Raw genomic sequence first — 144,179 nt, 5'->3', positions numbered from 1 at the left:
TTACTGAGCAATAAATCAAATACTGTATATCAAGAAGGGCTTGATTGATTGATTGGTCTCAGAGAAAAGTGTCACATCATCTAATCCCCCATGTATTTTTTTCAGGAAATAAGAAGCATTGCTTATAGATTCACTATAATATTTTTTGTAATTAATCTAAATGTTCAAGAGGTGACACCATTGAAGACCTCCTGTCCTATGCAAACCTCCTTAAAACATGAAAATCACCCAGAGTTTCAATGGATGGGTGATGACTGCGTTGTTTTAGCACCCTCTCCTGCTGCACAGTCTCCAGTGACTCTCCGGTGACTGAGTAACATTAACGGGTGCATCTGGCTGGCATTTCGTTTTGGGCCCGTGCCCAAGTGTAGGCCGACTGCGGGCCCTCTAGCTGGTATCAGACCTGTTAAACAGCCTTTTAATGCAAATTGCAGAGATGACAATCCACTCCCTCTACACAGGACACATACAGCCCCCACATGGTTCTAATTAGCTAAGGCACCATATAAAGGTGTTGTGTTCATGTGTAAGTAATGAATAGTGTGTAGGTGTGTGTGTGAGTATACGTATAGTGTGTGTCTGTTGAGGGAACAGGCGGGTGTTAATTGCAAACACCTGAAGCTTGTAAGCAGAGTTGGACTCTGCGACATAGTTTGCCTAAGCCTTTACGACTGCTGGTCGCGTCGTATCTGTGAGCATAAAAGAGACACAACTGTCCACTGAGAGGCTACGAGAGATAAAATGCCCCTCAAATACTATTTATAGGCAGTGTCTCCGCTGCTTCAGTGGTGACTGAACTAAAGGGCTTTGAACTCAAAATACTTTCATTTTCCCTCAGAAGGAAGTCGTTCAGTCAGAAGTGTCAACGAGACACTCAACATCATCATTCCCAGCGCTGCTGCGGTGGTGCTGCCCCCTGTTGGGCCCCTGTTTTCATGCACGCTGAAAGGTGAGCACCCTGATGTGGAGGGCATAGCTTTAATGGCAGAAATGCCGCTCATGCTGTCTCTCACACACACATACAGGCAGAAATACCTTGGCCTGTGATCCTGGTGGTGAGAGATTCAAGTTTCAGGTGGGAAGAGCTGGTGCTAAAGGCAGAGGAGGGTTTCTTCTTACAGTGTCGTGTTGAGAGAGGTGCCTCCGTCGGCCCCTCAAAGGCTCAGGGACAGAAACTCAGACTCACACAACACCACACGCAGCCATATGAGACCATGACCAGACTGTACACTCACAAGGACACAGATGGGATGCACACATTTAGGCACAGCTCAGCTCAGATACATGGACATAAAAACCTTTTACATGATGAGTCACATACAATGCTTAGAGCGAACACATGCACACTCTTGATAGTACCCAGCTCTCTTGAGCACAAAGCACCTGGAAAACTCTCAAAATCTAAGTTTAATCGACCGAGAACCCCTCTTTAGAAATAAACACATTTTATGGAGAAAAGTTAACGAGTCTGTATTGAGCAATCTGGGGTATTGTTGGGACGTGAAAAAAGTACATGCTCACGGGCATTTGGTTGAATCAAAGCCGCAATAAACAAAATAGCCTTTGTTCCACCAAAAAAAAAAGGACACCATATTTCAAGACCAGAAAACGGAAAGAGAGAACTTTAAATAGACTTCTGAATAGTTGTGGAGAGATTGCATTTCAGTGCCAAAACCACTTGATTGCACAGCAGTTCAGCAAAATTGACAGGAAAATTGGAAGCAACATCTGATACAATAATATGATCTAATGGAGAAATTACATTCAAATGCACGAGTAGCCAGCGAAGGCAGCACAGGCTCGACCTGCACGGGCAGCTTTTTACAAGGTACCTCTCATTACAACTTTACTGAGTCATGCTTAGTAGAAATGCAGCAAATGTATAAAAGTGGAACTACAGCAGCAAACTACCACTTGCATTGACAGTGCCAGTGGCTTTGGCTGTGCTGAATCCAATGCAAACAACAAACACTTCTTGCACCAACTTCGCTGACCAGCCAGACAGAGCCAGCGAAGCAGCAGCTATCTTGGCACAGCAGATTCCAACCTGGAACACAGAATGTGTTGAAAGCGGGCCAGAAATTCCACTTGTGAACGCTTTCACCTGTTCTTGTTGTTGCAGGGCTATTCACACCCGGAGACAAAGAGAAAGACAGAAAGAGAGAAAGAAAGAAAGAAAGAAAGAAAGAAGAGCCAGCGGGAGAAATTTCCCATATGTGCAGATATGCATCTTAAAAACTCAACCTCTGTCACAACTTCTGGGTACAAAACTTTAAAAAGAAGAAAATGTGCAAGCAGACACTCAGTGATAATGATAATAGTAAGATCCCACTTGTGTTGCACTTTTTTTTTAAACTGGAATGCCAGCCTCAATAAAACACACACACATCCTGTTGCTAAACCACAATTACCTCTTCACAGGTGAGGTAAAATAGTCCATATGTTAAATACACAGCTGATCAGTTGGTCACACACACTGATGTTCATCAAATATCACAGCAGCAGCTTTACCCAAATTAAAATAAAATGCAATCTTTCTCTAATTCACAGGCCTAACAGGGGGGACTCTATGTGTAACATGATGTCGATCACACACTGTTCTCCAACCGTGGAACTATCACAAGCCCTGTAACGAACACCGCGAGCCAAACGTGGCCGATCTTGGCACACGGCTGCTCCATCTATTAAAGTGAGCATCCCCCACTGCCACGAGGCTGCAGGGCTCAGGCTGGACGTCCCAGCCCCGCTGGTCTGCTGAGTGCAGATCCCTGCTGTCACAGTACGGGCCCTACACTGGCTCAGGGGCCGTGATCCTCCGCACGCACACATACACTCTTTAAAGTTCAGGAGAGCTGCTGAAAGCGTCATAGGCTGACAGATGATCAGGTTTCACAAGCGGTCAGTCATGCTGGGACTGAACTTACTTTTTGTTTGTTTTGTTTGTGTGTTTTGTGGTACAAATGCTATGAAGAGCAGAGCCATACCTGGAGGGCAGGAACACTCTTGGCCGACATCCCTTGCTGTCCGCAATTTTGGCAACAGCACCACCACTTTCTGCAGACACACAAAACAAATTCCAATGTAAGATAAAAAAAACAAACATGAATATATTCTCAATGTGGAAATCATTAAGAAAAAAATCAGAGAATGAAATAAGACTAAAAATAATCTCAATGATTACCAATAACAATTATGAGATCATAAACTTCCTCCCATTACATACAGCTCAAGGAGCTTCCTCCTTGTGATAAAATTATAGCTTGGAGTCTCATCAGTGGTTATGTCACCCTATAAAGAGCTTTAACTGCAAACTAATTGGCCAGCTGCATGCAAGGTTGATCCCTATGGTCATGCATTAAAGAGGGACTGATTTGTCCAGAAGAGATGGAGTCTAACAGAAGTAGAAACATAGTTACATGGGTTAACACGCATGCACATATACATGTGCTTGGAGGTGACCTGACGTTAAGGAGGATGCATGTGTGTGCCCATGTAAATGATATCACTAGATATTTGCGCTCCCCCCCTTTTTATTTTCTATTAACTTATTTGTTGATTTCATTTATTATTACTCTCGTATTTTTGTATTATTATTGTTTTTTTTATGTGTGTTTTTTGTTTTTGTTTTTTTTAACTCTACTTTTCTTTTTGTCATTATTATTATTGTTATTTCTTTTCTTGGTTTCGTTTCGGATTTGAATGTTGAGGTTGTTTTCTCTATAGTGTACTTGATGGGTTTGTCTGTAAGCTCATCTACCTAAAAGTTGGTTTATAGACTGTTGTAATTACAAACAGTGGATTGCATATATGAAAACAGCCTTGAAACAAAGGAAAGTATAAAAAAATAAAAAGGGGACTGATTTTAGGGGGAATGCAATTGCCAAAAAAGTGCCAAGTCTTTGCAGTTTGTCAACCCTCACTGCATTATGTTCCCTGCTATTAGAATGCTGCTGCTGGAGTCCCACTAAGACCAAGAAAGTGGATCATATCAGTCCAGTTCTGAGGTCTCTACACCGGCTCCCTGTCTCTCAGAGAACTGATTTCAAAATACTCCTGCTGGTTTACAAAGCACTAAATGGTTTAGGGCCAAAATACATTTCTGATCTTCTGCTATGTTCTGAACCATCCAGACCTCTCAGGTCTTCTGGATCAGGTCTCCTTAGTGTCCCCAGAGTCACAACTAAACATGCAGAAGCAGCGTTCAGTTTTTATGCACCAAATATCTGGAACAAGCTCCCAGAAACCTGCAGGACCTCCAACTCTGAGTTCTTTTAAATCAAAGCTTCAAACTTTCCTGTTTGCTGCTGCTGCCTTTAATTAAACCAGATTATGATCTTATACTGCTCTAGAGCTTTTACTCTTGTGTGTTATACTCTATTTAGCTTCTATCCTAGCTTTTATTTTCAGCTTTATCTTTAATGTTTTTATAACTGTTTTAATTATGTCTTAATGTTCTTGAATGTTTCTGTAAAGCACTTTGAATTGCCCTGTTGCTGAAATGTGCTCTACAAATAAAGCTGCCTTGCCTTTTACGCACATTTTACGCACAGGACGAGCAGCGTGTCTGAGGTGCACAAACACACAATATATATGCATTTATCAATGACATCATGTACCTCTTCAACGAGCCTCCCTATTGAGGTGCTCAGCTCCGGGATTAGGGTCCCATCCTCGTTAAGACAAGCCCCGTGCGGCGGCTGGAAGACGGACGCTTTGTCCATCTCCATCTGCAGCCGGCTCTCCAGCTGGAAGGTCCTGAGGCTCATCAGAAGACACACGGTGATGGAGCTCAGGGACATCAGCATGCACAGAGAGATGGTGATGGTGATGGTGATGGGGAGACCTGGAAGACACCGCTGGAACAAGGACTTGGGCTTACTTTCCCCCATAGAGTCGCTGCATGTATCCATGCTGAAATCCTGCAGAAGTCCTCTTGATGCACAGAAAAAATGTCTTGATGTAGCCCTGCCAAACTCTAATCAGACTAAGCAGCGCACTTTAACTCATGCACAACCCTCAACCTACACTGGGCTCACGGTTCAAAGTCTTAACGTAGTGTTGGAACAAGAGGCAGCTGCAGCAGCAGACACAGATGGGAGCGATCTGGATGCCAACCAGAGAAGAGAAGAGAAGAGAAAGAGGCGCCCTTCTGAAACTTGCAGGTCCTTGTTTTCCTGTTGGGGAGTTTCCGACATGCATGTGCAAGTGCAAACTACCAATGAGTCCGATTGTTTTTGCCTCCCTAAAAGTTTGCACGTTGAACTGGTTGAGATGCGCCCGCCCTGTTCAGCACCACGTGGGAGGCTGCAGACTGACAGCTGACTGTGAGTGACACTGTGAGGGTTTAACTCAGCAAGAACAGTGACTCAGTGATGATGATGTGCCTTGTTAATGCGATAAATGCTTAATAATTTATTGTTTAGGAGACCTCCAAGTTTCCCAGAACTGTGATTTGTGAAGAACAATATGACTCTTTGGGGTCTCCTTTTTTCCTCTGAGAGACAATATAACATGTTGGACATTGCCAATAGCAGACATAAATTTCTGTCTTACTTTTATGGTACTTTAAAGGTTCCATATCATAAAAAAGTGCGATTTTCATGTTGTTGTTTTTTTATTATAAAGCAGGTTTAAGTTCTATGTGAATACTGTGAAAGTATCGAGACGCTCAATCCACAGGGAAATACACACAACCCATATTCAGAAACACTACGTTTGAAATAAGCTGTCAGGATTTCTGTCCATTTGTGATGTCACAAATATACAATATTTAAACCCTTTACAAAGTTTTAAACTAAATGTGTCTAAATAGTTTATTTCCTGTTGCAGTGGATGTAAATGACACTTTGGGTTCTCCTTTTTTTCCTCTGAGGGACAATATCACAAAATGAAAATGACCAAGAGCCGCTCATAGCAATAGCAGACATAAATTTCTGTCTTACTTTTATGGTACTTTAAAGGTCCCATATCATAAAAAAAGTGAGATTTTCATGTTTTCTTTTTTATTATAAAACAGGTTTAAGTCCTATATAAATACTGTGAAAGTATTGAAACACTCAATATATGGAGAAATACGTACAACCCGTATTCAGAAACTGCATTCGAAACAAGCTGTCCAAACATTTCTGTCCATTTGTGATGTCACAAATATACAATATTTAGAGCCTTTACACAGTTTTAAACGTAAACATTCTAAATGTGTCCCAGTTTATTTCCTGGTTGCAGTCTATGTGAATGTCATCAGCTGACAGGAAGTACACATGGACCCAAGCTGTTGCCTAGCAACTTAATTCTGTCAAAATGCACTAAAACGGAGCGTTTCAGACAGAGGGTAAATACAGGTGTTTTCAGGCAAACAGTACGAGGAAAATAAAGTTTTTTTTTAGGTTTATTTATTTATATTAACCCCTGGCATGTTTTGTGTTTTATGTTACTTTTTATTTATTTAATTTTTATGTTTGTTTTTATTTATCCCTTTATGTGTATTGTTTACCTATGTGTTGATTTATTTGTTCTTTGTATTGTTTAAAAATTTAAAATAGTTTTTTGGAAAAAAAAGTTAGCTGTTAGTTAGGCTTCACTAGTGCTCCCTCGTTCAATCTTAAAACTTGAACAGCTTGAATAATAAGAATACAGTAATTTAGTATTTTGAAGTCTGATAACAGTTTGATATATTATTCTTTTAGTTCTCAAAGCCACTATTGCTTTGTGAACTTTACTGGTTTGAAACAGGTGCTGTCATCAATCCAGTCACTTTTAATGCATAGACATTCAACTTCAATAAGGCCCAAATCTTTCAACAGATATAAAGAAAATCAGAATGACATCTTTTCCAACATCACTGTGCTGTTATGTTAAAATGACTCTACCATGTCGGCCTGCAGGCAGCAGCCTTCTGCAGTCATCTTACAGCTTTTTACTGCCATCCTGTGGATGAATGCAGCTACTGCACCTTAACATCTCAATCACTGCACAGACACACTTCTGTCGTCTTTACACCTTTATTGAGAAAATGTAGGTTACATGATACTGCAAAAAAGTTACACAACCCGTCAGTGAAAAAAGAAATATCTTAACAAATTCTATGTACAAAGATTTTCCACCCGCAATACCCTTTTTTTCATTACAGCTACAGTGCTGAATAAATTATTACTGGTGAGACTCTCAATCCGTTTCATTACCAATCACTTGACAATGCACAGAAAGAACATGGACACAATTGGACTATTCATGAATAAAAGAAACAGCTCCACCAGTATAAGCTTAAGAGCTACGAATCAAATTACACTGGCAAATAAATAGAAATCAATTAAGGGGGATTCATTACATCAAAACATGCCACAGATGAAAACATAACACACTGGCTTAAGACATGACACAGCAAAGCAGGGCAGTGGACTGATACAGTCAGTTATGGTACACCTCTCCTGGAGAGTCAGGAAGTAGAGGCTGGCACTGAATACCATGATCGATGTCATAGTGACAGCCAGGCCCTGACCAGGGTTACAGGTCAGAGGTTTATACGTTCAGGAGTTCAGTCTTTTTTGCTGCTTCTTCTTCTGCTGGTGCTTCTCCTGCTGGTGGTTCTGGTGCTTTTGCTGCTGCTCTTGTGGTAGCAGGAGAAGAAGGAATGTCTGAGGGCCTGCTCCAGACTGAGGCGCTTAGCTGGGTCATACTCCATCATCTTCTCTATCAGGTCAAACAGCTGCTGGTGGTCTTCGCCTTTAGACAGCATATAATGCTGATGGAAAAGGAAGGACAATGTGTAAAATAAGTCATGATTAATTTAGTGCTCTTCATTTTAATTGTAGTTTCTATATTACATGTGTGAACTCTGTGACGCATGTACGGGGTGGACGACACAGAAAAAGAGAGCCCTGCAGTAAATACTAGTTTGGTGACGCTCAAATTTTGTTTTTGAATGACACTTTCAGGTGTTAATTCAACTTATTTTTGAGGTACTCATTTATAGTGTTGTTAAAAAGGAATACACTTTGTGTGACATCTTTCCAAGCACAAGATGCAAAGATCAATTTAATCTTTTTTCATGTAGTCAAGCAGCTGAGCCCAGTGGCATGCAGCAAATTAGGAACCCTGTCCGTATTGTGAAGCCAAAGAGTATTGACGTTGCAATGGAACGAACAATTGATTTTCACTTCTTAGCAAGATAGGTTCTTTGGTGACGCTCCAGGCTATGAACAATGTTGTAACTCTGAACAAACATCAGGTGGCTCTTGGATGTACTTATGGTTTGCGTGCTAGCTAACATGTAAACATTTGGAGTTGTTTGAAGGTGTATTTTTTTTTTTAAATCACATTTGATATTTACAGATGTATTTACAGATGTGATTCTTAGCGCTCAGGAAGACACAGACTGTATGTGGCGATCTCCAGTAATATTGCTCTTACCTTGAGGGGTTTGCAGTGTTTCTTGACATATCTCCCAGAGGAGTTTAGTCCGTCCCAGTCCAGCCTGCCCCGGTGAACATACCGCCGTTTCCTGTACACACAATGAAAATAAATTAAATTAACTCCACCTGCAGAGCATGTTCAGGTCGCCTTATCAATTTTGTTACAAATTTTTTGTTCAGACAATAAAACAGGCGAGTTAGTGATCCACGTACTTGGTTTTCTGCAGGAGGTTGGAGGGGATGGGACCCAGGACTCTCTCCATCATAGCAAGGTGCTCTTTACTGTCATGAGTCTGAAGGAGAAAACAATATATAACACATCTGGTCAAATGCCATGGTAAAGGTCACAGTATTACTAATTTCATTATGCTCTCTACTGCCACGTACCTGGAAGAGAGTAGATCCAAGGTAGTACTCAATGAGTATGCAGCCTACACTCCAGACATCACAGGAATGGCCCCAGCCCAGATCTGAAAGAGACAATGTTAACTAAATAACAAGTCACCACTAAAGGATCCATCTATAGTGCTTTAAAACAAACCACGTACCTAAAATGACTTCAGGAGCGCGGTAGTGACGTGTCGACACCACAGAGGTGTGGTGCTCGTGTTCATATGTGGCGTTACCGAAGTCCACGATTTTCACATCTGGGTTCTTCAAAGTCCGTTCATCCCGTTTCTGAGGACAAGAACACAATCATGCTACTCACACAGCTGCTGACACATAACAAGAAGTTTTGGTATTTGGCCAATACTCCAGCAGGTAGGATTTTTCTGGATAAATATTTAGGGACACTTACCAGTTCAGAGTTGTACTCCATATCATAGTCCGAATCAATGAAGAGAATATTCTCAGGCTTCAGATCTGTGTGCGTCAGCTTGTTGTTATGCAGAACTGAAAGACAAGACCACACACATTAAATCAAGCTATTTGTTTTTACACATATTGTAATTTCTGTCCACCTATGTGTCTATTACTCACATCGCACACCCCGGATGATCTGGTACGCCATGTGCCTGATGTGTTCTATGGGGAAAGGCTGGAAATTGTTTTCCTTTAGGAAATCATAGGTGCTGAGGCCGAGCAGTTCAAAGGCAATACAAACGTGGCCGTGGTAGTCAAACCAGTCCAGTATGTGCACACAAGCACTAGAGAGGAGGAGAGGTGTAGAAGATGCAAAGTAAGTTTCTTGTGTGCAAATTCAGAGAATGTTTTCATATGTGATGACCAGATTTTTGTGGTATGAAGTTACTATGGATTGACTTACCATCTCTTGTCGGTGTCAAGGGACTTCAACTGCTCAAGCACCTGTACCTCAGACATCGCTGCCTCACGGTAGCGATCTATGTTTTTAATGATCTTCAGAGCCACTCGAGCTCCATCACTGGAAACACACAATATAAATACTATTAGCATCAAATGTGTGAGAAAAAATATTACAAACATTGAGCTGTAAGGAATATTTTCTTACTTAGAGTGATCAATGCATTCGACGACCTTCCCAAAGGCACCCTCTCCTAGAGTAGACACAACCTCATCTACAGAAAATAGAGAGTTGAAGTTAGAAACACGGCACTGACGAACTGAAACACTGCCCTTTGGCTGGTGCACTGCCTGATGTTTGATAGCTCTGTTTGGCTCACACTTATATAAACAGGATTCTGAACACTGGAATATAACTCAATACTAAATATTTTACACTGACAAGCAGTATTTATCCAAAAAATTAAGTCTATTGGCCCAAATACTTAATTCTCTAAATTAATGTTTGGAAATAAAAACCAGACAAGAGAGTGATCGAGACAAAGTGTGAACAACAGTAGAAAAAAAAGGTATATATTCTATACATCTCGCTCTCAGCATGTCTCCACTGTGATAGATGAGGTGACCCTCGCCATCATCCTCAACACTCCTGGATCTTTTCCTGCTCCTGCGCTGTTGGCTCCTCCTCTGCACCGGAACCGCCGCAATCCGCCATCACATCAATAACCCATCAGTCAGCCAGCACCAGGCCACCACAATGCGACATCGTCATTCATTCAACCAGGCCAAGGGGGGGAGGTGTAGGGGTGGATAGATTCGGCCCGTTCAGTAACACCGCCAGGCGAATGGACGGAGCAGCAAATTCAAATTCAGCCCCGTCAGAGAAATTGGGCGCCAGCCACCACATAGTGTGTGTTACAGAAGAAAAACATGGCAACAAGATTTTCAGATGAGAGACTTTCTCAGAGTAGTACAGAAAAAAAACTGAACTTGATTGATTACAGTCTATCTACATGTAGTTCTTAGTAACTCATCCGAAACAACTTAATTCTTTACTATCATGTCCCATAACTATCAATAAGATTTCAGCACAAATACTGGGTCCACTTTTCTCTAGCAAATCTATCTATAAACACTCATAATCCCTTACTTCCTGAGACCCCAAGTCCCCTACTTGTTATCATTGGAAATCATGCTTAATAGTGAAGAGTGGGACACAGAGAGACAAAGAGATAGGTGTTACGCATTGGCTAAACACCAGTGATGACCCATTCGATTTGGTGGCAAAGACAGGAGAGGGGAGTAGAGGGGAGAAGGAGTTTCCCGTACCGTGGAGGACCGGTGGCGAGAGTGGCTGCACCTACGCCTTCGGTCTCGTTGCCTGCCGCTGCTTCGCCTGCTGCGACCACTCCGACCACTGCGCCCCGATGACTTGCTGTAGTGGTGCCAGTCACGATCTCTGTCCTTGCCGGTGCCTTCGCGGCTGTCCTCCTCACAGGCCATGCCCAAACTGTGGTCGTTGGTGGTTCCTTCCCTGGATTCCAGCCTCTGGTTCAAACTGCGGGTCTCCAAGTAGTGCCTGCAGTCAAACAAAAACAAAAACACAAATCAAAAACAAGGACAAGAAAGCGTAGGTCATCTCAGGAACAGCCCAGTTCCTTGTCTGTGATAACACTCTCAAATGAAAACTGTATATGATGATGCTAATGGTCCGCCCGTTGCCTGACACTCTATCCCCCTGAGCCTTTTATGTAACATTTGTAATTAGCAACATACTCGTTACAGCCACCAAACACCAGGCATCCCGTTCAAAGAGCAAGAGCATTTTATTAATGGTTTATCACTTTGTAAATAGTACTTCTAAGGGTATGCAAATGGCCACATGAAATGTCACATTTGGGCAATTTTAGCATTTATACAGCCGTCTCCTTGGCAACCCGAACCATGCCTTCCCTAAAACTCGTGCACCCTGACAGAGAGCCACATTGGCAGAGTTAAAGTATGAGGCACTCAAAGTTGCTGAAAGCTTTTCGGTACAACCTGATAGTGCGTAATACGATCTGTGATTCTGCACCTGCAGTTCTCAGTACGCCACTAGTGAACACCTAGTAACATTTCTGCCAATATGAAATGCAGAGAACTAAATAAAATCTCAGGGAGAATGTGTTTATTGCTTACATAAAAACTCCTTCCAACAGTTCCTTATATAGGCCTTGCTGTTTGACATCCTAATGTTTGCTCATTGAGCTTTGCTTAAAATGTTACCAAATGCGTCCAGTGCACCCATCCAGCAGGCCGTGTTAGCACTTAAGCATCTAAAAAGGTCCAAGAAATCCCTAGAGCCCTTGCACTCTGCTGGTGTCAGTTGTCTTCCAGGAGGAAGTCTGCCTCTCTACAGAATTAAAATTAGAGTAGACCTTGAAAACAGATAATGTAACCCCATGGGCCACCATACAAAAGCTAGAATTGCAAAACATATTAACTTTGTTTACAACTTCACTAGATGACAATGAAATTGCAAATTGACTATCATTTAAGGGCAAAAGGATTAATTTACAAAAGTGTATCTGACATGCCAGGCTTTATTAGCCTAACTGGAAGTTCATCTCAAAACATTGCAGCACAAGACAAAAAAAAACCCAGAAAGGATAGAATTTTAGTATCATGTTATTTATCAAAACTTTACCAACATTTTTCCCCATTTATATATGATGTGATGGTTGTATTGTATTTCATACAACACCGGTGGAATTTTGAGTATATAACACTGTAGCTCTCTGGCACATAATCTAGTTTTTGATATATTGTTCAACTTAAAATGTGTAACTAACGAAATAAAAAAAGACCCAAAGGGTCATACAATTTGAGTAGGCATTTACACAACAAATAGTGACATTATACCATTAATAAATATTATATTTACCCATCATAAAACTTGTGTTGAATGTGAGTTCTTCTGGACTTATTTTCTCTTTCGCTGCTGTGCGAATCTTGTTTTCTTCGCTTACGACACTCCATCCTCTCTTCCCAGCTGTACTCGTCAAGCCAGACACCTGGAGAGCGCATTCGTTTCGAGTGTCGCATCTGAAAGACAAGTCAAAATGGATATTCCACTCAATGTTAAAACACATTCAATTCTGATATTTATCAATCAATGCAATGGACTCAGCTGAAGCATTACAAGTGGGATTGTCTCTGGAGATACTTCTCCCCAATGCAAAAGACCCAATGTTATATTATATATGTAATACCGCTTGTTTTTAAAGCCTTGAATGGTCTGGCTCCTGCCTATATCGGTGATTTGCTGACTCCCTATGAGCCTGATCGATGCTTGAGATCCTCTGGCAGGAGATCCTACTAACAGGTCCAAAATCCAAACTTGTCAACAAAGATGACCAACCGGCCCCCTCAGCTGTGGAACGCCCTACCTGAAGATCTCAGGCTGGCAAACTCAGTATCTTCCTTTAAATCTCTTCTTAAGACTCACTTTTATATTATGGCTTTTTCTTAACTGATGCTGCACTGTTGTAACTATTTATATGATTTTATTTTATTTAGATTTTAATTATTTTATTGGAAAGCACTTTGTAACCTTGTTTTGAAAGGTGCTATATAATAAATAATAAATATTATAATGTATTATATGTGGCAGCAGCCAGATTGAGTTGTATAACATTAAAGATAAACAATAAAAAGTGAGCAGATCTGAATTTAAATGTAGTCTGCAACAATTTCAATAATCTCTTGTCATTTAAAAAGGAAAAAAAATAACAAACATTCTCGGGCTTCAGCTTTTCATTTGTAACGTTATATCATTAATTAAATATTTTGGAGTTTTAAACGATTATCCGAGAAAATATTCAGCAAAATAAATCGACAGTAGAAATGATCGTAGGTTTCAGCTCTCAAACCAAAAACCTTCCATCATTGTGCAACACTAGCTGACTGCAAACAAACAGATAATCCCCAATGCAATGCATGTACGTTAAACTTTAATAAAAAACATTTATGCACGTATATAACGATAGCTTACTAAACGTTACTTGATAAAATGTGAGGAAAGCACTTATAACTTAAAAATTAACGTTTCCACAACGACATGATTACATCGTCTATATCCAATCTGAATGTGTTTCCTTTAACTTTAAGTTACATATTATAATGTGCAACTCAAAATGTGGCATCTGCTGTAGTCCTGTCTGTGATTGTAAACAGTCAACAGCTTCACATTAGAGGTGAGGAAGCACAAAGCCTCGATCCAGAGGCCCACCACCACCACCACCACGCAGAGCGCGCTAACTAACGCCACTGTTTAACCACATTAACGTGATGTCACTCAGCCTAACTCACTGAATTAAGGTGTTATAGTGACTAACCACTTCAATATGTTGACTGCCACAGTTATAGAAAGTTGCGACCCAGTTAACAGTAGTAATTCATGTAACACAATAACGTATCGCAGCTAATTAGCCTGATTAGCATCCGATCTGCCATGTTGGCGAGAGAGCCGTCGAGTGGTGGAGAAGCTAACATGCTAACGGTAGCTAGCATCAGAGGAAAACACACTAAAGCTGAACTATAAGTAACACAGAATAACGTCTTATAGTGTTCTTACCTGTCTTTTACAACTATGAGATTCGAAAAAGTAGGTTTAGTGTAGTTGGGTAAAAGAATATGAACAAAGAAACTAATAAAAGCCTCCAACTGATCTTCAAAGATGGCGATCTGCCGAGAACCCTCCTATAGAGCGATGTTCATAGTGATGTGTTGGTCACGAACGAGCCGGTTCATTGAGCCGGCTCTTCTAAGTGAACGATAATGATACATGTCCACAGGCTCCGTGCTTTACACGCTCCCCATTCATTATCTATGTAAGCAGCCGCGCAATGCATTCTGGTAGCGTGGCGTCGCAATTCGAGAAACGGAGCGTCACAACGCCCGCTTCTCATTTGCATAAAGTTGAGGGCTAGTCTACTTTATGCAAATCACGGGCGTCCGACGCAACTCGCCGCCTCTCGAAACTCCCGAGAATCTTTTAAAATAAACGTCGTCGATCCAAATAAAGACAGATTCAGCAACTGCATGGCTTATTTCTCGCCTCAAATGTTTTCAGAAACACATTTCGGTGAACTATTTTCGTGAAATGAAGAAGAAAGTTTCCAAACGAGCCTCCATACTGGTTCCGGTTTGAAAGTTGGGAGCAGCAGCCCATGGAGGGAAAGCTTTCGTTCAATCAGGTGGGGACAGCCTGTGTGTAGTGACAGCCCACAGGTGTCCAATGTTGGGAAGCGTCGCGTCCCCTCGCGTTAAAAACGCCTCTGTGGACACGTACTATAAGGGCCGACTCCCGTCCGAGGGCTTTTTTTTTTTTTATTTCTTTACATAATTCAAGGCAGAATGATAGGACGATCTTCTCCGCGCTGACGGTCTACAGGTACAGAGCAGGAGGAAGAGGAGGAGAGAAAAAGAGAGAGGAGTGCGGTGCGCGAATAGCAGACAAGATGAGTGACGGGCGGAAACGAAGCAGCATGTAAAATTATGGTATTCTGGAAATTATAAGGTTTAGTATAATTACATTAAATAATTTAAGTGATATATGTGCACACATACTAATCATAGGTCAAAACAGCGCTAAATTTGGCTGAATTATAAAAGGCAGAAGTGATAAAACGAAGAGCCGTTTGGGAGCCAAACGAGCCGGCTCTTCTTGGTGAGCTGAGCCAAATGATCTAGCTCACTAAAAAGAGCCGGAATTCCCATCACTAGTTGTTAAACACATTCCATGACGCAACACTCTATGACCACGCCCACTAATTTTAACGATGGGGTTTTAATGTCCTGAGTTCAGCCTTCCAGGTTCAATCAGGCAGCACTTTTATTATTTAAGTACAAAATGTACAACAATGTGTTTTAATTACAACCTAATAAAAGACCAAAAGTAAAGTAATAAAATAAAATAAAAAATAAAGTAGCAGCTAAACCGTAGTGTAATGTAATAGTATAACAGTAGTGTAGCTGTATATTACAATACAAGAAGATGTAATAAATGATATGAGAAGATATAATAATAATAATAATAATAATAATGATAATAATGATAATATTATTATTATTATTATTATTAATAATAATAATAATAATAATAATGTATAGGTGTAGTATAGGTTAATACAACAATAATAATAATCGTAATACTAATGATGGTACTATAATATGAATGAAATATACAGTTTCCAGCAGTCAAGTACTCAGGTGAGTATGTAAACAATGTAAACTACACAAATAATAACATATATATATATATATATATAAATAAAGATAGATAGATAGTTACGTTACTGTGTTTCTTTGCAAAGTGTCCTTTTTTATGACACTTCCTACACTCGGCATCCTGAGCAGGGCAGTCTTTCCAGACATGTTTTTTCATTTGTCCACACCTGCTGCATCCTGATGACGGTGTGTCAGATTTTCCTTTCGCCGTCCTTGGTACCTTATTGTACTTTTTGTGTACAGCCTCCACATGTCCCGTGGTCTGCTCTGTCCCCCGCAGCACAGGCTGTGGCTCTTTCACCGCTGCACTCTGCCTCACTCTCGCCATGGCCTTTCCCAATGTCAGATCAGCGTCTAGCTGTAAGCTTTCCGACAGCTTAGCATCTCTTCTGACACCATGTTACGTTACTGTGTGTGATGTTACGTGCTGTGCCGAGGCTTCGCAGCGCGTGTCGAGTAATCCAGGAAGTTTCCTGCGATGCGCGTGTATCGAGGCTTGTTTCGTTTTAGACCAATGACGTCATTGATGACGTCCGAAGCCTCGCTGCCCGGCCGTGCCGCCCACTGGTTCATGAAGTGGTTCAGATCTTCACTGGTTCAACCAATGCCGCTTTCCAGAAGTGACACAGAACACTAATATTAACCCTCCTGCAATTATTATATCATATTACACTACAATACAATTATTAACTTAGGATTGGTTTGCACACATAAGATGAATTACTCACAAAACAATTACAGTTTATTATACATGTATCTTATATACTCATAATATACTTACTAAATAGACATTTTATTAAATATGATATATATATATATATAAATTGATTACATTCATTGTTTATAGTCATTCCCAACAGCCTTTACTGGCGCAAAATACAGTATATCACAGATCTGTGTTCCCAGTAGACCACAACCAGCACTGCTCCCAGTAGAGCACTTACACTTACACACCAAAAACTGACAAACTGACAATAACCTGATATTTTCAGGTGGATTTTCATTTAATTCTCACTGTGCAATATCATTTTACACTTGTGCAATTTTGTTAATAGTCTGTTTATTGTCAATACTGTATAGACTCCTATTTTTATACTTCCAATCTTTATACTTGGTTCATATTTTGTTACACTTTGTTTAGCTCTTTTTTACTGTGTTAGCTGATGCATCTTGTTTCTTGCACTATATCCCCTTTGCTGCTGTACACTGCACATGTCCCCACTGCGGGTCTAATAAAGGAATATCTGATCTTATCACATGGTTAAGATCATATTTGTCTGTTTTACACTCTTTGACCACCAGATGGTTTCGTGAGCACATGAAGCCTCGAGCAATGAACCCTTTTCAGAACCAATGTGCTGGAAAGCTTCAAAGCTTCATGAGGCTTCATCTCGCCATCTCTAGTTACTGTGTGTGAGAGTGCAGATTAAGTAGTCCGTTTATTATCATGATCCGGAAGTGTTCACCCATAGAAGGTCCGTGTAACATCCTCTAATGTAACCTCACTATAGTTCCACTTAACAGAACAGATAGATAGTCATTTTATTGATCTCGAGGGAAATTTAAGTTTCCAGCATCACAGTTCCATAGTGCAAAACATGTTAGTTAAAAGTTAGTAGTGCAAAGTACAAAAAAATATACCAGATATAAAAATACAAGGAGATGAAGAAAACTGTTAAAACTGAATATAGTGCAGGGTAACAACTGTGATACACGACTATTAAAAAAGTGTATATATATACTGATCATGTATATATAAAAAAAAAAAAAAATCAAATATATTTGTTTTTTGTTTTTTAGCCTCTCTGGCAAAGCGCCGAAGTTGTTTTACTCCACTACCAATCTTGGCTTTTTTTTAATTTTTTTTTTACATTTTTTAATACATGAGGAACATATGGAGAATTCTTAACCTCCATAGCAACATTGGTAGAGGAGTAAACAACTTCTGCGCTTTGCCTGAGAGGCTCTAAGCAGGGCAACACAACCCACGTGTTCTGCGCTTTGCCTGAGAGGCTCTAAGCAGGGCAACACAACCCACGTGTTCTGCGCTTTGCCTGAGAGGCTCTAAGCAGGGCAACACAACCCACGTGTTCTGCGCTTTGCCTGAGAGGCTCTAAGCAGGGCAACACAACCCACGTGTTCTGCGCTTTGAATTGTGGGTAAAACATGTCGGCTCCCTGTGGTCTCCATCCTGAGGAGCGTCTCACCTTTAATGTGAACTCAGAGTTGTAGCAGGTTATAAACCCGGGTAGTCTGGTTCCTAACATTACCTGAGAAGATGTCTGAGCTCCACCGGGGGGAGAGTGTCTCCGGTCCCGGTCCCGGTCCCGGTCCCGGTCCCGGTCCCGGTCCCGGTGCCGGTCCCGGTCCCGGTCCCGGTCCCGGGCTCTCCAGAGCGGTGATCTCTGAGATGCTCCAGAAGAACTTCGAGAAGCTTCCTGACATCGATCAGAAGGTCTTCCGGTACGGCCCGGTGTACCTGGGGGGTAACGGAGGGCTGGCTGGTCTGGTGGCGAACAGCTTGTACCGGAGAGCTCTGAACGTCAGACAGGCTGCGTTCTCCTCCAGCCTCCCCATGGCGGTGCTGCCCTTCATCACCACCTACGCGCTCTACACCGCCACGGTGTCTGCGCCTCTGCTGTCAGGTGACCTCACCTTCATCACCTTCCTCACCTTCATCACCTTCATCACCTTCATCACCTTCTTCACCTTCATCACCTTCCTCACCTTCACCACCTTCCTCACCTTCATCACCTTCACCACCTTCATCACCTTCATCATCTTTATCTCCTTCATCACCTTCATCACCTTCATCACCTTCATCACCTTCACCACCTTCACCACCTTCATCACCTTCACCACCTTCATCACCTTCATCATCTTTATCTCCTTCATCACCTTCATCACCTTCATCACCTTCATCACCTTCATCACCTTCTTCACCTTCACCACCTTCACCACCTTCATCACCTTCATCATCTTTATCTCCTTCATCACCTTCATCACCTTCATCACCTTCATCACCTTCATCACCTTCTTCACCTTCACCACCTTCACCACCTTCATCACCTTCATCACCTTCACCACCTTCACCACCTTCATCACCTTCACCACCTTCATCACCTTCACCACCTTCATCACCTTCATCATCTTTATCTCCTTCATCACCTTCATCACCTTCATCACCTTCATCACCTTCATCACCTTCTTCACCTTCACCACCTTCACCACCTTCATCACCTTCATCACCTTCATCACCTTCACCACCTTCATCACCTTCATCATCTTTATCTCCTTCATCACCTTCATCACCTTCATCACCTTCATCACCTTCTTCACCTTCACCACCTTCACCACCTTCATCACCTTCATCACCTTCATCACCTTCATCATCTTTATCTCCTTCATCACCTTCATCACCTTCATCACCTTCATCACCTTCATCACCTTCTTCACCTTCACCACCTTCACCACCTTCATCACCTTCATCACCTTCACCACCTTCACCACCTTCATCACCTTCACCACCTTCATCTCCTTCTTCTCCTTCTTCTCCTTCATCACCTTCTTCACCTTCATCACCTTCTTCACCTTCTTCTCCTTCATCACCTTCTTCTCCTTCTTCTCCTTCATCACCTTCATCACCTTCATCACCTTCATCACCTTCATCACCTTCTTCACCTTCATCACCTTCATCACCTTCATCACCTTCTTCACCTTCATCACCTTCTTCTCCTTCATCACCTTCTTCACCTTCATCACCTTCTTCTCCTTCATCACCTTCTTCACCTTCATCACCTTCTTCTCCTTCATCACCTTCTTCACCTTCATCACCTTCTTCTCCTTCATCACCTTCATCACCTTCACCACCTTCTTCTCCTTCATCTCCTTCATCACCTTCATCACCTTCATCACCTTCATCACCTTCATCACCTTCTTCACCTTCATCACCTTCTTCTCCTTCATCACCTTCTTCTCCTTCATCACCTTCTTCTCCTTCATCACCTTCTTCTCCTTCATCACCTTCATCACCTTCATCACCTTCTTCACCTTCATCACCTTCTTCACCTTCTTCTCCTTCACCACCTTCATCACCTTCTTCTCCTTCATCACCTTCTTCACCTTCATCACCTTCATCACCTTCATCACCTTCTTCACCTTCATCACCTTCTTCACCTTCATCACCTTCTTCACCTTCATCACCTTCATCACCTTCTTCACCTTCATCACCTTCATCACCTTCTTCTCCTTCTTCACCTTCATCACCTTCTTCACCTTCACCACCTTCCTCACCTTCTTCACCTTCATCACCTTCATCACCTTCATCACCTTCTTCACCTTCATCACCTTCATCACCTTCTTCACCTTCATCACCTTCCTCACCTTCACCACCTTCCTCACCTTCTTCTCCTTCTTCTCCTTCATCACCTTCCTCACCTTCACCACCTTCATCTCCTTCATCACCTTCTTCTCCTCCTTCTGCTTCTTCTTCTTCTCCTCATCCTCCTCCTCCTCCTCCTCCTCCTCCTCCTTCTCCATCTTCTCTTCCTCCTTCTCCTTCTCCTCCTTCTTTTCCTTCTTATTCTTCTTGTTTTTCTTCTTCTCCTCCTTCTTCTTCTTCTTCTTCTTCTTCTTCTTCTTCTTCTTCTTCTTCTTCTTCTTCTTCTTCTTCTTCTTCTTCTCCTCCTCCTCCTCCTTCTTTTCCTTCTTGTTCTTCTTGTTTTTCTTCTCCTCCTCCTCCTTCTCCTTGTTCTTCTTCTTCTCCTCCTCCTCCTTCTTTTCCTTCTTGTTCTTCTTGTTCTTCTTCTTTCTCCTCCTCCTCCTCCTTCTTCTTCTTCTCCTTCTCCTCCTTCTTCTTCTTCTTCTTCTTCTCCTTCTCCTTTTTCTTCTTCTTCTTCTTCTCCTCCTCCTCCTCCTCTTCCTCCTTCTCCTTCTCCTCCTTCTCCTCCTCCTCCTTCTTCTTCTTCTTTCTCCTCCTCCTCCTCCTCCTCCTTCTTCTTCTTCTCCTTCTCCTCCTCCTCCTCCTCCTCCTTCTTCTTCTTCTCCTTCTCCTCCTCCTTCTTCTTCTTCTCCTTCTCCTCCTCCTTCTTCTTCTTCTTCTTCTCCTTCTCCTTTTTTCTTCTTCTCCTCCTCCTCCTCCTCCTCCTCCTCCTCTTTATTCTTCTTCTGGATGTTTAAGACCTGTATGTCTGATTCTCAGTCGAGTGATGACATTGTCTTCCCTTCTTCTCCAGCCCTCCTTTCTCCTTCCTCCCTGCTCCTACATGTTTCTGTATTTTGTACAGATGTCTTTTAGTTTCCTGATCATCCCAGTTCTCCTGCCGTACTGTTTGTGCATAATGTCTTGATGAATGCTTTACTTAATGGAATTTGTAATTCAATATTCTTAATTCTGAGTGTTTGTTTGGCCAGAACAGGTGACCTCAACTGTCCCACCTGTGCCCTGATGAGAGGAGCGCTGGTCGGTGTGGTGGGTGGAGGTGTGTACCCCATCATCCTGGCTCTACCTGTGAATATCGGCCTGGCGACCAGGTACAACACAGCACCGATGCCGGAGAAGGGCAACCTGCTGCGGTTCTGGATGGACCTCTCCAGGCCGGTTCTGAGGCGGATGAGGGCGGTTCTGGTGCTGCAGGCGGTATTCGGTACCTACCTGGGCTCCAGGCACTTTGACACCTACAACAAACTGGCTCAGATCACATTCGGCTCAGGTGGAGAGGAACTCGGAGAATAAACATGTACTCAACTTTGAAATAAACACATTGTTTGCAGTGATTCTCAGTGACTCCTGGGTTATATGTTTATCAAATTCACCATCTCATGTGGAATATGCCTGATACTTTTTACCCCACAAATAAAATTAAGTGTGGTATCGATCATCAAACTTTTTCAGCACATGGTTTAAAAAAAAAGAAATCAACATTTAGCATCATCTTAAAGGTCCCATATCGTGCTCATTTGCAGGTTCATACTTGTATTTTGTGTTTCTACTAGAACATGTTTACATGCTGTAATGTTCAAACAACCCTTTATTTTCCTCATACAGTCTGCCTGAATATGCTTGCATTCACCCTCTGTCTGAAACGCTCCGTTTTAGTACATTTCAACGGAATTGCGTTGCTAGGCAACAGCTTGGGTCCATGTTTACTTCCTGTCAGCTGATGTTATTCACATACACTGCAACAGGAAATAAACTGGGACACATTTAGAATATTTATGTTTAAAACTGTGTAATGGTCTAAATATTGTATATTTGTGACATCACAAATGGACAGAAATCCTGATGGCTTGTTTCAAACACAGTTTCTGTATACGGCTGTGTGTATTTATCTGTGGATTGAGCGTTTTGATACTTTCACAGTATTTATAAAGCACTTAAACCTGCCTTATTATATAAAAGACATGAAAATCTCACATTTTACAATATGGGACCTTTAAAAGGTACAGCTGAAACAATTAATTGATTGGATCTCTTTTGAATTTTGATAATCTATTAATTGTAAGTCCTCTTTTACTACTACTATTTTTTCTCTGTTTTTATAAAATGTTATATGACATATCTTTTGATTTTGGACAGTTGGTTGAACAAAAACAAGCAATTTGAAGAGATCGACTCGGGCTCTGGGAAAAGGTGAATTAACTGATCAATTTAGAAAGTAATAGGATGATTAATCAGTAAGAAAAGTGGTAACATTTTTATGTAGATTAATATTAAAAAAAACAAAAAAAATCCACAGAGCTTTTAAAAAGGTGCCGAATAAAAGAGGCTTTTTCTAAAAAAAAAAAAAAGATTATGAATTAATCATTTAAAAAATGTTGGCGGGTCCAAAATGACTGTTTTGTGTATCTCTGTGGAAGATATCAGACGTTTGGTTACCATTTCTATCAAGGTGTGACATCTAGTGGCTGAATGTTATTAATATTATTAATAGCACATTTAAATGAATGAATGAATTCATCTTTGGTGACTCATTTTTAAATGATGCCTGGATTGCAGATGAAATCTTGGATTTTCACAGCATTTGGGGGCATTTTCGTTCCTCTAATCCAACATTTTGAAAATGTCTAAATACCAGTGGGCTGATTGTGTGAAGTCAAAGCAACGCTTTGTTTCATTGTTTTGTTCAAGGCAAAAAGCTTGAACGGGCAGATCGAACCAAGCATCGTCATTAAAACAAAACAAACTGAAGGCCGTCAACTAAGCATGGTTTAATTTTATTAAAGACTTTTTAGGAACCAGTCACAAAAATTTTGCAGCGATGTTGGAGCCAAAAGTTTGCCTGCTTGACCTCAATAACCATGAAAAACACTGAATGCACTCCACTCCTTGAACTGCACAAAGCAACGCACGTGTGAAAGCAAAAAATATTCAAAGATGGACTGATGTTAAAAGTCCCATATTGTAAAAAGTGTGATCTTCATGTCTTTTATATTATAAAGCAGGTTTAAGTGCTGTATAAATACTGTTAAACTATCAAAACACTCAATATACGGAGAAATACACACAGCCCGTATTCAGAAACTGTGCATTTGAAACAAGCTGTCAGGATTTCTGTCCATTTGTGATGTCACAAATCTACATTATATAGATCATTACACGGTTTTAAACATAAATATTCAAAATGTATCCCAGTTTATTTCCTGTTGCAGTGGATGTAAATAACATCAGCTGACAGGAAGTAAACATGGACCCAAGCTGTTGCCTAGCAACGCAATTCCGTTGAAATGCACTAAAACTGAGCGTGGCAGAGGGTAAATACAGGTATAATCAGGCAGACAGTTTGAGGAAAATAAAGTGTTTTTTTTAACATAACAGCAGGTAAACATGTTCTAATAGAAACACAAAATACAAGTATGAACCTGAACATGAGCACGATATGGGACCTTTAAGTAATGTGTTGCGATTGTCATTGAAAACACGTGTTCAACACAGGCAAATGTTTTATTAAAACACGTCTTCACCTTGAACGGCAGGTTTGACTTCACATCTCTGGCTCTCTAACTTATCTGGGGGGGAACGCGTTACAGGGAAAGTAAGTTTATCGATGACAAAATGAGGAGGGAGAACTAAAGTCAGTCTGTTATTGAGAGGGAAAGGTGCTTCTAAAGAGGAAACACTGACATCAATCAATTATAGCAAACTGAATAAGACTGTTATTTTTTAAAAGCTTATAATTACATAGTTCCCCGTTTCCCTCCTCGCCTCCCGCTACCCACCCTCAAACAAAAAATGGCTCTTGAATCACAACGAAACGGCCAAAAAAACGAAGCTCAGTGACGATCCCACAAAACAACACACTTCAAGTCAGAGGAACCTGAATTGTCATGACAACCAGTGATTCATATGGCACAAGTTTCCCTCTTTTAGACGGACAAAAGTCTCCAATTCATCGTCGTCCTTCCACAGAACATCACTACAAAGCGTGTAGTAATCTTTACAAGGTGGATACGCTTAATGCCCCTTTAAAAAACACCTGTCGTAGCATGCTATCATCGGACTTCATATTCAGTAAAGGAAAAGTTACAATAAAAACTATACATCTGTCAGCACAGAAAAATCTCCATAAATATATCAGAACAACTGAACGTCAGTCAGAGAAACACTTCCTGAAGAGCAGAAAGATGAGGGGTAAATAAATGTCACCTGTACACAAATCTACACCTGGCTCCTAACTCCCCTTGTGACTGTTAAGCTATACTGTAGTTGTCTCGCATTACTGGCACAATACACTTAAAAAGTAGTAAACAGTTCATATTCCCCACCCCAAAATAAGATACAATAAATTAAAATACAATAAGAGATGAGCGATCTCTCCAGTCATTCTCATGCAAAACGAGACTGAACGGACATGAATGCATCTGAACACACTCGCACACGTAAAAAAAGTACACGTGAGATGAACTGGTCCTCTTCTGTCTTCCCTGGTTACACACTATTCCTTCAGTAGACCTATAAAATTAGACAGCTGATACGGGCTAGCCAGCGCCCTTCACATCATTGTAAGTTTCATTACAGTACATTACAAGTAAAAGTCAAATTAAATACCGAGACAAGGCCTTGGACCAAAGGGGAAGAGGAGAAAGAGGAAAAAAGGGAGAGAGGAGCAAATACAAAAACAACAATCAGTAGGAATTTTATAAAGTGGTTTTCCCTGTAACTGTACTCTCTATAGTAGTAAACATGTCTTCACAGAGTAAACACAGATGAAGGGAAGGGGTGAAGGAGAGGTTGTATCCCTCTCCAACATACTGTACCTCATCACTGATAGTTAAGATGCTGCAAAGGCATTTTGCTCCAGTTTCATAGCTTCACTTTACCAATTTTGTTCTTTTTAATTTATTTTTTTTAACACTCTTCTTGATGAATCCTGTTCACCGTGTTTCTTTTTTTTTCTTCATAATTTCTTCATAGAAAAACACCTAAGTACCAGCTAGGTTCCTTCACAGTTCATTTTTAGTGCAACGAGAACACACGATCCCTCGCTGGTGGCAGAGGGTCAGCTGCTGTCACTGCCTCATGTCTTCCCCAGAACGTTAGACCTGACAGGAGGAAAGAGAGGAAAGGTCGATGAAGGACGGTGTGTCGATACAGAGCCCCCCAATGCAAACTGAACCTTGATCCAAATCCTAAATACTGTTTCTTGAGGCTGTAGGGTTGTGCGATAGCGTCATTGTATTCTTATCTTTATCTTCTTATTTATGCTGTTTTTAATGCAGATCTTGTGTAATATGGGTAAAGTGTAATATATGTTTGGTTGGAGCCAAAAATGATGTTGACACATACTGAGGTTGTGGCGTAATTCACTGTTAGAAACACTAGGTGGCACTGTGTTAATTGCCTGACCCAGCCACGGGTATATAGGTAGGAAGTCTGTTGTTGGCGTCAGGGTTTAGCCTGGAAGGGCAAAGGGTTTTTGACTAATTGTAGGAACTAAGTCTATTCATTTATATATGTATATATATATATATATATACACACACACACACACACACACACACACACACACACACACAGGCATATACACCATTTTACAGTTATTTATTTATTTCCTGTTGCAGTGTATGTGAATGAGAGGTTGCATGATATTTAATACGCTAAAATATTGAGATTTTTTTAGTATGTCCGAAACCATAGTATGAATCCAATAGTATGCAAATTGAATACTGGTTACCATGGTTACGCGTCTCCAATTGGCAAGGACGCTCTCAGGAAGTGACGACATGAATTGCTGCTCAGTGCGTCCGAAAATATGAATACTGCTGTTTATTCACTATGTTGAACAACAGTACACATATTGAGTATATGGTGCATAATATGCAATTTCGGACGCAGCCCCAAGCTGACAGGAAGTAAACATGGACCCAAGCTGTTGCCTAGCAACGCAATTCAATTGAAACATTGTATAAAATCTCTCGTTTGACGTGCGTCTTCATTCTTACCTGAGTGCTTTCCATCTGTCCTTCTCGACCTGGTTCTCTGGACTCTCACTCTCGTAGGACGCGAGGTAGAGTCCTGGAGGGAGAATAAGTGAAGAGGATCGGTTAGTGAGAGCAAACAACCACAAACTATAGAGGAAATACTTGGATCAACATGTGTGAAGAAGTTCCTAAGAAGTAAATATCCGGTTCTGACCGTCCTCGCTGAAGATGGGAGCAGTGTGGAGGTAGTGTAGGATGGCCCGGTCCTGCTCGAATGGACACTCCACCTGTTTCCACGTCATGAACTCACCGACCTGCCGAGCCAACTCCACAAATTTCTAAGGAACAAAATTGCACTGAGTACATGTGTGTTTTAAGGGGTTAAAATGAGGCGGGGGTCAGGGGGAAAAGGTGACGGGCTCACCTCAAAGTTGACATGGCCGTTGGGCAGCCGATTGGCGCATCCTTCATTCAGGAAGTAGATGTCTTTGATCAGCAGACTGAAGAAGGGAATCACAATCTGAAGAGAGAAAACAGGCAGGGAGATGTTGGGAATATTGACGTGGAGATGAGAATGACAGATTGAATGGATGCCAGCGTGCTGTCAGAGTGATGTCAGGCAGCGATGGCGGTGCTGAGCTTTACCCTCTCTCTGTTGCTGTTGGCAGTCCGAGAGCGATGTGCGGCCCCCCTCAGCGCCGTCCTGTAGTTGTAAAAGTTCCCCGTAGGATCCATCTGATGCTGTCAAAGCAAACAACAACAACAACAACACGCTGTCAAGTTCAAGTTATTACCCGTCTCGTACCTCTCAGGCGGTGAATAGCTGCATTGTGTTTACCTCCAGAATGAAGAACTTGGCAGTCTTGGCTTTGCCCCAAGTCTTCTTCAGCCGCGACACGGGACTCATGTTCATACCGGCTACGGGAGGAAGAATGGATTATCAATACCAGCTCGAGCAGGAGAATTCTCAGTAATTACACTCTTGCATAATTGGACTCACAGATGATGGCCATGAGGGAGTTGAAGTTCCCGATGTTGAAACACTCCCTGGCAACGTCAATGAAGAACTCTATCACCTGGGCCCTCTGCTTCTTCTTCGCTGGCTGCACAAAGAAAAGGATAAGAGGTTTTGTTGTTTCTAGGGCTGTCAAAGTTAACGCCATTATAACGCTAACCCTAAACTAGAGTGAACTGGTATCATATGAAACTAGAAAACCCTAAAGAATCCATTACTACTAACCATGTCACACTAGCTTGTCAAGAAGGAGGTTAAATAACGCTACAAACTTACGCTAAATTTTGACGAGGAAAAACTGTCATGGCCATTTTCAAAGGGTTCCCTTGACCTCTGACCTCCAGATATGTGAATGTAAATGGGTTCTATGGGTACCCACGAGTCTCCCCTTTACAGACATGCCCACTTTATGATAATCACATGCAGTTTGGGGCAAGTCATAGTCAAGTCAGCACACTGACACACTGACAGCTGTTGTTGCCTGTTGGGCTGCAGTTTGCCATGTTATGATTTAAGCATATTTTTTTATGCTAAATGCAGTACCTGTGAGGGTTTCTGGATGTTAATTGATTTCCAATAATAAATATATGAATACATTTGCATAAAGGAAGCATATTTGCCCACTCCCATGTTGATAACAGTATTAAATACTTGACAAATCTCGTTTTAAGGTTCATTTTGAACAGATACAAAATGTGCAATTAATCACGATTAAACATTTCAATTGATTGAACAGCCCTAGCTGTTTCATATTTACTTTATTTTTCACTGTGAATGTTATCCCTCTCTACAGGTACTAACAGTTAAAATATCTAGTGACAGTGTAGTAACACAAAGTAACCACTAGGAGACAGTGACGCTCTGTAACAACTAAACTGCCTTTGTCTGCTGCCTCTCTATGTGTTTGTAACTGTACTGCAATATTACGTTTTTTTCCAGGAATTATGATGTGCAATATGAAAGGACTGGAGCTATGATAAATAAAACTATAAAATATGACCATACGTATATTCTAAAATGCTCATCCAAGTATACTCTATGGTGACATTTTCAGCTGCATGTTTCATAAATCAGAACTGTGCATAACAACATGTCTCCTCCGTATTCGTGTTCATGTCTACTTCATGATTAAAGTGCTTTTCATCAGTGGTTGTCCTAGTTTGTGACCAGGAACCAGGTGTTCCTCTTCATTTTTGTCATAATGAGTACATTTGTGCTTCTAGAGTCTGATGTCAGAATAAATGGGCACCAGGTTTACCAAACATTTGCCACTCACCATGCAGATCTCAGTGGCCACCAGGTAACACAGTCTGTTGAACCACCTGACATAAGCCTCCAGGTTGGAGGTTTTCTTCTTCTGGTCGCCGAAGCACGGCTGCACAAACAACAACAACACAAACGTGCGCACAAAGTCAGTATAGGAAGCGTTACCGTGGGGGAATTCCTCTGATCCTAATTATCTTCCTATCTACAGGCTGACCCCCCCTATGTGAGTGTAATTGACAAAGACAGCGAGCTGGGAGCAGAAATAACACGATCAATGGAGAGAAAAGGAGAAAAAACACAACATAGGGGGACAGATGGAGAGGAGATGAGCGAGAGAGACGGTGACTGAATACGGAGAATAAAAAAGGAAGAGAGAGTGGAAGCATTCAACAGTTATACAGGGAGGGAAGATGAAGAAATTGAGTGTGTGCTCGCTGCAGTTTGTGGTATTACAATGCTGCGCTGTACGTGACCTTAGTGGCCTGCTGACATTTATATGGCCCATTAAAGAAGCTAATCCGGATCAGACCCCAACAACACAATATACAAAGCTTTCTACTGTGACAGCTATTCTCAATCCCCAACATAACAGAGCTGTTGTGGTTTGACCCGAGGACGGACTACAGGTTTCCACTGATATGACAAAACACAATTCGGTAACACTTCATTTTACAGGTTCATGGTAATTAGGTGATAATTAGCAAATAATCTAGTTGTCATATCTATTATATACGACGGAGTATTAGGGCCACATTGAGGAAAAAAAAAATCTGAGATTTCGAGAATAAAGTCGTAATATTACTTGAATAAGGTCATAACTTTACGAGAAAAAGTCGTAAAATACGAGAATAAAGTCATGACTTTACGAGAAATAGTCGTAAAATTACGAAAACAAAGTAATAAATTTACAAGAAAAAAAGCGTAAAATTACGAGAATAAAGTCATAGTCATAGTCATAGTCAAGTTATTTTAGAGGGAAAATAGAGCAGCGTGGGTGAAAATGAGGAACGTGGGGCCTCTTGTGAAGTTATACTTTAGTTTAGGTTTCACAAATAAGGAAATATTTCATCTTTTGGGTCATCAGCATCATCAGTATCAGGACCTTGAAAAGATGGTGCAAGAAACTGCGTTGTCCTCTCGCCCATTTTGTTGGTTGCTGGTAATATGTTTTCATAATATTACAACTTTTTTTCACGTAAAGTGATGACTTTATTCTCGTAATTTTAAGATTTTTTTTACGTAAAAATATAACTTTATTCTCGCAATATTAATACTTTTTTCTACTAAATTTATGACTTTATTGTCGTAATATTACAACTTTTTTTCTCGTAAAGTTATGACTTTATTCTCGTAATATTACGACCTTTTTCTCGAAATCTCAAATTTTTTTCCCTCAATGTAGCCCTAATACTCCGTCTTAATTATAAACATTGTTTGCTAATTCTATTCCACTATTTCTCAATAAGCAGTAATAAATAGCTGGTAATTTATTTAATATATTTCCGGGACAGGAATTCAAAGTTAATTGATATGCTTTATTTCCATGTCTGCTGATAAATAGATAATAATTAGCAAATAACTTAATTGAAATTTCTTAAAAAAAACTATCAGTGTCGATAATAAGTGAGATTTGTGTCTGATCAGAAGTGTCTTCTCAGCGGCTTCTCAAACTAAGGGCCCTATTTTAACCATTATATTCTATTTCAGCATATAATTATTAAATAATGTTTATATTAAAGTAATTTTTTAGGTAAATATTTTGGGGTAATTTGGCATTAATTCCCAAATTTTTTTCAAATAGGTTACTTTCTAATTATCACCTCATTACCATGAAATCTGCGGACCTGTAAAATGAAGCGTTACCCAGAATTCATACATGAAAATACTGCTGACTAGGGCGATTTATAGACGCTCAAAATAAAAAGTTTACCTGGGTTCCGTCTAGCGGGTCTTTCTGAACGAAGGCTTGGACAAACTCCTCTGGCTTGATGTGACTCAGATGTTCCTGGAAAACACACACAACGGGGGGGGGGGGAGGTCGGACATTAATAATTCTTTCATTTCAGTAATGGAAGGCAATCAATAAGAGGAAGTAATGACTCACTGGAATCACATTTCCTCAGAGCGACACTTCACGTCTATTAAAAGACAACCGTGCAGTCACATGCGTGTGCAATAATCATCACAATGATTCATTAGACTCCACTCGTGATATAATCCGGAAGCAAAACAGTGCTGCGCCCGTGCATCCCACACACGGCGGCGGTGACAGAGAGCACAATGGCATCTAATTCGTTTTAATCAGAATTCACATGTTACTACAATAGAGATAGTTCTGTATGTGTGTGTACATGCCTGTCTCTCTCTCTTTCTCTCTCTCTCTCTCTGTGTGTGTGTGTGTGTGTGAAGCTGTCAGGTCACATATATCCACAGCGGGTTTTATCCCCTTTGTTTGAAGCCTCAGGCACATCACTGACTTCTGGGGTGATGTCACCGCTCAGACAAGGGTACAAGCTTTACTCACACACACACGCACACACATACACACACACACACACCCCACCCCCCAGATCCACGTGTCCACATCAAGACACACATGAATAGACTGAAGGCACCATGCATGCAATGTGAGGGACACTGCAGAGATCCTCTTTGTTCATGTATGTAGCGTTGCATTATTCCCTTTGTTCTTCTGATTCTGCTGGGTGAAGACCAGTTAGCGCTGACGAGCCATAATCAAGGTTACGCTACAAGATCACAATGTGAAGTGATTCTGCCAATTTTTAGTTAGCTGTTACACCTCCCATCTTCTTTCTTTTGTTCTTTCAAAGTCATTTATTTAATCACCCCTCGTATCTCTTTCTATCCATCTCCTCGTTTGATGTCTTATATTCTTAACTTCCGTGTCCTTGACTTGGACTATGTCTCCACCCGTGCTTCCCCATCCGTCTCTCCACCCATCTAACATCCTCTCTGCTCCTCCTCGTCCATCCTTGTTATCATCCCTTACCCTGACCTTTGTGTAACCCACCCCTCCCTCTCCCTCTCCTCACCAGCTCCACGTGGGTGAGCTGCTGTGCCAGTGTGTACGGGTCGTTGCAGATGGAGAGCATGTCCTTCTGGATGGGCGGAGGCTTGGTTTTGAAGGCCACCAGCTTGTCAGAGATGGAGGAGGCGTTGAGGGAGACCTTGAGGATGCTCTCTTCCCCCTGGCTCATCAGGGCCAGCCGCTGGCTCAGCTTCTGCAACACCTGGTTCAGGGTTTTCCAGTAGGCCTGAGGAGAGGAGAGGAGAAGGGGAGAGGGGGAGGAGAGGACAGAAGAGGAGAGGAGAGGAGAGGAGAGGAGAGGAGAGGAGAGGAGAGGAGAGGAATGGAAGAGAGGAGAGGAGAGGAGAGTAGAGGAGAGTAGAGGAGAGGAGAGGATAGGAGAGGAGAGGAGAGGAGAGCAAGAGGAGAGAAGAGGAGAGGAGAGGAGAGGAGAGGAGAGGAGAAGAGAGGAGAGGAAGAGGAGAGAAGAGAAGAGGAGAGGATAGGAGAGGAGAGGAGAGGAGAGCAGAGGAGAGGAGAGGAGAGGAGAGTAGAGGAGAGGAGAGGAGAGGAGAGGAGAGGAGAGGAGAGGAGAGCAAGAGGAGAGAAGAGGAGAGGAGAGGAGAGGAGAGGAGAGGAGAGGAGAAGAGAGGAGAGGAAGAGGAGAGAAGAGAAGAGGAGAGGAGAGGAGAGGAGAGGAGAGGAGAGGAGAGCAGAGGAGAGGAGAGGAGAGGTAGAGGAGCTGTCAATAACGACTTTAATGAATAATTCATTAATGCTTCATAGATCAGTAACAGGCAGTAACAGTTCCTCTGGGTTGCCAGGTTGGGAGCCCACTCTCTACCAGCTCTGTATTTTAGAACAACATCTGTATTCTCAGCACCATTTTGACTTTATCTGACGGTGTTTGAACGGATCTAATGAGCCCAAGAATTAAGTTTTCAGTTTAATCAAAATGTGTTTTCGAGGTTTTGCGCTGTGTGTGTGTTCTGTGTGCAGGAATGTGTATTTCTGCGCCCCTCCCTCCAGATGACTGGTCACCGAGGTCGTTCGGTCAGTCTGTCTCACCAATGACCCAGAGCCAAAGCTCCCACATGTATGCACACACACACACGCACACGTGCACGTGCACGCGCACACGCACACACACACACACACACACACACACACACACACACACACACACACACACACACACATACTGTAGACAGCAAGCTGCAAATAGCAGCACATTCATCACCACCTGCCCTTCCTCCTCTTTCTGTCCTCTCTTCACCTCCCTCCGTTATTCCCGGTCTTCCACTCTGACTCCATCTGCCTCCTCCCTCCTCCCTTCTCCTCCTCCGCTCTCTGCTCCCCCTGTATCCCCCCCTCGCCCCTGTTCTCTCCATCCATCTCCCTCTCTCTATTTCCCCCCTCGAGGCTGCAGATAGAGCCACTCCTCCCTCTCTAACATCCTTCCTTCCTCTCCTGTAATGTAAGATTGTGTAACGGCTGAGCTGTGGCTGCTCACCCTAAACTGACACTCTGACTCCTTCCATCACCCCCGCTACAGCCGTGGCGAGGATAATTGAATTTCGTTCCCCATCAGAGCATTTTTCTCACTGCAGCTATACGGCTTATGAAAGCTATATAATGGCGACGACTGCACTAGTACGGATCTAAATCAGGAGTCTCACAAAGCCTGTCACAAATTATTATCCTGTAGGAACGGATAACTTCACGAGGAGCATATTGTTATTTCACGTCTTTATGAACACACATCCTTTCAAAGAATTCCTGTCTTTTGGTGACGATGACTGGACCGCTATCATCCCGTAATTGGGCTGCAAACCGGACACCTTGCATGTTGTGGTGGTGGAGAGGAGGACACTGAACAAACTGTTTTCCTGGATCATGGATCATCCTCTCCACCACCTGCTGGAGAGACAGCGGAGCTCTTTCTCTAACAGACTGATTTCAGCTTCGCCGTCACAAGAACAGATACAGGAAATCTTTCCTGCCAAAGCAATAACTCTGTTCAACACCTCACCTCCGTCTGACAGAGAACTCTCAGCTCTATAGCTTCATGTCTCGACCAGACTCCATTCTGTTTAGTCTCTAATAATCCTGCACATGTAGAATTTTGCACAGCTACATTATGCACATTTACTACCTCAATTATTTTTTTTATTAAAGAACAAAATATTAAAAAATGTTTGGATATAGAAGTGCCCTTTAAACCATCTTATTTTATATTGTTCGTAATAAGATATTACTTCTCAGAGTCCAACTTTTACTTGCTAAAAAGATGATTACAGTCTCCTGGTTGAGGCCTCAGTAACACAACGGAGGGAGAAAGTTAAAGAGGTTTACTTCATGGAAAACATCACTGCAAGGTTACAACTAGGGACAGATGTGTTCTTAACTAAATGGTCCGCAATAACTTAATTTTTCTTAATTGATGTGAACTAAATGAATATGTAACAACCTGGGGATTTTTATTTTTCTATTCATTTTTGTTGATATTTATTTATTTTCGTTGTGATTTATTATCACTATTTACTTTGTTTCTCTTTATTATTATTTGATTTATTCATTTATTATTATTATTAATATTATTATTATGTAAAAAATGTTCCCTATTTATTTTTGTTTATTATTATTCCTATTCTGAAAAGCGCTATATAAGTTGAATTTATTATTATTATCATTCTATTTTTTTATTCTTTTATCTCTATTTTCTAACTTTATCCCTCATTTTTATTTTATTTTCATTTATTTATCTATTTATTTATTCTTTTTCAATTCCTTTTCTATACTTATCTTATCTTCTCTCCTAATATAAGTATAAATAAACATGTTATTTTTCCTCCCTGTACATCTATGTACTCTCTGGGCCTATGGACGAAAAAATATTCCTCAGTCCTACTTAATGGAACAATGTGTGGACATTTTGGGGATGCCGAAGCTCACGGATTGCCTCCTAAGGAACACTTATGACTCTGTTGTGTCGTGTCAAAACATGTGTTCAAAGAAAAAAGAACAAAACATTGTAACTTGCACACTTGCTAATGTATATAGTATGTTATTCTATGTTTATAATTTAGATTTTTTATGCTAGTTGTAGTAGTCAGGTATATATTTATACTGTATTCCAATATTCTTTATATTATGTATTCTATGGATATATTTCTTTAGTGTTGACATGTGCATTTTATGTACTGTTCCTGTGCATTGCTTGGATAACCTGCTGCTGTGCTGTACATCTATCTATCTATCTATCTATCTATCTATCTATCTATCTATCTATCTATCTATCTATCTATAGTGTACCTCGTCACACGGAGCTATCCTGTGGATGATGTCTTTAAGGTGTCCGACCATCTTCTCGTCCCTGAAGTCAGTCGGGAACGTCTCCGTCCACTCCGTCAGCAGCTGCAGGATCTTGGGACCGAACTTGCGCACTTTAGCCTGTTGTTGAAGAAGTGAAAGAGGTTCAGTTGTGGTCAACGTTTGTGACTCCACTCAGCAAAACACAAAAACACAATGATAGAGTCAGCAATCAGCAATGTGCCTGCGTGTGTTTCCTGTTCACCGGCTCGTGCATGCTCATACAGGAGTTATGTATTTGTGTTCTGTGCGTGGTGCAGTGCTGACCGTATCGAGTGGGCTCTGGTCCAGCTGCTGCTGTTTGATGCACAGCTCACACACCCTGGACAGCAGCTCCGGAGGAGGGATGAACAGACGAGCGCTCAGCAGGAAGGTAAACACATAGGCTTTCTGTCAGAGGACAGAGGGAGACATTCAGCTAAGACACTGCCACTACATCAATAAACTGCAGCTTTCTGTAATTAAAAGACTTTCAACAGAGACGTGGGGCTAATAATCTAATTGGCATTCCTGTCAGTACCAAACTGAAACGGGCTTTCTGATAACGAACAGTGGAGTTCATTTCTGCTCACCTCGGGGTAGTAATCGGCAGTGGGCACCAGGTTATGGATCAGGGTGTCCAGGGAGGCGGATGTGATCGGGGGCCCGTCGGCCAGGCAGGCGCCGGGCCCCGGGCCCTCCTGCGGGGCCTCCTCCTCCTCCTCAGGCTCAGCACAGGCCAGATGGGGGCTGAAGCCACTGGGAGTGGTGAACATTGTGCCTGAGCACACAGTCTGGGGCATTCCTGTCTAAAACACAAACAGACAGACAGAAAATCAACCTGTCAGCAGGATGTCGACAGAATGAGGAAATGGAAACTCAAGTACATTATTGGCTTTAGTTCGATTTGGTAAGAGGAAATTCATTTAATGCATTTTTCACATTCTCGCTGCAACAGATCTGCGAGGCTGAATTCTCAAACACACGTTTCTCTCCTGATGTATCATCTCCTGTTCACTCTCATCCTGCAGCTACACACTCATTCCATCCGACTGACGACCCGCTGCCGTCGTCGGGGGATACGGAATACCAGCTGCCCCCCCGTCTCCCGTCTCCCACGACGACAAACACAGAGGACAGAATGAAAATGTGGGTCACTCGGTCGCCGTGGAGACTGTTGCTGCAGCCCTTGAAAGCGATCGCGTGGCCTCCATCTGTGCCCTGTACATCTATCCCTTTAAGAATAAGCCTTGGGTTACACGTTTTAAAAATTCAACATGTTCTTTCCCTCAAAGGACTGACGCTGCTGCAGCTGTAGCGGAGGAGAAGCACTTAACTGCACCGTACGCTAGAGTAGAGATACTACGGAAACAGAGAGCATCGTGGTCCTCAGGGTGCAATTATCATCATCACTCATCATCACCTTAAAGTCATCTACATGCAGCTGATGAATTATAGAGAACCCCTTCTTCATTAACACGTTTGAAAATGGCAAGAGGAAATAGAAGATATTGGTTAGGCTTTGCTGTGCTCCCGCTGACGGAACCTGGTGACTACGTCTACCTGAATCACTCATCATCGCCGAGGAAGACTGCGGTCTCTGGGTGCCTTCAGGCAAGTTCAGCAGCACAAAGCGGAGGAGTCACGGGTAGGGCAGCAGACCCACAGTGAGACCTTGAGCAACACGCAGGAAGTTATTTCAGACGTAAACACGCCTAATTCTTCCTGCTTTTTGTAGCTCAGACAACAGCTCAGGCTGGGGGCAGAATCAGGACATACAAATATACATCCTAATAGATCGCTCTAGGGAGGACGTATCTTTGTAGGCCAACCAGGAAGTTAGCATCTCCCTGGTTGCCTCGACAAAGAGCCAATGGGATTGTTCAAATTGGGTTTTGGATTATTGCAGAAAATAAGCTCTGTGGCAAACACACGTTTATGATATTTACAAGTTTTGTTCAGCAAGATGATCTCCACAAATGAACACCACTTTAATGATTTTTGAAGTGTGAATGCAATCGGCATGTAAAACGCTAACGTTAGGCTATAAACGAACTACACCACGGTCGCATTGGTGAGATTATACACACAACGAGGCTGTAAAGGTGGTCGAGTCGGCGAGATGACGTGTAATAGTCTCATTTAGCCACTTGTTCGCAACCATCTTTTTTAGCATCGGAGCAAATATGATTAAAAAAAGTTGTTTTTATGAAACAGTCGATATATCGTGACAGTAAGTACATGAAACAGGTGACCTGAAAAAAATCATGTCCTCTGGTGTCCTCCGGTGCTCCTAACGGCATCTGCAAGATTTCACAGACCGGAGGAAAACAAGCAGTCAGAGCTGATCTGAGGTCTGCTGTCCGGCTGCCGTCTATGAGAGCCGGCTGTCAATCACTCTGAACTCTGACCAAACGATCAAACTAGGCAGCGCTGATCAAATATGAATCAATATTCTGTTACGTTAATGCCTATTTCTCTCCTCAGATGTTTTCAGAATCATCTTGTAGTGCACGGTTTAGCTGTAAAATGAGAAAGTTTGTGACCTGGCAGCCATGTTGAGATATTTTGAAGGAACGTCAAACACTGGTCACATGACCGGAGCACAGCCAATAGGAACGCTCTCTCAATGAAATGACCTGTGATTGGTCAAAGTCTCCCGTCACGGGCTAGATGTTCTAAAGCCTGAAAACAGAGCCATGAGGAGGAGCAGAAGTCTAGTTTTCTCTCAGAACACTTGAATTACAATATGCTGAAAGGTTATTATGGAACTTTTGCCCAATGATGCCAAAAATATATACTGCCTACTGCAGCTTTAAGCGAGTGTTAACCACAGACCTTATCTCAGGCATCTAAAAAACCATTAAAAAACCCCATTGGCTATCAGACGTGGGAACCAGAAGTGCTAAAATGCTAACTCATTTCTGGGTTTTAGGACTCATTCCTGCAGCACTCTATAGTCTATACGCACACAAATAATACAATTTCAGAGCAGTAACAGTTAAAAGAAAATCTGCATGCTTTGGCCTTATCGGCCATCGTCCTAATTCACTGGAGGAAACCTAGGAATGGTCCAGGTTTGCTGCAGTCGTCTCATCCTCTGGTGACCTTCAGCTTCCCTTCCCCCTCCCCCCCGTCGCCTATCAGCCACTTCGATAAACCGGTGTCACGGGTCCCTGGGGTGAAAGGTCAAGCGCGCGCCGACTGGTGTGTAGAAAGCGCAGCTCATGTCTCAAGTTTCCTGTGTGAGGGGTTCAACTCTCCTTTGTTCTCCCCCTACACTTATTCATGCACTTGTACACACACACACACACCTAGACACGACTGCACACAGACATGCAGGCACACTAAAGGCTGGGGGGATGGGGAGGGTTTTTTACAGCCTTCCTTCTGACTTACGCCGCTGACACCCGTGGCCATATCTCTTATAATATATGTTGTGGTTAAAAGAGGGCCGACATCTTCTTGTCTGCTCCTCGGAGCTATTATAACGGCCTGCGAGAGAGGAAAAGAGGACGTGTTTAACGGAGCAGATAACACTCAGGACATGTGATGGAGCTGTATCAATCTAAATATTGAAGCTACACAACACACTTAATAGGGACAAATAACTTCCATCCCCGAAGCTTTTAAATAGTCTATTGTGCAGGGTGAGACATTACCACCAGTTGAAGACTATTACTACTATAATCTAAAAAAGCTGGTCTACAATGCCCTTAATGCAGCCGTTTCCCTCCTATAAACGTGATTGTCACTGTCCAGATTAGGTTCCAGAAGGGGAAAGCCGGGGGTGTCCTTGCAGCGACCTCCTCTAGATTGGATTACAACATGCAGCCACAGAGTAGAAACACGGCCTGATAAACAGAGAAATGGACAAATCCAACAAGCCTCTGTAACAACACGGATGCAGGGAGGGAGAGCATTACAGGGACTGGAAGGGACTTCCTCTGTGATAGGACTGACAGGAGGACAAAGTCTCAGGAGTCTGGGAGTGTGTGTGTGTGACTAAATCCAGGAGTGTATCTGTGAGTCATCTCATGCATACCAACACACACACATCCCTCTGCTGGTTGTGTTTGTATTCATATATGTATGGGAGTGACTGGGAGTTTTATATTCTACGTGCCCACACTGTCAATGATTTCCTCTATCGGTTGTGATAATCTTCACAAACTCTCCTGTCCTCCCTCCAGCGTTTCTACGGCTCTGATTCACGCGTCTCTGTCGGTCGATTTCCTCACAGTCTGGAGCACGTGAGCGGAGGTCAATCAGGCAAAAGATGTGTACATGTCATGATGGATCAGTCATCACTTTCTGTGTACAACCTTGTTCACACTGTGCCACAAAAAGAGTTTGGTTTAAGACAAAAAAAACTGTCAGAGTTTAGACAAGTAGAGTGTTTTATGGTTTCACAAAGAGGAAGGAAACTGCATGGATGCATCTGCAAGTTCTCATCTCAAGTTAAAGCGAGACTTTTGTTGACCACTTTGGTCAAAAGTGACAATTACAGGAAAATGGCACATTGAGTTTCCCTTCTTTTGAGTCAGTTGCTTTAAAGAGGAACTCCGCCGACGTTACACATCAAACTCTGTTTACAGGTCAACCGATCGGTCTCCGATTGAACTGTTAGCGGTCAAGTTGCACTGTGGGTAATGTAGGCCCCCAGGTATTGTCAACGGGGAGAAGAATGTGTGGAATAAAAAAAAGATGATATCTCTGGTTTTTACTGACCATCATGAGTCGGTCCCATGCTACAGGAGGGCAATGCTTAATGGGTCTTTTAAAGAGATCATCATCAAGGTACGTGACAAGATAAAACACTGTGTAACAGTAGTACAAGTAGAGAAGAGTCATAAAGTTAACAAGTTGACTCAGTAACGTCAGGCACATAGCAATATTCAGTAGCAACTAACGGTAATTTTCACTGTCGATTAATCTGTTGATTATTTTCTCGATTAATCGATTTGTTGTTTGGTCTTTAAAATGTCAGAAAATGGTCGACGACGTCCTCAAATGTCTTGTTTTGTCCACAACTCAAAGATATCAAGTCATAGAGGAGTAAAGAAACCAGAAAATATTCACATTTAAGAAGCTGGAATCAGAGAATTTTGACTTCTTTTTTTTTTTAATTAAAAGATTATTCAAACCGATTAATCGATTATCAAAATAGTTGGCGATTCATTTAATACTGTAGTTGACAACTAATAGATTAATAATTGCAGCTCTAATACCCAGGTACCCCAGTACTCATTGCCCAGGCTTGCTAACATTAACTCACATAAGCTACGGGTCATACCAGACCAAGTAAGGTTGTAGCAGCCAAACACCTGAGTTTGAGTTTATCATTTTCAATCTGCAAGATCCTGTTGTCTCTAGGCCATCTGGGGTTTTTGGAGACATCTCTGTGCTGAGCTGTGGAGTTGACGTGCACTTCCCAGAGATGACTTCAGACATCATTTACTCCCATGAAAGACAAACCGACCCAACGAGTCTTGTGACTAACTACGAAAATGTCCAACTTCTTATATTCTTTCACAACCATGTGAAAGCTGCTGCTGCTTACACCACTTTGTTTCCCTACAATGTGACCAACAAGTCATCCACAGCTGTTCTCTCTATGTATAACTTGTTTTCCTACCTCATGATACACCCAGCATCCCTCTGTGCCTGTCACATTGCATCAACACCATGCGAAATAACACATTGAGAAACAAGCAGCGAAGAACAGGTGAGCGTAGCGGCGTGTGCTCTAATCCCCTCCGGAGATCTCCAGCAGCCAGCCAGCCAACGGCAGCCCTGCGCTCCGTCTAGACAGCTGGGGGAGTGTCATTGTTCGGGGTCCTTGTGATTCTGTCAGGCCGTTATCGTTGACATCAGGGGGATCCGCCTGCTTTGTTCTATCACGATTAACAGAACGGCAGTGTCTGGAGACACACAGTCTTTATCAGCACCCTCGACTGTCTCGCTGTGTGTGTGTGTGTGTTGATGAAACAAAGGCATTCCTGACCCGACCGAGCAGCTTGTAGCTGTCAAACAGCTTCACAACTTTGTTAATCTCTGTTTTTCTAGTGGCCACTTCTGTCACGTCTCTGTATAACCTGTTTCACCACATAAGTAGTATTACTCACACACACCTGTGTGTTTGTTTGATCGTAGAGACTGGTAACACAGCTGCTGACTAATCTGATCTGCCACTAAGAAGTTAATGAATAAACACAATCAGCGTTAGAGAGACGGCTCTCCATTAAGACTGAAGAGGCTCATTCAGGAAAAATCAAACCCGCTGTCTGACCTCTATCATTAAGGAGTCAGAGGTCAAAGGTGAAGGGTTAAGGTCTCCTCGGTGGGGGGGAAGCTGGATCCAAAGTCACTTTGGGGTCGTTGTTGTAATTTTACTCTTCTGCTGCTGCTTGGCAAAGTTTCAAGTAGGGATGTGACGGTGAGGAAATTTTCTCACCGGTTAATAAACTTGTGACAACACCGGTGTTACCGATTACACCAGACGTTTTACAAGAAAATATGACGGTCAGTATTTGTACCGCGCTTACTTTGATTTTTTCCCGTCGGGTGGCGGTGTGTCTGGCCTCTCTGGTAGAGCTTTTGCTGCGGGGCCGCAGGGGTCTACCTGGCGCCGCACACACCGGCTGTGACCGATCCGTCCTCCTCACGACGATTACCTCATCAACATTATGGTTCCCTGATAGCACTGAGTTTAAATCTGAAATATTGCCAAATCTTCTGCCATCTCTCGTCCCGTGTGTGTATAATATGACACCTGCTACTCTGAGCTGAGACTCCGTACGGAGCAGATGCATTCACTTTCAGATCGTAGCGTCCGTCGTCCGACTATCTATTGATGACACGCCGCTGATACGCCAAAATTAGAGGCAGGGTTGACGATGTTCTCCAGTCTACACTATTTGTTATATTGGTTGAAATGGTCTTTACACCCCGACAGCGATCCATTACTGATGAGCTCTGAAAAAGGACCTGAAAAGAGGCGTCATCTGTAGCTGCTGTAATCCTGTAAAAACGTCTACCAATCACTGCCTCGCAGTCCGCTTGGAAAGAACCAATCAGATGCCTCCCTGCTCGTATTCTACCCTTGACAGCTGATACACAATGGCCAATAAAATCTATTCCTGCACCAGCAGACCACATACAACTGATAAGGGGGTTCATTTAAGATGAAAAGATTGAATATTTAAGTTAAATATTTAAAGTTTGTAACCCACTGTCCTATTGCTTTCCAGGAAATGTATAAATATAAAATATTTTGTAGTATGTTGTAGTTATGTTCCTGTGCTAGGACTGCTTCTATCTGATTGTCTGAATACATTTGTTTTAACAGAAAGGATATGGCGTATCGATACTGAGAAACACCACAAAGCCAAGAGTGAAACCAAGACGTGATGCGATGCTATTTTTAGAGGAGCAGCACATCATCAGAAGTAAGCACAGCAAATATCCGGCGTGGGGCACTGCAGCAATGTTTTGTTTTGTTTCTTTAGTTGCTTCAGAGATCACAGTCAAAGGGAGGTAAAAACACCGACGTAAAAGCTGCTACCTTGCTCGGGGATGAGTGTAGGAATAAGATGGTAAGAGATAGGAGAGAAAGGTGGGCTGTGGAGGGAGGAGGGTGATATCTCCCCCAGGGTAGTGTGCAGACAGTCTAGGCTCTATGAATGTTAAATTTGCCTCCTGCTAGATTCACTAAACTCCTCTTTTCCTTTGCAGACTCCATCATATGACTCCCCGTCTCCCTCCTCACCGACTCATTTACATACTCTAACACTTCCTTTTCTAATTTAGGATCCACATGTTCGCTTCTTTAACACATTACAGTTTCAACACTTCATCTATTTCAGGAGTGCGCTCTAAAAAAGAAAAGAAAAAAAGAAGCAGATCCTTGTGTATTTTTGGTCCTGACACTGTTTTGTGTGCCTTTAGAGTATTGCAGCTCTGGCCTAAATTTTCCACAGTGTTTCTTTGAAAGCTGAAATGATGCGACTAGAGAAATAAAGGGGAGTGTTCTCATGATGGCAGTGGGCTTGAAAGAGAGTAAACACCTCTTTGTCAGCCAGCCTTTCCCATCCACATGTCCTCTCTGTATTCCTCCACCTCCTCCTTCATCTCCCGCTCCACGCCCTACTTTTCCAATGAGCCCAGTCAGGACGCCTGTACAGATGGCCCTGCAGCAGCCTGCTCTCCCAGTGGGAGCTGCTGGCATGGGAGGCTTTCTGGCCCTCTGCCCCTGCCATCATCCCCAGTCTCAACAGGAGCCCAAAAGTGAATTGGCGTCCGGTGCGAATGCCGAGGTGCGGGGTCCGAGCCAATCTGGCCGCCGAGATGCACCGGGCGATGACAGAGAGAGCGCAAAATACCACACATATGTCACCGCGCACACGTTGCAACAAAATCAAACCAGCGCACTACCGTTGGTTAATGGTGTTCGGGGAAGGGAGTGGAGCTGCAAAACAAATGAGTTCATTGTGCCTTGAAAAAAAACACATGCATGCACACTTGCACCCACACAGCAGCCAAACAGAGGATTGAGTTACCGTCGAGGCATTCCAGCTCCCCCGCCCATTCGAGCCCGACAGAGCCCGGGAATCACACTCAGCGGGGCTCAACGGGGGACACACTTCCCAAATCCCTTTTATTGGAATGCCCCTGCAGCGTCTGAGCGCGGGGGTCACGCTGACGTCCTGGCACCTGTTACACACACACACCCGCCAGCTCCATCAACCCCAATGTTAAAGCTCACTGGGAATTCTCCTCCGCGAACACGCCCTGTGTGCACATGTGCAGCCGTCCTCATTCCTGAGCGAGTTTGGACACAATTGTGCGCCGCATGTATGTGTGTGTGTGTGTGTGCATTGCAAAAGGGCCGAGAGAGCGTATCTAAGTCCAAGTGAAGTCATTCCTTCACTGTGAATAACAACCATCTGTCCGACTGTCCTCCGAGAGGTGCGGCTGCAGTCTGTGTTCTCACATTTTGAACAAAAGAGATAAAGCAAGATGCAAGTTACATGCACACTTTTAATCCCTAAAAGTCAAGCTATTACCTGGCTAATATTTACATTAGATGCAAGCGAGATCAGCATTACACGAAACCATCAGCCTGAGAGAAGATCTGTGCTTTAGAGGACCGACTCTAAAAAGGTTGAGCACCACTGACTTCTCTTTCAAAACCACTTCACATGTGTGAAAAACACACTCCTGAATCTATTTCCCCCTGTTCGGAGTGGATGCAAATGGTGCACTAAAAGATTAATTGAAGGTCTGTGACATGTGATGGGTCCGGGCAATCTATCATGTTACTTACAGATAATTAAAGCTGAGCACAGATTGGCTCTTAGTGGGCACGTAGCACGTGTCTGAGCCTCGAGCGCCCTAAATCTGTCATTCACAACGGTCATAATGCTTTAAAAAGACAGTCATGTATTATTCATAATACTCCAATTTACTACCACCCTTGATGCAAATCAGACGAGAGTGATTTTGTCTCCTAAACAGGCATAATTTGGCCTCAAGTGCCGCTTATGAGGAGTTCCCAGCTCACCGAGTGAATGGGAGAATATGGGGGAAACAGAGTGGAGTGACTGAGAGCAACCAGAAAGAAAGGATGAATGAAACAATGCAGCTACCTCAATGGTCCTTTTTTTTAAATTAGGCATCATCCGAAACACCCACTCAGCGTTGTACTACTCTCAATCAAACCTGCACTAGAACCGCCGCAGACTAACGAGCGAGACGGTAACAGATGCAAATCTAATAAACCAGACGTTACTAATTTCATCACGGCTGTCTCTTCTCCTGTTGAAGTACATCTATCTGCTCATTACAACCTGCGCGGGCAGAGGCCACGCGGACGGTGTGTCACTGCTGATGTATGATGTCGAGGCGTGCTAATTAGCGTTGGGAGATTGCGTGGTCCGTTCATAAGTCAGGCCTCGTGTATTTTCATATGATTAGAGACAGGCAGAGGCCAGAATTCAAATCTGTATATCTCATTTTAATGCTTTCTGAAATAACACATGGTTCATTCACATACTATGAAATGTTTTCATGATGCATTCACACATTTCCTGCGCAGTCTTCTGTTTGTGATGACGAGTGGTTCAGTTACAGCGACAGTGTGCCGCCACAGTAGCAGCAGAGTTAGCAGATTATCAGGGGACTGCTCAGTGGGCATGATGGTGCTATTCCTCAAGAAAGGGATTTTACCAACAAATTCTTGCACATTGAATGTAGAGCTGCAAACGATTAATTGATTAGTTGTCAAATATTAAATGAATTGGCAACTATTTTGATAATCGTTTAATCGGTTTGAGTCATTTTTTCAGAAAAAAAAAGTAAAAATTCTGATTCCAGCTTCTTAAATGTGAATATTTTCTGGACTCTTTACTCCTCTATGACATCAAACTGAATATCTCTGAGTTGTGGACAAAACGAGACATTTTGAGGACGTCATCTCGGGCTTTGGGAAACACTGATCGACATTTTTCACCATTTTATAGACCAAACAACTAATCGACAGATTAATTGAAAATGAAAATAATCGTTTGTTGCAGCCCTAATTGAATGCTAAAATTACCCCCCCTATTTTTTAAAGTGGAACCATGTCATTAACATATAATAGGGCTGACCCGAATGCTTCGAAGCTTTGACCGTTGCCATGGTATTCAACCTTGAAATCGGTATTCGAATGCTTTGTTTTTAATATATATTTTTTATTTTGTAACCCTTTATTTACGACAGGATTTAGAGCTGTAAGGCAGTTTTTCAGTGTGCGTGGTAAAGGGAGGTTTTTGGAAGATGCTATGAAGTCTGCGTAGGTGTGGATCGCAACAAGTTGTATACGCTGCGTCATAGCGTATTATAGCGTACAGTGAAAAGTGTGATATGTTAACATTTAACGTATAAAACATCAAGTCGGTAGTGAGTCGGGCGAGACGTAACCCGCCGTAACGTTGTAATTGCTTCTCAAATAAACCCTCGTTCAAGTTTTGAAATTAATCGGAACACGAGTCAGACCTGAGATACCTTGCAGACTACGTGGAGGTAGATACCTTGCAGACTACGTAGAGGTAGATACCTTGCAGACTACGTGGAGGTAGATACCTTGCAGACTAAGTGGAGGTAGATACCTTGCAGACTACGTGGCCTTTAGGAACTTGGAGGTCGGTAAAATGGCGACTACATACCCGATCCTCAGGTGTGCAGAAGCTCTCCGGCCTGATATGTCAACGGAAATTCTGCTAAAATATACAGTTCATGATGTGAATGTAATTACTCAGAGCCTTTATCTGATTGAGTAATCCATATGCTTACTCTAGTGGTTTACTGAGCACACCGGGGATCTAATCATATTCCATTGCTTTTTTTTGACCCAGCCGATCCATAAAAGACAGCCTGTCGATAGCTGCCCATATGACAGCATGCAGGCCATGTGGAGGCAGCTAAGACCGGCTCACACAGCGTTTCCATGGAGTCGGGGCTCCTATTGGGAGGTAATTAGATGCCTGTTGAGCCCCCCACTTTCACACCCTCCCCTCTTCTCTCTTTTATTCCATCAAAATCCCTTGTTCCTCCCCTCTCTCTCTCTCTCTATCTCTCTCTCTCCTTCGCCGCCGCCTGTGACAGAGTGATTCCACATGTGAACCCCGTCTGTCTCGACCTGTCAGCGAGATCACTCTCATCATCCCCGTGTCAGTGGCAAAGCTGCCGTGTAGCCAAAGGACATCCGAAGGCCTGTCAGGTACACACACAGGCCGTCACAATGTTCTGCTCCGTTTTCAACCGACCGAGTTCTCTTACCGGGGAGACGTTTATGTAAGGTAGAAAAAAAACCCATCAAATATTCTTGACTATCCAGTGGCACTGGAGAAAGAGAGGTAACTTTCAGGAACAGGAAAAATTGAGATGAATAGAAATGAAAATGTACCAAAAAGAAGAGTTTCCATTCTGCAGTTATCTATTTTTTCTACTATTTATTATTCGCTTCCTTTTATTGTTATGCATGCTTTATTTCTCGAAATTTAAAAATGTCTTTGCTTCAGCAAAAAAAGAAGAAGAAGAAGAAGAAGAACAAAAGACTGACTGATCATTCACACATCCATCCAACACAGCAGGGTGGGGGGGGGGGATGGGCTTCAAGCCTATCCCAGCATGGACACACAGTGACTGATCATTTAATAAAAAATATATTTTAAAAAGAAGTTTCCTCGTGTGTTTAACAATCACACAATAAACCGGAATTCATCGTGCACTAGTAACAGAGATGTCAGTAGGATGTTGTAGTGGATTGGACTGCTCCGCCACAAGGCAGTAGTGGAATGCTGTCATGTCTGTAGCGTAGAATAGTGTCTGATCTACAATACACACACCCCAACCCCCCATACACACTCACACAGCCATAAACCTTGTGCTGGTGATAAAGCTGTCATTGCCAGCAGACTAACAGCTACTGTGTTTACCTCCCTGTCGACCTGCTCTAGACAGACCCTGCCCTCTCTCTCTCTCTCTCTCTCTCCCTCTCTCTCTCTCTGTACACACTCACAATAACCGGCCTCACTCTCTGAGAAACTCTCCTCTCTCAAATCTCACCAAACTGAACGATGCCCTCATTAACAGCACACCTGTTATTCTCTGCAGACTTGGCCTGAATTGGAAGGGAACATGTGTTGTAGTCTGTACATGTACCACACTTGTTACCGGCGACTTGTGACAGACCCCTTTAACTTGGGGGTGACTCATGCCTGTACAACCCGCCGGATCTACTGTACTGTTAGAGCGAGCTGTCATTTCAATTCAGAATCTGTCACACGCAGCAAAAGGCTTTATGGGAACAAGCTCGACTGGAGGAGAGGTGGAAGAATAAACTGCACTGAGTCTGGATCGCTGGAGGACAAAGTCGAAGGGTGCTGATGATGGTACAGGATCGAAATCCATTATCTGTAACCGCTTATCCTATTCGGGGTCGCATTGGGCGAAGGCGGGGTTCACCCTGGACAGGTCACCAGACTATCACAGGGCTGACACACAGAGACAGACAACCATTCACACCTACGGGACAATTTAGAGTCAACAGTTAACCTGCATGTCTTTGGACTGTGGGAGGAAACCGGAGAACCCGGAGAAAGCCCACGCCAACACGGTGGAGAACACGCAAACTCCACACAGAAGAGCCCCAAGCCGGGTTTGAACCCGCAACCCTCTGCACCACTGTGCAACAGGATCGAAATAAGATTCAGATTACTTCAAGCAAGACTGCAAGGAGAGAATCAAATGATTGATTTACAGCATTTTGTCATTTCACAAAAGAAAACACTCACTCAGCAAGCACCACAGAACAAAACATGTTTGTTTTTCACCCCTCTGGGAATACAAAGATAGCACATGGTGCCAGTAAAGGTGCACAAGGTGAGCAAACACACAGTTCCCAGGGTTGCATCCTAAACAGGGGGGGAAATAACTTAGGAAGCAGCCGTGCATGTGTTAAGACAGACCTGCCTCTCAGAGCTCTGAAAGAGCACGGTGTGGAAACGTGACGCTTTACCACTCCAGCGCTTCACTCCTGTGAGGTCTGAGGGAGGTGGAGAGGAGACCGGTGCTGCTGAGGGTGTGGGAGCAAAGAAGTGCCTCAACTGGTAACTGGTAATATCAACAGCTAGGATTCCTCCCCCCACCTAACTGGTTTCTGACAAGAGCCCGGTCTCTTACTTTCATGCACCTTGCAGTAAGCTGCAACAGACAGATAACAAATCCTTTTTGGTTTGTGTTGGTAAGCTGTGCAAGCTGCTGCTGCTGCTGCATTGCCTGTGGGTGAAAAAAGGGCTGCTTATACCACCTCTTGGGTGCTTTTGGTGGATGATGCAGATTTTTTTTTTTTTTCATTCCGAGGAAAATAGAGTGTCAACACCTGTTCATCCTGTAAGGAAAAATAACTAGACTTAAATTTACACATGAATTGATAAAGAAATCAGAAGTGAGTTTACACAGAGGCTCCACTCCCACGTTAATGATTACACAAAGCTAAGAGAGATAAGCCTTCACAACAACACAGTCCGGCTTATCAGTGCCTCTTTGTTTTCCATCTATACCGACTAACACAATGTCACCTGTCCACATATCCAACACTGTCACCTGTGAATGTGTCAGAGAGGCAGAAGAAGACGCAGTGACTCCTAGAATGAGCTGGATCCCCTCACACGCCCTTTACACACACACACACACACACACACACACACCGCTGACTCACGCCATCACAGACACCGTGATACTGTGATGCCTCCATCGTAGTGAAGTGATGCGAGCATCATCAGCTACAATGTTTCAACGCGATAAGGAAACATGATGTCATCACTGTTGCTAGTAAAGTTCCAACTGTGACGTCACGGTGTTCCAGAATCAGTAAATAGAACGTTCCATGGATGGAACGCCTGTGCGTAAAAGGGTTCCAAAACCGAATACACACACACACACAAACACACATGTACATAATATACACACACACACACACACACACAGGGCTGTGGGCGTGAGAGTAATCTGAATAATGACAGCAGTGGTGTTCTAATAGGCTACTTACCAGCACTACACTTTAATCCCCATCTTTGATCCCGATTTGTATCCGATGTCAAATCAATACAACTCCAGATTATTCCAGATTAATGAGCGCTTAATAAAAACAGCCTGTTCAGCTGGCATCAGAAGAGAGAGAAGTAGAGAGCCGGACTCCAGAGGCTGCTTGGTGGGAAATGTCTGTCCTTCCTCTCTGGACAGGTGTCCGTCCTGTCCGTCCTGTCCGTCCTGTCCGTCCTGTCTGTCCTGTCCTGTCCTGTCCTGTCCTTCCTGCGCCACGGAGACACGGAGACACGGAGGACCGCACAGCTCATCCAACGTCCCCGGAGCAGAGTGATAAGACAGGAGGAGAAGAGAGGAGAGAAGAGGAGACTAGGGAACTACTCACACACCCACCGGGCAAGTACAAGTGTAGGCAGTATAATGAGGCTTCCGCTTTGGATTTTTCAAAATAAAACCAATGACGAAAAGGGTGGTGGAAACATGCCAAGAGGGCGTGATTGACTCATTTGGGGGCACCAACATCTTTCTGTGCATAATATATAATTATTATTATATACTTAATTATGAACAAAAAAAAAGATGCATTCCAATACTGAGTTTAAAGGTCCCATATTGTAAAAAAAGTGACATTTTCATGGCTATAAAACTAGGTTTAAGTTCTATATAAATACTGTGAAAGTATCAAAACGCTTAATCCACAGAGAAATACACACAGCCCGTATCCAGAAACTGAGCTTTTGAAACAAGCTGTCAGGATTTTTCTGTCCATTTGTGATGTCACAAATCTACAATATTTAGACCATTTCAAAGTTTTAAACGTAAACATTTTAAATGTGTCCCAGTTTATTTCCCGTTGCAGTGGATGTGTGAATGACATCAGCTGACAGGAAGTAAACATGGACCCAAGCTGTTGCCTAGCAACGCAATTCCATTTGCAATTCTGTTGAAATGTACTAAAATGGAGCGTTTCAGACAGAGGGTAAATACAGGTATATTCAAGCAGACAGCATGATGAAAATAAAGTTTTTTTTAAACATTAAAGTATGTAAATGTGTTCCAGTAGAAACACAAAATACAAGTAAGAACCTGAAAATTAGCATAATATGGGACCTTTAAGGTCGAATACCATGGCAACGGTGGAAGCTTCGGTCAGCCCTATAGTACATAACAAATCAAACATGACTTTGTCACATATTTGTCCACTCCCATGTTGATAAGAGTATTAAATACTTGACTAATCTCCATTTAAGGTACATTTTGAACAGATACAAAATTTGATTATAATTTGCGATTAAATATTTGATTCGATTGACATCTCTAAAATATACCCAAACAAATTTGAAGTTAATCAACTTAGCGCACAAACTTTATGCAGAGTGAACCTGAAGCTTTTGGGGCCAGGAATAATATCATGTACACAAACTGTCATCATCTTTGTAATTTGATTATTGTATTTATAGATTGGTATTATTACTAACATCAGTATTAGACTTATGTATAATAGCTTGTAGCTTTTATTTTGAAGGGAAATTTATTTCCGGTAGCTTACTGTATCTGGTTTGTTGTTGCTGTGGGCAAGCAAGCAGTGGTTCTCTCTCTCTCTCTCATCTACACACACACTATAACAACAATAACAATTTACTATTTAAAGACAATTAATAACACTATTAGTCTGTGTACTGTACATCTACTGCAAATACAGCCACAGATAATATATTCAACAGCCTTTGAGTTCAAAGCCGATCTAAGAGGCAGAACAGGAATGTTCATTTATTATTCAAAACTGTTTCTTTGGTCGGCTAATGAGTCATCCAATTATACACACGAGCTCCAGACCAGAGAGGTTATCCAAACAGTTTCGGGGCAGATTACAAGAAACAATGGGCTCTCTTTTCATTTACTATCCCCTGCAGGCAAAACCCCTCTTCTATCCTGAGTGACACTCGCTAACCGGGACCCCTGAGTGAAAGGGCCGACTCTGAATATGGAAATGAGACTCAGTTAATTATTACTATTCACCTAATTCAAACAACAAGGAAAGGGGATGTGCAAAAACCTCCCTACTGAGTGGACATGAGAAGCTGGAATAATGGGAGTTATGGGAGCATTGCCTGGTGTTACCCTGGCTGCTGCTGCTGCTGTCATCATGTGAGATGTATGTTATTGGAAGGGGGGGTAATTAATTTGAAGGGAAGCGTTGTAGAGAAAAGAGAGGGAGAGACGGACGGAGAGGGGAAATAATTAAGCGGATGAGATTGGGAGTGGTAAAAGGTCCTTGTCGGGCCACGAGGGGCTGTGTGTGAGCTGCTGTCCCTGGAGCTCTGATGCCTGCTGCTGGGCCCTGAGGGTGAGGAAGAGGAAGAGGAAGAGGAAGAGGAAGGGTCTGACATTGCAGCAGAGGGCAGAGATAAAACACTCTCTCTCTCTCTTGTATACACACAGGCGCTGTAGCAGGTGCAGAAGGTCTTGCTACAGTGAGTAATGACAATTAACCAACATGTTTGCACGCTATGTCACTCTTGTAGGCCTGTTCTCATTCACAGGGCGACAAATACTGACGCTTTGTCACAGCCGTTGGCGTTCGATACCGCCACCCTATAGGTACCCTTTCACTTTACTTACTTTACTTTGACACTGGCACTGGCACTGTTACAAAACATACAACAACAGACGTACAATTGTGCAAATGGGCAGGAAACAGCAGCAGCAGGTGAGGATAAGTTACACATTACTAAATACTTTAGGTCTTCCCTAGTGCAGTCATTCTGCATTCAGTACCTGTATGGCGTGGGGAATAAATGACCTCTTATATATGTTCTGGCTCGCCCTCGGGACCCTGAATCGACGGCCAGATGGGAGCAGCTCAAACTCAGATTTTAGTTGGTGTGAAGCATCTACAGATATCTGTCTGGCCTTCCTGACGCAGCGGTATGAGACGCATATATAGCACTCCACTCGACACTCATCAGGCTTTCCAGTAACTACAATGTGAACCCATCCGCGGCAACAGTAAACGCTCAGGGAAAGTGCTGTGGTGATGTATTACAAAGCGCAAAAGAGGCAATTGGAGGTGGATGTGTCCAACAAACACAAGGCTTTCATCCAGGAAACCGCTGTTTGTGATCCGTTTCACTTTCACTTTACAATCAGCTGACCGTTCGTGTCCCGTGTTCACAACGTCCAGTCACATTTGCACTGTAAAAACGTATACCAACCACGTTGTTTTTTCCTACACCTGACTAAGTGGACACCTAATCCTAAGCAAGCGTTTTTATTTAATTCACAACGTTAAGCACGTGTTTACTGCGACCAAAAAGTGACGCAGAGGGGTCTGACAACGTTTTTATTTTCTCTATAAATTCACTTAAAACTTATGTTCATTTTGCACTCAAGTTCTTAAAATGAGAAAATATGTATATGTAAAAATGTGTATACAAAAATAGGCTTTACCATGTTGTTATTTCATATAGTCTATATATTTCTGAATTGACCGATATCATGGGAGAAGATTTTGGCCATATCGCCCAGCCCTAATTGTAATTGATAGAAATGATGACGCTAAATTGACAAAAATGACACAAAATATAATAAACCTTTAACTGCTAAATACCTAACCTTTAACCTCCTTCTTTAACGAGAAATCTTAATACCTAATCTTGTGGTGACCACGTGTTTTCCCCCAGATTGACGGGTGATTCCCCCGCTGTGTGTGAACAGACGTAAATAAGTACAGTGATGATTCAGCCAGCATACAGTATGTGGAAGCAGGCGGGAAACTTACAAGTATGTCTGAGCTGCTGAGGTCAGTTTGTTTATGTGGATGTTTCTCAGTATTTCAGACATTCACTCACTTACTCTGCCTCTCTAAGCTTCAACAGTCTATAGGTTAGTTCCTCTTGTGTGTGTGTGTGTGTGTGTGTGTGTGCGTGTAGTCACTTGAACAGAAGCCTCTACTAATGATTACACAACAGAGCGTTGTGGTGCTCCTTGCACATGTGAGAAGGGCTCTTGTCTAGAAGAGCAGAGGAAGCAGACATACAAATGTTTCTCATCACGTCGCCTTGCTGCTCCTCTCTGCTCCCCTCTTACCGGCAGGCTCACATTATACAGCGGAGGTGTTGCAACAGCATCAGTGACGGATGCTAATTGCAGCTTTCACACTTTCACAATGTCTCAAAGTTTGTTTGCTGTTTTCTCCCCCCTTCAAAATCATTTGCATGCAGTATATAACACACACTTTGCGCCTTTATCAAAAGCTGTTGCTTGGTCCCGGCACGAGGGAGCGACATCCCAGAGAAGCGCCGTTAATCAAGTTGACAGATCAGACCGAGCCCTATCAGCCAGCAGAGGTGAGAACGCCATGTTCACAAATATAGTCGTCACGGAAACTGCAGCATTCCAACCGTATGAGCACAATGATAAAAAAAACATTAAAAACCGTGACTTCAAACACAGTATGTATGTCAAAAAGTCTCATTTCATTTTATTTGCAGGAAATAAAAAATATGATAGTAAGCAAATTAAACTCCATATTCATAATGAAGAAATAACTAAAGTTTCATCAACATGTTTCTTTGGTACGACGGAGTATTAGAGCCACATTGAGGGAGATTTGAGAATAAAGTGGAGCGAGAACGAGCGCGGTGTGTGAGCGAAGGCAAGCAGGCAGAGGAGCAGAGTACAGCAGAGACTGCGGTCCTGGAGACCAAAGCTACTGTCTCTTCCGCGTCCTCCGACCGCCGCCAACACTGTTTAACAGACGGGCTTCACTAGATACAACCAAGAGGTTTTGGTGCTTCCGTGTAGTTTGTGTTGGAGTCTGAGTCTGAACAGCGTAGCCCCACGCGAGCGCGCATGGGACACCGACCCGCATGATTTATACGTGTAAGAAGTTACAAACAATCCCTTTAATGAGAATAAAGTCATAACTTTACGAGAAAAAAATCGTGATTTAATGAGAATAAAGTCATACTATTTCAAGAAAAAAGTCGTAATATTACGAAAATAAAGTCAGAACTTCTAAAATAACACGTAAAATTACTACTTTATAATATATAATAATATTTTTTTCTTAAACTTCTGATTTTATTCTCATAACATTACGACTTTTTTTCTCGTAAACCTACGACTTTATTCTTGAAATCTCCTTTTTATTGTTTTTCCTTAATGTGGCCCTAATCCTCCTGCTTCATTGTAATTTTTTGTTGTTGTTGTTGTTTAAATTTTACTCCTACACTTTACACTCTATATTTTTATATGTGACATGTTCTGAACACTAATATCTAAAAAGTACTGGTGATTTTTATCATGGTAGTATTTGTACCTGCTATATGTCCTTTAGGTGTGTCCTTTAGGTTTCTAACACACCCTCACACATATTTTTACATTCCTTTCATGTGAATTGTATTTTACTGTCTTTTTAAAGTTGTTCAGAACTGGTGGCTCCTTAACGGGTTCTGACTGACCCAAAGCCTCAAAGTCTTTCTGCAGAAAGCACAAAGATGTTATTTTCTTTTTCTTCCCTCTTCTGTGTCTCTGACTTCCAGTTACTCTTTAGTATTTGTCTGTTTCGCTCTCCCCTCCTCTCTCCCTCTGTCATTCCTTGGCTCTCCTGCAGGGCCCAACATGCCTTGCCAGGGGCAAACTCATAATTTATGCTACTTAAAATGTACCAAAACAACATGAAAGTGCTTTTGCACGCTGTTACAAATATAAATCGCTTGTAAAATGGGGCTACAAGTCCTACTAAACAAATTAGGTTTTCAATCTAATGCTACAAACCACATTGTGCTGCGTAGTTAGAGCCTGTCAGTCGTGCTGTATGTGGAAGAAAAATACTTGCGACATTGAAGGAAGACGGCCTGTGATGTAACACGAGGATGTTCTGGTAGAGACTGTTCACAACAGGACAGACAGATAGCTAGTTGCCAGAGGATGAGTGGGAGGAAAGAGAGAAAAAGAGAGGAGGCATTCAGGAGAGAGATGGCCAGATTGAAAAGCATGAATAGGGAGCTCAAAGACTTCACAGGACAGATTCCTGGAGGCTTTGCTTCAGTAAGAGTTGAGAGACCTTTGCTGTCTCGTCATTTGTTTGGTCCACTGCTACTTGTGAAGAGTGCGGGCCGGCCAAAGTGCTGTTAGTGCCAGATCCCAGTCTAGTCTGCCACCCTGGACCAGTCAGTACCCCCTTTCCCCCAGGCGCCTCTCTGTCTCCTCGGGCGAATGGCTCAGTCTGTACGCCACCCGTCCCGTGTCCCCCCCCCTCCTTCCCTCATCTTTTGTGGTGGTCGAGGAGGGAAGGGATGGTTGTCTGACACTCCCAGCCGTAGGCCCCCCTCTGGCAGGCAAATCTGGAAAGTGGTGAGTACTGAACAGACACAATAACGAGACCCGAGAGGAGCCAGAATACTGTGTTCTAGGCAAAGACAAAAAGGTCGGGACATTACGATCTGGAGTTGATACAGGTATAGTGCTCGTGTTTTTGGTTTTTGGACAGACTCAAAAAAAGACACAACCCTACAAACTTTTGGTATAACAAATATTGCTTTTACTAAAACTCCATGCACACCACTTCAGCATGTGGAGAAATCCAAAGCTTGACAGACCCGTCAAGTCTACGGTTACTTATGTCCCAACAGTCACTGTTCGGGGTGAGGTTTAACAAATGGTTCAACGTATCCTCATACGGCGGTTCATACGATATCTTTCAAAAAGTTATACCTACTTTTTCGTGCGTTTTGCTATGAATGTCCAGCAACACGAGACCATGGTTGTATTAAGAGAACTGGATACAGCGTTGGAGGCGGGGCCCTGTTCACTCCTATGAAAGTTACTCAGTGGCGCATGATGCCAAAATGGCTCGACTTCCGACTGGAAAAGTACCTGGACCTTCCGGCGATCTTCCGCATCCATTGGGCCCATTGCTCGGTCACGGGGTCAAAGCCTTCACGTTGTCGTCACGGCTTGCTAACCCCACCTCCCAGCCCTCGCTCCAGCCTCGTCTGGGTCTCATTCACATGAACAGAGGAAGGGAAATAACTCTGGATTCGGCTATTAGTGCGTTTTACAACTTTTAGGACCTAAAGATATAAATAAGGGCTATTTAGGTGTTCGTAGTGGGAAGTTGATTCATTGATAGACGTCTCTTTCCCAATGTAAGTCTATGGGTAAAAGTCCCAATTGGGCCCAATGGTATCACATGACGGACACGGAAGTTGTAGTACCGCCGTTTGGCCACTATGAAAATGTAATCAACGACCGGCGCTCTTCCTCGGGGCTTGCACGTGACGCGAGGGTACGAACAGCGGTCTCCTGTGCAAAAGTCCAGTTTTTTGACCCACCCATCCACCTCGACCTCCTCCCTACATGGCGTTTGTTGTTCTTTATACTTCCTTGTTCATAAATACGTAGATTAATCGATTTCTTGGGATATATATGAATTACAGTCCATTACTTTTTGTAGGAATAGCTAAGAACGGTTGATGAGAACAGCCTGAATAGTTAATTCAGTAATCAACGCACCATCAGCTATTTCCTTAAAATGACTGCTGGCCTTGAATATGCTGACACACACAAGGGGAACTTTAGACAGAAAGAACAATTCTCGGACATCCCCGTTTAGAAACTTCATTTAGAACTGAAAGTTTTTTATAAAGCTCGAGCGGGATTCCCAGAACCAGCCATGTGATCTATGTGGTCTATAGATAGAGATCATGAAAATGGTGGTGAGCAAAGCTATTTTATAAATGTCAAAACATGACATACCAAACTTTCTTAACCATCAAGTGGCATCTTCTAAATCTAGGCTATATTTGGTTTCTGGGGCATCACCTCTTAGTTTGCTCCATGTTGACTCTCTGCCAGTAATTAGTTCAGATAAATATACAGATATACAAGAGATACAAGCTACCGGTATCTCATATGCGTATGTTTGTTGTACAGAAAGAACATCAGAACATTTTCAGTTTCTTTCCTGGTCTGTGGTATTTAGCCTTTCTTCCTCCTCCCATCAGCCTTTGCAACAAGTTGATAAATTGATGTTAATTCCAATGTATAAGCTGTGCACAATCATTGCAGTGCAGTTAAGGTGTGTGTGTCTGTTGCTAAGAAATTCACAGATGTATGATAGCATGAAACACACCGGTGGGAGAGGAGAATAAATAGAGATGAACACAAAGAGGAAGAGGAAGAAAAGCGATTGTAATTGTTTTTTAAAATGACTGTGTGTTAGAGGAGGTCTCGGTGATTCAGTGTGACATCTTTAACCTTCCATATAGTGTGTGTGTGTCTTAGTGGGTGTAGCAGAAAGCTTTATCATCTCAAGTTTTCTGTCCTCACCTGCGCACGCTGCCACCTGTCATTACCAACCAGAGGAGGCTGTGATGACAAGCATCTATTCACAGGCTCGTCCTCCCACGCAGCACTTACCCCCCACTACTCCGTCAAAGAGGAAGATGTAATTAACAGCGTTATAGTCATGTGTAGCATACGTCTGGATGTCAATCACACGCAGAGTTTTCAAGAAGGGATCATAATCCTTCTGTTTGCTGCGGGACTCCCAGGGTGAAGGGGTCTGTCTGTGTTTAGCCTGCCCAGGACGGAGCTCCTTTGATGGGCTTCAAGGCTTCTGCCGCCCCCCCTCCCCTGTGGTTCTGGGATCAGCAGGGTTCAGGGGATTACATGGCCACACGGAGGGAAATGTGCTCTCCGCTCGAGGACATAGAGTTTCAGATTTGCTCTCCTGGACACAAAAAGTTCCATCAAAATGCGTAAATTGGAGACATTCTCGTATTTTAAAGTTGAGGAATCTCAGGGTTGCAATGTTCCCTTCAGACGAGAAGGATTATTTGATGTTTCAGTGCTCTTCATCAAAAGACGCGCGAACAGCACTCGTCCAAATCCGTGCCAGCTGCAATATTTAGCAGGACTAAAGGGGAGAAGATGTGTACTCTCGTTTTGTCAAACAGCCCCGTGAGTCTTTTCTGCTGTTTGCTTGTGCATACAATGATTTCAGGGCACACGGGTGTGTTTTATCTGAGCTGCTCTGACATGGTTGTGCCTGACAGTTTGTGACATGTGTCGTGTCTCATGTTGACACTGAGACGGAGGGAAAGGATACGGGGACTGATTGGTTCGTACTAGGTCACTGCGAAGCTCCAGGAATCCATGTTGATGGCTTTGGTCCTGACATCATGTATCTCCCCAAGGCTTCAGAGCACACACTGTACACACTACTGCACTAAATATTACAGCTTCACAGAAGAAAAACACTCAGAGTTGTCTAATACAATCATTTTCCTGTTATATATTGATTTCTTTCTGTAGTTTGTCTTTATTCAATTACTTTTAATTAATTTGAAGAAGACAAATTGTAGTGTTCAACTCGTGTTTGATGTTATATATGGTTATAATTATGGATATATTCATGTATGTTGAAAATGTAGAGTTTAAAGTTTAATGTTTATTTCCATACTCAGTTGCTTCCCCTTCTAGTCTCTCACACATTTTACCAAATCAGAATATCAATATATTTTTTAAGAATAACTTAATTTATATTTAAATCAACATTTATATATATATATATATATATATATATATATATATATATATATGTTTTTTCTGCATCAAAAAAAGAACGTGAAAATGTTTGTCAATCGATAATAATTTAAATGAGCTGTAATACACTGTATACATTTAATAGTTCAATATTTTGAGTAATATGCCTTTTCTCTTTCTTTTTGAGAAGAGTTTTTACGTCCTTGAATTCATTGAGACTATCAACACAACGGGATCTCGTCTTATACGAGATATTATGCAGAGATGGTAAGAAGATGGCAACCGCCGGTAAAAAAACATTTTTTCAACACGGCGCATCCCCTGAATGGTAAAGCATAAATCGGGTCATCGACATAAGTGAAAACAGCATCGATCGGTTGCCACGTGAGTTTATTTACCAAGTTTGTAGCCTTGATTGTGGAAATGAAATCCTGCGAGGATTGGTCTCATTGCAGCGAGGGCATTTAATCTCTCCCGCAATGATTGAGACTGTGAACACGAGGTCTCGTCTGCGCTAGATAGATGCCCAGACGGTAAGAAAGTGGTGACTGGTGGGTGGATTATTTTTTTTTTACAGCGAGGTTTCTTTTGTTTTATTTCTATGATCTCAACATGGAGTTGTGGAGTGCCTTGGTAGCCGAAACGTTACAGCGCATGCCATATAACCACAATGTCCCAGGTTCGATTCCGACCTTTGTTGCATTGCATGTCTCTCTCTCTCTCTCTCTCTCTCTCTCTCTCTCTCTCTCTCAGCATTATCACGGAAAAAATATGTTCATTCGTCATTAGTGAGTTTACAGTGTCCTTTTGGATTATAATGCGTCAGAGACACAGGACACATAACTAGCAACATCACTGTACATACAGTATGTGGATATGAATAAAACACTTGACTATTGCTGCTCTGCTACCTCCGTCGTTTCCGCCGACTCTTGCCCAGTCCGTTGTGTTTTGTGCCCTTGACGGCTTTGAGAAGTCATTTAGTCTTTCATGAGGAATAGATTATTGTGAGGTCGATGAATGTCTTATAGACATTAAGAACATGTAGGTGTTCAGATGTTATCACGGTTTCATTTCGTAGCTTTATAAAGGTCTGTAAAAGAGAATCTAAAAGCCATTAAATCTCATGTACAGTATACCTGAATGACAGAATGTAACTGATGTCTTCCCTCTTTCTTCTACTTGTCCCCTGTCACTCTCTCTGCTATTAAATCTTTTCAGCAGGGAGACTTAAAGGATGGCCAAAAGGCTACAGGATGCATTTAGAGTGCTGAACTCTTTATATTCATATTGAATGGCTGTTACTCATTGCCTTTGGCTTTCTTCAGCACAGTGACTGAATCACCTCTGTGCACAAAATTAAATTAGGAACTTTTACTTCTGAAGGCACTGAATACTAATTTATCCAGAAACCTATGACCAGTTTTAGTAGACATTACTTGAAAGGAACAGTGAAGCTATTTCTGTCTCAAACCTGGACACTGCTCAGTTTTTAAATGGTGGATTGACGAGCTGCATGTGACTGAAACGGACTGAACAAGATCAAGGAAGAACAAGAAAATTGAACATTGTAGAACTGTAACGTAACTCATTCTAAACTTGAACATTCTAGAATTGTAACATAACGCATTCTAAAGTTGAACATTGTAGAACTGTAATGTAACGCATTCTAAACTTGAACATTGTAGAACTGTAATGTAACGCATTCTAAACTTGAATACTGTAGAATTGTAACGTAACGCATTCTTAAGTTGAACATTGTAGAACTGTTACGTAACGCATTCTAAACTTGAACATTCTAGAATTATAACGTAACGCATTCTTAAGTTGAACATTGTAGAATTGTAACGTAACGCATTCTAAACTTGAACATTCTAGAATTGTAACATAACGCATTCTAAAGTTGAACATAGTAGAATTGTAACGTAACGCATTCTAAAGTTGAACATCGTAGAACTGTAACGTAACGCATTCTAAAGTTGAACATAGTAGAACTGTAACGTAACGCATTCTAAAGTTGAACACTGTAGAACTGTAATGTAACGCATTCTAAACTTGAATACTGTAGAATTGTAACATAACGCATTCTTAAGTTGAACATTGTAGAATTGTAACGTAACGCATTCTAAACTTGAACATTCTAGAATTGTAACATAACGCATTCTAAAGTTGAACATAGTAGAATTGTAACGTAACGCATTCTAAAGTTGAACATCGTAGAACTGTAACGTAACGCATTCTAAAGTTGAACATAGTAGAACTGTAACGTAACGCATTCTAAAGTTGAACATTGTAGAACTGTAATGTAACGCATTCTAAACTTGAATACTGTAGAATTGTAACATAACGCATTCTTAAGTTGAACATTGTAGAACTGTAATGTAACGCATTCTAAACTTGAACATTGTAGAATTGTAACGTAACACATTCTAAAGTTGAACGTTGGAGAACTGTAACGTAACACATTCTAAAGTTGAACATTGTAGAACTGTAACGTAACACATTCTTAAGTTGAACATTGTAGAAGTGTAACTTAACCCATTCCAAAGTTAAACATTTTAGAATTGTAACGCATTCTAAAGTTGAACATAGTAGAAGTGTAACTTAATGCATTCTAAAGTTGAACATTGTAGAAGTGTAACTTAACGCATTCTAAAGTTGAACGTATCCTGAACTGTAACGTAAAACATTCTTAACTTCAGGTGCATTCATCAACAGTCCAGGTGTATCTGAAGTAAACCATTACCCCACTATCACTTCCTGTTTTATCTCTCTTATGTTCACATTTTGTCTCTATACACTTCCTGACTCATGTCTGTCCGTATTGAACCTCTCTCTCCTCCTCTCACTTCGCAACCAGAGGCTCCGGGAGGCGTCGTTGATTGACAGGCCTGTGCTGTGTCTCTGCTGAAGAATAATACCCCTCCCACCTCTCCCGTTGCCAGGGTGACAGATGGGTTTTCTCTGCCGAAACACTCCGTCTCCATTTCTGTCACCTCAGATTGGTGTGCGAGCGGCAGAGAAGAGGGGTGGCTAAGACTCAGTCAATCCTACACCTCCCTTGACAAATGACAGTGATACAGACAAACAGTGCACAGTGAGCGTTCCTTTACGTTTCTACCTGCGACCGTGTCTTGTAGTCTATCACTTGTAGTCTCTGCCCAACACCAATCTTGCACAATATTCTCTTGATGGAGCGACATAAAAAGCAGGCCAGTGCCTGTGAGGGCCTGTCCGTGATTCACAATCATAATATAGCTCCACTCCACACACCGTACAGGCCGCTTTAGCACAGCGTTGTGGCTGCCTGCACTATCAAAAGGTAGGAGTCTTTGATTCAAAACCAACTAGAACGGGTCAAAAAACAGCCTGGAGGCAGCTACTTCTCCAGATAAAGTGACTCTCTATTCTTTCTTTCCTCTGTCGGGCTTTCTCTCTGTCACTAAGCATTAGCTCTAACAGTGTTGCTATGAGCACAGTTCATCACTCACACAGGCAGTGCCCATGGCACAATTGGGCCAATGCCAAGTGAGACGGATGACATCATCCATTGTGCTTGTCGCCAATCCAATCAGGCTCCCAGACACCAGTGTGGAGCCTTGGACATGATTAGCGTTGAGTCCATGACATCATCCTCCAGCCAGTTTCCCCACAGAGGCACTGACATCATCACCATCATCATCCAGCGTGAGTCGATTATTAGAATCGCTGCTGTCTAGTAATCTCTTTTAGTGTCTATAATGATCACAGGTCCTGGATCGCTCCTGAAAGGATTTGGGCATTTATCATACTGAACCAGGTGTGAAGGATGACTCACATCTAGACTGTCTATGTGCTGTTCCAAGCAAGCTGGCACATTCAAACTCTCACACATGCATGTGTGAACCTGCGCGGAAGCTCAACGAGCACACCTGCTATCTTTGTTTCTGCCATCTCTCCTATCCAATCCAATCCGATCCGATCCGATCCTACGCTGTCCCACTATCTGATCTGATCCGATTAGGGATGTTAATAATTAATCGTTTAACAGTTTACCGATATTAAGCATTTTAACCGGTTAAAACGGTTAAAAGAAATGTTAATAATTAATTAAAAAGCAGAGGAAAACTCGTCACTTTAAGGAGAAAAGCTGGTCCACCCTAACAGCCCACTTTAAGAGAATCTGAGCCGGCGTTACAGATACAGGAAGTCAGCTCCCGTCTATAGCTCGCTTGAGAGGAGCGAGTTGTAGCCTCGTAGCATTTATTCACCGACAAATAAACTGTACACACACTGTCTACTACAGCTACATTCACAGCTATAACGCCACTGACAAACCCACACACGGTCTGTCAGAAAGTCACTGAAGTTACGCCGTGCTGACAGAGCGCATGTGTGTGGCGGCGGCAAGCACTAAACTACCAGCAGAGCTGACGGGTGAACTGGGGACTCAGTTGTCTGTTGTGCTCCTGCACTGCAGCTGGCGCACCGCTGCATGAGACGCACTAATCGGTTAACGAGGGTCGGTTATCGGTTAAGAAAAGTTTTCAAAATTAGCATCCCTAGATCTGATACTATCCTATTCTATTCAGTCCAACACAATCCTCTCCTATCGCATCCAATCACATCCCACCCTATCCTATGAGATTCTATTAGATCTGATCTTATCCAATTATTGGACATTATCAATAATAATAACCAAAATGATGTAAAATTGCATTGTTTTAATATCTTTTATTCTGTGTAGAAATTCAGAATGCAATAGTGATTGCCGATACCGGCTGATACACACACCGATACGACACAAGCACTGCGATATACAGCAGGTTTAAGAGGTAGCGGAACAAATACGGAGCTTCCTCTCTTACACAACATGACTTTTGGTTTTGAAAGCCAGACATGATAGTTCATGATGAGGTTTACCTTTACAGGGCAGGTAGACGGTGGAGCTTCTCTAATGTGACAGCGACCTTTAGAAGGAAGATGTGGCCTAAACTTACTCCCTCCTCTCCCTCCTCTCCCTCCTCTCCCTCCTCTCCCTCCTCTCCCTCCTCTTCCTCCTCCCCCTCCTCCATTTCAGTTATCTAAACAGTGCTGAGTCTCTGCTCCCATGCTCTGTTAGCGCCGACCTCCAGTCCATCCTGACAGCCTCTCCTTGGAGACCACACAAACACACACATACACCAGGCGTACATACACACGCACACCTATGAGAGCTATCTGAGAATAATGGAGTGTGACATTACCTCATCGGACTTCACCCACAAAATGCACACACACACACACTCAAAGTAATCAGAGTCAGTGGAGCCTATCAGCTTCCCCAGGGTTACCTCAGCATGTAGATGTCTTACACAAGGCCACAGAGCAGTTCAGCTGTTCCTACACACACACACATGCATGTACACATCTCCTATGATAGGCTACACCTTGGCTGCTGAAAATCATTTTTTGTTTTTTGGCACATTCCAGCCTTCATTATACACACATATTCAGCCACAGTGTAATTTATGTGTGGGTTCGCCGGCTGGTGAGTCTAGTCAGTGGATTAATGCTTCTTCCTATTAAGCCCTGTCTTCTGTTACATCTCTGCAGCAGCAACAGTAGTGGAGCCCTAAAACTCACTACGTACTGTACATTGTCTGCATTCGTCTTTGAAGCAGGCCGACGTTCTGAACAGGGATGTTAATAATTAACCGTCTAACTGAGATTAAGCATTTTAACCGATTAACGCTATCGGTTAAAACGGAAACAGCAAAACTCTATTAAAGAACCGGATGACAAACATTACTAGGAGGTGTGAGCAGGTGCACATACACACTGACAAACACACTAACATAAATGGCGCTCATCATGCTCTCACGCATCATCTCTGATTAGGCAGAGGGCGACTCTGGTTGCTAAAAGAAGTCTGATTGTATAGAAGTGTATGAGAAAATGAGCCAACAGTACTTCTCTCTTGATTTATTACCTCAGTAAACATTGTAAACATGAGTTTATGGTCTCAATCGCTAGTTTCAAGTCTTCTTCAATACAGCATGATGCCCATTTAGTAAGTTATGGTCCCATTTAGAGTCAAATAGACCATAAAACAGGGGATGCTTTAGGGCGGGGCTACCTTGTGATTGACAGGTCGCTACCACGCCGTTGTCCTGTCTGAGAGTTGTCCGTGTTTTCGTCTTACAACTTTTAACCCTTTCACGGTGTGTTTTCATTTCATGAAAGTTAATTATAACCTTTTTGGTCGCCTAGAAATGTCTCATTCAGCATTTGGTTGTACTTATCTCCACCCTCTAGTGTCACTTCTGGTTGCAAAAAGATGGCGACAGCCAAAAAGCAACATGGCGATGGCCAAAAAGCCAAAGTCAAGGCTTTAAAACAGCAGTCCACAAACCAATGGGTGAAATCACGGTGACTAAGTCCACTTCTTATATACAGTCTACAGTCAGGATGCAAGAGAGATAACACTCTGAAAGTCTGTCACCTCCTCACAAGACCACAAAAAGTCAAATGTTTTCTTCTATTTCTTCTCCTGTTCTTCCTAACCGCCTCCATGTTGTTTCTTCGAGGTTCTTGTTGTACACCTGGACCATTTTTTTTTAACTTTTCCACTCTCCCCAGATTTCCATGGTGCCATATTTATTTCATATCTGTGTGTTGGCATTTGGAGGTGAGTATATTACCTCCCGGTTGGGAGCCAGACGTGCGACAGAAGAAGCCGAAGAGGGAACAAGGTGAGACGCTGAGGCGTCTGCAGTGATAATGAAAGAAGAACCAGGTGGACAAGTGTGACTGTCGGATTAGTCACGAGAGGCTAGATATACGTGTACACACACCGTCTCCTTTTGGCATGCTCTACATGCACACACAGAAAAACACCGCATACGCACACGCACAGCTGCATCCTGTCACATTTGACAGCAGTCCACCCATTCTGTTCAGCAGGTATGTGACAGGTTTAATTACGGGTGGATAATGAACATCGTTTCAGATGCTCAGACACGGTGAATGTTACAGCATGGAGGAGGACGCTTCACCGGTTACACGCCATACATCCCTGTGATCCACAAGGCCTGCATGGGAGCGGGCACGCTCACACAAACATAAACACACACGTTGCCTCGGAGCTAAAGCCGACTATCAGGAGCCACTCGTGAATTGGAAGCGGTTCCAAATACATGTGAGGAATTTGTTGAGAGATATGCTTTGAATCCTGAAAACAGCTTTTCTGTTTTAACCTACTGCTCTTCCGTCTTCATCACTGCTTACTCATCCACCAAAACACCCGATTCGACTGTTATCAGGCCATTAAATAGGCGTTATTGGTCGCCATCATAGATGTGGGCATACTTGCCAACCTTGAGACTTCAAACATAAGGAGGATTTCAAAATGAAAGCGTGGGGTCTGGGGTTCTCCCCCAGAAACAAAATGAATTTCAGAGACTTTGTTTCCTGCATTTTGGTAGCTTTTAAAGAATAAAAATGGCAGAATAATAACTACACTGCAACAGCATTTTTAATCTTCAATACTTTAAATTTTACTTTTAATTCTCAGGAAAAAAACAGAATAATTCGCCCCTCTGGCATGAACTAATATTCATCAGTTTTTATTTGTTTATTAATGTTTTGCCCTGGCTTTGATGAGTATTTCTTTCTTCTACTTTCCATTTTTCTCTCCTTCTCTCACTCACTGAAGGTCCTTTCAGACGCAACGCGACAACGGCACCACTGCTCTCTGAAACCCGTTATGTCCAATAGTTTGTGCCACGCCACGATGGCTTTTTCACGTCGAGCAAAGCCCAACTTCGGGCGCTGCACATTGTGATGTGCGGCGAGCGCATTGTGTCCCGAGCAGCTCTCTTTTGCGAGTAAACGACATTAGGTGTAGCTGTATTGTCGTCCGGGTGGAAACAGAAGGGCTTATTTATACACGCTGTACAGCGCCAGAAACAGGTTGAGATAACGAACAGGAAAAAAAAGGTGTGAACATTTGTCATAAATTGGGAGAAATGCGGGACAGTTGTGACACCGAGAGGAAACCGGGACAGGGCAATGAAAAACGGGAGTCTCCAGGGAAAATCGGGAGGGTTGGCAAGTATGGATGTGGGTCAGTAGGGGCCTACTATGTTGTTAAAGTGAAAGTGAAAGTTAAAAGCGACACGTAAACTGAAAGAAACATTATGTTTTGAACACAAACAAACTTTAGGTTTAGGCAACATAAACACTTAGTTAAGTTTAGTGAAAACATCAAGTTTTGGCATAAAATAACTACATTTCAAAAGTCAAAGTGAAACTTAATGCTTGTGAACACGTTGGTTTCACACAGGATGCGAACCCCAGCTTCCTGGGACCTCCATGCCGTCTATACTACAGTGCCAGACTTCCTGTCATAATTACTACGGTCTCTAGAGGTTGCTGTCGGGTTCTTCTATACCTTCTTTCTGTGATCTATTTATTTATCTAGATTATAAAACCTACTATTGGGTGTAGTAGGCCCTTATTGACCCACATGTATGATGCTTCTAGCGACTGATAACTCCTATTAAATAGCCTAAACGACATGACTCGAAAGTGGTTGATGAGAGAGACCACAAAAGACAGTAGTGATACCGCCAAATATGACTGCAGCGCGAAATAATTTGACCATAGAAAAGTACAATTAATCAGTTGTTGCATTAAATAAAATAGCACATATAATAATAATAATACATGATCTGAGCAAATATCTTGTGAGCGACACTTAAAAATATAATAGGAGAGAAAATAAAGGCAGCAAACACTCATCTTCTACTTGCAATATTTCACCGGTGTATAGCTGCTACCCTCGGGGGGGTTTTGTCAGCATTCACCAATGACAGTAAGATAAAACGCATTGTCAAAGGTGAGGGATTGTGGGTAATATCTCGAACATGAAATCCGCCACACAAAGCACATTTCTGGCTGCGCACATCCCGGTGTCTGTCCCGGCGGTTCGCTAGTCAGCAGCACATGTATCACTAATTCTGACAGCACCCTATCGGCACGAGAAGGGAAAATGTGCAGAGTAAAAAAAAAGCCTCGGCATTACGGTGTCACTTCCGTACAAGATCCTACCTACACATGGGACGGGCACGGAGGAGGGGGAAAAGGCGAGACTGGTCTGACAGCGGATGCAGTATTGATTTAGACTCATAAAAGTCAGACAATGTTCATGTCCACACACGCAAAAACTGTCCATTAAAGCCATTATTTCAGCGAAAAGGGATGTAGAGAGACCCACTTATGTTGGTTATAGCTTGTCATCCCTGACACATATAGCTTTACATTACCAGAGGATACATAATCCGTGTGGATTATTATATAAAACTGGCTGCTGCGCCATGAAGATCACTGTAGCGGCAGCGCTCCAAGTCATGGACAGCTGCAGAGAACTCTTCAGGGGCGCTGAGTGGGCGTACGACTGTGATCCTTCGAGTACGGCACATTATGCAAAGAGAGGAGCTACGAGGAGAGCGCTGCCTGCTCCAGCGTGACTCACGGACACAGTGCAGTCGGAGTTATTTTATGTGTCTGTAATGTGTGTGTGTGTCACCTTTACCATGCCCCAACACGGTACCCCTGCTGTTGCCCTCATGGCGACTCATACAGGATTCACACAGATGCACTTTTTTAACCCGTCGACATAACAAACTTCACCAAAACACAACTTTAGAGTGAATCATACCCCTGTGCAGTGAAAACATCACTTTCTCTATTTTTTCCAGCTTCATCGCACCATCTATGATCTCACACACCTCTCCTGCTCTCCACCTTCCTCTGTTCTTATCCAGATATATCAGTGTACAGCCAGTCGCCATCCGGGCCTGCAGGACTTTTCACTCCACACCCCCTGGGGTGAATTCACAAAGACAGCAGAAATCAGCAATTAGGAAAGCAAATGTATAATAATTAGTGCGAGTCTGTAGAGAGAGAGAGGGCGAATCCAGAGGGATGCAAACGGTCAGATAGAGAGAGAGAGAGAGGAAGGAGAAGGAGAAGGGTGGAGGGATTGAGAAGCGTGTGTGTGAGGACGACACATCTCGTCTCATTATGTGTGATAATTAACCCGTGTCTTGCCCTCTTCTCCATAATTACCAGCATCCTTACTGGGGATGGATGCACAGTGGGCGCCGTGTACAATAACGCTCCTATGGAGACGCAAAGAAAGCACGACATGCGTCAGAGCCTATTCATAGCTTCTTCCCACTTTCCTCGCTTCTTTAAGCTCAAATCACGTTAAAACATGTATGATGCATTTTAAAAACCCGGTTTCCTACCCGCGGGACGAAAGACATGTACGCTCTCTTTCACTATTCCATCACGTCTGTATTTGCCAGCGTATCATTCAGCGGCGCCTCACCATAATGCAGGGAATTTATTTATTATCAGGCTGGTTTGTTTTTTGATAGTCCTTCCGACGGGCCCTCTGTTGGGTTTCCTAGCAACAGGTCTGTGTGAGGGCTGCCTGGCACAAGGGGGGGATAGCAGCGTCCCCCATCCTGATTACCCTCTAATTACTTTAACGGAAGTGTGTTTGTGTGTGTGTGCCTCCCACCGGCTGATAGTCTTTTTCTAGACACCCATAGATTGGCAGCTATCAAAGAGGTCGCCCATTAGCTGTCTCCTCTGCATCCATCCTGATTTAATGCTGCAGGGGCCACTTCAGCTGCTCCTCTCTTCTCTCTCTTTCTTCTTTTGTTTGTCTTTGTCAAATACAGCTGTACAGTGAAATTGCATACTGGAGGATGTATTCTAGTCGTGGACAGTAATTACTCAAGTCCTACTTCTACTATTTCACTGTATTTTATAGAGGAAGAATTGTACTTTTTACGCCATTACATTTTTCTGAAAGCTATAATTACTGATCTCTTTGCAGATTAACACTTTACAAACATATCTTCAACCAACGTATGAAGAGCTGCAATGATTAGTCGACTAATCATTAGTCAATAGACAGGAAAATAGTCACCAACTATTTTGATACTTGATTAATCATTAAAAGCAAATTTTCACCACAGAAAATACTGTTTTCAGCCTCTCAAATATGGAGATTTCCTGCTTTTCTCTGTTTTATATCATATTAAACTGTGTGTCTTTGGGGTTTGGACTGATGAAACAAGACATTTAAAGACATCACCTTGGACTTTGAGAAGCTAGGATGGATATTTTTCACTATTTTCTGACATTTTATGGCTGGGGGGCGGCCGTAGTTCAGAGGGTAGAGCGGGTCGGGTCGGCAGTCCCGATCCCCGGCTCCTACTGTCTGCAAGTTGAAGAGTCCTTGAGCGAGACACTTGAGTCAAGCCCAAAATCACAAATCACAAATTTGCCTCAGGGGGCTTTATAATCTGTACAGGATACGACACCCTCTGTCCTTGACAGTACAACCAGAGCCAGAGCAACATGACCTCCTCTCCATGCCAGACAGAGTCAGAGCAACATGACCTCCTCTTCACGCCAAATAGATAGAGCCAGAGCAACACAACGTCCTCTCCGTGGCAGACAGATAGAGCCAGAGCAACACAACCTCCTCTCCATGCCAAATAGAGCCAGAGCAACACAACCTCCTCTCCACGCCAAATAGATAGAGCCAGAGCAACACAACCTCCTCTCCACGCCAAATAGATAGAGCCAGGGCAACATGACCTCCTCTTCACGCCAAATAGATAGAGCCAGAGTAACACAACCTCCTCTCCACGCCAAATAGATAGAGGCAGGTCAACACGACCTCCTCTTCACGCCAAATAGATAGAGCCAGGGCAACACAACCTCCTCTCCACGCCAGACAGATAGAGCCAGAGCAACACGACTTCCTCTCAACGCCAAATAGATAGAGCCAGAGCAACACGACCTCCTTGTGTCTCCCCGGGCGCTCTACAGCAGCCCAATGCTCCTAAACATGCTCAGAATGAGTTAAATGCAGAGCTCAGATTTCATGTATGTATCTGTATGTATATGACAAATGTAATAAAGGTTTTAAAAGTTAGACCAAAGAGATGAATAGATAAATCTAGATAATCAGCAGATTAATCGAATATGAAAATAATGTTCAGTCCTAAATATATACTGCATATACTATGTTAATAATAATAAGAATATATAATAATAAAACATATAACAATGGCCATTCTTCATTAAAAGTACCTTTCTTCTTTAAATGTTCAATGCAGGCCTTTTACTTTAGTAGTGGAGTACTTTTACATCGTACTACTTTTGCTTATTGTAAAAGATCTGAATACTTTTCCCACCATTGATTCTCCCTTAAGAGGAACTCATTTGAAGCTCTAAAGAAATACGTTTCAAACAGAATAATGTTGAAGGGAAGACTAATTCATTTCTAAAATCATTTGTATATATCATTATTTATTTTTGCACATGCCGTTTGCTGTCTTCCATGAGCAGCATTGATGTTATTCATCTGACTTGTGTCGTGATAAGAAGACCTGCGATTCTTCTGAGGCTAAAGAATAAAGAGCGTGGATGCAAACTGAGGAAAAGAAAAATAAGCCGAGATAGAGGAAGAAGAGGAGGAAAATGATAAGGAGCTGAAGAGGATGGAAAAATACGATATTTTGCCTGGAAAGAGGTCCCATGGAGAAATAGAAACTGCATTTCTAAATTTGTGATGTGTTTCTTTGTGTGTGTGTGTGTGTGTGTGTGTGTGTGTGTTTATACACATGTACCCCACCCGGCATTGTGTGGGTGGAGATGTTGAGCACGCTGGAACAAGTTGTACAGTAATAAAAGATGTTCCTTCAGGCTAAACATTCACCTCACTCTCGCCCCACTCTCACTGTTTATCGCTGCGATAAAACTCATCTGGTATTAAAAGGATTTTAACATAATGAAGCTGCAAAATCCACATACATCACCTTCAAAAGGGCCACGGCTAGTCCCTCACAATGATTCATTTGAATTTAGTGCGGCTACATTTTGATTGGTTTATTAACATATTTTATCATTTAATTACCGACCCGGTGATTGTGAGACTTTCTCATGTATAGAAGTGTGACAGTCACACTGTATATCATCAGGATGCATTAGAGGCGGGAATCAAAAATCATATTACGACTTTAAACATTTTTGCTGAGTATTGTGATAAGATATATTGCAATATTTGTAAGTATATGCATATATTTATTATTGGAAATCAATTAACAACACAAAACAATGACAGATATTGTCCAGAAACCCTCACAGGTTCTGCATTTAGCATAAAACAATATGCTCAAATCATAACATGGCAAACTGCAGCCCAACAGGCAACAACAGCTGTCAGTGTGTCAGTGTGCTGACTTGACTATGACTTGGCCCCAAACTGCATGTGATTATCATAAAGTGGGAATGTCTGTAAAGGGGAGACTCGTGGGTACTCATAGAACCCATTTACATTCACATATCTGGAGGTCAGAGGTCAAGGGACCCCTTTGAAAATGGCCATGACGGTTTTTCCCCTGGCAAACTTTAGCTTAAGTTTGCAGCATTATTTAGCCTCCTTTGCAACAAGCTAGTATGACATGGTACCAGTGGATTCCTTAGGTCTTATAGTTTCATATGATGCCAGTATCTTCACTTTAGCTTTAAAACTGAGCCTGCTACAACCTAAAAAAATAGGTTGAGTAGGTAAAAAAGTTGCGCAAATTAGTGGCGCTAAAAAAAGAATTGCGATAACGTGTTATTATCGCGTTAACTTTGAAAGCTCTGATTGCAATATATTGTGATTTATTACCTTCTTTCAACTGCACATTATGCAGTTTGTCAACATCTGTTTTATCTAATAAGATACAGTTTTCACTCTGTTCATCTCAGAGGTTTCATTCACACATCTGGAGGTCAGAGGTCAAAGGACCCATTTGAATATGGCCATGCCAGTTTTTCCTTGCCAAAATTTGATGTAAATTTGGAGCGTTAACTAGCATTCTTCCCGAAAAGCTAACATGACATGGTTGGTATCAATGGATTCGTCAGGTATTCTAGTTTCATATGATACCAGTATCGTCACTCTAGCTTTAAGACTGAGCCCGCTACAACCTCTGTTAAGAGGTTAATAGTTTATATAATAAAAGACTGATACTTGACGTCCGTGTATCGATACAATATTGCCACACAAAATCGCTTTTTCCTCCCACCCATGGGATAAACTCTGTATTCCTGCTATGATTTATAACATACACGATCCATATCCTGAGGACATACTGTAGTTTTAATGCAAATGAACACGGGACTGAGAAAAGAAATTCCACTTAACGTCCAGGATCCGTTTCGCTCGGTGCATTTTGTTTGTCATTTCCACTCAGCCTCCAGCTATGACCCACCTTTCTGCAGAGACTACGTCTAAAAGAGCTGAAAACACCAAAGTTACAACACATTTTCTCACTGCGCCAGGATTTACTGACAACTTCTCCGTCGACTTCCTTGAATAATACTTTTCAAAAGTCACAAAACAGAGGACAGAGCCTCGCCAGTACTGAAGCTTTGCACCGATGATCTTCAAGATACTCGCTGTTGGAGAACCAGCGTGGGGCTGCTGGTGAGTCACAGTGTGTAGGCCCGCTGGTGCGGGGAGGAACAGAAAGAAAGAGGCGTCTATGTATAGAGCGCGTCTAGTTCGCAGCCAGCTAAAGACTCTGACAGCTTCAATACACAGATGATTACATAACAGCATGGCTGTCATAGTGCTATAGAAAACGTATATGTACGTGGACGGAGCACAAAGGGTTATACTCCTCGTCCCCGGGGGATTTGTTTTCATGCCCACCTCATCACTGAACAAAGAGTCTTTGAAGATGCTGTGCCCACTACTACCCACACACACCCACACACATCAGTCAGGGCAGCTTATCCAAAACACTATTCAAATCCACTCATGCTGGCATGTGTGAGCGGTGTTATTGGGGAGGATGGGGTGATAAGAAGGGGGGGAATGCATGTGTGCTTATCTGTGTTTTGAATACTCTGCATAGTGCATGCATGAGTGAGTGTGTGAGCAAATGTGTGTTTATTTATATCTGTCATTTCCAGCATCTCTCGCTTTGTCTCCAGTATCTCCATCTCTCAACGTGGAAAGTCTGAACGGCAGCGAGGTGTCAGATTCTCCACTAAATGTTCCAGCCGCAGTTATCTGATGATTGTTCACCACTTCCACAGCTAACTGGGAGCCAAATTGTTTTCTGCGGTGTTCACAATTTGATTTGAGGCTAGGAAAGACAGAGCTGGGGGGGATTACTAGGTGTGTGTGTGTGTGAGGCATTAGAGAGTGTGTGTGTGTGTGTGTGTGTGTGTGTGTGTGAGTCCCACAGAGTGTGTGCTAAGCAGTATTCTCTTGCTCGCATTAATGAGTCAGCAGATTCGGGGCTCTGAAATGTCCCTCAGGTGCGAAGAGCGGAGGGAGCGTTTGAAAAGGGCATCTCCCCTATTCAACATCCCATTTATTGCATAACTACCTAACCTCCTGTTCTGTGTCAGTCATGTTTCTCCAGGGAGGGGGGGAATTAAACACCAGCTGATCATCGCTCACTGCCTTATTGAGGAGAATATGAGGGAAATAAATGCAAACACAGAAGCCCAACAAATAAAACAAATAAAAGATTTTGAATAAACATTTTGTTTTTGCTGTTGTCAACCAGTTATAAAAAAAGGACATTCATTTGACTACATATTGATTCCTAACTAGTAATTAAATGTCTTGTTAATGACGGAGAGAGAGACGGGTAATGTGGCATCAGCTGCACCTCACATGTACCCAGATGGCCTGTGTGAATCTGTGCCAAGGCCTCAGTTTGCATTTATAAAAAGAGCTTAGAGCGCTGCCACAATCACACTCATTATAATTCCTCAAGTGCACTACAATGCATTTACAAGGAGGATTATTGTGTTTGATAGTGCTGAGAAAGACCGATATATAAGTTCTTAGTTGTGCACAAGCGAGGGGCATGAATCACATCGACCACGATGTAATCATGAATTCACTTCCAAGTCGTTGGTCTCGTGTTTTAGAGCTGCAACGATTAATCAATTAGTTGTCAACTGTTTAATTAATCGCCAACTATTTTCATAATCTATTAATCAGTTTGTGAAAGAAAAGTAAAAAATTCTCTGTTTCCAGCTTCTTAAATGTGAATATTTCCTGGTTTCTTTCCTCCTCTATGACAGTAAACTGATTATCTTTGAGTTGTGGACAAAACAAGACATTTGAGGACGTCATCTTGGGCTTTGAGAAACACTGATCGACATTTTTTAGACCAAACAAGTAGTCGATTAATCAAGAAAATAATCAACAGATGAATTCACAATGAAAATGATCGTTCATAGTTCTAATCATTATTAGACGCTAAAAAGCAACAGATGTATTATTAAGAATGAGAAAGTGTACTACGGGTGGGAGGGAGGGGAGGTGGAGGACTTTAACTCAGGGGAGTGACGTTTGTGTCCCATGTGAAACCAAAAGTTGAGGTTGTTTTTTTCACTGGTGACGTTATGACATATGATGTTAAGTCGTAGGAGTCGCATGACGTTATCTTATTCTAAGTGTTTTTTTTCAAACCGTTTCACTAACCCAAACAACCCACATTAACCAGCTCTGACTGGGGGATCCCGAGGCGTTCCCAGGCCAGTGTGGAGATATAATCTCTCAACCTAGTCCTGGATCTTCCCCGTGGTCTCCTCCCAGCTGGTCGTGCCTGGAACACCTCCCAAGGGAGGTGTCCAGGGGGCATCCGTACTAGATGCCCGAACCACCTCAACTGGCTCCTTTCGACGCAAAGAAGCAGCGGCTCTACTCCGAGTCCCTCACGGATGACTGAGCTTCTCACCCTATATCTAAGGGAGACGCCAGCCACCCTCCTGAGGAAACCCATTTCGGCCGCTTGTACCCGTGATCTAGTTCTTTCGGTCATGACCCAGCCCTCATGACCATAGGTGAGAGTAGGAACGCCGCCATTATCCATCTAATAAATCTGAAGATATTTCACTAAATAAGTGACACATTTAATCTGCCGCTGGTGCAAAAGGAAAACTCAGAGGATCACCAAAGTCAGTAAGCTTAATCATCTGGGGACCATGAATATCTGTACAAACTTTCATGGCAATAGCTCCAACAGTTGCAGTGATATACAGTCTGGACTGAGCTACGGCTCCATCCCTAGAGCCAAGCACAACGGAAATTGTCAATAAAAGACTTATCATAGTTTTAATCTGTACTTTAGAGTTGATGTGCTCCGAGGAGAACAAGCTGTTGCTTCCTTTAAATAACTTTCATCGTAATGCGACTTCACATTTTCAACCACAGAGTCATTACGTTTGCTCCGTCTATTACCTTGAATATTTTAAGCTGTATGAATACTTGTCTGTATCTTGGCGGTGTCTCTGTAGGCCCCGACTGTGCACACAGAGAGCCTGGGGGGGGAAATGGCCTGTGAAAACAGCATGGCTCGCTCCTCTCTACCACTGCTCACTCTCTCTCTCTCTCACTCTCTCTCTTACACTAGCAAATGAATTCCTGCTCCCACTGATCATAGCCATTCACCGTCATCTGTCTTCATTGCCGGGCTTGGGAGGCAGCTGGTAGTGCTGTTTTAGGGTGAAAGATTAGTCTTCACTATATTCAGCTCCCTACACGAGGTCCCACATCAGCAAGTGGATAACTAGCCCCCGTCCCCTTGTTCTCTCTCTCTCTCTCTCTCTCAGCTCAATCATGAAACCATTCCCAGAAGTGGACTCTAATTCAACATCTACGCTCATGTGGGCCCCTTCGGACCGACAGCCTTCCTTATATACAGAAACAGGAGAGTCATTTTAGAAATGGACAATAACATCTGCACACAGACCGATGGACTGCTTGCACGCTTAACAATCGGAGCAGTTGTTGTACACAAATGTCCTCCTCCAACCTGCAGTCTGGTTGATGTATAGACGGAGCTCCGCAGCCTCGAGGCTGCAAAGACACTTGTTATGGAGTGGAGAAAGCTGCTCCATGCTGCTGCACCAGCTCAACAGAAAAAACCTGCTGTGTGTGTTTGAGAGGGGGAGAGAGAGAGAGAGAGAGAGAGAGAGAGAGAGAGAGAGAGAGAGAGAGAGAGATTTATGGGCTGTGTTTTAGGCTGATTGTGCTCCTGTGTGATTCATTACATGATCCGGTGTAGAAGGAAGCAGAGAGAGAGAGAGAGAGAGAGAGAGAGAGAGAGAGAACAGGGTCAGTGGGTGACCACAGTCTGGCCATTGAGAGAAGAGAGAGGAAGTGAGAAGTGAAAACTGAGACTCACTTTGTTCTCATTTCTTCTGAACACAATATAAACAGATTAGAGACTTATCTGCCAAAAAATCCTGCTGAGGTCGTCACATTTCCTCCTCCACTAGCACACACTGAGAAGTTGAATATTTTATGGGAAGTAAATGCAACAGACTGCAGACTTAGCAGGACAGTTTGGTACCAACGGCAAAAAAGTTATTGTGAGTGAGAGAATGATGTGTCAAAATATAATATATATATACCCGTATATACAGCATATATATACAGTATATATACACTGATCAGCCACAACATTAAGACAACTGAGAGGTGAAGTGAATAACACTGATTATCTCGTTACCATGGCACCTGGCAGTGGGGGGGGGATATATTAGACAGCAAGTGAACATTTTGAACTTTGTGTTGGAAGCAGAAAAAACAGGCCAGCGTAAGGATGTGAGCGACTTTGTCAAGGGCCACATTGTGCTGGCTAGACGACCGGGTCAGAGCATCTCCAGAACTGCAGCTCTTGTGGGATGTTCCCGGTCTGCAGAGGTCAGGACCGACCAAAAGTGGTCCAAGGAAGGAGAACTGGTGAACCGGCGACAGGGTCAGACCCGAGATTCATTGATGCATGTAGGGATCGAAGGCTGGCCCGTGTTGTCTGATCCAATAGAAGAGCTACTGGAGCTCAAACTGCTGAAAAGGTTAATACTGATTCTGATAGAAAGGTGTCAGAATACAGTGAGGAGCAGTTTGTTGCGTATGGGGCTGTGTAGCCGCAGACCGGTCAGGGTTCCCATAGCTGACCCGTGTCCACCACCAAAAGCGCCTACAATGGACATTTGAGCACCAGAACTGGACCACAGAACAATGGAAGAAGGTGGCCCGGTCTGATGAATCACATTTTCTTTTACATCATGTGGACGGCGACGAGTTGGAGGTGTTGACTTGGCCTCCAAATTCTCCAGATCTCAATCCGATCGAGCATCTGTGGGATGTGCTGCACAAACAAGTCCGATCCACGGAGGCCCCACCACGCAACTTACAGGACTTAAAGGATCTGCTACTGACGGCTTGGTACCAGATACCACAGCAGACCTTCAGAGGTCTAGTGGAGTCCATGCCTCGACGGGTCAGGGCGGTTTTGGCAGCAAAAGGGGGACCTTCTGAATATTAGGCAGGTGGTCATAATGTTATGGCTGATCGCTGTATATACATACACATATATATTTATCAAGCGTGGACTAACTAACTTAGGTGAGCAGTGTAGAAATTGTAGCCTTGCATATATTTATATTTAATTGTATGTATGTAATCGTTCGTAGTTATACCTACGAAAAAGTAATGCACTGTAATTTGTATATATCCCACAAAATCAATTCATATGTAATCCATGTAAATGTGAACCAGGAAGCATAAAGAGCACCAAACGGCGCTTACAGAGGACGTCGGTGTGGATCAGTGGGTCAAAAAACACCAGACTCTCGTCCAGGAGACCGGCGTTCGTGTCCCGTGTGAAACCAGAAGTTAACGTCGATTTATTTGTCACATAACTTCCGTACTTAAGTAACGCCACTTCCGGTGTTATCTTATCACGATCATTTCCTTAAACCTAACTAAGTAGTTCATTTGCCTAAACCTAAGTAGTTTTATTTTGACGTGCGTCACGTGTTGCTGGACATTCGTTGGAAAAACGCATAAAAAATTAGGAATAAACAAACCATTGTTTCAGGATACGTTGCATGTTGTTTACATTTATTTATTTAAATCACATTAAATAACCTCCAGAAATGTAAATGAAGAGCAAAACTGACTAATTTAAAAATAATAAATCTAGTTGCAATTGATTTCTTGTTATAATATAATGAATAATTTACCGTAAAGCTCGTCTGCGTCTGAGAAGCACCGATAATGACTCCCTCATTACCTGCAACGACCCTTCAGATGTGACATCACCTCTAATGCTTCAGTAATCTCATTGTGCAGAGGGGGTGTGTTTCTGCCCTCCTATTAGTCATCATCAGACTGGAGTTCATTATGGTGATGTTTCCGGTGTGTGGTTTCACACACACACACACTCACACCCATAATGCTATACTCGTAAGGACCGTTACTGGCATAACGCTTCCATATTCCCAAACCTTATGGCCCAGGAAGCCCTACTGCAGATGACATTATCATGAACATAATGTCCATTGTAGTGAAATGGAATTAAATGCATCAAATTAAATTACATTTATTTATTCAACGAAGGCATCAGCAGGGGTTTAACTTGTTGTTTTGAGGGGAATAGTTTGCAGGGACTTTCATGTACAGCATGAAGCTTTATTCAATACTGTTCATGTAATGCTTCTCTTCTACATTAAGTAAGCTGGTGTGAACATGCCATGGACATGGCGGTCTTGTGCAATGTTCAAGAAAACTGATCCATATACAATCTTCATCTGCTGTGAGTGTGTATTATCTGGAACATTTCTAACTTTAAAACTGCAGTATGTTCATGACCAAACAAATCTCTCTCGTTGGCCTTTTCACTAAAGGGGAGTTCCACCGGTTTTACACATTAAAGGTCAGTTTACTCGTCATGGTCGCGGTACGACTCAGCCTGTTAAAACAGTTGTGTGATATATTCTCTGTGGGAACTTTATCAAGTGTCATAAAATGATGATGGTTATCTCAGCTTGGGCTACCTACACTGGAAAGCTTGCAAAACCTTAGAAGTTACAAACTGGGGGTGTGGACTTAACCGGGCACGGAGGGAAAGATGAAAATGAAAAGATGTTATTGGTTGCATCATGGGGAATTTAGTGTTTTTTTTAGCTTAACCTATACTAGATGACTAAAAGACAGATATCTTCGCCTCTGCTGCTTCGATTAGGACCATTTTAAAATCTTCAAAATCTCTTGTTATTACTCCAAATTAATGATTCGAAATCCTAATCTGAGACCTGTCTCCTAAAAATTACGTTCCCATACAACTGAAATGCATTCTCAATTGCGTTTGATAGGAATTATTTCGTCGTGGATTACGTTTGTATCACATATTGGTTTGTAAGTCCGCGGACGACCGCAGTGAGTGACAACGAACGACGCGCAGAGCGGGTAATGTAATATTTCGAGGGACCATAAATGAAAGTTATGTTGAATAATGATGTTATTAAATAATAACGGGTATAACAATCAAGAAAGTCCACTACTGGTGGGCGGGAAATGAGGTGGATGGGTCCAACAAACACCGGACTTCCTCCAAGAGACCGCTGTTCCTGTCCCGTGTGAAATGTAGTCATTTTAAGTCACACCATGATGTTATTTTACTAAACCTTACCCAATAGTTTGATTGCCTGAACCTAACTGTTGCATTTTTGTTTTGTTTCAATTTACAACATTAATTACATGTTTGAAACTGTTTAAAAACTTTTTAAAACAGTGACCGTAATCCGGGAGAAAATATGTTTCCCTCAAAACGTAATTTAGAGTTTGCAGTTTAGTTGTATGAGAACATCGTTTTGTGGGAGACAGGGTTGCTTAACACCCCATTCATGCCTTAAAGGTGCAGTGTGTATGATCTGGAGACATCTAGTGGTGAGGTTGCAGATTGCAACCGACTGAAATTTCTCCCGTGTGCCAAGCGTGTAGGAGAACTATGATGGCCGACGAGAAAAACATGGCGGCCGTCTTCGTATATAGTTATAAACCGCTCGTTCTAAGGTAACGAAAACACAACGATTCTTATTTTCTGGTGATTTATAGACTAAAGAAAACATACTTATTAATATTATATTCCATTTCTACTAATAGATCCCCCTAAATGTTACACACTGGTCCGTTAAACACCCCCTTGTTGCATAATGTCATCACTTCTCACGAAGATAGAGATACAAACCATCAGACAAAACTATACATGCGTCACGTTCTACAGGACAGGTACAGTACAATGTTCTGTTGCTGAATGTGTATTTGACACTAACTGTGTTGTGAACTACTTAGACAGACCTCCAGTCAATTAGCCTGCTTCAGAACGGGAGGCTCAAACTGCCATGCCTGCAGGGAACGCCGTCTTTAGTCGTGTCATATAAATGAGAGGCAGCTTGGATTCGCCTCATTTATCCTCCGTCAATGGTGTTTGGGCTTTTTAAATTGAGCTGCTACAGCGATACAGTGTCTCTGTCTGGTGTGGCATTACTATGGGGATGCCTGAGCTGCCCCAAAATGAAATGCCAATCCAAACTCAATCCATAACATTAGCATTATAATAGCTACCAGCAGCAGCAGGGGGGCGCCCAGTGTGTGACAGTTGATGAATTAGCCCACATGCTAAAGCTGACATGTACGTGTAAATAGCCCCCCAAGTCATTACGCACTCTGTCACGGGGCATTTCACAAACAGACTAAATGCTTATTCGTCTCTCTAACAGGGAAACAATCAGCGGCAACGGGACTGACGCACAGAATCTGGATGGCTGGAGAAGCTGAGCGGAGAAGCCCGATGATAGGTGGAAACTAAACGACCAGCATCTTCACTGGGAAACAACTAAACACAGTCAAGAGACAACTGGAACCACAACTTAAGATTGATATCTCAGTGATATATGAACAACATGGCACCATTCACCAAACAGTAGGAGCATGTGACGCCAACAAAACAGACAAAATGTATTAATATGTTGGATTGTCCTCCAGTCAGGTGGAGCCAACTAAATATCTGAAAAGCAACAGACATTCATCAGTGAGGCTGCTTTGACTAATATGACTGAATGTTATGGAGGTTGTAGGAAACGGCTTCCAACAAGTGCAGAAGAGGGAATACAAAAGGACTTGGAAGTTAAGTTTAACTTCCTGGGATTATTTATATTATCTATTCACTTGATTATTGTTTCACTCACCAAAATACATCCATAAAATGCATTTAACTCATTGTTAAAGGACCGGTGTGTAACACTTAGGAGAATCTATTGGCAGAAATGGAATGTAATATCAATAAGTATGTTTTCTTTAGTGTTTAATCACCTGAAAATAAGAATCGTTGTGGTTTTGTTACCTTAGAATGAGTCGTTTATATAAGGGATGCACCGATACCGATACCGGTGTTGGGTCCGATACTGTGCTCATGTACTCGTACTCGCAAAACGGCTCCGATACAAACGGCACCGATACCACTTTACGGCAGCATCTTTCGGGTCCTATCGCACGCGCTCACGCTCCACCTCCCCAACGGTGCGGGCAACACAGGCCGGTGGTGCGCCCGGGATCCCACCTCAGCCGGTGCCTTGGCCCTCACTGTCATTGCGTCACACGGTTTTGCTTGCACACTGTGACTCGCGCATGTTTCAAGACGGGTCGGGTGGGTTGCCGACATCGCCGCAGACCACCTTTTACGTGGGCCGAGCCCCGCCCTGGGGGCACGACATGGTTGGGGCACACTGAGGACAGTCCGCTCTGGTCGACAGTCGCACTGGGAGCCCCGTCCCTCCCCGGCGGGGAGAGAGGGGGCAGCGAGCACTTTGTTCCTAATAACATTCATATGCAATGAAATACATTTTGAAGGAAGTGTAATGCCCGTATATTATGCAGCGACAAAATGTTCATTCTGAATATATCTGCAACATTTTCTCTAGCAACATCTGCTGCTATTTGATCTAAGTAACTAAAGCATGAAGGTTTTTATGGTTAGCCAACTAAACTCTCACTTGAGTTACGAGACAAGACACCGGGCCGAGCCTCCGGTGTTGAAGTCAAAGCTGTGTATACCACGCCGCCATCCCGACCTCTCTCACCTGTTCAGCTGCTTCCGACTGGAAATAACATACATTTCAGTTTTCAAATGAGTTATATCCAGTGCAGATCATTTGAGACAAGAGATGGGAAGTCAAAGGCCCGAGACTACAGATGTGTTTTCATCTGGAATCTCGTAGTTGTAAATGAATGCTGCTGGCGGCGAGGAGGTGTGGGGGTGAAGGCCGCTCGGGAGGAAGGAGAAGGGAAAAATGATGAAATGTGGGCGTACGGAAGGACATCTGTGCAGAGAGGCCCGAGAGGTCCTGTTACAGAGAGCGGGTCAATATCCTTCAGCCTTCATATGGATTACGTTTTGATTGTGTTGGGGGGGATACATGTTGCACACAGAGACAGATACATGCTACACATGTACACACAAGGGAGCAAAATACAATCATCAGTTGTCCCGCTGAGAATAACCACAGGCAAATTCATTTTGAGGTATATGATTTGTTTACTATATATGTGCTTTCCCTCTGAGCAGCGGTGTGCTATTGTGAGATCTTTTCCTCAGCCCGTGGTGATTCACAAAGCTGCAACCTGCATCTCTGTTGTCTCTGTTGTCATATCTGATAAGCATCACACCTGGATAGAAAAACAAGACAACGAAATGTCCATTTGTTGTGTTTTACTCTAAAGTATACACTAGGGATGTTGATACGTATCATGATACAGGGGATACGATTCAATATATTACGATTTTTTAATCTAATTTTTAGAAAACTGTCATTGTATAAAGAACACACCATCATATGCATAAAATCTGTGTATTAAAAAAGTGTACTTTTCTTATGCAATCAGAACAGTTGGATCTGCATTTATCACAGTACATCATATCATTAGACTGAGAGGGCGCATCACTTTACAATAGGGCTGCACAATAAATCAAATATTCATCGCGACCACAAAGGACTTCTAACCACTGGCGCACTTTACACACACAGTGTGTTCCAATCCGCGTACTTCTGTACTTACATTTACTACTTTGGGTGCATAAGTGCGTTCACACTGGGAAGTACGGCAAAATGCAGTGCACTCAAAGTACCCGGATGTTGTACTCAAAACGGTCAGATCGTTGAGTGTGGAACGCTGGACACTTTCCACACAACTGTCGCTATCTTGGCTACGTAGCGGAAGAGGCGGAGCCACGACCGCTATTCAAACATACGTAGATAACAGAATAAAAATATTGCAATGTCAGTTTTTTCCAACACCGTGCAGCCCTAATGTGTACATTAGCAGGAATGTGCTCTGTTTATTTTAATGTGAAAGTGCAATAAAAATATGTTGTCACTAAAATCAATGAATAATCGTGATCTCAATATTGATCAAAATAATCGTGCAGCCCTAACTTGCAACTGAAATAAAGTATTGACTGAGTTAATCTTTGCATGTAAACTATTAATTAAAAAGCAATACAGTGTTTTTGAGAATCGATACTATTACAAAACACAATATTTGATATTTTCCTACACCCCGAGTATACACACAATACACACACACACAATGCACCTCTCACATCCTAATATTCCTGTTTGCCATTATTTGTTTCTGGATGATGTTTTTTTTTCCGTAACAGGCCCCTCAGCTTCGTCGTCATAGCAACCTTGTCTGCCCGAGACCAAGCTTGAACCCATCGCTTTGGGTTAATATGCCCTGTTGCTACTCATTACACATTCAAACCCACTTAATGGGCAATTTGAGAGGATTTAACTTTTCCATAATCAATGTGTCATTATGTATTTGTAAAATAAAGTAGTGCTTTCAAAGCCACCGGCCGTCAATAAGCTACACCAGAGGAAATGTTGTTTTTTAAAGGTTACTGAGGGAAAATAAGACAAAAACTAAAAATGCCAAGGAGACCTAAAAGCATTTAGTTCATCCATTACCTCAGTCTGGGAGGTTAGATGAGGCTGAAAGCACTGGAGGGGGGGGGGGGGGGGGAGGCAGACAGACTGACGTCGTCTGGGGTCTGAACCCAGATCTACATCTCGAGCCAGGGCCATTCCCAACCGCCTGGCTGCAGGCTGTCCGTCAGCTGAAAGCCTTCCCATCAAACAGATGCTGCAGGCTGTATTCTCCCATTTAACCAGCAGACAGACAAATCTATTTCTACATATCAAACTGGGACTTTGTGTTGTGGTGATGGGAATCAGGTGATGCACAGTGTGATGGTCCCACTGCTGACCTCCTTTAGATAGTGTATGTGTGTGTGTGTGTATCCGTCTTCCATTAGACGGTATTAGATGCTGAACCTCTGCTCTGTCCCAGGAGTGGCAGCAGATTGAGCTGAGATCACCCAGAGAGCTGAGCAGCGTTAGTGTGGTGTGCATACGGCCCAGTTTCTGATGCATGAGTGATCTATAAATTCACTATGCACTTCTGGGAGAGGATTTGATGTTTCCCTGCAACACGAGTGCCCCCTGACAAGCACATCACACCTCAACATAACAGGTCAGTAATACGCTCACACCAACAGAAAGAGGCGAGTGAGAGAAACTAACTAAAGATACGGCAACTCCACCAACTTGTGGCAAACCTTCTCACAAGGTGATGCAGCAAAAAGGCAAAGAAATGTAACACGAGAGAATATTAATATATAGTTCAGGTGGTGCAACGGTTTGTTATAAAGAAATTACAGACTGCAGAATGCCGTGATTGACCAATCAGAACCGAGTATTCAACACAGCCGTGTAAGAAAATTGCGGTAACGTGTGGTCAAGTTGACCGTCACTCTCATCTCCGCGGTCAAATGGGCCGACGCTACAACTGAAGAGCACCCATATACTGACAATTATGTTAAATGCATTCAAACGGCCCCGATGGAGCTGACCATTGATGCTTAAAGAGAACGGAGCTGACGGGAGGGCTAGAGACGGACTTGGAGAAGTTAGAGGAAGTAGACACGTGGGACTACGTTAAGTCAACGAAAGTCAGCGTCCTGTTGCTCGCGCTTGTGCTCGCTCTACATAGACATGAAGGAGCATCGCTCAAAACAGTGAGGTGACACACGTCAGCTAAAACCACAATATCACTCTTTCAGCTGCTTGGCAGTAATGTTAGCTGACCAGATGAAGGTCTCTCCATGAATCAATGCTGATCCTAGTGTTGGCTTTTCCTGCCTCAGCCTCCCGACCGCGGCTGGAGGGAACAGGGGAGACACCGGAGTTTTGGTCGGAGACGATAACGTTTCTCTCTGCGGAGCCCCGTCACTTCACAAGACACGGGAAACCTCTGTTGGTCTGGAGGAGCTGCAGCAGTTATTTCTGCACAAACGTCCACTGTACATTCACTAGATATTCTCAGAGCTACGGTCTTCTGCAGTGTGGAGTGAGCAGCATGCACGTGAGAGGTGGAGCGAGCTGTGAGTGAAGGCAGGCAGAGGAGCAGAGGAGAAGATTACAGCAGAGACTCCGGCCCTGGAGACCAAAGCTACGGTCTCCCCCACGTCCTCCGACCGCGGCCAACACTGTTTAACAGACGGGCTTCACTAGATAGAACTTTGTGGTTTTGGTGTTTCCGTGTAGTTTGTGTTGGAGTCGGAGTCTGAGTCTGAACAGCGTAGCCACACACGAGAGCGCGCATGAGACACCGACCCACAATGATTTATACGTGTAAGAAGTTACAAACAGTCAAAACAAAGAGAACTGTATATAAGTAAATAATATGTAAATAAGATTGATTGGATTATATTTACCAGAAGTATAAAACATTACACATCCCTTATAAATCTGAAAGAAAATACCACTAATCTGTGAGTGAAATGTCTTTATTCTTTATTTTTGGGTTGCTGAAAAAAGAATAATGAATAATTCTTGACAGTCTGATATATTTGACTTCATGACTACTACAAACATTTTAATGTATTAATTTAGATATTTTCGAAAGTAAAAGTCCCAAGAAGTGTATGATTCAACTTTTCCCATGGTCTAGTGTTAAAAAAGTTAACAAAAAAATCGCAATAAATTATAATATTGAATCGCAATATTTAAAAATCACAATACATATGAGCTGCTTATTATTTATGCAAGACAATAAAGGCAACAATTATTTTGTCGGCATTCAACAGCTGAGCCTCGAGCCGTCCCGACCTCATCCTGTCGTTGAACACTAACAAGAGAATTGTTGCTTTATCTTGGTTAAAATGATACTCAAAATTTAATTTCCAGCACAGAAGCTAATACCCATTTAGCTTAAAACATGGACAAAAAAAACCCTCACTATCACGTTTCAGCTTTTCAGAAAAACTAATAAAAGAATCTCTCTATGAAGTCCTGGTCCGGCCGAGGCGACTGGCACCGAGGCTGTAGCGTGAAAAGGACTTCATCATCACTATAATATGGTCGTGGAAGAATAGCAACGGCCTATCTGGTTCAGATAGCGCAGCGCTCCGTGCTCTGACTGATGGCCCTATCTCATGCATACTGAATAAGAGGCTATACAGAGAGTTAATGAGTGACCAGCGACGGGGAAAATAGCCGAGAGGAACGCGATGACTGACATGTTCCAAAGTAGGTCACGGGATATTTCTCTACACCGTGTTTTCACCCGGCTGAATGCCATCCATCCACCTCCTCCTGTTTCCTCTCCAACCAACCCTTTATTTTTAAAGCCATTTCTTCCTCCCCCATCTCTCTCACTCCCTCTCGTCCACCGCCCGCTCATTGTTACCTAACTCTGCCTCTCTCTCTCCATGTCCTTCCATCTCTCAGAAAATCCCTTTAACAGAGAGTGAGGACCTTTTCCTCTCCTCCTCCTCCTCCTCCTCCTCCTCCTCCTCCTCTTCCTCCAGGCATCTATTTGGTGCAGTTAATGGATAGTTGAGAGATGACTACCGGCAGCGTGGGGGGGAGGAAGGAGGAAGGAGGAAGAAGAAGGAGGGCTGGTGTGGGCTCCTCTTTTGTCTGTAAAATACTATGGATAGGCCACATCACGTCACAGCCCTTTAGAAAAGCTCCGGACACATTTTCATACCGCGCACATGCCGAGACGTGCTCAATTCAATTTGTTTTCTGGGATATAAGAGCTATGAATCTTGGTTGAAGAAGTCAAACTGTCTGAAATGATAGCTCATTCAGACAAGGTTTACCTTTCGAGAGGAGGCACTGCAGACAGTGGAGCCTTTTCTAATGTGACAGCAACCTTTAGAGAGACCTGGCCCACATACTCCTCTCTCTGTCCGTCCTCATCTTCTTCCTCCCTCAACAGGCCAATTTAGATTTTTCTCCCTCTGACGGCGCTTTGTAGCCTTCCTCCCTCTCCCTCCGTCATTAGTCTGCGGTATTGTGGCTGGCTTGTTGCGTCCTCTACTCCCTGCCTGTCTCGATGTGGATCTAATGGCTAAATAATGACTACACACATCTCATCTTTAACTGCTGGCTGATCAGGGTAAGAAGTCTCTGTAATCTTTCTCTGGGCCCCCCTAATTGATTTGTTGAATAGGAGGCCTAATAAGATCCAGGGGAATAATCATTAAGAGTGTGCGAGACTGGGTGTTGCCTCTCCTTTAATGAGGCCTCTTACGAAACACAGAAAGCAATTACACAAACCAAGGTAAGAGGATGTGATCAAAACAGGCCGAGCTTGTGTTGTGCAGAGAGGAAGAATGTGGGAAACGATGAGAAGCTCAGGTACAAATACCGCCTCCAGCTACTGGCACGCATGTTTAATGATTACAAGGAACACCTCGGTGCCTTTAGCACGTTGCTGGGAGCCGTAAGCATAAAACGCACCGAGTGAATCTAAATATTATTATGGAATAATAATGAATATTATCATTATAGCACAATCCATCTGCTACGTCTCCAATAGTCCAAGAGCAGGGCTGCACGATATGAAGAAAACATGCGAGATATGATAACGATATTACTTGCAAAGTGTCCTTAGTTCTGCCTTCCTGCTGTTTTCAGTATTCTACTAAAATACAACAAATTGTTTGTTGAATTAAAAGTATTAAAGGAAATAATTTCGGACATTGTTTAATGAACTGAACACAAAAGACACACAAAAAAAGAATGATAGTTGCGATGTGTTTATTGCGCAAGTTCATATTGTGATGACAATAAAAAAAACGATATATTGTGCAGCACTATCCGAGAGGGTAAATTGAGGGAGCAAAAAACAACAACAACATCCAACTAGAATAGAAAACAAATTGAGAACAACAAACAAGACGAGTTGAGACTAAAAAGCAATGCAAACCAAAAACTTGGTGTTTACAACGAGATTACTATATTTACACCGAACAAGTGGAGGAACAAGACAAAATAAAAGCTGCCAAGAAAACAGAACTTATCCTGACAATCACTACTCAAAAACAAAATACCAACCCTGCACACGCTGAACAGAAACCTTCTGTATGTGCATCGTAAAGAGGGTACCCCCGAAACCCAACTCTGTCCCGGCTCACCTCCTCTTATAGGTTTAAAGGATTATTTCCACTAACTTCATCGCTGAGTCCAACACGGTAAGAAACACGACGACAAGACGTATTTGGAAGAGAAAACACACAAGCAAGTATTGAAATAATGAACCCCTTTGTCCAACTGTAAATGATTAAGCAGAGCAACTTTTGAGATTCAACTTTGACCCTCGGTACTTGCTGTAGTTGTATGTGCAACACTAGAGATGCAAAAACTGTAAACTGAACCGTGGGCTTGTTGAAACGTTGCAACACTATTAAATAGCTGCTAATTATTTAATGAGGTGTCAGAGACGTAGAGGATGCAATTATCTGAACAATGGTTCTGTTTTTCTTCTCCCTAATGTGCAAAACAAACCGAACCGAAACCATGACTAATACATTTGCTTGACTTGTTCGTGCTGTTGATGGACACCATTGTTCAAACTATGAAAAACAAGAAGGGAAATAAGAGGAACGGCTCACAGCTGCATGAGAATGAAACTAATTGTGATGAAATCGAGGTGAAACACCTCAAGCGCAAAAAACAGTATGCAACAATAAGTACTACATTACATAGTGTATTTAGAATAGGCCTTTTCCACACAGACATTTTGACATAGAAAAAAAAGTACAGGTGTAAATGAATGATGGTTAGTGACACCTGTGCTTTTCCCGCTATGAGAAGTTGACTGGTCTGCCGTTAAAATGGCCCATTGGGAGTTATAACCAGCGGACTAGTGGGCAAGCAAGAGGAAGAGAGCAACATTAGAGCGTGTTGACGGTGGTGTAACGAGGCTGTAATGGCTGTGATAGGGATCATTTACAGAGGGCAGTGTGAATGACGCGGCCTTATATCCATACAGCATATTAATAATACATCATAAATCAATATGGAGAGGTGGAATGGCGTGGGTCAGATGTGAGCTGCGAGCGCCCTCACGCCACATTTCTTACAGAACAATGTTTTCACTCTTAATATAGATTAAAGATTTCCCGCTCTCTTCGTCACTTCTCTTCATTCTTGCACTCAAAAGTGCAAATGGTGCGACACATCTGAGAGACTCTAAAATGATCCTCCTCCTTTATACGGAGAAGCAAATTACCGCCCTCCTAATTTTTTTTTTTTCCTCCGTCTGATGCAAATAGAAAAAGAATATTTCAATTGTTCTGCCTGACACATTTCCTGATGGGAACCAAAATCTCCAAAATCGTAAAGCCTGTTCATGAGGACGAGAGAGAGACAGAGAGAGAAGGAACTGGGAGGAGAGAGCAGGGAGTGAGAACGAGAGCATTATATTCAATAATTTGATCTTCTACGGATACTCCGTAAGCTTGAATGAGCCTATTTCCTGTCATTGTGTGAGAGGATTTAAAGAGCATCTGATGAATGTGGGCTCATGCAGCAGCAGGTACATTAAAAGAACTGCCTATTAAATCTGCGCTTTATGGTCTCCCTCCTCTCTCATAACCACATCTTGTAGAAGATAAGACTCTGTCTATTTATACCTGCACATGGAAGGATTCATAATGGTTTTGGGAATTACGTGCGACAGATGGAGTATCGGTCTTCTTATTGTGCGCCATAAAACACTCCCTCGTCCTTTTCGCAGGAACTGGAATGACTATCCCGAGAAGGGAAGGAAGCAAACGATTGCTCTGTGAATCTTTTATTATTGCCATTTGTATTCTCCACTGAGCATGAATTAAAGAGCGAGCAATTTTTTCTATAGATAGCAAAATGTCTGTGCCTGCAGGGCTGGAAGTGGTATGTGCAGAAGCACACACAGAGGTAGACAGTATCCGCCCTCCCACTGAGGAAGACAGCGGTGTGGAATAGAGACACAGAGCATACATTATGCCTTTGGCTCTTCTTAGTTTCATCTTTGCTTTCCAGACTTTCCTTTAGTTTACCACTCTCTTTCTCTAGCAGCAGGAACATATAGGCCAGCGAGGAAACAGACAGCCGGGGATAACAACCATGCAGCAGTCAGTTTTACTGTCACACCAACTTTATAAATCAGGAAGCAAATATTTATTCATATAAGTGTCCGGCAATTATATTTAGAGTAATGTGCCCGGAATTTTGGATGCACTTCCCCCGAAGGCTTCCTGTTATAACGGTCATTAATATTCAGCTCAGGTTGTCAGAACGACCAAACGGAGAGAGCTGTTTCCTCTGTAGTCACTCTGCTGCAAACACACTTGACAAAGTGACCAGAGCTCAAGTGAGCTGTGATAGCCTCATTATTACAATCTCTGTGTCAGAGAGAGAGGGAGAGTGTGTGTGTGTGTGTGTGTGTGTGTGTGTGTGTGTGTGTGTGTGTGTGTGTGTGTTTGTGTGTAGGACACACCGGCTGGCACGGTTGGAAAGAGCACAAGAATATTATACTCCAGTAAAAGTTAATTTAAAGACTCAAATACAAGTGAAAATACTTTGATAAAAGTAAAAAGTAGGTCAGTTAAAGCAGCAGTGGGTAAGAAATGGAGCAAATATGATTAGAAAAAGTTATTTTTATAAAACAGTCATTATATCCTGACAGTACATGAGACAGGTAATCTGAAAAAGATCATGTTCCTCTGTGTCCTCACCTGGAAAGCAGACGAGATCAGGTGGCAGCAGCAGAGGGGCGGTGACAGACAACTGCGGTCCAGTCGGACAGTTTTCAGCAGCCTTCATAAATTTACAGGAAGTCATAGGAAAAGTGACATCCTGTTAGATCCGTAGATCTGTAGGCTACTTGTAGTTTGCAGCTCTTTGATCAGGTGAGAATCGGGCATTTCCCATCATGCCCAGGGTTTTGCAGTCGGTGGAGAGCTACTGCAGCGCCTGGCTCTAAAAATGCATGACGTCAGAGCAAGTCGGGATCAAGTCGGACACAAATTAAACCAGCATGCATTGCAAATCACCAGTGATCGATTCTGTGCAGGCCTGACTCATCTCGAACGAGCCTACTGGCATCTGCAATATTTCACAGACCGGAGGAAAACAACCAATCAGAGCCAAGCTGGAGCCTTGCCGTCTCTGAGAGCCGGCTGTCAATCACTCACGAACTCCGACCAAACGGTCAAACTAGGCAGCGCTGATCAAATATGAATCAATATTATGTTACGTTAATGCCTATTTCTCTCCTCAGATGTTCTCAGAGCAGTAAAATGAGCAAGTTTGTGACACGGCGACCATGTTGAGGAAATACCAAGCACCGCCCACCAGCCGGAGCACAGCCAATAGGAACGCTCTCTCTCAATGAAATGACCTGTGATTGGTCTCCCGTCACGGGCTAGATGTTTCTAAAGCCTGAAATCAGAGCCATGAGGAGGAGCAGAAGTCTAGTTTCCTCTCAGAACACTTGAATTACAATATGCTGAAAGGTTATTATGGAAGTTTTGCCCAACGATGCCAAAAACATTCTGCCTACTGAAGCTTTAATATGTCGGCTACTCTGAGTAAATGTTACTGCCTTACATTTTTAAAATGGAGCGGTGGGGTAAAGGGAGGGTAAATAAAAAATATGCTGTAAAATGATGATGTTGTATGATAGACGTATTAAAGTAAAGAGACCTTTTGTCCAAACTAATGATAAATTCATCCATCATGAGGTGTCATTTCCTTGTTTTTTGACCAATAAGCTTGCACATTGATGGAGAATTATTTTTTCACTCTACTGATTAATGCAACACAATATAGGTGTGCAAGCTACTGCTGAATGCTGACAGTGACCCTGATGGTCATTTTAAACAATTATTGCCATGTAAAATAAAGACATTTAAATTTTGTTCAAACTCTACAGTGTGCCTTGGATTATTTTTGCATTTTGTTTGTTTTCTGAGACCATATTCCACCCATACAATGAGCCCTTCACAAGATTTAATGAGCCCAAATACACCTGAAGGATCCAAAGAGCACCTCTCTATAGACCACACCATGCAACCTGTGCATACAACAGATATCATAATTATTATACAACTACCATGGCAGTGTAACCTCAGTAGAATAAACCAGAGACACAAAGAGACAAAACTCAGACAATAAACAAAAAATGACCCACAATAATAAAAAAACAGCTGTAGACACCATTAAACTATATAAATATAAATATAAGACATCACCAAAGCAGACAAACACAGAGCTGTATGAACAACATAAACTCCACAGCTGCACTCATCACCTCACGTTGCCTGGCAACGTTGACGTCCTCCTCTCCTCTCTGTACAGTTTGTTGTTTCTCACCTGTCCTGACGTCACTCTGAGTCTTCATGTCCTCAACCTGCTCCAGGTGAACTCCTCTGCTCCTCCATTCTCAGTGCAGAATAAAACCAGTCCACTGAGCCTGTGTGTCCCAGTAGGCTATAGAACCTGTCCCAGTGTCTCTGTCCCCGCTGAGACACTTCCTCAAAGCTTCCAAACATGTTGAATGATTCAACATTCAGTTACTCCTGAAGGTGAAAAGTCCCTCAGTGAAGGTGGAAGTCACCTGGAGAAACCAGCATGTAGCCTTTTAGCATTTAGCATCAGACCCAGAATGCACCTGTGTAGGTGTGTTTGATTTGGGTCACTTTGACTCCTCACCAGGTGGTGCTTTAAAATCTCTGATTAAAGCTGAAGTTGGCAGATTGGAGCAAATATGATTAAATAAAAGTTATTTTTATATAACGTTTGCTATATATCGTGACAGTAGAACATGAAACAGGTAACCTGAAAGAAATCATGTTCCTCTGTGTCCTCCGGTGCTCCTGACTGCAAGATTTCACAGACCGGAGGAAAACAAGCAGTAAGAGCTGATCTGAGGTCTGCTGTCCATCACTTGTGACTTTTCACTTTATGAGAAAAAAAGTCGTAATATTATAAAGTAGTAATTTTACGTTATTTTATTTTTTCTCATAATATTATGACTTTATTCTGTTTTTTCCCTCAATGTGGCCCTAATACTCCGTAGTACATTGTCTCTTTGGCCCTCACTGCATTAGACTTATATACTATATACTTAGATTGTAAACTGTGTTACTTTCATCACAATGCTCAAATGTTTTGCGGCTCCTGACAGATTATTTTTTTTGGCCTAAAATGGCTCTTTTGATAGTAAAGGTTTCTGACCGCTGCAATATGCTGAAAGGTTATTATAGAATTTTTGCCCAATGATGCCAAATATATACTGCCTACTTCCACTTAGCCTTGGTGTTTGTTTGTTTTTTTTTTAATATGCTTTATCATGACTTCTTTTTTTGACTCATGCACTTGAAACATAGGCTAGAAAAGTAGCTACAATACTTGACAAAATACTTTGAAATAGGCCTACTATAAAAAGGACTGATTGAGTGTTAGAGCACCTAGAGTAGAAATGTAACACCTTACCTCCTCAACACCTGCCTGTCGTCATGGCACCAACAAAGCTTGAAACAATCCATGTTTTCTGCAGTAATTAACACATATATATATGAATGCCATCCTACAATAAGTGACAGAAAATGTTTTTCTTAGTTTATATTGAGAGACATATGTAGCCTATATAGCATGCAGTATGTAGTGTGAGGAAGCAGGCACATGAGGCCTGTTGTGAAATATAAAGAATCAATTTACAAGTGTTTCTGAGAGGTGTTTCATTTGTGGTTTGGCTTCACACGCAGCAGGTTGATCACCCTGTTTGTCTGTGCGTGAGGTAAAAGGCTGTTTTGCTCTACGTTACAGCTCCCAACTTCCCTGTTCTGTTCTTTAATTCAACACTCAAATGGTGTTTTTACATTTCCTCATACTGATGTCAGACGGACATTCCAGTTTCTATATAAACACGGGTGTTGTGTTTGTAGTCTTGGTCATCATTTCTACAGCTAAAAAATAACATTACACTCATCAAGTGAATTGCTGAGAACGTGGGATGTGACATCACCGTAGACCATGCAGGTTTCAAACAAACCCTAGTCAAGTTTATGGAAGATAAAATGAAGGTTACCATGTCGGCCCTACAAGTGATGGAGGAGTGCAATGTGCAAGGTTTCAATTTAAATGGCTTTAAGTGGAGATATTTTAACCAAAACATGCCACAAGACCTACAGTATTGTCTTAAGTGTATTTCCCACACAAAAATAAATTCCATATTATAAGCTAAGATTTTCATTGAAACTTCTTATTTCGTCCCCTTTGCAACCCTAAGGTACATTATTAAAGGTCCCATATCATGCATATTTTCAGGTTCATACTTGTATTTTGTGTTTCTACTAGAACATGTTTACATGCTGTAATGTTAAAAAAAAACACTTTATTTCCCCCGTACTGTCTGCCTGAATACACCTGTATTCACCCTCTGTCTGAAACGCTCCATTTTAGTGCATTTCAATGGAATTGCGCTGCTAGGCAACAGTTTGGGTCCATGTTTACTTCCTGTCAGCTGATGTTATTCACATACACTGCAACAGGAAAAAAACTGGGACACATTTAGAATGTTTAAGTTTAAAACCGTGTAATGGTCTAAATATTGTATATTTGTGACATCACAAATGGACAGAAATCCTGACGGCTTGTTTCAAACGCACAATTTCTGAATATGGGCTGTGTGTGTTTCTCCGTATATTGAACGTTTTGATAGTTTAACGGTATTTTTATAGAACTTAAACCTGCTTTATAATATAAAAGACTTTAGACTTTTACAATATGGAACCTTTAAATAAATTGTAAATAATGGAATAATTTTTAAATAATTCATAATATCAACTCACTATGTTATATCATTCCATTATTGCCGTTTTCATAATAATATTATTTGTATTTATTTTATTTCACATGACAATTTGTCCCAAAAAACTTCTTGCATTTCACTTTATTAGCACTATAATGACACATTTCAGATTGGTTCAGATATTGAACCTGTCTATGACGTCTGTAGACCTCCAAAAGGGGTCCTGGCCAGACGTCCAGATATATATAGCGTATCTTGCACGTCCACCAGACATCTAAGAGGGCTCTTAGTCAGACGTCCAGATATTGACAGACGTCCACCAGACGTAATAAAGTGGGGTCTGGACTGACGGACGTTATAAAGACATGATCTGATCGTCATCCTGACGTCACATGACAAGTATAACATGATTATCCATCACAGTTCACAATAACGTTTCCAAGTATATATCTCAGCCTTTATTTTTCTTACAATAAGGGATAGAAATAATGGCCAAAACTTAAAAAAGAAAAATAAGAGCCAAGTAATAAATCCTACTTTCCCTGTGAGAGATGTGTGAAATAGAGCAGCAGTGTTTTCTGTGCGTCTGCTAGAATAATGAAAGCCATGCCCAGCTCCTGTCCGTTTACAGTGTAAACAGACACAGAAACGGCCTTTTCCTCCGCCGTTCTCAGAGGGGGGATGGGAGTCTGGCAGCAGAAACACATCTACAGTACACGCACGCATGCCACACACCACCAGTACAAACACAAATCATCACCCGTGGAGTCATTATGATCGGTTTTCCCGCTTTCTGTTATAAAGCCACTGTAGTATGTAAAAGCTGAGCAATCACTAAGATGTGGAGTACATCCATAAAACAATTGCAGTCTCCTGCGTCCCTTTATGAAGCCGCGCTCACTGTGAGCTCATAAATACACAGATCCCTGTTTATCTGCCCTCAGCTCTGCTATCTCAGTATCAGTTGTATAAATAAATATGAGCTGTGACTCTCTCTCTGAGCCTATAAATAGAGAGAGGGACCCTGGGTAAAACCGGTGTCTTACACATGCTGCATGGAAACCTGTTAACCTGGACGGTGCACACATGCACACTCAGCACTATCACGCACACATTTGGGAAAAAAGCCAAGAATAATAATGTGCTCATATCAGATTCATTTACATTAAAGGCGTGTTTGCTGTGTTCTGTGTGAAAACATCAGGGCACACCGAGGAAGGTCCGTATACGTGCAATCCACCCCGCTGACCTTTGACCCTCGCATTGGCTATTCCCATCATCCTATTGTTTACTCTCCCAGACCCAATCAGCCGTCCCAGGACCGTCTCCCACGGTGACGGCGGGGGCCTGGCCAATGAGTCGAGCTCTCCCGGTGCTCTGTGCAAACTGGACTTGTTTCAAATGTGTGCTCAGCCACGCACACACACACACACAGACACACACACGTACACGCCGCGGGCCTGGTAGCCAACGCTGTGAGCCCACGTCGTGCTGTTAAGCTGAGAAACTGTCAGGCCTCTGTTTGCCCATTAGCCGCCAGCTATATAGAAGGTCGGACGTGTCCTTACTCCTCACAAGGGCGCGGAAAAAAGCCGATGGTTCCTTCAGCTCCTGAGGTGCAGCTACATCCGCTTTTTATGGATCACTGTTTTTCATGTCTCTTCTCATTTTTTTATTGATTTGCAATTTTTTGCCCCAACATACATCCCGTCTTTTTGTTCATATAAAAGCGTTTTCTCTCTCCTGCCTTCCTTTAGCATTTCTTTTCTGCACCAATGAAGTGTGAGAGATCAGCCTTTTAAAACCCGTTTTCATGCTCCAACCTTGCCAATCCCTGCCGAAGCCTCCGCGGTGCAGAGGAGAGCATCGACACGCCGTCTTCCTCGCTCACGTACTCTCTATTTCCAGCAATCCTTTCCCTTCTTCTTCTTCTTCCTCCCTCCCTCCCTCGCTATCTCACCTCCACACACTCTGTATCTGTGTTTCTGTCTGTTCTGCCGCCTCCTGCTCCACCTCCCACTGACAGACAGACTATCACATATGCAGACACTTCAAACATGCTCCTTCTCAAAGAGATCCTTGGAAGAGAGCTCTAGAGGAACCCTGAATAAGTCATCAAATCAGCAGCGTTTTTCTTTTTACCTTCTATCTCCTGTTTTCTTTCTACTCGCACAAATATTTTCATCCCCCTTAAGTTTTTCTTTTTTTTTTCCTCCCATGTCTGCGAGGCTTCACTCCCTTTTACTTTTATTGTGTTTACTCTGTTTCTGTCTCCTCCTTTTCCTCGTCTGTTTACTTCCATCATTTTACTCCTCACTCCTCTTCATCCATACAAAGATATCTGTAATAATTGCTTTTACTTCCTCTGCCCACCCAGGAACCTGACAGACGAACACTCTAATAACATCCCGGCTCAAAAGGGATTTCCACTCTCTTTCCCCTTTATTTCATTTTCGGCTCGAGTAGAGTGAACATCTGTCTCACCACACTCCGGCACGACAGCTGCGTGATGCAAAGTGGCGGTTGCATGTATACGTATAACGCATGCATCAGTTGCTCTGGGGCTGCAGTCAGTCGGTCAGTCAGTCAGTCAGTCAGTCAGTCAGTCAGCCAGTCAGGCTGGTTGTTAAAGGTGTTGCTCCTCTCCTGTCCTGTCTACTCTAAAAGAAGTTGTTCCCATGGTAACTCTGCCCGGTCTGTTAATTGACTGTCAAAATGTGTGATGCTCCATGATGAGGAAAAAAAAAATCCTGCAAAAAAAATGTATAGCATATTAGTGTGGAGATAATCACATCGCACAGCTGCCTCCAGAGATGATAGTAAGACAGCTATCTAATAAAAATGTTAATGACATGAGCTATAATGAAACTGTAGAGCCTGCGGACACTCGCACGCGGGCACGAACGTGTCACAAGTTACAATGTGCAGGGTTTTAATTGAGGATGTGGATAGATGGCTTTAAAAAGCAATATAATCCAATTTAGCATGGCAGCGACGTAAGCTACCCACACACGGATAGCGGTGACGCACGTCTCGTATCGACGTATAAACCTATGTGGGATTGTTTGAGAGAGAGAGCAGGAGTGTTTCTGCATGTGAGTGAGAGCCTCGCGCTGCCTGAAGACACCTTGATCCTGTTTTCTCAAATAATCCACAGTGTTGCATGAAAACCTTGAGACGAACAGACGCCCGTTTAAGATGAATGAGAGCGAGGCGCGGACGCTGACATGACATGAAGACTTATGATTCTGTTCCAATCTGTTGCCTGAGTTCAATTGTGGACATGAGAAGAAAGTTTATGAATAACACATAGAGGCCGGAGCGGATGCATACGTTGCATCAGAGATGTTGGAGAGACACATCATTGTGGATTCATAGCCTCATGTGAATTTCATTCTGTATAAAATCTGTTTTAAACAGGGAAACCCCACAGTATCACTCCATATTCTGATTTACTACATTGACACAATAAACTAAATACTATGAAGATCATGGGCTGAACGGTGGTGCTGTGGTTAGCACTGTCGCCTCACAGCAAGAGGGTCGCACGTTCGAGGCCCTTCTGTGAGGAGTTTGCGTGTTCTCCCCGTGTTAGCGTGGGTTTTCTCCGCGTACTCCGGCTTCCTCCCACAGTTCAAAGACATGCAGGTTAGGTTCATTATTGCCCGTAGGTGTGAATGGTTGTCTGTCTCTGCGTGTCAGCCCTGTGATAGCCTGGCGACCTGTCCAGGGTGTGTTCGCCCAATGTCAGCTGGGATCAGCTCCAGCGACCCCTAACGAGATAAGCGGTTGCAGATGATGGATGATGGATGGACTATGAAAATCAATGAAGCCAACATGGACAGAAAAGTATCTGCAGATGAAGATGTGTAACATCATTGAATACTGAATGGACCGTAAGGGGAGATTGTTTTGTCAACTAAACATAAATTTTATTATATTCCATTTCTGCCAATAGATCCCCCTGAATGTTACACACTGTTCCTTTAAGTGCAGTACTTTAGTCTGTGAAGTTCAGAATATTGTAATAAGAAACAGAATAAATGCTTTCCAACTTAAAGCCACCTACTTACAGCAGCGTTAAAGTCTGACTCAGTGTGGCGTCGGGCTTTGTTTCCCTCGTCGAGAGCTACTGAGCGGACTGAATAGGAAACCGTGGTTGTCTCAATAAAACATGAGTAAACAGCAAAGAGACGGTATATAATCTGCTCAGGTAGCACTGCAGCTTTAAAGCACACACACACACACAGAGAGAAAGAGAGAGGTTGGGGATCAGAGGAAAAGAGAGGCGGGGATGTTAATCTCTCCAAAACACACCTGCATGCAGGAAAAACACCGTCGCATTACACACAGACTCTGTTTTTCTTATCTGTCCTCGACGGTCTACGTTGCTGCCTATCTGCTGAACTCCTCGTCACTCCTATACACGACATCCACGGACACACTTTTAGTTTTATACCCAGTAATTAATCTGTATCCCGGACTATATATGTATATATATATATGTATATATATATATACATATATATATATATATGCCTCCTTATAAGCACAAAGAGGAGCTGGCTGTGTGTTGCCCTTGGAAGCTTCGCCTGTTAAGCAGACCCCGTCTCTTGTTAACAAGGGCCCTCCTCAATTACTCTCCACTGAGACACTTGCTAAAATAGCCACAGAGCCCTTCCTCTCTCCACCCCCCTCCTCCTCCTTCATCCATCCACCTTTATTATTTAGAACCATGGGGATCCGTGTTGCCATGGATTCTGTCGTCATGGCTACAAACAACTACGCACATGTACAGGAAGTGGCGGAGGACGAATGAGAAGGGAGAGCCCCGGGGCGATGAGGGGGTCTTCGAGGAAGCTTAACCTCTGCGTGGTGGCGATCCGGCTGCGATAGGTCACCGGGTTCAGGGCGAGGGGGGTGAAGACGGCGAGGTTGTCCATCACATGGTCAATGACAGGTGGAGGTCAGGGCAAAGCCTCGGGGGGATGCCAGCGAGATTAAAGCATGTGTGCTATTCCAGGTGCTTGTTTTCTCGATGTCTCTTAAGGGACATCTCAGATCATTTTCTGGTCTCATATTCCAAAAGCATCTTCCTTCCCGTATTAATTCAGGTTGGCGAGGAGGAAAAAAAAACCACGTTTAAAATCCTGCAATGTGCAAACAGATAAAACATTGTGATTCCTCCTCTGTCTGTGCAGCCTTGAAGGACGCAGGGTGATTTACATAGGGCAGATAAGAGCGGGGTTTTATCAGCGTTGATGGACAACTGACTGACTCTTTAATGTGCTCGTGCAGAAAAATGAAGTTTGCAAGCGCGTTCTTGATTCGTGAGGCGTCGCAGTGACACTCCAAGGCTTTTGTCGAACACTTTGTTCTCAATCAGATCTCAAAGCGAGGCGGTGGCGTGTGGTTAAAACGACGGTTTTGAGAGACGTCACTTCCTCGAAAACTCTGTGTGGCCGTTTGACTGGAGGGGATTTAAGGACAAAGCGCCTGTATGGATGTTTCCTCCAATCAAGAGGAAGTGCCTCTGATAGTAGTTCCTCCGTGGCATCACACTAATGAGGGAGTTCTTCCCTGAGCTGCTTGATCAATAGCGGATCAATAGGTCTTATCTGATCCTTTATAAGCCTCTAAAAACCAACTAACTCCTCTACAACTCATACATGGATCCAGAAGAAACCTTTAGATGAATAACAGAAGCTATAAATGAATAAATAATGCATGAGAGACAAAAACAATTACTACAATATTCTCTTTAAGTTACATATGAGCATCAAATCAATATCTATCAGAATAGCTTTGAATCATCATCCTCAGCTTCAACATGTCTTAAATGACTTCAAGGTCCACCGCCCATTTACAGTAGAGGCTTTCATTATGTTGTCTGTAGCTCCACCTGGTGGTTTTAAGACACACTGACCGTGACATGGGTGTTGTTTCTCTCTCTCTCATGCAGATTCCTCCTTTCATCCCTTCATGTCCTTCACTTGCACCCCTGAAAAAAAACATAAAAACATCACATACAAATTTAGGTAACGCTTCATTTTACAGGTCCGCAAGTTTCATGGTAATTAAGAGATAATTAGCAAGTATCCTATTTAAAATTTCTTTGGAATTACTGTCAAATTACCCCAATATTTATTATTTTATCATAAAGATTATTTATTTTCATTTGTATTTATCATTTTTGTAGGTCTATGGTACGACGGTACGACGAAGTATTAAGGCCACATTGAGGAAAAAAAATTAATCTGAGATTTCGAGAATAAAGTCATAATATTACGAGAATAAAGTCATAATATTATAAATTAGTAATTTTACGTGTTTTTTTTATAATAAAGTCATTCTTGAGGTAAATATTGGGGAGGGGGGGGGTAATTTGGCAGTAATTCCAAATAAATTTCAAATAGGTTACTTGCTAATTATCACATAATCACCATGAAATTTGTGGACCTGTAAAATGAAGTGTTACCCTCTCCTCTCCACCGTATAATGTGGGTTTATTCTCCATGATTTGATAATACCAAGTGACTCTACAGCGTTTCACTGGTTTTATCGCCGAGCGGCTCTCAAAAGATGAGCAATAAAATGCTCTGCAGCAGATTCCTTGGGGGTGAACTCTGTCTACAGTACGAGCACTTGGCTCTTAACACATCCTACAGTGTTAATGTAGACAGAATGCATTAAAACAGGGGAAGGAAAAATCAATGAGTCAGCTGAGGTGATAGTCCCATGGAGGCAGTATCCAGTAGAAGTCAGAATAATCCTGATAAGCACTGTAGGATTTCTTTAAATGTTTTTTTTTTTTAATATACTATATGAAGGATTTCAGTTTGCGTCTTTCTGACCGATATTGAGTGCAGATTCTGGGGCTCATTGTGTGTGCTTCACACTTTGTGCCCGTGGCCACTGTCTATTTCTGTGGTTCCAGTTATGTGTGACTGTCTTTAGGAATGAGCCGGACTATATTACACCCTAGTCCCTCCCTCAGAAGCTCTGCTAAAGGAACAGCTGATGTCAGTCCTGCTTAAAGACACACACACACACACACACACACACACACACACACCGACTACAACCTGTCTGCCAGCTTCAAGGGCACAGGCAGCCCAAAGGGGAGGAGGGGGCGGAGGCCTCCTACACCTTCCTCTCCCCTGCGACGCATCAGCACTTGGCACAGGGGGAGGCTCTGTAGCCCGCTCACAAATCCACAATCCCCAAGACTTGAATCCCAAGTTGCAGCAGACAGAGGAGGGGAGGGCAGTTATCTCAGGCTCCCAGCACCCCCCCAATGTGCCCGGTTGGATCATGGAGCTGCACTGTCTTCCTACTGAGACCCCCACCACAGCCAGCTCCTGCTCCACGGACCCCCTGTACGACAACTGCCCACCTTTTGCCCAGCGAGGGAGGGCAAGGGAAAGGGAAATGGAGAGCAGGGTTGTGTGCCCGGCTGTAACCAGACTCCCAGGCCCCTGCAGCCCTCTGCCTGGTCTGGCCCCAGCTGTGGCTGAGGTTCCCACACTGATCAGTGGGGGAAGAGGGACTGGCGCCTGGCCAGATCACAGCTACTGCAGCTGGAGAGGAGGCCTGGGAAGACGGGCCTGGGAAGCAGAGCTGGGTCCAGGCGTAAACAAAGCAAGAGGAGGAGAGAGAGAACAGGGACGTGGTTGGGGATGTGAGGACAGAGCTCATCTGAACCAGAGCCCAAACCCGTCGCAGAGCAAGGAGCACAGGAGCGCTCTCTCTCTGTATGATAACCTCCCCGACGCCGTCACCCCCGACGACCTCCAAGACGTCTTCGACATGGAAACGAGCTTCCAGGAGCAGATGTACCGAGCGTGGGCCCCTGAGCAGAACCAGGGACTGATGGACAGCGAGGGAGCGAGCGAAGGCAAGAGCACCTGGTCCTCCTGTGAGATCATCCTCGCTGAAATCCAGAATCCAGACCAAGACAAGAAGCATGAACAGGAGCCAGAGCTGGACTCAGGATCCTGTGGATTTAAGCCCGGGGACCCGATGCTGCATCTCCAACGTCTTACGGCAAGCTCCCCTCAGCTATCCCAAACTGAGTGCCAGGTTCTGTGGCCCCCAGCTGAAGCCCAGCACATGGAGAAGCCATCCTGGCCCCCCAGGGTGCCCCCTCCTGTACCCCTGGCAGACCCCTCCGCCAGCGCCCTCCGCAGCCTCCTCACCAGCCTCCAGCAGCAGATAGTCAGACAGAGGGAGGAGTACGAGGCACGAATACTCAGGTAATCTTGCATTTCAAACACACATAGTGGTGTTGCATTAGGCTCAGCATGTAAAACACAAATGTCCTAAATGTACTTCAGGCTTCAGAATCACACTTTCAGTTCACTGACTGGAGATCTTCCCAGCGCTTGGGGGGTATTTCCAGTAGAGGGGGGACAAACTGTTCCCAGGCCCAGAAAGAGTGTGAGTCCACTCAGCTGTGCTGTTCTTTTCATTCACTTGACCCCGAGCTTCACCCTATATCCTGTTTGGTTCAAAGCACACCGACAACTGCTGTTAGTTTCTTTTAAAAATGTCCCAACAAAGGCAAGATTATTACTAATTCAGTCCTAAATATATACATTCTTTTTTACCACTTCTGTTTTTGTGTTTTCAGTCTATTGTGGAAATCTCACTGTATTACATCTCTTATGTTAATTACTTGACCTAAAAGACAAATTCACAATGCTTCCTGTTGGTAAATTGCTGTTTTAGTGGATTTAATAGAAAAAGAAGCCCATGCTGTGTGGTTGACCTATAGGAAAGGCTCCTGACACTGGAAAGCGAGCTAATTTAAGGGGCCATGCTGCTGACCTAGACACAACACATACCTCATTTATTACTGATATAGATAGAGCGAGTCTCAGTGGAAGGTCACCGGTGCTGGTTGGCAAGGACCAGAGGAAAACCACAAGTCCTTTAGCTTAACGTCGCAGAGTACAGGCAGGAGATAAACACATTTAATTGTACAATTTCACCAATTTCACCATCAGGCATCAAGAATCAAACCTACTAAAATAAAACAATCATTCTCCTCTCACTCCTACAGGAAAACCTAACCCAGTTGTCAGCTAATCATTTTGATATTCTCTTTCTTGCGTCCTTGTCACCATCAGCCTAGAGCAAAGAAACGAGGAGCTGCAGGTGGAGGTTGTTCGGTTGAAAACCAACCTGGCGCAGCAGCGGCACTGGTACCAGGCGGTCCAGGCTAAGATCGCGGAGTCCGAAAGGACCCGGGCCGCCGCGGAACTACGCAACGCGACTCTGCAGAAGGAGATGGAGCAGTTCTTCGACACCTTCGGAGAGCTCAACAACGAGGCCAAGAAGACGGAGTACATCGTCAAGAGCTTTTGAGAGAAAGATTATGTATGAATTGTGTGCGATGATGTGAACAGTGCGTGCAAAGAGGAGGACAAAAAGGCACAAGACTGGCTAGTCTTTAAACTCTAGTTAGGAACATGTATTGTATCTATGCAGAAGATTTGGTAACGTGAGAAATATGCAAAGCTTCACTGAAAGAAAATGAATCACTGATGTCCACTTTATTAGTTACGTAAGGGCAAAAGATGTTGGCTGGGTGATTATATTGTGGTCATTGCAGTCACACAGGACATCTCTGAAAATAAAAGGAGAAATAAACCGAACCAAGATGTGAGATGCAGTGTAACAGTGTGTACAATGGAGCTTTTCTCTTTTTTTTAAAACACGGTAAACATGGTAAAAGAGGCCCTGAGCACCGTAACGCTCAGTCCTTATCTGATAAGATTTGTAGGAGTGGAATGGCCACTCCTCAGGTCATTTAAGGCATGACTTAAAGAATAAGGTCATGGTTTTTTTTTTAAAAGGAAAATATAGCGTTCAACAATTAAGTCCTCGGTGACTCCGTAGCGTCGTATTTCTGCATGTCCATCACACTGTGCAATCAGTTCTGCAAAAAAGCAGCTCCACAGTCTTTTTGAAGTTTCCATCTCGAGTTCCAAGGTCCAGATTTTCAGTCACATCCTCATTTTAAACCACAACATGTCTTCATGTTTGTGTTGAGGGGCCCAACTTCCTCCATAGACTTTGCCCCTCATCCACCAGGCGACTGCTGTCTGTCTTTAGGGACGATTCAAAAGGAGATAATGAAGGAGAGCGCTGCACGGTACATTTTCATAACACACACACACACACATTAAAGGCTTACAAGGCAAAAAAAAAAATAAAAACACAACATCTGCATCAAAACAGGCTTTCAGAACCAAGAACATCGAGGTACTGCAAGTAAAAACAACTGAACCTGAACGGATTTCTCTTTATAACAAGAACTACGGTTTCTTATCGGCATCTTTAATGCCTTCATGCAAGTTAAACACCGTTATGTGTGTTTCACTGCCTTTTATCTACATGATGTCTGATTCATGATGGATGGTGCGACTGCTCCAGTACTAATGGAATGGTTTAGGAAAGGAGCAGCCGATGCATTGATTTGTCGGTGAAATGCTTCGACGAGAGGCTTATCTTACACGGGCCTCGGTGGGATTGTGTGCAACATCTTTGCAAGAACACAAAAATAAATACTACATGTATCTTTTTGCCTCTCCCAAATTTACAGGATTACGATGTTCTTTTGATATACACATTGTTAGTCGGTACCTTATGTTCAACGGGGGGGGTGCAGTTTATAGTTCTAACAAAATGAGCACACCGTTATCTATTAGTAATGAAAGGGTTCTACAGCCACGATGAGTGTCAGATCATGACATCTTTACATACAGTACATTATATCAAATTGAAATGTAACACTGCAACCACAGCTTCCTCTAGCTGTCAGGAGGAAAAGCTCAAAATCCACATCACTCGAGGCAATTCATTAAAAAAAAAAAAAAAAAAACAGTGCAGAAAGCACCGGCGTGGAGATCTGTAATACTGTAATACTGCGAGCTAGCTGAAGGATCAATCAGACTTTGAGTGTTTGATCATCGACTTATGGAAAGCTTTTGTTCGTACTGGCGTAACATGCATGAGAGCAGCTGGCGGCTGTGGTCTACGTTCAGTGCGCGTCTGCTCGAATTTGATAACCTCCAGGTCTCAACGAATGATTCGCTAAAAAAATAAAACTATTCAAAATACAGGCATATGGAACAAACAAAGAATCCCCCCCACCTACTCCTGGTAACCTGGAAATCAATATGGATGCATACATCATATATACTTGATCAACGTAAACAATATCCACAAAGAAGAGAAAGATTTTGAAAATAGACAGCTTTGACCTCCAGTCCAAAACAGAGTTTGATGTTTCAACAAGATCCACCAGATCCCACACAGAAAGAAAATAGAAAAATAGACCTATTCGTTGAGGTTAAAGAGGAAAGAAGACAAACACAAAAAAAGGACAAAATAATTGAGAAAAGAGGGGGGGGGGATAGAGTAAAGAGAAGGGAGGAAGGTGATGACTGATTGATATTTGGGTACTGTAAATGGGAGGACTGAGGCAGGCAGACGTGTGGCCACGGACTCTGTGTTCACTGGCTCTCGTCCAGCGGTCCCGTCAGTGTGTCGATGCTGCTGCTGTCTGTGTCCGAGGCCAAGGTGTGCTCCGTGGACATGGACGAGATGTCGTTGGCTGATGAGGACTGGGAGGCTGAGCCTGACACCGCATCTGATGCATGACACAACGGAGAGGAGGTACAAAGTTTAGTACAAGTAATAAAGTACAAATAAGAATAATATTTACATTTTTGTCATGGGACCGACATCACCACGATGACATAGTTCAGGAAAACCAGTATTAAGCTAAAGCTAATTATGCTCTCTGACAACTTATAGTAGTAGTTTGGTGTCCAATATTGCAGATAATGAATGAAGATGGTGCATGAACGTACCAGAGCAGTCTTCTTTCATCAGTCCATTCTTGTTCCTCTCTTCCCAATCAATCACCTCCTCATAAATGAGTTCTGTAGAAAAGCAGAAAATAAGAAAAGTGTCGTCAGTGTACTCGTACTCATGCAAAATAATATTCATAAAAAAAATCAAAAAGAAATCTACAAAATCATAACATACAAATAAAATACGAAAAAAAGACAAATCAAATGCATATTCCTACATTAATCTGCACCATGGTCTAATCTCATTTACGAGCAGCCAATCAAATTTCAGACACATAAAGAGAGCGTGTGTGTGTGTGTGTGTGTGTGTGTGAGTATGGTGTGATGGTGTGTGCTTTACTTCAAGATCTATCCACATGAACAACGTATTCCAAGTAGTCTCCCCACTTAGCCACATATTTCTCAGTCCTGTCCTTCCGAGCTGAAAGAAATTTGTTCGTATGATGCCACTTTTGCCGACTCTGTGAACCATTCCTGAAAAGAGGGCTCGCCTGGATTCCTCCAGTGTCTCATAATATCTATAATTTGCTTTCCAACTATTATACTGGTCTGAATAAAGTTAGATGCTCCACAGTGAGAAGTCATTTGTGGATCACTGAGAACATGATAGCCTCGGGCAGAACTCATAGTGGGTCTGGGAAATGTTTTTTTTACGTTTGTGAAGCTTTAACCAGTAGTTCTGAATCATGGGACGTTCCCGGTGTAGATGAAGATGAGCCCCTTCAGAGCTGCAGCACTCCCAACAGTCAGCGTTGTCCTTGAGGGGACATTTTATAATCTTTATTTCCTGGCTTGGACGCTGGTTTTTAGAAGGATCTGGCAGCGTTGTGTCACAGTGATGGTGATTTTTTTTGCTTTAACTCCATAAGCTTTGTGAAACACATCATGTGTATATTATAACTACATATAGATAATGGTAAAACCATGATTCTTAGTAGGGTTAGGTTTACTTTCCTGTAACTTGTGATGTAAAGGAAATGAAGCTGCACTGCTGATAGATTTCCCTAGAGGGCAGTGCATCCTACCTTTCCATTGCTCGATGGAGTGCTCTCTCTCTTCCAGCTGCTTATCTGAAATCTGGGGAGGAGGCTGTGAAACAAAGAGAAATACGTACATCAGCAAGGTCACACATTGATAATAAAAGTGAACCACCACTGGAGCAGTCTCCTCACCGCGTCGGCCTCTCCGGGGTCGTACCACACGTGGATGTACGGGTGATTGAGGGCCTCTTCTACGGAGATGCGGCTTTCGGGATCGATGACCAGCATTTTGGACAGCAGGTCCCGTGCTTGACCTGCTGTTATGGCAACAGAGGAAGGGCAGTGTTACTATGGAAACAGGTCCATGACATCACTTCATTTAAGCGGTCTTCATGAGGACTGATTACTTCCCGTCGCGGTGTTGGGTAACATCTCTGGGAATGTCAAGATTTGTTCTCTTGTTTCAGTGATGCTCTAAATGCCACAGATTAGGGCATAAAAACGTTTGACCTGCATGGTCATCCTCTGAACTAGTTGTGTAAGGAACACAGTTTTCTGCCTCTGTATCCCTGTTATGTTGTTGGGAAATGTCTCGTTACATCAAAATACTGTCTGCAGACAAATGCCTCTGTTTGACTAAAATCGATGTATGATGAGTGTCATTGGTAAGAGATTAAAAAAATATATGAAATTTGACAATTCTCTTAAATATCTATGTTGGGAAACTGCACAATATGCATTAATGATAAGTTAAATAAGCGTATTTTAGTGTCCAAATGTCTTACTCTTCAGTTTGTCGTGTTCAGAGTCCGAAGGAAAAGCCCAGTCCGGGAAATTCTCGGCGAAGCTGACGCCAGGATACTGCGGCTTGTTCATCACGTAGTTCCTCACGGTCTCCATCAGTCGGTTCATAAACTCCAGACTGGGCGTGCCCAGAACCTCAATCACCTTATTCCACTGGTCGATGTCTGGACAACACGCTTGTTATGGAGAACTCAGTTGCATTATGGGCATGTACATGTGTCACGTTTGATAAGACACAGAATCAAGACACAAACACATGACACTGATGCACTTTGCATAACAAATATCCAGACGAAGAGTCTACAGTCACGCTAGCGGATCTGTGAGGCTGTACTAAGGCACAGTGCACTACATTTCATGGCAATCTATCCAATAGTTGTTAAGACATTTAAAAACCACAAAAAAACATAGATATGCACATTCAGCAGGCCGCTGACTTACAACTGCAATAAAAGGCTATTACTTCCCTCCATGAAAAGCAATCTACTCCAGAATCACACTGCGTCCATTCTCAGCTACTCAGGTGTGAATGTGCCTCTGAAAGGAGCTGGTGAGTGAAGAGGTGACCAAACCCATTAGAAGCAGAGAAACGGCCAATATAAATGCAAATGATTTGAATTGCTTCAATTTGATTCCCTCTATCAATTAAGGGGATTATAGCTATCTGAAAAAACAACTGCACAGATTTAATAATAATCATTGAGGAGGGTGGTGAAACACACGCAGCGCTCTGATTAAATTGGAATGTGCTGGAAAAGCTCGAGTGGTCCTATTCAACAGATTATGTTTTGAGGGCATAACTGGGACGGACAAGTGTGCCAGAAGAACTATAAGACACGAAAAGTGTCTCAAAAGATGAGGGTAATACTTTGTGTTAATGGAGGTTTGATAGAGGGGGGGAAAGATGGACGAAATGTGACAGAGACGTCGAGAGCGGCGAAGGATACGGTCGGTGCCCTGGAAGATGACGCTGCCCTTTACCATCTCTCCCATGATGCACCCCACCGACCAGATGTCCACTGGGAACAGAGAACACACAGAGGAGATATTAAATAATGATCACATAATATAATGCATGTTAAATATACAGTAAGATGACATATGTTGTCGGATGTGCAACAATGACAAACACTGAAATGCACAACACTAGCTCTCTAGCCTTATGTTGGTCCATCCTCTGGCTGTGCCATGGCCTGATGCTTTCATCACATTCATCTTAAGGCTGGCTTTCCTCTCTCTCTCTCTCTCTCTCTCTCTCTGGCCTGGAAACCAGACGCAGCCTTCCAGGCCTTTACTCCTCGCCTGTGCTTATCAGTTTACACAGCTGTTGCTCTCCTCATCACTTTCCCTGTGTGTGCGCTTAGCAGAGGAGGATGTATATAGTTTGTCTCGCTCTCTCTCTTAGTTGGCTGTTTGCTTTAGAGCGTGCATATGCAGCAAACAACCCCCTTACTTCAGTTTCACTGAAGCTGAAAGATCTGTGTGTTCTGTTAATGTCTCCAGATCATACAGACCACTTTAGGTCAAGTCTCATCATATTCAAACTTTGGACAGATTACACTATTCATTAGGACTGCTTTAACACGGTTAAACAGTTAGGCCAGACCACATAAAAGCCTTCTGACTACTTCCTGTTTCTAATCCTACCGCTATATGGTGTTTCATGTATCACCTTGTAGTTAACGGACACTATTTGGTATCTCTTTAGCACGGACTTTATCCCAATGACTACAGTGGACTTACTGTAGACTTGCATGGCACTCTGTAGAGAATGTTCTTGGCAGTGAAATGACTATATAAAACTATAAATCAAACTACTGTTTCTCATACTTTTTTCTCTCTGGGGTATGTTCGAATGAACAAAATAGACTATTCCCAATTTTTTAAAACAACAACTCTGTCCCCTGAGGCTCTTCTGCCTCCACTTAAGAGAACTGAAAAGACTGAAAGGGAGACAAACAAGGAAGGATCCAGTCCTATCCAGGAAAGGGGACTTTGTGAGAGATCATTTCAGCCATTATGCAGCCAACCGACCACAGGTCCACTGCAGCAGAGTAGTGCCACGGTAACGACATTCATTGTCATCATGGTTGGCAAATAAAGCAAAATTGAATAAAGCTGCAAGCGGCGTACAAGCACATTGTTTGACATATACAGTATGTATGCAGAGAGTTCACAACAGACAGCAGAGAGAGAGAGAAAGGAGGATGAACACATCGAGGTTGCTGAGCTGGATTTGAACCAGTGACCGTGCAGTCACAGGTTATGTGTCCATAAGGACAACAATGGACTCTGATTGACTTCAATGTAGTACTTCATCCAATTACCTGTAAAACGTATTCATTATGAATTATTGTGTATGTCATAAAGGTTCAACTTTTGAGGCATGTTATGCCTTTTCTACCAAGTCAACAGTAGAGGAATGACTGGACAGTAGAGGGGAGAGATGAGGAATGACACTGAATTATAATATAACAGAGGTCTATGAGAATGAATGCATGACCACTGATCCAGTCATCTTAATTTTCAATAAAAAACGTGAGCAGAAAATCTGGTTAGATTAGCTTAAACAATTTTAATTTATGACTTTATGTAAAATGGACCTAAACAACACAATTGTATAAATAAAATCAATAATAATCCGTTCCAAGCGGGTTCCAGCCCCTGTGGTGCTTGGACCACTAATAACCAGCTAGAGCCCGACTGATACTGGATCAAAGACTTGTGTCTGTGCACTTATTATTCTTAACAGCCGGCACCATCTGTTCTGTGATGTGCTTCTTTGTTTACTCAAAACGCTGCTGTGTGAGTCCGCTGGACAAACCATGATAATGATGACACTGTTTCTTAATTAGCTCATGCTTTCCTCCATATTATGCTCTCTGATATCATTTTGGCAAACCAGCTGACATATATGTAAGATTCAAATTAATGTATTACTAATGTGTGATAAGACAATGTCAACTAATTATGATGGCTCTCTTTTTGAACTGTTGGTCATTTTGTTCCTGTAAACACATGAAAGTATTACATTGGTATATAATGTCATGTTAATCAAATTATTACAATATTTTTGTTAATGCCAAATTTTAAAATAAGTGTAATGGGACAGAGCAGTGTTATATGTATGTATGGTCTTAGGAGTGGAGCTTTGTTCCTTCATCTATCCCTTTCATTTTAGAGATACAAGGCTGGTGCTTGACTGTCCTTACCATTCTCCTTGTACTTCATGCCCAGTATGACCTCTGGGGCGCGGTAGTATCTGGTCACCACGTAGGGGGTCATCATGAAGTTAGTGCAGGCCGTCCGAGCCAGGCCAAAATCCAAGATCTTTAGTGTGCAATCTGACTTCACCACGATGTTACTGGGCTTCAGGTCCTGATGGGAGAGAACATCTATCAATCTATAGAAAGATTCACACACAAACACAACCATAGAGGTATTTATTTTTGTCGCATTTAAACAATTTCCACATTCTTCAGTTAGCGATGCAGCGATGCAGTTTTTGTGTGTGTTTACATCAGCCTTGTTTAATCCTGTTGAACCGAACTCTGTGTGTGTAGTGTAGGAAAGCACCTCACAAACAAACTGTTGAGTCATACGAGGAGCCAACTGTATGACCAATAATCAAACGACATTTCCACCACATGACTTTTGTTTACAATTTCTGGACAGTTTTGAGTTTTGCCTTTGTGAATGCAAACCGGACCTGTTGGAAAAAATGTAAATAATGTACTATCCTCGCATTGGTTCAGGAACCGGACCTTTAGGTGTGAACCCGCCCTAAATCAAAGACATGATCCTTTGCTCATGAAAAACTCCTGAAACAAGCAGAGAGTTTCTTTAAAAGTTCACATTTTCTAATGTCACTTTTTCACAGAGTAGTAAATATGTAGGACTGGATACTTAGTTAAATGGTGAATTAATAAGGAAATTAACACCATCAGAAAATCCACCATCTGGTGGTTTAACACCTCGCCTCACAGCAGTGATGTAGAAGTACTCTCCAGGGTGCGCCAGTACACTATGACGTCATTGTTTGATGTGGTCACAGGTGCAACAGAGCAGGCTTCTGACCGCACTCAACAGTGATGCAACAAAAAATTCTTATTACTGTCTTATTAACATTTAGCCCACAGCCCACTTATTCCTTGTCCGGTTACCCTGTGGATGATGCCGGCAGAGTGCAGATGCCTGATGCCACAGAGGATCTGGTAGAGCAGATAGGACATCCTCTCATGGTCCAAGTCCATGTGGATCACCTGGCATAGGCTGGCATCCATCAACTCCATCACCAGATACCTAAACGCAGAGGAAGGAATGAAAAGAAGTGAAGTAGGGACACAAAATGGCAGATAAGAGATACAAGCAATAAGAGAGTCATAAAGAAGAGGCAGAAAAGGTAGTAGAGGAGTCCATAAAGGAACAGTGATGAACGCAAAGGAGCAATTAAAGCAGAGAGAACATATAAAAGCAGCACAGTGCAGTAGAAGAAGCTGACGGGTAAATAGAGGGATGCTAGTTAAAATGCTAACTTCAGCTAAAAACTCTGAATCCCACAGAAAGCAGAGTAGATTGCTGCAGCCAAAAAACACTCTACTGCCACTCACAGGTCCTGGAATTCCTCCAGGGACTTCTGAGGCGTGAACACATTGATCAGACGGATGATCTGCAAGCAGAGAGACAGGCCATTAGTCCACTCTGTTACTCTCCCATCTACATCCACTTCACTGTGGGGAGAGCTAGCCAACTGAGCGCAGAGCACTCAAGTGGGTTTGTCTGGATTCTCTCACTCGGAGCAAGAAATTGCCTCCACATTGCAGCGAGCTGACCCGCGCTTTTTCTCAAGTTTGTAAATGATTTCAATATTTCTTAGAACAGACAATCACGGTCTTTGTGCTGCCGGTCATATTATATTACAGTCCTGCTTTAAATCACATCAGATAAATAAAAGAGGGAGGGATATAATTCATTTCTCATGAAACAATACATGAGAAAATGTGAGAATACAAAATACATTTTAATTTGTCTGCCAGCAGTTTTTAACCGCCCAGCATAATTTATTAAATAAAAAAGTTGTAACTGCTTTATTATGTTATAATTAGGGCCGTCAAACAATTAAAATATTTAATCGCGATTAATTGCATGAATGTCCATAGTTAATCACAATTAATAGCATGATTGTCCATAGTTAATCGCAAATTAATCGTACAATTTTTTATCGGTTCAAAATGTTCTTTAAAGGGAGATTTGTCAGGTATTTACTACTCACTGAGTATTAAATCCCATCAACATGGGAGTGGGCAAATATGCTTGTTTTATGCAAATGTATGTATATATTTATTATTGAAAATCAATTAACAACACAAAAAGACAGATATTGTCCAGAAACCCTCACAGGTACTGCATTTAGCATAAAAAAATATGCTTAAATCATAACATGGCAAACTGCAGCCCAACAGACAACAACAGCTGTCAGTGTGTCAGTGTGCTGACTTGACTATGACTTGCCCCAAACTGCATGTGATTATCATAAAGTGGGCATGTCTGTAAAGGGGAGACTCGTGGGTACCCATAGAACCCATTTACATTCACTGATCTTGGGGTCAGAGGTCAACGGACCCTTTTCAAAATGGCCATGCCAGTTTTTCCTCGCCAAAATTTAGCATATGTTTGGAGCGTTATTTAACCTCCTTCACAACAAGCTAGTATGACATGGTTGGTACCAATTGATTCTTTAGATTTTATAGTTTCATAAATGATGCCAGTATCTTCACTCTAGTTTTAAAACTGAGCCCGCTACAACCTAAAAATCATATCAATACGTTAAAGAAATTAGTGGCGTTAAAACAAATTTGCATTAACGCATTATAATCCAGTACTTTATAAATCTGAATCAGACATCTAGCACATATTCCAGAGGGTAGGAAAAAGAGCTGGATGGTTTTCAAGTCTGTCTTAAAACAACTGTCAGATGCTCCTGTGAACATTTGAAACAGTGAAATCGTTCCTCCTGTTCATAAGGGTCATTAAGAGATCCCTTCCTAACGCCATTGCAATAGGTGCTATAAGTTCTTGTCCTGTGCAAAAATACATTCCAAATGTTAGCATGACACTTCAGAGTTAATCAGATCAAGTGGGTATCTTCCAAAGTCACAGTGTTTTAGTGCAGAATTCCCTCTTTGTGTTTCTATCCCTCCGTTACAGCTCGACACAGAAAGACTCTCCGGAGGAAACACAAAGAGGGAAAATAAAAGCATTGTGACTCTGCGTGATACCGACTTCATTCGTATAACTGGGAGTTTTGAAGTCTCAAATAAGCAGCACATAAACTTTATAACATTCTTTTGAACAGAACAAGGACTGTGGATTTTGCGTTGGAAACAGGTTAGGAAAGGTTCTCTTAAAGGCCAGAATCAACATGATTAGACCAAGCAGTTTCAATGTTCATATGGGCACCTTTCAAAGAAGACCGACTTAGAAAAATGTGAACCCATCCTTTAAGTTTAAGTCTTACATTTTTGTGATTGACACATTTGAGCAGCACCAGCTCCCTGTAGGCACGCTTAGCATGGGTCTGGTTCTGGAAGGGCCGACACAGCTTCTTCACTGCCACTGGTATACCAAGGACTGTATCTAGAGCAGAGCTGGTCACACATCGTGTAGAGGAGGGAACAGACAGAGACAAAGGTCATTATCAAAGAAGAAAATAAATGCATCCTGCAGAGCTAAAGCTGACTCACAATCAACTTGACGAGAAAAAGTTGCAGGTAATCAAGTCCCCAGAGAAGAGGAATCAGCATAAAGCATACTTGCCAACCTTCAGACCTTAAAAAGGGGAGGATTTCAAATCCAAAGTGGGGGTGTGGGGGTTATTATAACAAAATAATAAGTACACTGCAACAGCATTTTTATGTTAAACTTTTGATTTTACCTCCCAGGAATGAAAAGTGAATAATTCTCCCCTCTGGTGTGAACTTGGCGTGTGAACCTCTGGTATAAACAATTCATCTGTTTTTATTTATTTTTGCTCCTGCTTGAGTATTTCTCTCTCTTAGTACTCTCCATTTCTCTCTCTTTGTAATGATAGTAATAATAACAATACGTTTTATTTGGTGGCGCCTTTCAGGACACCCAAGGACACCTTACGAAGATAAAATAATACTGGAACAGATAAAAAAACAGCCTGACACGATGAAAACACCAGCAGAGTGAACATAACAAGAGACATCTAGTCAGACACGTACTGTATGAGAGGGAATAAAACAGTAACGATGTTGAGGGACAGTAGGGATGAGCATTCCAAGCAAAAATACTATTCAAAAATCACTGGGAATTAGTCGATTATTATTTGAAAATCACCGCATAAATGAAGTGTTTTAAGGTGAGTTACTACCTTTTGCAGACATGGAATAGAGTTGTGACAATTGCTTACAGTTTAGAGAATGTTAAAGCTGCAGTAGGCAGTATATATTTTTGGCATCATTGGGCAAAACTTCCATAATAACCTTTCAGCATATTGTAATTCAAGTGTTGTGAGAGATCACTAGACTTCTGCTCGTCCTCATGGCTCTGTTTACAGGCTTTAGAAATATAGCCCATGACGGAAGACTTTGACCAATCACAGGTCATTTCATTGAGAGAGCGTTCCTATTGGCTGTGCTCCGGTCACGTGACCGGAGCTTGGCGTTCCTCCAACAGATTTTTCAATGGCGGCCGCGTCACAAACTTTCTCATTTTACAGCTAAACCGTGCACTACAAGATGATCCTGAGAACATCTGAGGAGAGAAATAGGCATTAACGTAACAGAATATTGATTCATATCTGATCAGCGCTGCCTAGTTTGACCGTTTGGTCGGAGTTTGCGAGTGATTGACAGCCGGCTCTCATAGACGGCAGCTGGACAGCAGACCTCAGATGCCGTTAGGAGCACCGGAGGACACAGAAGCACATGATTTTTTTCAGGTTACCTGTTTCATGTCCTACTGTCACGATATAGCAACCGTTTTATAAAAAATAACTTTTTTTAATCATATTTGCTCCGATCTCGCCTACTGATGCTTTAAGACTGTTTCAAAAAATGAGCCAAAGCAATTGAGTAAAAGTGTAAAACCACCCTGGGCCAACGACACTAAATCACTAAATGCTAATAAAAGTCCAGCCTCTCACCAGACGATGCCCTGGGCCCCGGAGCCGATGGCGCGGAGCTGCTCGTAGCGCTTGAGTACAGTGAAGGTGGAGTCTCCCACCTGAACGCTGTAGAACTGGCCCTCCGCCTCACTCATCCTGCTGAACAGTCAGGACCACCAGCGCTGTCTGCCAACAAGACCCATACAGAGAGGAGAAACACAGATTAACACCAGAACAACATGACCAGCCACTTCAGCAGTACACAAAATCATCTGTCTCCAAATGGCCGTGCAGAATGGTAAACAATTTATAGCACGCTAACATCAGCGTGATGAGGTTACCGCACTTATAAAGAAACTTGAAACCTTTTTTTCCAGTCCACTGAATCACTCCAATGATCCGCAGTGAATGGCAGGGCCTAATATGGTTCCATCTGTCAGGCCCTGGCATCACTCCCTCAATTTTTAGCCCAGTCCTGAAGCCAAGCAATCTATCATCGCTTTCTGCCCAGTTTGTTCATCTGACAACGGTAACAGTGGATTGGAGCTGAAGTCGAGGCTGTAAATGTTTTCGTATGTGTGAGTGTGTGTGTGTGTAGTGGAGAACAGAGGCAGCTGACAGCTTGGTGTTCCCGAGGCTCTCGCTGCCGTATCTAAACTCATGCTGACACACTCCTGCTCAGTAAACACACACATAACACACACACACACACACCGATGCAGGCAGCAATTAAGCTCGTCATTATTCTTTGATTTGCATCCAGCTTCATAACAAGTGTGTGTGTGTACGGCCGTCAGCATTGGGATGAGCACATGCTAACTGATTCATGCTAATACATGTTAACACGTGATGTGTTTCAAAAGTGTCAGTGTTAGCATTGATTCCTCAGGCAGGAAATGGAGGAGGAGGAGTATTATTCTTGGCCAGGGTTTGTGTGTGTGTGTGTGTGCGTGTGAGTGGGCGAGGGCACACAATCGTGTAGCTATGCAACAGCGAGCAGTCACGGCTGTTTGTCATTCCTTGGGAAAACAGCCACAGGTTAAATGTCTGTTTGACAGACGACAAGGACATGAACACTAAAGAAAGAAGCAGCAGGGGAGAGGTTATGATCAAATAGAGCCAAAAAACACCTCAAGCAGCGTGAATTGTAAAACCACTCAGTCTCAGCTTTGACTCCGTGACGGCACTAGAAAGAACTGCAGCAGAGTGAGCAGTGAGCTCCATCAGTAAGTAGAGGTGGACCGACTGTCAGCTGACCGACTTGACTGGTATCGCATTTAGTTTGGAATTATTAGTTGAGAGCATAGATGTGTAAAGAGAACTGGATACAGCTTTGGGAGGAGGGTTCCTGTGCATTCCTATGAGAGTTGCTCAGTGGCGCATGAAGCCAAAATGGCTCGACTGCCAAGTGATAAAATCCCCGGATCATCCGGCGATTTTCCGCATCCATTGGGCTCACAGAGCAGGCGCAGTAGCGTTTCCTTTTAACTCCGCCTCCCAGCCCTCAGTCCAGCCTCGGTCTGTGTCTCATTCACATGAACGGAGGAAGGGAAATAATTCGGCTATTAGTGCATTTCACGTGATAGTTCGTTGTAGTACTGTCGTTTGACCACTACGAAAATTTGCTTCAAAGCCCGGCGCACTTCCTGGAGGCTTGAGAGAGGGAACATTATGATGACATCGACTATGAATGAACAACAGCCAAATCTGCAGCCTTGTTTATCAATCAAAAGATTAAAGATAAAGCAAATAAAGCAAATGATGGTGTATATTACTATCATTATTATTATTATTATTATTAATAGTAGAAAAAGCAGTAGTAGCAGTAGCGTAATTATGACTGGTGATTAAAGAAACAAGTCTTAATAGTATTTAAGACTCAAGGTCTATTATTTGCGGAATCTTTTTTTTCATTTGCATTTTTTGTATAAATAAATAAATGCAATATAAAAGAAAAAGGCAAAGACAGGAGTAATAAACTTTTGGAAATGTTTTCAACAATAGTTTAATAATATTTATCATGACGCAGCGAAGTCTGTCACCATCTTCGTTCAATCATTTTTATATTGATCTAATTAAATACATTAAAATAAAAATAAGCAATTTACTGAACCCCACACTGTCTCTCATCTCCTCTTCAAACACACATTAGAATATGCCACCACGAATACACAAACCCTTCCACTACATCATTCAGTTCATTTCCATTAAACAACAGAGTTTCCCAGCTTGTTATTTTGTGCATCTAGTTGAGGTATTTCCCACTGTGTTTACGACTTCAGTTGATTGTGTTATCTTATCCCACAGAGTCTCAGCTTGTCGTCTCGGTTTATTTCCTATAGTTATTCTGAATAGTTTGTCTCTTTTATCAGCCCAGGATTTTAAATATCTAATGAACATGCCATCTTTTCTCTTTAATGTGTTGCTTAGTAAACACTGAAAGAATATGGCTTCAGATGTAGTCGGTGTGGGTCTGCAACCGCACCATTACTCAGATGAAAAATGAATCCTTCTCATCTCTATCTACTTTCTTCCTCTGCCTCCCCGGCGTTTTCTCCTCCTTCTCACACATGCGCATCCAGCTGGCTCTCACACTACACCCAAGGGGAGAGCTGCAGAGACCTTTACTTTCTTCGTGCTTCTCTCACTCTTTCCATTTTCCTCAGCTTTGTCTTCATTGTATGCCCCTGACATTCCCTCGCTCCTCTGCCCTTTCCTGGGCTTCTCCCATCTCCCCTGTGGCCTCCTCAAAACCCCACTAAGGGACTGAATGGTACTGACAGATATGAATGCTATGATTATCAAAGCAGAGCTTTTCCCACTTGATTACATAATTGTTTAAAATGCAGGTGCAGCAGAGACATCATGCTAAAACCTTGGCTATGCTCAATTAGAATAAAATGAAAGTTTCCCTCGACATGCAGGCAGCATGGATTCTAGGCCACAGCACATAAACACTTTGCGCAACAAATATCCTGCAACACCTTTCCCTCTGAGAGAAATACTGGCTCTGCTGTTTTAGCTTGGAGGCTGCATTGGCTAAAAGTGGCACTTTGATATTTTTCTCCAGTATTACCTCAACGTCTGGTGCACCGATTCACAACACACACATCAAGCTAAAGAACACTATGAATGGGGCCATTAATCATAACCAAAACCCATTTCAGCTGCAGCAGCAGGCACAGCAGTATGTACAATCCTTCACTTGCTGCCAAGCTAGGCACGACTAAATGTACAGTTGACTCAGCACAGATATATGGACACCGACAGGGAACAACTGGAGTGAGGAGGAAAAATTGCATGTAAGCTCAGAAAGCCAGACAGACACCAGCAGGCATCGAGGAATTTGTTCAAATGCAAAGGGGATTCGATTAGTGTAGATGAAAGTCAATGTCCCCAAGGGAAACCGAGGCCTTTGCAGGTAGGCTACAAGAGGGACAAATCAAAGACTTAAAGGTAGTGCTGCGATGTGATCACAGCATGAACCATAGCAGTGCAATCACATCACTTGACCTCAGTAATAATGACAGTATCATGAAACAGCTAATAGGCCGACTGCAACATTCAATTTCATTATCTACAACACATCATTATGAGGTGGAAATCATACCCATACAAAGGCTAAATACCATAAAAGGAGAGGACAGATACCAATACTAGGGCAGACAATTAAACGAATAATAATGGTGAACACGATTTTGGCTTCAACAAGATATTAAACCTGATCACTAACAATGTTAACTGCCTACGAAACTAGTGCTGAACGATTAATACAACGAGTAATACAACGAAAAAAAAGAAGTTGTTTTGTTAATGCTATTTATTACGCGGTTTTGTTGAATACTTGATCCTGGAAGGCCTACAAAAACACGTCAACCCTGGAGCACTCTATAAGCAGGATATTGTACAGCGAGAAGGCCATAGTTGTGAAATAAACCCCTTCAGGGTGATGCAAGACCGCATCGCCCTGAAGGGGTTTATTTCACAACGATGACCAACTCACTGGCTTCACAATATCTCTTACATAATCTAACCAACCAGAGGGTGGGAAGCACCTGGGCCCATGGGCTTCACATGCACGCACGCTGCCCTACTTATCACGTGACATTATGCGAATGAATGCTACGCCACGCGCAGGCGTTGATGCTCACAGTAATACCATGTGAAGATGGCCATCAAGTGCAATCCACAAGTTGTCAAGTGGTAGTAAATGTACAGTCAGTGTAGGTTTCAGTTCGTCTGTGAATAAATGCTGCAGCTCCTCAAGACCCAAGTTAAGTTTCTGTGTCTTGCTTCTCGACCGCGGAAGTCTGGAAGCTGAAGCAGGAACAGTTAACAACACATTTACAACGAGGCTTTGAGTTGACTAAATATTTATATCATATTTTAGTGGTAGAGCCATAGTCAGTGTGCACTTCAGTTTGTTACAATACTGTTACTGGCTGGTGTCGCCCCTTCAGGTGGACCCCATGGGACCTTATCTTGGAAAAAATATGAACGGTAGTCAACGGAGAGGGATAAATATTCTTTTGATCCCGTTTGAATTGCGCCACGAATCACACATATGATGTTTGTCAATTTAAAACATAATTTTGCAAGTCAAGAAAGTCTCAGTTTGTCGTAGTCTCATTTAGTTTTGTGTGAAACTGCTCAGTGAACTACATCTCTCGTCTCGCACAATATACGTCACCAACACTAGCTAACTTAGCTATGACCAGGCACAGATGAAACGTTATCTGACCTGATGTGTTTTATCCAGCGACTCCTGGTCTTTTTATCAGACAGGAAGAGAGAGAACAATCAGACCCGTTGCTGGTGTGAGTACATCGTAGCTTCAACGAGAGAGACGTCACTACGCTATGAAGAGACATCATTTTATGTGCACTGAGTATTTGTCACTCCTTATAATTTAGAATATGCATGAAAAGATGGCAGGCAGTGTTTCCTTCCTTGTCCCGCAAAATCCATAGCTATGAATGCATATGGTTTTGTTTATTTCAACGCTTCTCTTATCAAGGAGTTGATAAGAGAAGTGACCTTCAGCATCCTCAACCCAAGCTCATCATCATGAATGCTGTCCAGTTCAGTCCAGTGCAGCCTTGGGGTCTGACGTGGCCTTGGCTGGCTCAGTTGGGAGTCAGTGAGCTGGCTAAGATATCAGATTAGCATGGCCTGAAGACTCAGCATCTCATCCTGATGTGGCAGAGTTACAAAACACACACACACAGGGGCATCTACATCCAGGCTGCTGCTGCAGAGATGTCTGCTGAGACTGTACCACCAGTCTCTAGAAGAAGATACTAAAGATGTGTTAAAGGTACTATAAGTAACATTTTACATGTATTAATCACTTTATATTGCCAATGTGTGAATGGATTGTAACGTGATTTAAAAAACTGAGACCTTCCTCGACTTTCTCGGTTGCCTATAACAGCCTGTGGACTGATTTCTGATGCACCGATAACGAGGATTTTCTGAAAGTTAAATACAGTACCTTTAATGGGGAAAAGGATGCCAGCAGTACCACGTGTTGCTTGACACGTTTCTAGAAACAATCTTGTTATCCTCTCATGTGTACTGCATGTACTGTGTGTACTGCATGTACTATGTGTACTATGATTTCACTGTACTGTTGGCTAAAACAACCAAAAGCTTTGACATGCGTCAGACTGTAGACATGATTTGTTGACAAGCTGAAACTTGCCTCTTGACATGCCAAATATAAAATATAGCACTAGAGTTAGCTCTCATTCTCTACAACTGTTTTCTTGGCAACTTTGGTTTAAAAACCTGAGAATACTCGGCCTACATTAATGTCATTCATTTGACTCACTGTAGATACATTAGTGTAGGTCTACATGGGTAAGTTGTAACCTTAAGTTATAACATAACATTGGTGTAAAACGGAGAAAATGCGAAATTTCCACACGCAGCATGCCTACTCTCTCACACACACGCACAAAGGTATGAAGTCAACCGTGTATGACACACCGCGGCCGCAGCGCCGCTGACACCCGATACTGGTATTGATACATCCCTATTCGTAACGTTAGCTGATAAAGTAATTTGCAAACTACAAGTTGGTTAGTATCATGGAGCCAATGGTCCAGATAAAATATAGCACATTATGTAAAGGGATAATGCCGAGGGGTCCGTTATCAGGAATTAATGGACGACGTGGAGAGACGTCAGGATGCTGACTGCAGTTCACTTAACGGCCACAGGTGTCATTAATAATGAGGATTTTCTGAAAGTTACATACAGTACCTTTAATGGGGAAAAAGGCAATCTTGTTATCCCTTCATGTGTACTGCATGTACTGCATGTACTGTGTGTATTATGTACTATGATCTCACTGTACTGTTGGCTAAAACAACCAGAAGCTTTGACATGCTTCAGATTGTAGACATGACTGTAGACCTGATTTGTTGACAAGCTGAAACTTGCCTCTTGACATGCCAAATAAAAAATATAGCACTAGAGTTAGCTTTCATCATCTACACCTGTTTTCGTGGCAACTGTGGTTTAATAAACCTGAGAATACTCGGCCTACATTAATGTCATTCATTTGACTCAATGTGTATTGTTTATTGTTTTGTTTATTTGTTTTGCACAATTTAAGACTATACAACATAACAAATAAATAAATGAAAAATATAAAGTACAGGAAGAGGCAAAAAAAAACCCACTGGGCTTATCTGAAGCCTCCACCTAGAGACAAGATTAATAGAAAAAAATAATATGACTACATAATACTGATAACAAACAATTAGGACAAGATATATATAATAACAACAATAACAATACAGTAAATATATAAAACAAGATAAGTGTGTGTGTGTGTGTGTTATGTGGAAGTGTATGGTTAGTGTTTGTGAGGATATTGATTTAATATCTATTTTACAAGTGTAATTACCTCTGTTTACATTACATCTATTTTTATATTTTATACCTCTTGTGTAATACCTCTGTTTATATTTATTTATTACATCTACTTTACCTGTTATATCTACTTTACCTGTTTTATTTGCTTTATAACTGTTATATGTTTTACCTGTTATATGTTTTATCTGCCTCGTTTAGTCTTGTCAAGTATTTGTTTTAAAGCACTGACCAGAAGTGGCAACTGTGAATCTGGTTGTATTTAATAGGATGACAATAAAGCTTTCTATTCTATTCTATTCTATAAAATGGTGAAAAATGTGGATCAGTGTTTCCCAAAGCCCAAGATGACGTCCTCAAATGTCTGGTTTTGTCAAAGATATTCAGTTTACTGTCATAGAGTAAAGAAACCAGAAAATATTCACATTTAAGAAGCTGGAATCAGAGAATTTTGTCTTTTCTTCCTTAAAAAAATGTCTCCAACCAATTATTAAAATAGTTGGTGATTAATTTAATATTTGACAGCTAGTCGATGAATTGTTACCTCTAGTGTAACCCTTCTGTTTATATGTATTTATTACATCTACTCTACTTATTTTACAAGTGCAATTACCTCTATTTACATTACATCTATTTTTATATTCTATACTTCTAGTGTAACTTCTAGTGTTATTTATTACATCTACTTTACCTGTTTTATTTGCTTTATAACTGTGTCTGGTTTACCTGTTATATGTTTTACCTGTTATATGTTTTATCTGCCTCGTTTAGTCTTTAGTCAAGTATTTGTTTTAAAGCACTGACCAGAAGTGGCAACTGTGAATCTGGTTGTATTTAATAGGATGACAATAAAGCTTTCTATTCTCTTCTATTCTATTTCTATTCCATAACATAACCCTGAGAAAACTCGGCCTACATTAATGTCATTCATTTGGCTGAATGTTACACTAGTGTAGGTTTATATGGGTAAGTTATAACCTTAAGTTAGAACATAACATTGGTGTAAAACTGCTATATGTCCCCGCGCAGCAGCATGCCTCCTCTCACACACACACAGAGGTATGACGTCACCGGTATGACACACCGCGGCCGCAGCTGGTCTAACGGTCAGAATCAACGGTTAACAGCCAGAGTGACGCGAACATGAACGCCGGTTGAATCCACGTCGCGTTCAGTCGGTTATAAAGTTACCGAGGCCTTCACTCCCCCGTCTTTAACACTTTATGTCGGATCAATGCGGTAGTGAGAGGCCGGGGCTGAACTGAAAGCTGTGACGGACCAACGGACCAACGGTGAACGGTTAACTAGCGGTTAGTGTCGGTTACCAGCAGACCTACCTTCTCCCGTCGCCGCTCCCAGGTCACTCCCATGCATCGAGAACACACAGATGAAACTCTCCCTCCGTAGACTCTACACTCGGGAAAGTTCAGCAGAACGGGCTGTCACGACCGGTAGAGCTTCCTAGCTAACTCCAGCGGCAGCACGGAGGAACGGAGGAGGAGGAGGAGGAGAGGAGGAGGTGGTGAGGAGGAGGAGAGGAGGTGCGGAGGAAAGGAACGCCACAACAAGCACAGAGCGAGAGAGAGCATGCGGGTGACGTCATCACGCACAGTTTACGTGGGCGCAAACTTTTTTTTTTTTTTTCTCTCCACACAAACTTTGTGGAAAAACTTTTTGTTCTGGATGTTACTTTATTTACTTTAAATATATAATATATAATATATATATATATATTATATATATAGTATATTTATTAATATATATTATATATATAATATAATATATTAAAACAAATATATATATATATATATATTAGTACAATTACTAATATATAAATATATATATTTATATGTATACTAGTACAATTACTAATATATAATTAGTAATTGTACTAATTATATAGTACAAAAATTTACAAAAATATATATTTATATATATTTATATATATATATAAAAATATATATATATATATAATATAATATATTAAAATATATATATATATAATTTATAAATATATATATAATAATTTTAACTATTTGCCTTATTAATGCCTCGTAGTTTATAATATTGTAAGATGTATATAAGATTAAAAAAAAGGTAAAATCTGATGATTTTTTCTCCACAAAAACTTTGTGGAAAAACTTTTGGTTCTGGATGTTACTTCAAAATGTACTGACAGCAGAATAATATTTTTAATAATAATATTAATAATAATAATAATAATTTTAACTATTTGCCTTATTAATGCCTCGTAATTTATAAGATTGTAAGATGTATATAAGATTTTAAGATGTATATACGATGTAAAATCTGATTCTTCAAAGGAACTTTAGCTGTCAGAAAAATGTGAAAAATGTTTGCTTCTGTGATGTAGAAGTAGCATAAAATGGAAGTACTCCCCAATTAAAGTGCATGTACGCAGTACATCAAACTGTGTTTAAGTACTATAATTAAATAAATGCACTTATGTAGTGTTCCAAAAGATAAGAAGAGGTCTAAAGGGATAGCAAAATACACTTTTATTCTGTTGTGGATTTAAAATGTTTTGTGAACTGGCTCCATTACTGTCATTTCTGTCTGCAATATCTCTTTTATATGCATCCATAGACTGAACTAGCCACACTTTATGCATCTCATAATATATTACAAGCACAAACTAGACTGAATCGATGGTCATGCACGCTCATGCCACCTCTTGTCTCATCAATAAATAAAAAAAGAACTATACCTATAGCTATTATCCTCCTGTCGTAGTAATATATCATCAACATCTGATATTACTTATCACAACAAACACTGGCAGGTATAAGGAGAAATAGGGAATAACAACGGCAGACTTTGAATAGAATGCTTTACTTATTTATTTATTGATTGATAGTGCCTGCTTATATCTATAAAACATACAGTATAAAATACAATCACAGTTAAAAGATATAAATCAAACCCTCTCTTAAACCCTTATAAAATAAAAAAGATCAGATAAATACAGAATATTATTATTATTTTTATAAACCCATACAAACGGCTGACAAAATAAAAGTATTGAAAGTCACGGTATATTATTATTTTTTTTGCTGCACGAGTGCAGCATGAAATAATTCTCATGGATGTGTATGGAAATGCTCCAACCTATGACGAGAATAAGTGTAAAAGAAAGAAAGGTTCATGCTCTACCATGAACGGACTTTGGAAAAACTGCAATTCTGTTAAACAGAATAGACATACAATATATTTTTAAATTAAAAATGAAATAACAATCAAAATGGAGCAGAAACATTACACAAGAATCAAGTAGTGATGTGAAAGTCAGATTGAGGAATTTCTTTCTGGTATCGTTTCTGCTAAACAACATTGAAGTTATGGGCTTCATGGCCCATCAGGCACAGTGACGTGGATGTGCAGCGTAATATTATTTAAAAAATGAGATCTTCATAATTCAGAGAACTCTCTGGAATAAAAACTGTTTGATTCCTACATTTCCCATTATGTAAAGAGAGGTAAGATGCCCCCAATATACATAAGAAATTCATAAAACAGAAAGAGAATAAATCACCTTACTCATGATTGTGTGCATACGTAATGCACATTTGGTCCCCATATTGCACAACTGTAAACACTTCAATACACCATATCAATGCTTCTCTGCTAAGCCTGTAGTGTGTGTGTGTTTCTGGCTCATCTTGAGATAAGAAAAAAAGGCACAGCATGTTGGTTGCTTTGGATGTGTGAATGTTGTTTTCATAGATTGTTACGCGAGGCCTCAGTGGCACTGGCACGTCCTCAGCAGTGTTTTGGTCGGATTCGGACTTCACATTTCTGTCTTTTTTTTTTTTTTTTTTTTAAATCATTGTACCGTATACCTCACACTCACTCTCACCCTCGTCCATGTTCACACGCAAACAAAGTGCCCTACTTTACCCCGCTCTTGCTACACACACACACACACACACACATACATACACACACCTACATACGTACATACATACATACATACTGAACGAATTGCACACTTGTACGGGTAAATCTATGAGCCTCCTTTCTCCTCTCCGTTGCTTTGTGAACTGTTATTATTCCACGGTCACAGATTTGGCCAAGTTTCTTGGAAAGTCAACCTGCAAGAAGAAAAGAAAACGGTTTGTTTGAGCAAATAACAACACATTAAGTTCATTCGCTGTGTGTTAAAGCTTCAGTAGTCAGTATATATGTTTGGCATCATTGGGCAAAAATCCCATAATAATCTTTCAGCATATTGCAATCCAAGTGTTCAGAGAGATAACTAGACTTCTGCTCCTCCTCATGACTCTGTTTTCAGGCTTTAGAAAATCTAGCCCATGACGGAGGCTTTGACCAATCACAGGTCATTTCAGAGAGAGAGAGCGTTCCTATTGGCTGTGCTCTGGTCATGTGACCAGAACTTGGCGTTCCTTCAACAGATTTCACAATGGCGGCAGCGTCACAAACTTTCTCATGTTACAGCTAAACCGTGCACTACAAGATGATTCTGAAAACATGTGAGGAGAGAAATAGTCATTAACGTAACATCATATTGATTCATATTTGATCAGCGCTGCCTAGTTTGACCGTTTGGTCGGAGTTCAGAGTGATTGACAGCCGGCTCTCATAGACGGCAGCTGGACAGCAGACCTCAGATCAGCTCTTACTGCTTGTTTTCCTCCGGTCTGTGAAATCTTGCAGATGCCGTTAGGAGCACCGGAGGACACAGAGGAACATGATTTTGTTCAGGTTACCTGTTTCATGTACTACTGTCACGATATAGCGACCGTTTTATAAAAATAACTTTTTTTAAATCATATTTGCTCCAATCTCGCCTACTTCAGCTTTAATTGTATTCTCTGAATGTTAACATAACATACTGCTTACTTACTTAAAAATACGCTTTCCCTTTTACATTTAAACACACATTAACAAGCTATAGAAAAGCTGGATAACAAATGGTGCAACAGAGGACGGATCAGCTCTCACTGAAGTGTAAAAAGAAAAGCCGCAACGCACACATTGAGTCACTGACCAGTTCCTGTTCTTATGATAAGAAAGGTCACTGATTACACACGCCACAACTGTGTAAACTGTGTAAAAACCATCGTCCAGCATGTTGAGAGATGAAACGTAGATTATATATATGCCACTACTGTAATAATTAATTAACTGCAAGCAATAAATAGCCTCCCAGAGTCTTTTGCTGCATGCAATATACATTCCATTGACATGTTGAAATTATACTTTGATATTAATAATTATTGTTAAATTAAAAACACAAATGTTAAGGAAGAAGTGTTCAGATATTTTACTTAAGTATAAGTAGCAATACCACAGTGTAGAAATACTCTGTTACAAGTAAAAGTTCTGCATTCGAAATTTTACTTAAAAGTACAAAAGTATTAGCATCAAAATATATACGTAAAGTACCAAAAGTAAATATACTCATTATGCAGAATGTCCCATTTAAGAATAATGTATATGATATTATTGGATTACAATTAGTGATGCATTAATATGACTAATAATACATCATCATTTATTTGTTGATTATATTTTGTATCATTAATCTGAATCTGCAAAGTAACTAAAGTTATCAAGTAAATGTAGTGGAGTAAAAAGTACAATATTTCCCTCTGAGTTGTAGTGAAGTAGAAGTAGAAAGTAGCATAAAACTGGAAATACTCAGGTACAAGTACCTCAAAATTGTAATTAAGTAAAGTACTTGAGTAAATGTACTCAGTTACATCCCATCACTGGTTAAAAGCACTTCAGACTTAGCATAGCATTAAAACTAATATGCAACAATATTAAAGCCATAAACAAACAGGTGCAACTGAAAGCATTTGAATAGCAAATTCTACAGTGTTTTTTGAATATATGTGCATTTAAAGCTCATATTCCTAATCAGTTTTGTGTATAGACAAAATTAATATTGTTATAATTTTCATAGTATAATATTGCTATGTGACTATAGCTACTGACCTTTTCAAAAATGACATGATAAAAAGCTCATATTTCATTGTTTGTATGATCTCAGATCAGATCAGTGATCAAATTAGCAGACAAAAAGTTTGGTTGATAAAAAGATAAAAAGTACTTTAAGTTATAAAAAGACTGTTTTCCATACACAGTGAGCGTTTGTACAGATAGCTTGAGTCAAAAACGGCGTTGACTACTTACATCAAATCCTCGCAGGACGGCCAAGTGGAAGGACAGGAGCTGCAGGGGGATGACGCTGAGGACGCCCTGCAGACAGTCCACAGTGTGCGGCAGCTCGATTGTGTCGTAGGACATCTGACTCATCTCAGGGTCGTCCTGGCAACAGAGGATGATGGGTCGACCCTGATGGAGAGAAACAACATCAGTCAATTCATTTTGTTTGATTTGCTGCACTGTAAATGTGTGTGAAAGTGTCCAGGTGTGTGTGTTTCAGTAGAGAGTGTTTTGTTTTTTTTACCGATCTGGCGGTGACTTGTTGCAGAGCGTTCTGGCACTTGGTGTAGCAGGCGTCTCTCATGATGATCATGATGACCGGCATGTCTTTGTCTATAAGTGCCAGAGGACCGTGCTTCAGCTCGCCGGCCAGGATGCCCTCGGAGTGCATGTAAGTGATCTCCTTGATTTTCTGCATTCGAGTAGAAAGAATAAAAGTAGCTCAGAGCATTATAATAACATATAATATTTAACAGAACACATACAGCACCACCGACAATACAACTCTGTTATGTCATCTGATGTTTATCCTCTGTCCTCGTATTGTTATTCTAGGACAGTGGTTACCAGCCTTTTGCTAAAGGGACCCCTTTTTCTATCATTGAATATGCTGACGACACCTTACTAAGTGACATATATTATGGATATTTCATATTATATTCAATGCATAACATAACAGTACAGAACAACTAATAAACTGTACAATTAACTCAAATTGGGAACGCAATAACAGCAGGAAGTTTGTGTAAAACAAGCAATTTGGATGACTTTTGAGCAAATTATTTCCTGTGAATATTAATCCTATTTGGGTTAATTGTACAGTTTATCAGTTTTTCTGTACTATTATTGTTATGCATTGAATATAATATGAAATATCCATAATATATGTCACTTAGTCAGGGGTCGTCAGTTTATAAACTGAACAATTAACCCAAGTAGTGAATGCATAACAGCAGGAAGTTTGTGTAAAAATTAGCGATTTGGATGAATTTTGATTATTTCCAGTGAATATTGCATCAGAGATGAGTTTTCCTGTTATTTTTAGGAACTTTTAATACAAATCTCTGTCTGTATTATGTATTTTTTTAACAATCATACATACTTAATAGGCTTCTTTTTTGACAAATTCAGTGTTTTTTTCTCATTGATGCGTGGCCGTTGTTCTATTAGCTCCGTGGTTGTTTTAACTGCGTACTTTTCTAATGCAGAACGAGGATAACAGAGGAGAAGGTCTGTGAATATAACTCGTGTTCAGGTCTTCACCGTTATCGCCCTGATTCTGTTTATATCTTAAATAGTAATCCAAACTTTAGAAATAACAATTTCATTTAGTTTTCTTCACAGAAATGAAGGAAAAGCTGAGATATAGGCCAACTGTGTAGATATATTTTTAAAAGTTTTCTTCCGGTGAAGCTTTAGCGACCACTAAGTGGGGGTCAGGTCAGGTTGGGAACCAGTACTCTAGGAGAAGTGAATTGCAGTTTTTTGACAGACTACTGTGGCGTTCTCGACTCACCAGCGCCCCCTCTAGGCAGGTGGCGTAGTGGAAACCTCGGCCCATGACCAGTAGAGACCTCTGCTCGTACAGTTCATCAGCGATGGACTTGATCTTTTTATCCAGGGCCAACACCTGCTTTATCAGGTCTAGGAGAAGACAAGAGGGATGGAGATGGTGGTTTTATGTTAACAGTGAGACTATATTAAACAAAAGATAAATCATTTTGTTAGTGGTGGTCGAACACGGTTTATGTTGAGACCCTGAAGGCTTTGCATTTGTGATTTTGCTGGTGTTTGTTGGACTGACCAGGTAGCACCTTCAGGCCGTTGATGATCTCCAGTCGTCTCTGCTGAAGGGAGATCCTGTCCTCGCTCATCATCAGGCCGAACATGATGAGGGCCACAAACTGACTGGTGTAGGCCTGGATCACACACACACACAGGAAACACTCATATAACTCCAAGCGTTGCTGAACGGTGCAGCAAATAACACACAACTTATCATTAAATTGAAGGCAAAGTGCTGTTAATACTGCTGGACAACTTATATTAAGTATGTTGTTTTGCTTATTACTGTTGTCAGATTCTTAAAAAACTGATTTTATAAAGTTATGAGACAGTATAAAAATATACCTTGGTGCTAGCCACTCCTATCTCAGGCCCGGCGTTGATGTGGACTCCGCAGTCTGTTTCTCTACAGATGGAGCTGCCCACGGTGTTGGTTATACCAACCGTCAGGGCACCTTGGCCCTTACAGTAGCGTAGCGCCATTAAGGTGTCTGCCGTCTCTCCTGAGGGAGCGGAGGGAATGAAAAGATATGCTTACAATGCAGAATTACAGCACAATAAGGTCGCTGTTAGAAGTAACACACAAAAAGATGATGATACTGTCAACAGGTTTCACATAGGACCATGACATGACCACACTGCCTGCCACAAGAATCAACAGTGAATTAGTGCAAATGGTCACAACATACTAATACCTTGGGAATTGAAATAGACAATAAACTTAACTTCGGGGACTGTGCGGCTTCAAAAATCAGGAAAATGCAGCAGAGAATGTACTTTTTTTTAACGCAAACTTAACCATTTTAATGTAAACTGTTGGTTTTATACATCAGTCAGTGCAAACAGGACAACGGGAAAAAATCATGGGTATTGACCAAGAAACAGCCACTAGTCGGTTCACCAAACTTATCCTACAACAAAAATGGGATTTTTTTTTACAGTATAGAAGCTATCCCCTTCACTCCAATTACAGACGCAGCAGCAACCTGACCCTTCAAAATAAAATCTGAACAAGTAAATAAAAGAACTCTTTTATTCCTCAAGCCATCGGCCTGTATAACATGCAGCTGGATCCACTGGTCTCTTAGCTGGTCACTTGCACTTTTGCACTTTTTTATCATATTTGACGTTAAAGTGGGTTGCTTGTTTTATATTTTTTTATTTTGTTTTATTTTTTATATTTTTTTATTTATTATTATTATTTTTAATTTATTTATTTTATTTATTTAGTCTCAGTCTCAATGTGATCAAATGTGTTTTATTACAAGTATGTTATGGTCTTATTCCGTATGTTATGCTATCGTTTTTATTATTTTTACTGTGGACTTTATGTCGTCCTCATGTCTGGAGTACTGGACATAAAATATATTTCCCTGTGTGGGAAAATAAAGTTGATCTGAATCTGAACAACCCAGTTTCATAGTCAGATCTGTCTTAAAAGCAAAGACCATCATTTACATTTTTGTTTTTTTTGATGAATTAAAATCCAACAAAATTAAACCAGTGACCTCAGAAGACAAAAATAAGGTCTTTTTTTCATGTTTTGTTTTTTCACCTGACTGGCTGATGAAGAAGCAAACGTCGTCTCTAAAAACGGGCGTGTTGCGGTCCAGGAAGTCGCTGGCCAGCTCCACCATGACAGACAGCTCCGTCAGCTCCTCCAGGATCTGTCTTGTCTGAACATCAGGGGGAACAAAAGCAGCAGTTTTACCATCATCATCATCATCATCATCATCACAACTTTGTGTTTTTTCACTAATCATAACCGTCTTTCTCCCAGAATGATCATCATCATGCATATCCTAACTTTTGACAGCTCTACTCACAGCCACTGCAGCGTGGAAGCTGGTGCCGCAGCCAATCACGATTAACCGTCTGCAACGTTTGATTTCTTTCAGGTGGTCCTTCAGTCCACCGAGAATCACTGAGGAAACAGAGGACATTTAAATACATGTTTTAGTCTCCGGCTCATACAGATTGCAATGGATCAGGGACCATTTCTCCATATGATTAAAACTTGAAGGTTTGAAAGATCACTAGTCACCTGTGTTGGTGTCAAAACAAATGCGTCCTCTCATGGTGTTGACGACGGACTCCGGCTGCTCAAAGATCTCCTTCTGCATGAAGGCATCAAAGTTGCCTGCAAAGAGAGGAGCACATACATGTACATCAGAGGCTGAAAAACTGTATTGTGTTTCCACTTTCAGCCATACGTGCAAACCCTCCCGAGACTCCTGTTTTTCATCGCCCTCTCCCGCTTTCCTCCCGGGATCACAGTTATCCCACATTTCTCAAGATTTATGACAAATGTTGACACTTTTTTTAGCCTTAGCCTCTCTCTGGAACTGAACAGTGTGTATAATCTCTACTGTTTCCACCCGGACGACAATAGAGCTACACCAACTGTCTGTTTATCAGCAGAAAAGAGCTGTCTACGCTCGCGAACACAGCGCAGTTTGAGCTCATGTTTAAGCTGCGCTCGACACAACATGCAGCGCCCAAAGTTGGGCTTTGCTCGATGCAGTGAAAAGCTGTCGTGGCGCGTTGCAAGCCGTTGGAAATAACGGGTTTCAGAGCGTAGTGGTAGCGTTTTGTCTGACTTCCAGTGAGTGAGAAAAGGAGAGAGAAATGGATAGAACTAAGAGAAAGATATAGTGTTGCATAAAAATGCTGCTGCAGTGTACTTATTATTTTGTTATTTTCACTCTTTTAAAGTCACCAGAATGAAGGAAACAAAGCTTTTCTGGGGGAGGACCCCCAGACTCCCTGTTTTGGTTTTGAAACCCTCCCTTTTTTTCATGGTCTCATGGTTGGCAATGTATGCTTTCAGCCAGCAGAGGGCGAGCTAGTCTACAAGCTAAACTTTGACTGGTAGCACTGCATGCTGCGTGTTCTCAGTGTATTCAGAAGGTGTGGTGGAAAAATACTTTTTAGGTATAAAATATGAAGTGTTTGTGCAGTGTTAACCGACCCTGAATTACTTTGTGAGCAACTGAAGACGTCTAATCAGAAACGTTATAAGATTGTTGTGTCTCAGTGTCTTGACGCAGGCATTGTGTTGTTGAGACTAGACGGCTCAGACGAGGAGCACACCTCCATCTGTGACCTTGTTTCTTGGGTATAATTGAGGTTGTAAAGATTGTTTTTTAACTCCATGTTACCGCTGGTGTGTCGGGTCTGTTTCCTGGTGCCAGTATTAAATGCATTCATTGTAAGGTGACACCAATAAGTGTTTTTCATTCACCAAAGTTAGTGTTCTTTAAAACCTCTGATCTCTGGTATGTTTTAACAAAACCCGGTAACACTTGGTACACATGGTAATTAGGTGATAATTAGCAAGTAACCTATTTGAAATTTCTTTGGAATTACTGCCAAATTACCCCAAAATATTTACCTCAAAATTTATCGAAAAACATTATATGCTAAAGTAGCATATAATGGTTAAAATAGAGCCCTTAGTCTTGAGAAGTAGCTGCTCTTCATCGGAGGTGGAAAACTAAAAGAAGATACTTCTGATCAAACACAAATCTCTCCATTGTGACTTATTGTCTACACAAATGTAACCTGGTAGCTGATGTCATGATTCAGGGATGTTTTTAAGAAATGATTATCTATTTATCAGAAGACATGGAAATAAAGCATATCAATTAACTTTGTATTCTTTTCCTGGAAAAATATTAAATAATTACCAGCTATTGGGAAATAGCGGAATTAAATAATGTTTATAATATAGTAATTTTTGAGGTAAACATTGGGGTAATTTGGCATTAATTTAAAAAAAAAAATTCAAATAGGTTACTTGCTAATTATCACCTTATTACCATGAACCTGTAAAAATGAAGTGTTACCGAATTTTGACATACTTGTACTCTACTTGAGTATTTCCATGTTCTGCTGCTTTAAACTTTTACCCCACTAAATCTCAGACAGAAATACTGTACTTTTTACTCCACTACTTTTACATAAACAGCACATGATTACAGTATATGATATGATGCAGTATACAATACTACTAATGTACCTAATAGTATGCAAAGTATCTCAAAGTGGCTCCACACTGACGACATTAAAACGTGTATTCATTAGTGAATAATGTAATATTCTATAATGATATAACACTATGAAAGGTGCCACTTTACTTTTGATACTTAAAGTATATTTTGCTGATTATACTTCTGTACTTGTACCTATAATGGAGGCCCTGATATTTCTACTTTTAATTAAGTAAAGGATGCCTTATCTTCCTTACTGTGTTACCCAATAATACCCTTTTAAGCACAACTAGTTGTCTAAAATAAAAATAAATGAATGTATTGTCCTCATGTCATGTTTATTGAGCGTTATCTGACCTTTCATGATCTGTTGCAGCTCCATCTGCAGCGTCTGGATGGCCCTCACCGGATCATCACCGACCTGCCGGTTCATCCTGTGGATGGAGAGTTTCCCGCCGGCCACCACGGCCATGTCGTTATCCTCCAGGTACAACACCTTGTTGGTGTGCTCAATGATGGCACTGTGGGGAGAGATAAGACGGGTACATGTGACGAGTCTGGTGTTTATAGAAGGAACTAAACGTGTTTCTTTCTTTCATTTCTTTTCCTCATACTTTGATGAATCTGGTGTTTTTACAGGGCACTAAACGTGTTTCTTTCTTTCATTTCTTTTCCTCATACTTTGATGAGTCTGGTGTTTATAGAGGGCACTAAATATGTTTCTTTTTTTTTAATTTCTTTTCCTCATACTTTGATAGAAATGATAGAGAGAAAGAGAGACTAAGAATTCAATGATACGGCAAACACAGACGATTGTAGTCTCACCTGGCGTCAGAGGCAAAGTAATACTCCACGGGCCTGCCATCCCCCACTGAGTTGATTTCGCTGGAGCAGTCGGGACGATTATGGCTGTTCTTCTCCTGGACTCCCTCCTTGAAGTGAGCTGCGGGGGTCAAAAGCCAAGAGGTCAAGGGGGTCAGAGGTCGCACAGTGACTTTGAGTGACTAAAGCAATCAAGATGTGCTCATCACTTGAATTCTTCCTCTCGACTTCCAGATGGAGTCAGGTCACCGCTGCGGTTATGGGTCTGTCATGTTGTGAAATTCTGATTTTTACGCTCCATAAGATCAGAAAAGGTTCGAGGTGGAACATAACAGCAGCTACCAGGAATATTTACAACGGATTAAGGTCATAAATAAACGTCCGTATTGCTTTATAAACGGCAATAGAAAGATGATATTTGCCATCTTCTGTAGATTTCCAGTAAAGAAAAGACAAGAACAATGATCTTATTTGTAATAAGACGCATAAAGAAGATGTGTGGCAGTCAGATGTTATGAAAAGAGACGGGCCAAAGATAATTGAAGGGATTTGTTTTTTCGACCATTAAAACGACACGCCCTGCCTCGCACTTTGGACTGGTCTCAAATTAACCATTACGAACCATATATTTCAAGTATGCAGATAAGGCAGTGAGGACACAGTCCTGAGCACAGTCGAGATGAAGTACCAAGATAAACTCTTGTTTTAAGTCTCTATTGTTCCGCCTGAAATTACACAAAGAGATCCCTGGCAACACTTTAGGGCTTTATAAGAAAGTTGTTTAACAGAATTATTACACAATGATTAACAGAACCATTAAACAGTGTTTGTGTACACTTCTACGGTTAGCAAAGAGCGACACTTTACGGGATTTGTTACAGTAGAAAGAGAATCAAGAGTTAGATAAATATTACACTACTCCAGGGATTCAGGGAGAAAGCAAAGAGAGAAGATGGGATCTACGTTAAAGGCTACTGTTTAAACTTTCTGCAGATCTTTTCATTTAAAATCAGAAATTTAAATGAAAAGTACAACTGTGTAGTCAAAAACGTATTCATCTCAGCCATAAAAGCTCCGTTGTTTCCCCCCAAAAAAACTTTTAAAAACACATCAATGAGCCGCACTGTTGCTCAGGGTGACATGTTCCTTCATCACGATAAACACGGGCAGTGTAGTTTATTAGTTTAGTCGATCCCACGCACACACCGTCCCGCTGGCTGGAAATAGTCCCCAATAAATATTTGCTCCTGTTTTGAGTTTGCTGTAAACTACAGTGTCCCGGCTGTTTTAGGAAATTATTTAGTCTTCTTTTAAAAATGAAAGTGTATATTCAAGATGTACGACTCTCACACAAAGAGAAGAGGGAATAAATTCTCTCATTTCATTCTCATATATTTTAGAAATATAGTTCTTGAACAGTATTGAAATAGAGTTGTTCAAAAGACTTCATTTCTTCATCTACTTTTAAACTTCTTTTCTGTGCTGTGACTAAGAAGCAGCCTCAAAAGTCAAATTGATTTGCTTACTCGACCAATAAAACACTGATTGTTGGAGTATCTTTATGCAGCTCAGAGACACAGATACTGCCAGGAACAAGATCATTTTAGATAATTTAATCTATGCTGATGAATTATGAATACCCTCTCTATCTCTGCTGCGGCGGCTGTGTGTGATAGTGTGCAGAGATTCACGGTGCAGTGTAAGCGGATAATGGCAGACAGACAGAGAGAGAGAGACGGGAACAGAGCTCACCACTGTTGTACTGGACGGGGATGTTTTCAGTCGACAGCTCATGCTCGCTTCGCACACCAATGAGCAACGGACTTCCTCTCCTGCCGGGACAAGAATGAAGAGAGACGGAGGAAGAGGAGGGTGAGGTGGGAGGAAGGAGAGGATTAGGCTTTGTAGACACACAACAATGTTCAGATACGTACGAACACGCTCACGTGGTGCTTTGTGAAAGTTTGACCGCTGAGGTGAGCTGACATCCAACCCTGCTCTATTATTCCCAACAGAAATTAAGTTCCTTAGCCTCAACCACACAGACAGGAATATTCATTTAGGAGGACCTGTGAGATATAATGTATGCAAGGACCAAGGTGAGCTAGAGGGTTCCTCTGGCCCACTCTAATGCCTCTATTCCATCATATACACTGATCTTATTATTATTGCATATTTTAATGAGTTTTCCTGCCTGATTGTAAACATGTAGTGAATTATTGTAAAGGAAACTTAGGCTTCTTGTGTGTTTTAGCCCACACAGTCTGTAAATAGCTATTAATATTTTAAACCATGCCTATTCCTTTTTTTCCCTTATTTTTTTATTTATTCCTTTATTTATTTATTTATTCCTTTTTTTATTTTATTTATTCCTTTATTTGTTTATCTATTTATTCTTTTATTTATTGACTTATTCATTCATTTATTTATTTGTTTATTTATTCCTTTATTTATTTTCCTTGTTTATCTATTTATTCTTTTATTTATTTACTTATTCATTTATTTATTTGTTTATTTATTCCTTTATTTATTTTTCTTGTTTATCTATTTATTTTTATTTCTATTTTTTCCTTATTTATTTATTGTGTGATAAAGTGATTACAGAACAAGTGAAGACAAATACAGGGACATAAAAACAACCAAAAGAGATTATCAAAAAGTAAGACAAATGACAAAAAAAACCAACACACCTATTCCTGACTGATCCGAACTTTTGTATTTACAAATCATTTAAATTATTATTAATTAACGTATTTGTTGACACCTTCACTGAGGATGTCCCGTCTGTACAATCAATACAATTCTTACTGTGTTATGTCATCAATTACTTTGCTAATATTTGTCAAACCCTGAAGACAATGGGACTGATCCAGACAGATAGCCATGTTTCTTTATCATCATCATGCTTGTGTTATTTGGAGGCTAGTGGTCGTAAAATATACACGTATAGCGAATCGCAACTTGTTAATTAAAACTATTTTATTAGAATCAAAAAATGTATATAATAAAAGTAGCTGCAAAGCTCTGCTAGGATTATTTTTATGACAGGCACATCCGGGCACACCCGTGGCTACACGGATGTTGGCACTCCTCTCCATCTCTCCCAATCATTTTTTCTTTCATGCACCACCTCAAACTCTTTGTAACATTACTGTTTCATCATTTTGTACACAATCCTGAGGTTGGGTTCATCCCTGTGCAGACAGAGGCTCAGACATCCTCCCACTTATTGCAGATCCCTTCTAAACCTTTGTTTGTTAAATATATATTATGGGACATTTCTTTATTGGATAGTGACAGCTTAGAGAGACAGGAGGGGATGACATGCACTAAAGGGCTGAATCGAAGCCGGGCCTTAATTCGCGGTGCGCTCCATCTACTAAAACGTTCTAATCTTGAACATTAGGCAGGTAAACTGATCCCTCCATTAGTCTACATCCTTCTAGGATTTGCTCACAGTTCCTGGACCGAGTCACTCTGCTTCCTCATTGGCTACTGACCCTTATGTGGGCTTCTCCTATATGCTGAGAAGGTGCAGCCGTGTATATAGATTTAACAGGTGAGGTGAGGGAAGGTGTGAGGAGACTAACCTCAGAACAGATGAAACCTTTATACACTGATCTTGTGAGCACAGTGCAAACAGTATATCTAAAAGAAACCTCTTCATGGCGAGGAGTTATTACGAGTTAGTTATTGTGACACCAGCTCTTGAGAAACCCTGTCCAAAGGGCCTCTCCTTGTTTCTCTGTCTTGAACCCTCTTTTCTCTCTCTGCTTTAGCCCGTCTCTGGGGCTCGGCTACGCTGACGTACTGCGCTGGTTGTTTTAAGGGGTGTGGGGGCTTGAAAAGGGAAGGCTTGCAAACAGAAACATGTGGTCGCTATCCAATACGATGTTTACCCTGAGGGAGGGAAAGAAGAGAAGGGAAGGGAAGCAAAAGGGATGAAAGGGAGTAAGAAAGAGAAGGACAGGGTGGCAGATAGAAAGGGAAAAGGAGGAACAACAGATTAGAAAGTTAAAGAGAGAGAAGCTGAGAAGAAGAGAGTAAAAATCCTGCCGGGAGGTTGATCCTTGACGACAAAAGGGCGGGTGGTGACAAGCATCACTAGATGATTGCAAACATTCCCTCATCCCTCCGTTCTGAGAGACAGACAATGCTGACTGTTCAACACATTAACCACACTGAGTTTGCCAAAGCTGTGCAATATACTGATATCTTGTCTTCAGAAACTGCAAGCAGACAATAGACCAATGAGATGCCAAAGTATCCCGACTTTAGCAGCAGGTGTGCCAGCTTCGCAAACATTGGCACTGCCAGCCTGTTTGCATAAATCATAAGTTACTGCCCTCCTCCTTTTTCCATCTCCAGCAGCCTCCCTTTACCCCGATCCACGACGGCTCAGCTGAACCAGGAAAGGTGTAAAGTAAGATAAAATGATGTGAGTCTTTCTGGCAGGGGGCATTTCCCGGCAGCAGAAACAGGAAACTCTCTAGTCTCTTTGGTTAATGAGTCACAGAGACGCCGGCGTGGAGGCAGCAGCCCAGAGGCCAGAGGCCCAGGAGGGAGAGGGGGAACCTGAATTCAACCTTCTGCTCTACTCCCCCTCTTCTCTGCCTCACTCTTTAAGATGCAGACAGCACTGACACATGCAGGCGGACGGGAAGTTACACACATTCACACCCGAAAAACATTTGACCATAATCGAAAGCAGATCACATAAGTCATAACAACACGTCACGTGCAAATGGATGTTAGGGATAAGATAAGCCACAATGTCTCCGCAAAAACATATTTAGGATTGCTTCATATTTGTAGCAACAAGGTTGACTCATCCTCCGACGAGTCTGGCTCTCGCTGCACAGACACCCGCAGCAAAATGTGAAGTGAAATGTCAGCGCAGCGTGTGTGGTACTAACCTGGTGGACACAGCCTCTCCGGGGAAATGACGGCTTTTAAACACCAGGGCGAAGGCTCCCTCCTGAGACACAGAGAAGCAGAGGAAACACTGAGTTTACATGAGCGTGATGAAAGACTGAATGCTGACTGTTAGAGGAGAGGAGGAGAAACAATTCAAATATATAAAAGGTAAAGTTAGACGTATATTCCTGGAAAACATGTAACTTTTAAGAGAAACATTTTGAGGACACAAACGAACGTTTCTTCTGACCCAGTGAGGTTTGGCAGTTGTGGTGGGGGTGTGGTAACTTGGTGTACAGAAGGGGGGGGTTGATGGGTTAAGAGAAATAAGACCTCTATTGCTGTGTTTCAACAGCACAACGCTGCCTGTGGTGGTGGAAGCAGAACTGGCTCAGAGATTGTGTGTGTGTGTGTGGGGGGGGGATAAGAGAGAGAGACGAGGGGGGAGGGTGTGTTGTGGTCGTGACGCTGTTAGTGCGTCGAACTATCTGGTTCCCATTACCCCAAATCCAAAATGGCTGCTTTTTGCCTCCTCTGAGAAGAGAGAGAAACCACTCCAACCCAAAAAAGTGTGAAGCAACTCTGAAGCACAATGGAAAAGAGAGGCTCGCTCCGTCCAAAAAAATCTGTTTCTACGAGTGATGATGTCACTGGTGATGCAGTCGGGGCGGTTGCTATAGAGACTATTTTTGTGATGGCGTGCCATGTGAGTGTGACACATTTTATGTAAAAGTTTCCATCTCTTAATGTTCGAGAAGACAAGAAGCTGTGGTGTGTCTCACTGGCATCCTTTACTTAATTAAAAGGTAGAAATATCACGGCATGAAAATACTCCATAAAGTACAAGTACAGAAGTGTTATCAGCGACATGTACTTAAAGTATCAAAAGTAAAGTGTCTCCTCTCACAGTGTTATATTATTATAGAATATCACATTGTTCACTAAAAAGCATTTTAATGTTGTAGTTCGTCAGTGTGGAGCCACTTTGAGATACTTTGTATACTACTAGGTACATTAGTAGTATAGTATACTGCATCATATCATATACTGTTTATGTAAATGTATGGAGTGGAGTAAAAAGTACAATATTAACCTCTGAGATTTAGTGGGGTAAAAGTTTAAAGTAGCAGAAAATGGAAATACTCAAGTAGAGTACAAGTACGTCAAAAATTCGGTAACACTTCATTTTTACAGGTTCATGGTAATTAGGTGATAATTAGCAAGTAACCTATTTGAAATTTCTTTGGAATTACTGCCAAATTACCCCAATGTTTACCTCAATTTATCAAATATTACTTTATTATAAACATTATTTAATTCCGCTATTTCCCAATAGCTGGTAATTTATTTAATACAACTCCAGGAAAAGTATACAAAGTTAATTGATATGCTTTATTTCCATATCTGCTGATAAATAGATAATAACTTAATTGAAATTGGTGAATGGTTTGATTTGTGTCTGATCAGAAGTGTCTTCTATTAGTTTTCTAAAACCCCCGATGAAGAGCAGCCACTTCTCAAGACTA

General features: G+C 42.0%; 7 protein-coding genes and 1 long non-coding RNA gene across 25 annotated transcripts in view; 3 read left to right on the top strand and 5 right to left on the bottom strand.

Annotated features, from left to right (window-relative positions):
* si:dkeyp-44a8.4 (collagen alpha-1(XXIII) chain) overlaps positions 1–5,373 on the bottom strand; it is a 148,269-nt gene extending 142,896 nt beyond the window's left edge. For 4 of the 11 annotated variants that reach the window (XM_037780773.1, XM_037780780.1, XM_037780779.1 and 1 more), the window contains exons 1-2: positions 4,617–5,372; positions 2,985–3,054 (exon numbers count right to left, since the gene is read on the bottom strand). In XM_037780773.1, coding sequence (XP_037636701.1) covers positions 2,985–3,054; positions 4,617–4,910 — 364 coding nt within the window. In that variant the 5' untranslated portion in view covers positions 4,911–5,372. Of the gene's footprint in view, positions 1–2,984; positions 3,055–4,616 lie in introns of all 11 variants that reach the window. The other 7 variants (XM_037780771.1, XM_037780776.1, XM_037780774.1 and 4 more) reach the window with 4 other exon arrangements.
* Positions 5,374–6,987: 1,614 nt separating this feature from the next.
* clk4a (CDC-like kinase 4a) lies at positions 6,988–14,471 on the bottom strand. Of its 2 annotated transcripts, XM_037780295.1 has the most exons (13): positions 14,290–14,471; positions 12,598–12,758; positions 11,004–11,253; positions 10,259–10,361; positions 9,883–9,949; positions 9,679–9,795; positions 9,393–9,559; positions 9,211–9,305; positions 8,960–9,089; positions 8,799–8,881; positions 8,625–8,704; positions 8,410–8,500; positions 6,988–7,741 (listed from the first exon to the last, which is right to left on the bottom strand). In XM_037780295.1, exons 2-13 carry the CDS (start codon positions 12,756–12,758, stop codon positions 7,535–7,537), a joined length of 1,551 nt encoding a protein of 516 aa, XP_037636223.1. In that variant the 5' UTR covers positions 14,290–14,471; the 3' UTR covers positions 6,988–7,534. The 2 variants fall into 2 exon arrangements, with proteins under 2 accessions (XP_037636223.1, XP_037636224.1); XM_037780296.1 differs by lacking the exons at positions 10,259–10,361; positions 12,598–12,758; positions 14,290–14,471 and having other exon boundaries at positions 11,004–11,191.
* Positions 14,472–18,078: 3,607 nt separating this feature from the next.
* On the top strand, positions 18,079–21,720 carry tmem126a (transmembrane protein 126A). 2 transcript variants are annotated; one of them, XM_037779661.1, is made up of 3 exons: positions 18,079–18,253; positions 18,320–18,589; positions 21,362–21,720. In XM_037779661.1, the coding sequence occupies exons 1-3, from the start codon at positions 18,223–18,225 to the stop codon at positions 21,676–21,678; spliced, it is 618 nt and encodes a 205-aa protein (XP_037635589.1). In that variant the 5' UTR covers positions 18,079–18,222; the 3' UTR covers positions 21,679–21,720. The 2 variants fall into 2 exon arrangements, with proteins under 2 accessions (XP_037635589.1, XP_037635588.1); XM_037779660.1 differs by having other exon boundaries at positions 18,080–18,253; positions 18,314–18,589.
* A 2,147-nt stretch (positions 21,721–23,867) lies between these two features.
* Positions 23,868–94,109, bottom strand: LOC119494008 (ras-GEF domain-containing family member 1C-like). 5 transcript variants are annotated; one of them, XM_037779604.1, is made up of 14 exons: positions 93,741–94,109; positions 35,617–35,832; positions 35,312–35,434; positions 34,988–35,125; positions 31,698–31,919; positions 30,575–30,649; positions 28,655–28,753; positions 27,364–27,466; positions 27,202–27,281; positions 27,009–27,104; positions 26,788–26,883; positions 26,578–26,701; positions 26,385–26,457; positions 23,868–25,484 (listed from the first exon to the last, which is right to left on the bottom strand). In XM_037779604.1, exons 1-14 carry the CDS (start codon positions 93,828–93,830, stop codon positions 25,460–25,462), a joined length of 1,560 nt encoding a protein of 519 aa, XP_037635532.1. In that variant the 5' UTR covers positions 93,831–94,109; the 3' UTR covers positions 23,868–25,459. The 5 variants fall into 5 exon arrangements, with proteins under 5 accessions (XP_037635532.1, XP_037635534.1, XP_037635533.1 ...); XM_037779606.1 differs by having other exon boundaries at positions 93,803–94,109; XM_037779605.1 differs by lacking the exon at positions 93,741–94,109 and adding an exon at positions 49,620–50,131.
* On the top strand, positions 61,195–62,587 carry LOC119494082. Its single transcript, XR_005208111.1, has 2 exons — positions 61,195–61,904; positions 62,031–62,587. It is a non-coding gene; the product is annotated as an uncharacterized LOC119494082 (long non-coding RNA).
* Positions 94,110–103,312: 9,203 nt separating the features above from the next.
* Positions 103,313–105,924, top strand: LOC119494022. Its single transcript, XM_037779625.1, has 2 exons — positions 103,313–104,497; positions 105,374–105,924. The coding sequence occupies exons 1-2, from the start codon at positions 103,557–103,559 to the stop codon at positions 105,609–105,611; spliced, it is 1,179 nt and encodes a 392-aa protein (XP_037635553.1). The 5' UTR covers positions 103,313–103,556; the 3' UTR covers positions 105,612–105,924.
* mapk9 (mitogen-activated protein kinase 9) lies at positions 105,785–126,498 on the bottom strand. 2 transcript variants are annotated; one of them, XM_037779622.1, is made up of 12 exons: positions 126,262–126,498; positions 118,082–118,228; positions 116,429–116,558; positions 114,522–114,580; positions 114,075–114,213; positions 113,124–113,289; positions 110,859–110,930; positions 109,893–110,075; positions 109,300–109,424; positions 109,153–109,216; positions 108,125–108,196; positions 107,765–107,901 (listed from the first exon to the last, which is right to left on the bottom strand). In XM_037779622.1, the coding sequence occupies exons 2-12, from the start codon at positions 118,195–118,197 to the stop codon at positions 107,765–107,767; spliced, it is 1,263 nt and encodes a 420-aa protein (XP_037635550.1). In that variant the 5' UTR covers positions 118,198–118,228; positions 126,262–126,498. The 2 variants fall into 2 exon arrangements, with proteins under 2 accessions (XP_037635551.1, XP_037635550.1); XM_037779623.1 differs by lacking the exon at positions 126,262–126,498 and having other exon boundaries at positions 105,785–107,901; positions 118,082–118,197.
* A 2,215-nt stretch (positions 126,499–128,713) lies between these two features.
* The window catches only part of gfpt2 (glutamine-fructose-6-phosphate transaminase 2), a 21,486-nt gene continuing 6,020 nt past the window's right edge, over positions 128,714–144,179 (bottom strand). The window contains exons 7-19 of the mRNA XM_037779584.1: positions 142,653–142,714; positions 139,489–139,568; positions 137,740–137,857; positions 137,272–137,435; positions 134,967–135,062; positions 134,749–134,846; positions 134,478–134,598; positions 133,268–133,425; positions 132,942–133,056; positions 132,654–132,781; positions 131,382–131,549; positions 131,105–131,266; positions 128,714–129,036 (exon numbers count right to left, since the gene is read on the bottom strand). Coding sequence (XP_037635512.1) covers positions 128,992–129,036; positions 131,105–131,266; positions 131,382–131,549; positions 132,654–132,781; positions 132,942–133,056; positions 133,268–133,425; positions 134,478–134,598; positions 134,749–134,846; positions 134,967–135,062; positions 137,272–137,435; positions 137,740–137,857; positions 139,489–139,568; positions 142,653–142,714 — 1,515 coding nt within the window. The 3' untranslated portion in view covers positions 128,714–128,991. The remainder of the gene's footprint in view (positions 129,037–131,104; positions 131,267–131,381; positions 131,550–132,653; positions 132,782–132,941; positions 133,057–133,267; positions 133,426–134,477; positions 134,599–134,748; positions 134,847–134,966; positions 135,063–137,271; positions 137,436–137,739; positions 137,858–139,488; positions 139,569–142,652; positions 142,715–144,179) is intronic.

Source organism: Sebastes umbrosus, chromosome 9, assembly GCF_015220745.1.
Source record: "Sebastes umbrosus isolate fSebUmb1 chromosome 9, fSebUmb1.pri, whole genome shotgun sequence".
Classification (NCBI taxonomy): Eukaryota; Metazoa; Chordata; class Actinopteri; order Perciformes; family Sebastidae; genus Sebastes; species Sebastes umbrosus.
Note: the sequence above shows the minus strand (reverse complement) of the source record. Positions and strands in the feature narration are given on the sequence as shown.

Coding starts and splice junctions, on each gene's coding strand:
- mapk9 (XM_037779622.1), bottom strand. CDS start 118,197: ATGAGTGAGGCGGAGGGCCAGTTCTACAGCGTTCAGGTGGGAGACTCC. Junction 110,931..113,123: donor CATGAAGTACAAGGAGAATG/GTAAGGACAGTC, acceptor CTCTGTTCCCAG/TGGACATCTGGTCGGTGGGG. Junction 109,425..109,892: donor TGAACACGACAAACTGAAGA/GTAAGACATTTG, acceptor TTGCCATAACAG/CAGGTCAAGCACGGGACCTG.
- LOC119494008 (XM_037779604.1), bottom strand. CDS start 93,830: ATGAAGACTCAGAGTGACGTCAGGACAGGTGAGAAACAACAAACTGTA. Junction 35,435..35,616: donor CTGCCGATTACTACCCCGAG/GTGAGCAGAAAT, acceptor GTCCTCTGACAG/AAAGCCTATGTGTTTACCTT. Junction 25,485..26,384: donor GACAGATGGAAAGCACTCAG/GTAAGAATGAAG, acceptor TCCTCCTGTCAG/GTCTAACGTTCTGGGGAAGA.
- clk4a (XM_037780295.1), bottom strand. CDS start 12,758: ATGCGACACTCGAAACGAATGCGCTCTCCAGGTGTCTGGCTTGACGAG. Junction 10,362..11,003: donor CTCGCCACCGGTCCTCCACG/GTACGGGAAACT, acceptor GTTCCGGTGCAG/AGGAGGAGCCAACAGCGCAG. Junction 9,306..9,392: donor GATCATCCGGGGTGTGCGAT/GTGAGTAATAGA, acceptor CTTGTCTTTCAG/TTCTGCATAACAACAAGCTG.
- tmem126a (XM_037779660.1), top strand. CDS start 18,223: ATGTCTGAGCTCCACCGGGGGGAGAGTGTCT. Junction 18,254..18,313: donor CCACCGGGGGGAGAGTGTCT/CCGGTCCCGGTC, acceptor CCGGTCCCGGTC/CCGGTCCCGGTCCCGGGCTC. Junction 18,590..21,361: donor GTCTGCGCCTCTGCTGTCAG/GTGACCTCACCT, acceptor TGGCCAGAACAG/GTGACCTCAACTGTCCCACC.
- LOC119494022 (XM_037779625.1), top strand. CDS start 103,557: ATGGAGCTGCACTGTCTTCCTACTGAGACCCCCACCACAGCCAGCTCC. Junction 104,498..105,373: donor TACGAGGCACGAATACTCAG/GTAATCTTGCAT, acceptor TGTCACCATCAG/CCTAGAGCAAAGAAACGAGG.